Source organism: Bufo bufo, chromosome 4 (genome assembly GCF_905171765.1).
Source record: "Bufo bufo chromosome 4, aBufBuf1.1, whole genome shotgun sequence".
In the NCBI taxonomy this organism is placed as follows: Eukaryota; Metazoa; Chordata; class Amphibia; order Anura; family Bufonidae; genus Bufo; species Bufo bufo.
This window is the reverse complement of record NC_053392.1, coordinates 244,618,430-244,756,460: the sequence shown is the minus strand read 5'-3', so window position 1 is coordinate 244,756,460 and position 138,031 is coordinate 244,618,430. Positions and strand designations below refer to the sequence as shown.

The 138,031-nt window shown below is 44.1% G+C and overlaps 1 protein-coding gene across 7 annotated transcripts; it reads left to right on the top strand.

The window, feature by feature from the left end:
• The first annotated feature begins 57,818 nt into the window (after positions 1–57,818).
• On the top strand, positions 57,819–124,940 carry PRSS56 (serine protease 56). Of its 7 annotated transcripts, XM_040428428.1 has the most exons (18): positions 73,861–75,137; positions 75,759–75,920; positions 87,761–87,961; positions 90,821–90,874; positions 94,974–95,160; positions 95,403–95,511; positions 96,854–97,013; positions 100,604–100,746; positions 100,908–101,067; positions 104,995–105,183; positions 108,215–108,376; positions 114,948–115,047; positions 115,210–115,378; positions 118,248–118,368; positions 118,513–118,590; positions 120,548–120,654; positions 124,300–124,333; positions 124,545–124,940. In XM_040428428.1, the coding sequence occupies exons 1-18, from the start codon at positions 75,026–75,028 to the stop codon at positions 124,550–124,552; spliced, it is 2,256 nt and encodes a 751-aa protein (XP_040284362.1). In that variant the 5' UTR covers positions 73,861–75,025; the 3' UTR covers positions 124,553–124,940. The 7 variants fall into 7 exon arrangements, with proteins under 7 accessions (XP_040284364.1, XP_040284360.1, XP_040284361.1 ...); XM_040428430.1 differs by lacking the exon at positions 73,861–75,137 and adding an exon at positions 57,819–57,877 and having other exon boundaries at positions 124,300–124,940; XM_040428426.1 differs by lacking the exon at positions 73,861–75,137 and adding an exon at positions 65,259–65,372 and having other exon boundaries at positions 124,300–124,940.
• The last annotated feature ends 13,091 nt before the right edge of the window (positions 124,941–138,031 follow it).

The window sequence follows — 138,031 nt, the reverse complement described above, 5'->3', positions numbered from 1 at the left end:
TTAGTCCACTTGATCACGCTGCCGGCATCTCCTTCTGTCTCCTTCTTTGCTGATTGTAGGAACAGGACCTGTGGTGACGTCACTACAGTCGTCACATGGTCCATCACATGATCCATCACCATGGTAAAAGATCATCTGATGGATCATGTGATGACCGGAGTGATGTCACCACAGGTCCTGTTCCTACAATCAGCAAAGAAGGAGACAGAAGGAGATGCCGGCAGCGCGATCAAGTGGACTAAGGTGAGTTCAAATATTTTTAATTTTTTTTAACCCCTCCAGCGCTATTTTACTATGCATTCTGTATTCAGAATGCTATTATTTTCCCTTATAACCATGTTATAAGGGGAAATAATAATGATCGGGTCTCCATCCCGATGGTCTCCTAGCAACCGTGCGTGAAAATCGCTCCGCATCCGCACTTGCTTGCGGATGCTTGCGATTTTCACGCAACCCCATTCACTTCTATGGGGCCTGCGTTGCGTGAAAAACGCAGAATATAGAGCATGCTGCGATTTTCATGCAACGCACAAGTGATGCGTGAAAATCACCGCTTCATGTGAACAGCCCCATAGAAATGAATGGGTCGGTATTCAGTGCGGGTGCAAAACTCACGCATCGCATCTGCGCGGAATACTCGCCCGTGTGAAAGGGGCCTAAGACTACAACTGCTTTTACCCTTCAGGAATGGTAATGCATTGGCACTATGCAATTATGTCACAAGGGTGCCTATGGGCAGGCAGAGAAAACGCCCTTACGTGTTGTGGTCAGCGCCAGGATCAGTCATCTCCAATCCCAGCACTTTGTGCAGGAAGTCAGCTGTACAGTCCTATGTCCACACCATCACTGGGAAGTAATAGCACAATCCAATAACTAATACAAGACGTTAGCCCAGCAGTTAGATGCGCCTAGTTTATGACGAGGTGGTCTTTGTAAATGCCCCCACTGACTATGTGAGTCAGGCCTAACTCAAGCTGTAAGACAATTTGTCCTTCAAAGGAAATCATTTTTTTAGTCTCAGTGAAACTGAATGTATAGAGCTAAAGAGGAACTAGAAGAAGCTACAAACCCTTCGCTTCTGCTCTGACTTCTCTTTCTGTAGGAGAAATGAGCACCACATGTATGACCTACAGATGTGATGTGAGGAGTCAGGTTCTCCATGGTTAGCGCCCTGATAACCGCACAGACCTCTACTGGCAGATGCCGGCAGAAAGCAGGGACATATTCACACGCTGCAGATTTGTTGCAGAGATTTGTATATCTTCCACACATTTAAATGGGGGGGGGGGGGCTGTTCCAGCAGCATGTGTTGCATGGATTTCTGTAGAGCCGTATCGGCTAGTCTTTCCTACACCTTGGGGCAAAGGTTAACTGCCTGCACCCTGTATCTAAGGCCTCATGCACACAACTGTATGTATTTTGCGGTCTGCAAAAAACGGAAATGCAAATAATACGAATGATCTCCATGTGCATTCCGTGTTTTGCGGAACGCAACAGCTGGCCCCTAATAGAACAGTCCTATCCTTTTCCGTAATGCGAACAGTAATAGAACATGTTCTATTTTTTTGCGGAACGGACATATGGAAACGGAATGCACACGAAGTACCTTCGTTTTTTTTTTGCGGACTCATTTAAATGAATGGTTCCGTATACGGTCCACACAAAAAAAAAACGGAACGGACACGGAAAGAAAATACGTTCGTGTGCATGAGCCCTAAGGTCTCTTTCACACGACCATTTATTAATTTTTTCGTTTAGGGGCTGTTTTTTGTGTTCTGTATACGGTACGTATACGGAACCATTCATTTCAATGGTTCCGCAAAAAAAAACTGAATATACTCCGTATGCATTCCGTATTTCCATTTTTCCGTTCCGTTGAAGGATAGAACATGTCCTATTATTGCCTGCAAATCACGTTCCGTGGCTCCATTCAAGTCAATGAGTCAGCAAAAAAAACGGAACACATACGGAAATGTCTTCTGTATCCGTTCCGTTTTTGCGGAACCATCTATTGAAAATTTTATGCCCAGCCCAATTTTTTCTATGTAATTACTGTATACTGGATATGCCATACGGAAAAACGGAACAGAAAAACGGAACAGAAATGGAAACACAACGGAAACAAAAACTGGAACAACAGATCCGTGAAAAACGGACCGCAAAACACTGAAAAAGCCATACGGTCGTGTGAAAGAGGCCTAAGGGTACTGCCATACTGTGCGGTCCACGATGCCGTCGAATACCACATGGCTGTACAGGCCGCAGCTTGCTCTTGTTAATTTATGAAGAGCGCACTGTTTATTCGGTCTGCATTATTAATGGCATTGTGTTATTGAAGGTGCTGAGCAGCAATTAACAATGTAGACCAGTGCAGTCTTGTTAGTTTTACCACTTCCAGACCGGGCCAGTTTTTGCCCTACCTGACCAGGCCTAATTTTGCAAATCTGACGTGTCACTTTATGTGGTAATAACTTTGGAACGCTTTTACTTATCCAAGCCATTCTGAGATTGTTTTCTCGTGACATATTGTACTTCATGTTAATGGTAAATTTGAGTCAATATGTTTTACCTTTATTTATAAAAAAAATCCAAAAGTTAACAAAAAATTAAAAAAATTCACTGTTTTCTAAATTTGAATCTCTCTTCTTTTAAGACAGATAGTAATGCCTCATAAAATATTCATTAATTAACATTCCCCATATGTCTACTTTATGTTGGCATCATTTTGGTAATGTAATTTTATTATTTTAGGACGTTAGAAGGCTTAGAATTTTAGAAGCATTTTTTGAAATTTTTAACAAAATTTCCAAAGTCAAGGGCCTGTTCAATTCTGAAGTCACTTTGCGGGGCTTACATAATAGAACTAAGGCCTAGTTCACACAAACGTGTGTGATCCGTGGCCGTATTGCGGCCTGCAAATTGCGGGCCGCAATACACGGCCACAGTTCCGTGTGCATTCCGCATCACGAATGCGGACCCATTCACTTCAATGGGTCCGCAAATCCGGAATTGCGGAACGGCCGCACGGAACGGGACCCCTCGGAGGCACTACGGAGTGCTTCCGTGGGGTTGCATCCCGTACTTCCGTTCCGCAAAAAGATAGAACATGTCCTATCTTTTTGCGGAACGGGCGGATCGCGGACCCATTAAAGTGAATGAGTCCGCGATCCGATGCGGCTGACCTACGGCCGGTGATCGTGCATTGCGGGCCGCAGCACGGGTCACACACGTCCGTGTGAACTCGGCCTTACCCAAAAATTACCCAATTTTAGAAACGACACCCTTCAAACTATTCCAAACTGGTTTTAGAAATGTTGTTAACCCTTTAGGTATTCCACAGGAATTAAAGCAAAATAGAAGTGAAATTTCAAAATTTCACTTTTTTTGCAGATTTTCCATTTTAATCAAGCGTTAACAACAAAACAAACCTCAATATTTATTACCCTGATTCTGCAGTTTGCAGAAACACCCAGAATGTGGTCGTATACCTCTGTTTGGGCACACGACAGGGCACAGAAGGCAAGGAGTGCCATATGGTTTTTGGAGGGCAGATTTTTCTAGAATGGTCTTTGGGCACCATGTTGCATTTGAAGAGACCCTGAGATATCCCCACAGTGAAAACCCCCAAAAAGTGACCACATTTTGTAAACTACACCACCCAAGGAATTTTTAAGGGGTGTAGCGAGCACTTCACTCAACCGGTGTTTTATAGAATTTTTAATACAAGGGTGTGAAAATGAAAAATTAAATTATATTTTTTTTTTACAAGAAAATGGTGCTTTAGGCCCAAACTTTCTTTTTCACAAAAGATAACAGGAGAATATCCCCCCACAATTTGCTACCCACTTAATCCTGAATACAGTAACACCCCAATTGTAGTCGTAAACCTTTATTTCAGGATATGCCAGGGCTCAGAAGGGAAGGAGCGGCATCTGGATTTTCTAACATGGAATTTTCAAGAGCGATAACTTTTTAAATTTTTTGCTGAATGAGCTGCGTGAGGGCTTATTTTGTGTGGGAAAAGCTGTAGTTTTTATTGGCACGATTTTAGGGTATATTTGGCTTTCTGGTTGCATTCTATCTCACTTTTTGGGAGGTGAAGTTTGGTGTAATTTTTCTAATTTTTTTATACCATTTACTTGATGAAGTAGATCATGTGATATTTTTATAGATCCGGTCATTACGGACGCAACAATACTATATACCGGTATGTCTATTTTATTTTTATTTTTTTTTACGTTTTACACCATTAAAATATTTTTAGAAAAAAAATCATGTTTTTGTGTTGCCATTTTCTTAGAGCCATATTTTTTATATAGTCTTGTGTGGGGGCTTGTTTTTTATGGGTCGAGGTGACGTTTTTATTGCTACCATTTTGGGGTACATACGACTTTTTAATTGATTGATATTATGTTTTTTGTGAGGTAAGGTGACCAAAAGAAAAATGTTTTGACATAATTTAGTTTTTTTTACACAGTTCACTTGATGGGGTAGATCATGTGATACCAAATATGTCTATTTTTTATTTATGTTTCTACGTTTTACACAATAAGAGCATTTTTAGAAAACAATCATGTTTTTGTGTTGCAATTTTCTTAGAGCCATATTTTTTTTATTTTTCTGGCTATGGTCTTGTGTGGGGACTCATTTTTTGCGGGATGAGGTGAAGTGTTTATTGCTACCATTTTGGGGTACATGCGACTTTTTGATGATTAACATTATGTTTTTTGTGAGGTGAGCTAACTAAAGAATCAGTTTTGGCGCAATGTTTATTATTTTATTTTTTTACGGTGTTCACCTGATGGGGTAAATCATATGATATTATTATAGAGCCGGTCGCTGCGGACGCGGTGATACCAAATATGTCTATTTTATTTTCTTAGAATAAAAAACATAAATAAAATAACAGATTTGGGGGATTTTTTTATTTTTTATGTGAAACTTTTTTTTTAGTTCAGTATGCGGTACATATACTGAACCATTCATTTCAATGGTTCAGCAAAAAAAACTGAAGTGTTCCCGTATGCATTCCGTTTCAGTATTTCCGTACCGTGAAAAGATTGAACATGTCCTATTGTTGTCCGCAAATCACGGTGCTTGGCTCCATTCAAGTCAATGGGCCCGCAAAAAAAAAACGGAACAAATACGGAAATGCATCCGTATGTCTTCCGTATCCGTTCCGTTTTTGCGGAACCATCTATTTAAAATGTTATGCCCAGCCCAATTTTTTCTATGTAATTACTGTATACTGTATATGGCATACAGAAAAACGGAACGGAAAAACGGAAAGGAAACGGAAACACAACGGAAACAAAAAACGGAACAACGGATCCATAAAAAACGGACCGCAAAACACTGAAAAAGCCATACGGTCGTGTGCATGAGCCCTAAGGTCATACAAGACCTCTTTTTTTTAAAAACTATTGATTTCTCCTGTAAGGGCTCATGCACACGACCGTATGGCTTTTTCAGTGTTTTGCGGTCCGTTTTTTTACGGATCCGTTGTTTCCGTTTCCTTTCCGTTCCATTTTTCCATATGCCATATACAGTATACAGTAATTACATAGAAAAAATTGGGCTAAGCATAACATTTTCAATAGATGGTTCAGCAAAAACGGAACGGATACGGAAGACATACGGATGCATTTCCGTATGTGTTCAGTTTTTTTTGCGGACCCATTGACTTGAATGGAGCCAAGCACCGTGATTTGCGGACAAGAATAGGACATGTTCTATCTTTTCACGGTACGGAAATACTGAAACGGAATGCACACGGAGACACTTCAGTTTTTTTTGCTGAACCATTGAAATGAATGGTTCAGTATATGTACCGCATACTGAACTAAAAAAACAGCCAGTATACTGAACCCAAAATACTGTCGTGTGCATGAGCCTAACTGGGGCTGACATAGTAGCCCCAGTTACAGTGGAAATACACCCTTCAAGGAGGCTGTACAGCATAATAGAACGCTGTGGAAGACCCGACAGCTCCTGCACTCCCCCGACCCCGGACAGGAAGTGGCATAGCGCTTCCTGATCTGTATACACAGCGCTCATTGAGTGCTGTGTATACAGCGATCTAGAAGGCAGGGACACCCAGGAACGGTCCATGCCTTCTCCCTGGAGTGCCCTGCTGTCACTGACATCGGGCCCCCCCCCCTCGGCAGGTGCACGATTAGCGTGCAGCTGCCATCTCTGGTCAGGTCAGAAACTTCCGATGGTGTCTGTACGCCAACTCGACCACACCCTTTGGTCGTACCCTAATTGCCCAGGCCCAGGCAAGTTGGCTTCTTGGTACCCCCTAGCAACCAGCAGCGAAGGCATATTCCTCAGTCCGCCCTCCTCAGCTGCTTCCCTGGATTTCTACGAATCTACAAATAGTACTGTCAGTTTCCTCAACAAATCTGCCACATGTAAATATACCGCTAATACAAGGTAGTTGAACATGCTGAAAATGTAGCCGCTGAATCCACATGTTTTTTTGCAGTTTTCACTTGAAGCAGATTATGTAAGTCTAAGGCTGGGTTCAGACCTGAGCGTTTTACAGCGCGTTCCTACGCGCTGTAAAACGCTCAACAGGCAAGAACCAATGTTTCCCTATGGGAAGGGTTCTCACCTGAGCGTTTTACAGCGCGTACGATCGCGCTGTAAAACGCCCGGCGCCCCAAGAAGTACAGGAGCTTCTTTGGGGCGTCTTGTCGCGCGTTCCCGTACATAGACTTCAGCGGGAACGCGCGACAATGGGCGTTCGCTTGTTCCGGAGCCGCGTCTGTAAACGCGCATACAATCGCGCATACAGAGCGCTCCATCCCGAACGCTCAGGTCTGAACCCAGCCTAAGTCCCAGCACACCCAGATGTCTAGGGCATGAGCACAAGTAGCATATAGTCACATTCACTTCAATGGAGCCGAGCTGCACCCAGGCCACGTGACCTGTAGTCTGCGGGAAACTGCAAGAAGGCCACAGCGCTACATGAGAGCCACTGCCTTCTCAAATAGCTGATCGGCGGGGGTGTCGTGTCTTGGACCGATCAGATGCTGATGACCTATCCAAAGGATAGATCATCAGTAAGAAAAAGGTGGACAACCCTTTTAAATTATTGAGACCGCACTATTCAGTGCACTATTAATACTGTTACATTAAGGCCTCTTTCACACAGGCGTCATGGATTTTGTCTGGATGCGGTGCGAGTTCATTGCGGCAAACCCACGCAAGTAGGCGTGCAATTTCAGTCAGTTTTCTCTGCGATTGCATTCCGTTCTTCAGTTTTTTTCCGTGCGAGATAAAAAACTGAATGTGGTACCCAGACTCGAACTAGGACTTCTTCACTGAAGTTCGGGTTTGGTGTTCTTTAGATTTTATTATTTTCCATTATAACATGGTTATAAAGGAAAATAATAGCATTCTTTAGTACAGAATGCTAAGGGTACTTTCACATTAGCATTTTTATTTTCCGGCATAGAGGTCAGTCCTAGGGGCTCAATACCGGAAAAGAACTGATCAGTTTTATCCCCATGCATTCTGAATGGAGAGCAATCCGTTCAGGATGCATCAGGAAATCTTCAGTTCAGTCTTTTTAAATGATCAGGACAGAGATAATACCGCAGCATGCTACGGTTTTATCTCTGGCCAAAAATCCGGAACACTTGCCAGAATGTCGGATCCAGCATTTTTTCCCATAGGAATGTATTAATGCCGTATCCGGCATTTAAAATACCGCAAAGCCGGATCCGTCCTTCGCAGACCAAAAAATAAAATAAATAAATGCCAGTTTTCTGGATGACACCGCAAAGACGGATCCGGCATTTCAATGCATTTGTAAGACGGATCAGGATCCTGATGAGTCTTACAAATGCCATCACTTGGCAGATCCGGCAGGCAGTTCCGGTGACAAAACTGCCTGCCGGATTCCTCTGCCGCCCGCAAGTGTGAAAGTACCCTAAGTAAAATGTCCCTTGAGGGTTAAAAAAAAGATTTTAAAAAATTCTCACCTCATCCACTTGATCGCGCAGCCGTTATCGTCTTCTTTCTTCTTCTTGCAGGACCTGCGCTGACTTCATCGCGCTCACCACATGGTGAGCAAGGTGACGTCAGCACAGGTCCTGCTGAATGAACATAGAAGATTCAGCATGGAAAAAACGAAACAACGCCCATGCAATCGCAGACAAAACTGACTGAAATTGCGTGCGCACTCACACGGGTTTCACGCAAGGCACCCACAATGCATCCGGACCTATTCCGCGACGCCAGTGTGAAAGGGGCCTAACAATACAGACCCACTGAACAGTGCAGATAGATCATGTCCAACTGTTGTCCGTTTGGCAGACAAGAATAGGCATTTCTAGAAAGGGCCGCCTGTTCCGATCCGCAAATTGCATAAGGCACACGGGCGGCATCCGTGTTTTGCGGATCCGCAATTTGCGGACTGCAAAACACGGAACGTTCGTGTGAACAAGCAGTCACATGAAAGTCTGCAGGCTATGACGATTCCTCATGAAAATTTCCAAGAAAGAATCAGGCGTGAATGGGGAAGAAGGTGACATAGCTGTAAATCAGTGGAAGTAAGGGAAGTACCGTAGGTCAAGTTACTCAACTTTATTCTATAGAGATTTGCAGTTTAAAAGAGCATTTTTATTTTAACCCTTGTGACCGTGGTAGTAAGCCTGGATTCACATCACGTTTTTTCCCATTCATTTAACATATACAAAAAACGATACGTTAAACGGATGCCTCAGACTGATGTGGCATCCATTCACAATAGAGATACATTGTACAAAAAAACATATACCTTTTTTTACCGGATTCTACAGGATACAAGAAAATGGTTTGCTGCGTTATTGTATCCTTTTTTTTAACACATATTTCAAATGGACGCATAAAACGTGACGTAAAACCAGCCTAAGAACTGTAAAGATCCTGCTGGCACATGAACCTCTCAGAGCTACAGTGTTTGCCAGTGCAGTACTTTCTATAGGCCCTCAGCTCTCTCTGGACACGTCTGTTTTACTAAATAAATTATACATCCCATTTTGTGACGTTCTCCTGGTAATGTATGAATACATTGACAACTAGGTGTTCCACTGCTCCTGTCAGCAGACTGCTCGTGTACACAACACTGATTGAACAGTGTACAAACTGTAGGGATGTGCCTCATTGACAGGTGGAATGGTCATTCCCAGTTATCAATTTATTCATACAATCCTAGGAGGAATAACAGAGGAATTGCAAATGAAGAAAGTATGCTCCAGAATTGTGTGTTCAATGAGAATACAAGTATTAACTAAAGCAGACAGATCTTTAATTTACATAATAGCAGTGAATTCAAAAAAGAGAAGATGTATCTGTCCTTTATACTTTCTCTCCTTTTATTAACCACTCCTGGTTTTGGCTTCCAAAACTGCATCAGAAAACCCGTCTGTGTGGCCGTACCCACAGGGTAGATTGACTTATGGGCTGTTTCTCTGCCGTGCATCTGTCAACAGCGAATCAACATTTAAATCCAAAAAGCTTAAGGGGGCATTGTACCTACTGAGGGCACTTAAGGGTGCAATATACCTACTGTTGGCCCATAAGGGGGGCATTATACCTACTTGGGACATATAAGGGGGGGGCATTGCACAAACTAAGTGCACGTAAGGGGCATTATACCTACCGGGGGTACTTAATGGGACATTAAACTTGATGGGCACTTCAGAAGGGAACAGTACACCTACATAAGGTGCTTCAGAGGGAATTATATCTACTGGGGACACTTCAGAGGGCATTAAACCTACTGAGGACACTACAGGGGGCATTATACTCACTGAGGTCCAACAGGGGGCATTATACCTACCTGGGGCATTACAGGAGACACTATACCTACTGAAGGCACTACAGGAGGCATTATACCTACTGGGGGCACTAAAGTGGGCCATTATAAGCACTGGTTCCACTTCAAGGGGCCATTATAAGTATTGGACACGACAGGGACATTATACCTACTTGGGGCATTACAGGGGGCATTATACCTACTTGGGGCATTACAGTGGGCATTATACCTACAGGGGGCCATTATAAGCACTGGGGGAATTAAAAGGGGCCATTATAACTATTGGACACTACAGGGGTCCTTATAACTATTCGGGGCACCACATGGGGAATCTGAATTTTCAGCCGTGAAAATATTGAAGCCTAAATATAGAACCCATTTGACAGATGCCCACCTGGGTGACTGCATGCATATGGCTATCACTAACTATAAACCAGACATTGAAAGTTTAGCAGAGAACATGTGGTGCCAACTCACACTAATTCAGATATTATTATTTTTTAACCAGCTGTTTCCTGTTGGTTATATGACTTCCATAATCTCTTTGTGTCAAGTGTGCTCGCGACCATCTCTCAGAGCTGAATGTGTCTCTCAAGGTAAAAAAGGTTGTAGACCACGGCCTTTGACCATGAGACGACATATAGGGGGTACATTTTGAATATTTTTACGTCTGCTTTTGGCATAAAAATAGTCACAAGTCCTCTTTTTGACGGGCTTTGCACAGCTGCCTTGGATTAGCCAAGTTTCTGACGAGGCACATACCTCAATATAAATTAGGCCTCATCCACATTTCCGTGTCAGTGACACGTCTGTGAAAAAAGTGTACGTGTTTCATCCGTGAAGATGTTCGTGGAGGATCTGTGGTTGAATATTCATTTTCAAAGAATCTCCAATTAGTCACCAGTGAAAAACGGACACACCATGCAAGCCATCCGTGTTGTGTCCGTGATTTTCACGGACTCACAGACTTTAATGGGTGTGCTTGGTCCGCATCACGGATCAAAGTAGAGCATGTCTCCGTGATTTTTTTACTGACCCACGGTCAGTAAAAAAAAATACTGAAATGTGAACAGACACAATCAAATCAATGGGTACGTGTGCTGTCCGTGGAAAATGCAGATAGCACATGTCAATGAAAAACGGAAATGTGGACGAGGCCTTAGGGCTCATTCACACGAACGTGTGCTGCCCGTTGCCGTATTGCGGACTGCAATTGCGGATCCGCAATACACGGGCACCGTTCCGTGTGTATTCCGCAATACATTCACTTCAATGGGTCCGCAAATCCAGAGATGCGGAACGGAACACTGCGGAAGCACTACGGAGTGCTTTCTGGGGTTCCGTTTCGTGCCTCCACACCGCAAAAAGATAGAACATGCTCTATCTTTTTGTGGAACGGACGGATCGCGGACCCATTCAAGTGAATGAGTCTGTGATCCCCATGCGGCTGCCCCACGGACGGTGCCCGTGCATTGCAGACCGCAATTTGCGGTCCACAGCACGGGCTTCACACAGTCGTGTGAACAAGCCCTTTGTCTAATCCTCTGGCTGCGCACGGTCTTTGTAAATGTGCCCTATAGTTTGCACAAGATCAATTTAAGTACCGTATGTATGAAAATGATATGTACTGTTTATAGTTACATGTTTAGCATGTTATACCGCGCAGTACTTGTCATTTTCACACAGTCGGGAATCTCCTTTGGTTGTACCTTTGCTCTCATAATTACCCATTACCTAAGAAGTCTGCACTTTCACTGCATAACAGTGAGCGGCCTACTATATACCTGCAAGGAATGTAGGGACTGTAAATGATTATCCAGGCATATTGTGGAGATGGACAATGCACTTCGCAAAATATGGTTCTCGTATTTTTATTTTTAAAAGCATTTTTTAACCTGTTACATATTGTGTTCTCATACTCTAGCATATACAGTATTACGTTAACCCCTTAGTATTCATTATGTAGTTTTACTTCCGTCCTTTAACATATTATATTATATTGCTAGCTGCATGCTATATGGAGAATACTGCCACCAAGGAAGAACTAGGTTGAGAAGAAGACCCATATAATGTTGTGTAGGTATTGCAAGCTCCAATAAGTGGTGGCAGCTGACTCCTGCCAAACTGCAAGGTGCAAGTGGCTCCTGAAGCTGCAACTTAACGGCTCATGCACACAACCGTTGTTTTGGTCCGCATCCGAGCCGCAGTTTTGGCGGCTCGGATGCGGACCCATTCACTTCAATGGGGCCGCAAAAGATGCGGACAACACTCCGTGTGCTGTCCACATCCGTTGCTCCGTTCCGTGGTCCGCCAAAAAAATATAACCTGTCCTATTCTTGTCCGAGCTTTGCGAACAACAATAGGCAGTTATATTAAAGTCCAGAACGCACACGGACGCATCTGTGTTTTGCGTATCCGCTGTTCGCGGACCGCAAAACACATAACGGTCGTGTGCATGAGGCCAAAGTGTCATGCCCTGCTGAGAATTGAAGGCGCCACAGTATCCTGTCCCTCTTTGATGACTGACATCTATGTAGGGTCTCTCTTTGTTCTTCCCAAAAGTACGCACCACATACTCATCCAGGTGTTTAGCTTGAGGAAAGGGAGGAGAAGAACACGGGCATGTGCTTTGGGCAACTCCAGCATCGCATATTAGGTTGGCCCTAATGAATTGTGGGTATAGCTCGGCCCGAAGCAGGAGCTCATTCAGCTCTTCTGACCATGGTGTCCACTAGTTTAACCATTTATGGACATGTCCCTGTGTAAAATGTACCCTACTGTTTTTTTTACAGTACACTGTTTTTTGTTTATATATATATTTATGACTTATTCTCAGGATGGGTCATCAGTATTATACCTGTGAGGGTCTGACACCAGGGCCCCCCACGATAAGCTGTTAGAAGAGGCTTTGAGCGCTCCAGCCTCTTCCTAGGCCAGTGACATCACTGTACATCGTTCACATGGTCTAGTTGCAGCTCAGCCCCATTCAAGTCAATTGGGCTGAGCTGCAATACCAAGCACTGCCACTATATTATGTACAGTGCTGTGCTTGGAAAGATGCTGAGAGCCTGCATCACTCCCCAGAGCTCGTGTGAGAGCTGCTCCCTGAAACAGCGGATCAGCCGGGGTGCTGACACTTGGACCTCCACTGATGTGATAATGGTGACCTTGTCTGAGGATGTCATCATTATCTTTTTCCAGGATAGCACCTTTAACAGCTGCAAATAGCAAATACCCAAATTCGGTTGTAGAAGCAATGTTTTTCAATAGGAAAATTCAGAAGATGACCAAAGGGAATATTGAACATGGCAGCTAATCTGCTCTTTCTAGACCTAGGAGTCCAGTGGTCCGCCCCTTGCAGGTATTGACAGACTTTTCTGCACCAATGTGCACACAGAGATAGATGGCTTTCACCGAGGAAGAGTGCGCCATGGACTTCTAAGCAGAGAATGAGTAGTTATATGGAATCTTTCCCATAAGATTATATATCAGTCTGCTCAGCTCAGTTCATATAATAATTATTGATGTGACTCTGATGATTCCATTTAATAATAGGGCTTGGGTCTAATTATGTGACACCATTGCAATTAGTGCTTGTTTAATTACCATCCTGGTGGGCTCTATACATTGATCATATTGCTCAAAGTTACAACAACTCTACGTATAGGTTTCCATCTAGTTTGGGTTCAACCTTTTAAGATTATCATATCCCAGTGGTTGCTTGGTTACCCTACTGGTGGTACGTATACTGAGCGTACTGCTCATAGTGATATATATCTGTTACATAGGTCCCCACTTGCCACTATATTACTTATATAAGCCAGTTTAGGGCATCCCACTCCTCTCTACCCCACTGTTAGGCTAGGGTTAGCTATGGATAGATTTGAAGGCAGTGGGGTCGCTCTTTTCAGGGTGGCTATTCTGCTTTAGGTAGGGTGACTCAGGGTCAGTTTTTCCCTTTACAGCTAAGTATCATGATATCTTTGGGATACGCTCCCTGTCGGCACCCATAGCTTATGATTTGAGGCACCTGTTTTATCATTCAGCAATTTGAATATTTCTCTTTGTTGTTCATTGGTTTAACATATTATTAATAAAGGTTATATTTTAGGGTGGGTCTCTTTTTTCATTCTGTGAATCTGTAAGGGTCAGCCCCTAGAAACACCAAGTTACATTGCTAGTGATTAGGTTTGACACAGGCTGTGATGCCTTCCTCCAGCCACAAGAGGCCGCTGTGTCGATGAGTAAGAGTGAAATGAAGTTGTTGGTTCCAGAGGATGTAGGAGGAGTGCAAGTTCCCGGTCTTTGGAGATCTGGAGAGCGGCGTCCTTGCTGATGTGAGCAGAGAGCTTGGCTGCTGTGGGACAGATCAACAGAGACTGTAAAGTGATTCTTCCTGGCTGCTGTGGAACAGATCATCAGAGACTGTAAAGTGATTCTTCCTGGCTGCTGTGGGACAGATCAACAGAGACTGTAAAGTGATTTTTCCTGGCTGCTGTGGAACAGATCAACAGAGACTGTAAAGTGATTCTTCCTGGCTGCTGTGGGACAGATCAACAGAGACTGTAAAGTGTGTCCGAGAGGAGTGATATCGTTAAATTCAGAGATCAGTTACAGGGCGGGTTACTCTGAACTATGTCGATGCCTGTACCTGCAATCTAGACAGAGAAAGGAAAAGACCATGCTGGGACAAGCAAGCGTCCGGATCAGGAGCCAGACTACCCCTGCCTCCACGTACCAGACCAAGACAAGCAACTACCTACAGAACTGTGAATGTGCACCAGTGCTAATCTATGATAGCTCATAGAGCAGGATACTTTAGTCAGTGCGTTGTAGAAACGTGCCCTGGGTAGCAGGGACAGACAGGAAAATAGTAGAGGAGAGTAGCCTGTATTTTTATGTGCTTGTTGGTTGGGGCACAATTTTTTAATGCAAAGTTCAGTTATCCTTTATGTAACTTTATGTAAACTTGTTATCACTGTTCCTGTCATTTGTCGATTGCTCGCCTGGTGCATCGGCACAATACTGTTAATCCGATTTTCCGGCTGTTATATCTTGTTCTTTCATAAAGCCGGTATTTGCTTCAGCCTCCTTGTCTGCTGTACTGTATTTGAACCCTGCCCTGCAGTCTCTTCCTCCTCTGACCGCTAAAAATCCATGTAATAATACTCAACTGTAAATGCACAAAGTAATCAAAAAGTAAAACTGCAGTTATTTTCCCAATGAAGGAAAGATTTCCCATCCATAGATATTAGGAATACGATTCCTTAAGGGTGGAATAAAATAAGACAAGTAACTCCTAACGAGACGTGGAGGGAAACTCATTTTAGGATGATACACAAAGCTATTTATGGGTTCCAATTTACTACACACACTTCATCACAGGGTAGATTAAACGAATGTCCTAAATGTCACCTAAAGGGGTCTGATTTATTTCACAGAATTTGGTCTTGTCCAGAAGCAGAGAAATATTGGAGGATGATCAGGCACCAAATTAAACACCATCTTAAGGTGTCAGTAGCATCGAATCCTGAATTACTTTTGTTTCATGTGGCTCCAGAAGGGTCCAGAATATCTCCTCTTATACATCTACTGATTCTGGCAGCCAAGAGGTGCCTCTTCAGAGAATGGCTACATTCTAGTGTACCTTCACCAAACGATGTATTCACTCATGTTAAATTATGTTTTGAGATGGAAAAAACAGAAGCGGAGAGATTAAAAGGAAAACACATCAATACATTCTTTCACAGATGGGAATATTTTATTAGAATTGTTATTGCAGGCAATGAAATGAGGGAAGTGATGATGCCATTTATACACTCAGAATGGTACCTGAAGAAAAAGATCGCAAACCAGCTAGGAAGGCTACAGGTTGACTAATGGAAGTTAGAGAACGAGCAGACAGGATAGGCACCTAAGGGAGGGAGGGAAGTTTTTCTGTTTAATGGGGATAACCTGTTTGTTTGTTAATTTCTGTATAGTACCGTACTTAACAAATGTACTAAATAACGTGTACTGAATTGTACGTGAAATCATTGTACTATATCGCTATTATATACAAATTTAAATGTATAAACTCCAATAAAGAGTATATAAAAAAATAAATAAAAAAAAAGTAAAAATGTTCATCATTGATAAAAATTGCCTGATCATAGTGCAAAGTGATCACTATCATTTATTAACTATATATGGTTGATATCTATTGAACTGCATTACGACTATGATTATCAATCGTAGCACATACAATACATGTAAAAGTTTTAAAGATTCTCTAGGGACTGGTACAGTGCCAAGTAACTGACGCAAGGCAAATGTGGTGCCCATATTCAAAAAGGATCTAGGTCCTCTACAGGTAAATATGGACCAGTATGTGACTGTAAATAATAAGTGATAACCAGCATGGGTTTACCAAGGACAGAAGTTGTCAGACTAACCTGATTTATTTTTATGAGGAGGTGAGTAGCCTGAACAGAGGGGTGGCTGTGGATGTAGTGTTTCTGGATTTTACAAAGGCTTTTGATACTGTCCCTCATAGACGTTTAATGGGTAAAGTAAGGTCTATAGGGTTGGAAAGTATAGTTTGTTATTGGATTGAAAACTGGCTGAAGGACCGTGTCCAGAGAGTTGTGGTCAATGATTCCTATTCAGAATGGTCCTGGGTTATAAGTGTTGTACCCCAAGGTTCAGTGCTGGGCGCTCTATTATTTAATTTATTTAGTAATGATATCGAGGACGGGATTAATAGCACCACATCTATTTTTGCAGATGACACTAAGCTGTGTAGTACTGTACAGTCTATGGAAGATGTCCATAAACTACAAGCTGACTTGAACACTCTGAGTGATTGGGCATCAACTTGGCAAATGAGGTTCAATGTGGACAAATGTAAAGTTATGCATCTTGGTAGTAATAATCTCCGGGCTTCATATGTCCTAGGTGATGTAACACTGGGAGAATCACTTATAGAGAAGGATTTGGGTGTCCTTGTGGATGGTAGATTAAATTAAAGCATACAATGTCAGTCAGCTGCTTCTAAGGCCACCAGGATATTGTCATACATTTAACAAGGCATGGACTCGCGGGGCAGGGATGTAATATTACCACTTTACAAAGCGTTGGTGCGGCCTCATCTGGAATATGCAGTTCAGTTCTGGGCACCAGTCCATAGAAAGGACGCACTGCAGCTGGAAAAAGTACAGAGGAGAGCGACTAAACTGATAAGGGGCATGGAGGGTCTTATTACATTTATTTAGTCTTGAGAAGAGACGTCTAAGGGGGGACATGATTAACCTATACAAGTATATAAATGGGCCATACAAACAATATGGTGAGAAACTGTTCCATGTAAAATGCCCTCAAAAGACAAGGGGTCACTGCCTCCGACTGGAGAAGAAAAAGTTTAGTCTCCAGAAGCGTCAAAGCTTTTTTTACTGTAAGAACTGTGGAATAGACTTCCTCAGAACGTGGTCACAGCAGGAACAGTGGACAGTTTTAAAAAGAGTTTCGATGAATTCTTAAAAGGAAATCATATTAATGCTTATGAAACTGTGTAGAAATCTGAGATTCACTTTCATTCTGGGATTCACGTCCCCACTTATCCCTTGTTGAACTTGATGGACTTATGTCTTTTTTCAACCGTATCAACTATGTAAACATGTGAGAGATCTTTAAAATTGTTCTGGATAAACAAATCTTTACATTTTAGAAAAATACTAATAATTTTAAAAAATATGTACAACCATTTCTGATAACTTTGTGCATCTGCACAAGGCAAAAATAATTTGTCACTATAGTGCTACCCTAGCTTCTGGTGTCTTTTCTAGGCCACTTTCACTGTATTTGTTCAGTGTTTTTCACTAGTAGTGGGTCCAGAACATGGAAAAGACACAAATCTTTGCATTAGGGCTCTTGCACATGGCATTTTGCGGAACGGAAAGTCCGGCCCATAATAGAACATTCCTATCCTTTTCTGTAATATGGACATGTTCTATATTGTTGCAGGTGCCACAGAACGGACAAACGGATGCGGGCGGCCCCACTGAAGTGAATGGCTTCTCATCCGACACGCAAAAAATGCGGATCAGATGCGGAGTAAAACAACAGTCATGTTCATGAGCCCTTATACTTTTTCTCTGTAGGATCCACTCTTGGCTGTGACTTACAAATACTGATGCAAAATTCTGACCAAATACTGACCATGTGAAAGTGGCCAAAAGAATTAAAGCACCTTGTCAGGCATGTGCCTCCTATCTGCTACTTTCTACACATTCGTGTCAATAGAAAGCCTATTCCAGAATGTCAGTCATTTAGTCAGCCGGGTACATTACAGCAGCGTGATAACTGGTTTGTAAGGTTGCATTACAGAATTTCCCATTTTATGGTTTACACAGTACACAATGAGAGAGCTCCAGCATCAGAAAGGCATTAATGACTCTCAGACATGTCATGCACACTTGTGACATATTTTTAAGCCTTTACTTCTCATCTTTCCCAAATTTACAAAGACAAACTATTGTATTTAACGTAGGTGGCATGAGGCTGTACAGACGAGCCATTGTGTCTGTGTAAACCGTGGCTTCTTTGCTCTTCCGAGAATGTCTTTAACCCCTTAGTGACCAAGCCTGTTTGGGCCTTTATGACCAAGCGTTTTTCTTCCTTTTTTCATGGTCTCGTTCCAAGAGCTATAACTTTTAAATTTTTTCGTCTATATAGCCTTATGAGGGCTGGTTTTTTACGGGACAAGTTGTCGTTTTTAATGGCGCCATTTTGGGGTACACATAACTTTCTGATTAACTTTTATTAACTCTTTCTGGGAGGGAGATGGGGAAAAATAGCAATACTGCCACTGCGTTTTTACATTATAAATTTTATGGCGTTCATTTCTCGGTACAAATAACATAATATCTTTATTCTCTGGATCAGTACGATTACAGTGATACTAAATACTTATAATTTTGTTTACGTTTTACTACTTTTTTTGCAATAAAACCCCTTTTATTAACCAAAAAAATGATTTTGCATTGCCACTTCATAAAAGACCCATAACTTTTTTTTATTTTTTTATATGGAATTGTGTGAGGGCTTGATTTTTGAAAGACGACTTGTATTTTTCTTCGGTATGATTTTGGAGTAAATGCCGCTTTTTGATCACTTGTTATTATGTTTTTTTTCGGTGGAAACTAAGAATAAATTTGAAATTCTGTCCTTTTTTTTTTTTTTACGGTGTTCACCATAGGGGATAATTTATGTAATATTTATGTAGTCCTGGTCGTTACGGACGCGGCAATACCAAACATATGGGGGATATTTTCTTTTTGCAATTTTTTTCATTGAAAAGCGTATTTTCTATGAAAAAAAAAAGCATATTTTTTTATTTTATTTAATTTTTTTATTTAATAAATGTGTATTTTTTTTTTTATTTTTTTTTACTACTTAATAGTCCCACAAGGGGACTATAATATACAGTATTTTGATTGCTTTTAAAATGTAATGCATTATCTCTATAATGCATTGCATTTCAATAGCAATGCTATTCAAACATTGACCAGCAGGCTGCGCCAGAGAGGCACAGCATGCTGGAGATAACTAAAGACAGGCTCGGGGCCCTGATCGGAAGCAAGGTAAGCTTCCCAACACATCAGCACCCCGCGATCGCATTTTCGGGGTGCTGATGGGAGACAGAGGGAGTCCGCTCCCTCTGTCACCACTTTACATGCAGCGGGCGCCATTGCGCCCGGCATGTAAAGGGTTAAACAGCCCGTATCGGCACTCCTGCCAGTCCGGGCTGTTAGAGCAGGGCACCAGCTCTCATGTGAGAGCCGGGTCCGCTCTCCCCGCTGCACGGGGGAGCCGTGCAGCGCTTAGACTGGGCCGCCGTAAAAACACAGCGGCCCAGCCTAAGGCCCCTTAGTGACCGCCGTAAAAACACGTATGGGTGGTCACTAAGGGGTTAAAAATGTTTTCCAAGATTTTTACACTGACGACCTATTCTCAAGGAGGTCATCAGTATCTGATCGTGGGGGTCTGACACCCAGGACTTCCTCCAATCAGCTGTTTCAGAAGGCACTGGCGCTCCTGTGAGCTCCGCTGCCTTCTCACAGCTTACCAAGATCAGCACCGTACATTTGATAGCAGCTGTGCTTGGTATCGCAGCTCAACCCTATTCACTTCAATGGGGCTGAGCTGCGACTAGGCCACATGAATGTGTCGTCACTGGCCTAGCTAAGACATGGCCTTCTCAAACGGCTGATTGGTGGGGGTCCCAGGTGTTGGACCCCCACTGATCAGATAACTGAGGACTGATCAGATAACCAGAGGATAGGTCATCAATATTTTAATCTCGGAAAACCCCCTTTAAAACTGTACTTGAGATTGGGAAATTGATTTGCTTGAACTCTTAAAGGTTTTTTTTCCAGGATTTTTATATTGATGCCCTATCCTCAGGATAGGCCCTGAATATCAGATTATTGGAGGTCCAATATCCCGATCAGCTTGTTACTTTGTAGCTCTGTCATTGGAAGTTGGAGCCAGGACTACACATCTCTGTCCATTGTGTAGTCAGTAGATTAGGTTACTGCACTGCTGCTTGCATTCACTTCATCTGGAGCAGTGCCAAAGTAACCAGCACCCCTACACAACAGCTTATCGTCAGGGCTGCCGGATGCCTGCCAATCAGATATTGATGGCTATCCTGAGGATAGGCAATCAATATAAAAATACTGAAATACACTTTTAAGTCCCATGTTTCTCAACCCATTGGGGAGTGTAACTCTGGCTCCCAGAATGCTTACCTGTTCTGCTGCCCAGTTGCTCCATGCCCACTGTCATATTTCTTCCCAGTAGGCATGGCCACCGGTGTACTATTAGCTATGCCGGCACCATGTTAGGCCTCTGCAGTCTCTTCTCTTCTGCCCGTAAGGCATGCACTCTCTCAACCTATACCTGGCCTTCCCCAGGTAATTAAGCTGGCCTTTCCATGCGCCATGTATCAGCCATTTTGACTCCTGGGTTAGTTGTTCTCCTGCAGTGAAGACCAGATCCCTGTATTGGCGTGAAAGTGTGAAAGCCAGGGGAGCGTCTTACATAATGCCCATAGGAGTTGCCCTAAGCCAAATCATTGACAGTGACACAGTTGATCTACACCCACTTCATTACAGCTTGCAAGAAAATTTTGACTAGAACCTTCAGAATCACAGGTGCATATCCATGAAGCAAACATAATTACAAAAAACACGTATGTGCACTAAGAGTTTCCATTATTCATTTATAGTCAGTATCTACCACTTTTATCTAGAATGACCCCCATTACTTAGCTCTATTGTTTGTATATATAACGGTGTGCAGACATTTTGTTTTTTCATTACAGTTTGCTCAAGCTATGACCCCCCAAGTTGGGGTTACAGGACATATTCAAGCATATTTGGCAGGAGTAATTTCATCAATACCTGAATACGATTGTTACAGTGGCGGCTACTAGTCACCGCTGCTCCACTCATCAGGCAGCCCAGACCTGTTGTTGGCTGACATCATCTCTGCGGGTCTGGCCGCCAGGCTTGTTCTTTCACTCCACACAAACTCCCCTTCCTGGAAAAACCTCCCCACCTCTTACCATAGGGTGTGTGTGCTCCCACCAGCTCTTATAGGGCCAGTGCATGCCCTATCATTCACCATTGGCAACCCTGGGGTAATTGAGGCACCTTCCCCTGTGGGAGAGTGCCTTACAAATTAATTCCTCTGTAGCATCTTCCTTGCTACTTCTCTAGCAGGGCATCTTAACTGTCAAGCAGTATGCCATCCAATTCTATACCCTGTCCTTGGAGTTGTGCTGAAACAGCCAAACCCTGGTGGTCACTTTTTGGGAGGGTCTGGCAGGCCAAATCAAAGACGAGTTGGCAGGACGGTATTTACCAGCTACTGTGGATGACTTAATCATATTAGCCACTTACATAGAACTCAATGTTTTCATCTTCCTTCCAGAGGCCAATGCTCCCCTCCTCATCAGCGTCTCAAGTGAAGTATATGTCACTATATATTGTCAAGATGTCCGAAGAGGAGCACCAGTACAGACACAGCAAAACAACTTGTGCCTAAGGACTATTATGTGAAGAGCTCTCAAGTTGGGAAACTCCAATTCCGCCCGAGGGTCAATAGGAGAGATGACCCCAGGTGAAAATGACCTCTCTCTAAAATGGTTTTGTTCTATGGTAACATCCAGTTCTCTGAACAGGCCTTTCTGGACTCCGATTCTGCTGCTGACTTGTATCAAGTCTTAGAGACACCATTCCACACATAGCCTATCCTGTACACCCATGGATTTCCAGAAATCCTGCAATTTCCTCTGTTAGGGTGCACTCTGTTTGTGGCTTTTAAAGGGCCAGTGCACATGTCCTAATTTTGGTTTAGGGTTGTCTGATCTTCCATGCCTGACCTCTGTATGCTGACTGTGTTGAACTTGTTCAGCCTTTCCTGACCTCTGTCTGTTTAGCTAGTGACCCTGTGCTGCCTGCACCTACATGTGGCCTTTGACTGTTACTGACAGTCGGATCCATGCTGCATCCACCAGCATCGGTGATAACGCAGATGCCGGTGGATTAACCCCTCCTATGCCCGGCAAGAGGAGACCAGCGTTGCCTGGCCCTGTCAATCAAGTGTAGAAGGACATGGCCAGAGGTGGGAGAATGGATCCTCTAGGAGCAGGAACTCCTAGAGGCTCATTTGCATATTATAAAAGTTATTTTTTCTCAATAACGGCGGCACGCAGTGAGATGGCACTAATATACACTGAACAAAAATATAAACGCAACACTTTCGGTTTTGCTCCCATTTTGCATGAGCTGAACTCAAAGATCTGAAACATTTTCTACATACACAAAAGACCCATTACTCTCAAATATTGTTCACAAATCTGTCTAAATTTGTGTTAGTGAGCACTTCTCCTTTGCCGAGATAATCCATTCCACCACACAGGTGTGGCATATCAAGGTGCTGATTAGACAGCATGAATATTGCACAGATGTGCCTTAGACTTCCCACAATAAAAGACCACTCTGAAATGTGCAGTTTGATCACACAGCACAATGGCACAGATGTCGCAACGTTTGAGGGAGCGAGCAATTGACAATGCAGGAATGTCTATCAGAGCTGTTGCCCGTGCAATGAATACTGACTGGTTTTCTGCCCCCCTTCCCCAGTAAGGCAAAACTGTGCACATTTCAGAGTGGTGTTTTATTGTGGGCAGTCTAAGGCACACCTATGCAATATTCATGCTGTCTAATCAGCACCTTGATATGCCACACCTGTGAGGTGGATAAAAGGAGAAGTGCTCCCTAACACAGACTTAGACAGATTTGTGAACAATATTTGAGACTAATGGGTCTTTTGTGTATGTAGAAAATGTTTCAGATCTTTTAGTTCAGCTCATGCAAAATGGGAGCAAAACCGAAAGTGTTGCGTTTATATTTTTGTTCAGTGTATATATATATACATATATGTAATATCCTCACCTCTCTCGCACTCCTGTGTGACCAAAAAGGGTCCTCCTGGAGCTGCGGGACAGGTTACGCGTGTCTCCATTGATACACCAGCTCTGACCCCTTTGCGAACTGACGCGGGGATGCGTTCGCATGTGCGCCAGAGGGGAAGTCCGCATGGCTTTCGGGGACAGCTTGGCCGGGCTAGTGGCAGTGCGCTGCGACTGAGCTTGTCTCTGGTGCCTATTGCAGATTCCCTTCCGGTGTCCATGTCTTGCGCACTCTCGCAGAGCCTGTCGTGCATCCGCGTGTACATTCGAAAACAAGTTCGCATGGGGATACGCAGTCACACGTACGCGCTTATGCGCTTCGCCAACCAGCAAAGGGAATAGTACCTGGCCGCAAGTTCAAAATAGATTAGGAGCCGGCATTGGTCTAATTGACTAATGACCGACCAAAGCCTTGTACACAGGTGTAGGGCAGGTTCATGACCTCTGGGGTGTGGACACTTGGCACCCTGGGATTTGTTAGCAGGCACATAAAAGGTGGCCTTCCAGGTCGGTCAGTGCCCACTGTTATCCTTCCTTATCCAGGTGCAGGTCAGTACTGCTAGCTACTGACTGAAGAGTGCTGGGACTCCGTCCGTTCCAGTGGGACCCAGGACTCGGGACTTTCCGTGACGCATCCGTTTACCTGGCAAGTTGCACAGAGACTTATGCACGGATCGGAACTACTCCTGGCTTTCCTTCATTTTTTGTTTGCCTGATATTTGCCCAGTGAAGTTTACCTGGACTTTGTTTATTTTGTTGATAAACCCCTTTGATTTCATCCTCACTGGTCTGTTTCGTTGGTGCCTTGCATTATTATATGTGTATATATATATATATATATATATATATATATATATATATATATAACCTTCTAACTATTACTTCTTAAAAAAAAAGGCACAGATGAAAAAAAATATATCTGCACAAAAAAATGCTGAACAGTTGATTACGGACTGATCAGCATTTGGCGTTCACAGCTCACACACAGAAAAAGTGGTGCAGAGCAGAAAAAAAAGGCAGATAATAGTGACAAAAAAAGTCACAATTTGTACGCCGTAGGCAAAATCGGACGGGGGGATAGGGATTAGGGCTTTGGAAGGGGGGATGAATTAGGGATCTGGAACTGCTGCAAAAAAATTTATAAAAAAATCACTGCAGCAGATGTTCCAGATTTTATTCTTTCTTCTTCTTTACAGGTACCAGTAAAATTAGTGGTGGTGAACCACAAGTCCCAGCAGATACAGCACAGAGGGGCACAGGTCCAGTCTGCATGCAGTCTCCAGCTAGAATGGCTGCATGCAGAGGGATTCTTCCTGTTCCCTCTGCTGCTGTAGCGCTGCAATTGGCTGGAGCGTTGTTCCAGCCTACCGCAGCCCTGGTAGGGGATGCCAAACACTGGAGTAGACATTGATCTTGGAGGAGACTTGTGCTAACTAGTTCAGCACCGGTCACCTCCACATGACACCCCCTCGGCCCCACTTGCAGCTCCATGCTGCTTCCGGCGCTGCGGTATGCCGGTCTTCATTGACCGGCCAATCACAGCACTTGGAGTTGCAGGGGGGCGGAAATACGCGATGCTGCTCTTACCCGGCATGGATGCCTGCCAGTAAGAGCAGCCATTGCGCTCCGGTTCCCCCTGCGATCCTGCCCCAGGACCCGGCGGACCTTGCGCTGGTCCTTAAGTCCCGTCCAACTGCGCCGTATATGCACGGTGCGGGTCCTCTACGGGTTAATGAATTTATTGCTAACCTTGTAAATCAACCATTCTTAAATAACAGGAGCAGAATATTAAATGAAGAAGTCATTACACACTGGGATTTTCTTTGGTGTGTACATACTATATACAAGTCAGGCAACTTCCTCTTTCTTTTCCCCTTTTCATACAGTATGTGGCAATTTTTATACTGTATTTCTCCAGATTGAAGCATTTTCAGTTATTGTAGTGGTGATTTTCTCCTGTGAACCGTTGCCAGGACTTCTTACACATTCGATCTGCATGTAAAAACCATATGTTTGCCACATATATTTATTAATTATGCCTAATATCCAGGGGTTTTCTGATCTTGCCGATATCTGTAAATGAACATCAGCATTCCAAAAGTATGATGTGAAATAATGTAATTTTCTTTTCTGTTTACTGACCAACATATCACACTTTATTTTGCGTTGTCACAAGAAAAAAAGAAAATCAATTTACTCAAGTGCATCATATGTTTGGAGTGCTTAAAAGGGTTATGCCATGGGGGGCGGAGTCAGCGCTCAAGCCGGATGGCCGCGTCTTGCTGAGCTCCGTGTCGTTACCTGCAGTGGAGGCAGCTAATTTCAGCTCACTTTGGCAGAGATGGTCAAAATGGGAGGACCGAAACAAGGGGACTTGGGGGAGACCACCAAACCCACTTCTCAGACCTTGGGTATGGCAAAATACCTGAAAAAAACACTGGGAGCTGCAGCTCAGAAGAAGACCAAGATGGCGACTGCTGCGTGCCGGTCCCAGGAGGCAGCTACAGAGGGTATGTCGGAGAGTGAACATGAGGGAGAGGAAAACGATGTACCCTGCAGCCTCCCAGTCTCACGCCGTTTCATCAAGCAGGCGTTAGAAGAGGCTTTGGGGCCAATTAATCACAAACTATCAGTGGTGGCTCAGGAAATACAGCACATTGGCCACCGGGTGGAATCCCTGGAAAATGTACAGGCCTCGTGTATTCAGCACAGCAGTCTCCCAATCTCTCACCCTGTGTCAAACCCACATTAACTCCTTATATGCATCTCTTGAAGACCGAGAAAATCGCAGTAGGAGAAACAATCTCAGATTTAGAGGTCTCCCTGAAACAGTGGTGACAAGTGAAATCCAGACAACGATCATGCAGATTGCTGGGATACTGCTGCGTGAAGAAAAGGCAGCCTCCATCACTATTGAAAGGGCTCACAGAGCGCTGCGTCAACGCCCCAAAGACTCTGATCCACCTAGGGACATTATATGGCAATTCCTGAACTGTCAAGACAAGGAGATGATTCTGGCAGCTGCTAGATCAATAGATAATATTACGCTGGGCAAGGCGCATATATTGGTATACCAAGACCTTTCCCCTCATACCTTACAGGAGAGAAGAGCTCTTAGACTGCTCACAAGCCACCATAGAGAGAAAAAGATTCTGTACCGATGGACCTTTCCCTTTGGAATAGCATTTACTATCTCAGGCAAACGCGTGTTTATCGCTTCATATGCGGATCTCCCTGTTGCCTATGCAGCCTTGGACATTCGACCTCTAGAGATAGAAAATTGGGATAGAGTCTCAGATATGTCAGCTTTACCTGACCTCCCTAATCTTCAACATTGGGAACAAGCAGCTGCTCCTAAACAATAATGGACCAAGTGGAAGAAGGAAGCCTTGGCTCCAAAAAAGTCTTCATGGCCCCTGAATGACACTTGAATCTCCGGACCCTAAACTATGGGCTAAATTTTATGTTTTCTTTCCTTTTTCATGTCTACTATCCTTTTGCCGAGTCATGCCCTCATGACAACTCCCTCTCTACACCCTCCTTATGCTCCGCTATCTGGTCCTTCCTCCTTCATATCTCCCTGTCGCCTACCTAGGCTTCACAACTCATCTCTGTCAAGTTATGAGGCTCTAATCGCCTCCCTAGACCTGCAGGTCTATAAGGTTGATAACCTTCTTTCCACCCTCCTTAAGAAGGTCCTTGAAGACCTACACGCTATATCTCTTACTGTAATATGACTATTGTCCGGTTTATGTACCGTTTTGTTACACTTTCTCTTCATGTTAAGGTTCAATATGTTTCTAAGCATGTGATGCATAGGATGCTATCTTTGTGGCACTTAGCCTGGTGGTCCTGTGGGGTGCTCCACTTTCGAGGCAGAACCGGTCGCTCCTCTTCAATCTGATATCAACCCTATGGCGGATCTAAGAATTGTTTCTTATAATGTTAAAGGACCGAGGTCCCCCTCCAAGAGATGCCAAATTTTCTCCCTACTGAGAAAGGAAAATAGCTCTATTATTTTCCTTCAGGAAACTCATTTTAAACATGGCCACTACCCCAGTTTCTCTTTTTCTAGATTTCCGGATTGGTACCATTGTGGGGCTGGGGGGGATGCCTCGAGGGGGGTTAGCATTGGCTTTCGTAGAGAACTGTCATTTGTATATAAGCACCAAATCCAAGACCCGGAGGGTCGATATATTATTCTTAAGGGTCATGTGGGACAAACTATACACTTTTGTGAATGCCTATGCTCCCAACACGAATCAAACTTCCTGGTTACTGTCCCTTCTCTCACTAGTAGAGAGTCATAGGGAGGGTACTCTCATCTTAGCTGGAGACCTTAATGTGGCCCTCAACCCCATATTGGATACTTCCTCCAAAAAATCATCTCTCTCTTCTAAGGCTATTAAAGCAATCCAAGTCAAGTTGTTTAGTCTAGGACTGCTTGATGTGTGGCAATGTCTTAACCCAGATTCAATTCACTTTTCTTTCTATTCAGCAGGAAACAACTCATACAGCAGTATAGACTACATCTTTGTGTCAAAGGAACATCTGCAGTTTTGCTCCTCCTCCTGGATTGGTGACATGACACTCTTCGATCACTCACCTATCCTTTGCGCCATTCGTCCGATCACTGGGTCTGGTAGGAGTATATGTTGGAGATTCAATGAGTCAGTGTTGGGTAATGTAATCCATAAACAACAAATTGCTTCCTATTTGGAAGAATACTTTTCTATCAATAATACCTCTGACATTTACCCCCAAGTTCTATGGGACGCCTACATAGTTTCTATAAGAGGGAAGTTGATTAGCCTCTGCTCCTTCCTTAAGAAGGAGTCGGAGAAAAGATTATCTGCTTTGTTGTCACAAATACACATTTTGGAAAAGGCTCATAAACAATCCCTATTGGTGCGGCACCTAGCGAAACTTTCTTCTCTTAGAACTAAACTAAAAAATGTTCTCAATGAACGATCAGCTAAGTTTTATTTATCTTCTCAGCAAAAATTCTTTGCTCATGGTAACAAGGCGTCAAAGTTTATGATGCAGAGAATAAAACAAAGAAGAAATTCCAGCTATGTTCATTGCATTAAATCACCACAGGGTTCACAATTATTTAGAGCAGAGGAAATTGCGGAGTCTCTATATAATCTTCCCCTCTCAGAACTACCAGATCCCCTCTTGGGGAGAGAGGCCAACATTAGCTCATTCTTAGACACCTTAGCTCTCCCATATTTATCATCTGAGCAACATAATACTTTAACGAAACCCTTTACAATGGAGGAACTATCTCTTGCAGTCAAAACATCACCAATGGAAAAATGCCCCGGCCCAGACGGCTTAACCTCTATCTTATTACTCCGCCTTCAAAAGCATACTCCTACCATTTCTTCTCCCAGTCTGCAACCTTACTATGCAGAACCAACCGGTCTCTGCGGACATGACTAGAGCCACCATAACTATCATCCCCAAGGAGGGTAAAGATCTCGCCCTCTGTTCCAATTATCGCCTTATCTCCCTTTTAAACACTCATCTTATTAGCTAAAATGTTATCGTCTAGACTCCAATCCCTTTTGCCTGAGTTAATTCATCCAGATCAGGTGGGCTTTGTTAAGGGACACAAAGGAAAGGATAATACCACCAAAGACCTAAACGCCTTATATTATACCTCTAGCAGATCTATTCCTTTGGTCCTGCTTGGTATGAACGCCGAAAAGGCCTTTGATCGCGTAGACTGGACCTACATTAGACTTACACTGTCTACGTTTATGATACCAGAGCCTTTTATTAACGCTGTGTTTGCTATGTACTACAACTCTTCGGCGTCCGTATCGGTCAATGGAGTTATGTCAAATAGGTTCTGCATTAAAAATGGAACAAGGCAGGGATGCCTACTCTCACCTCTTCTATTTGTCTTAGTTATGGAGACCCTGCTTCAGGCTCTCAGGCAAAAGAAAGAGATTAGGGGACTCCCAGTAGAGGGCCAGGTCACCAAATTAGCTGCATTTGCAGATGATCTTTTGATCCTCACAACAAATCCCAATACGTCCCTTCCCATTATCCTGTCGACTCTTGACCTTTTTGGTTCCCTGTCCAATTTTAAGATTAATCCCTCTAAATCTCAGGTGCTTCATGTTGGCCTCTCCCCCTCGACACTTTCCGCCCTACAGACAAACTCCCCTTTTGATTGGAACACTCAACAATTTACATATTTAGGCTTAAAACTATCCCCTCACCTCTCTGATTTATATAGGCTAAATTACTTACCACTGTTGAAATCCATAGTTGCCCAGCTTGACTCATTGAACTTTCCTTATTTTTCCTGGTTTGGCAGGAAAAATATTCTTATGTCCTTAGTGCTACTCTGACTTACTTACTCGTTGCAAACCCTGCCTATCAAGATTCCCAGGTCTTTTTTCTGCTCCTTGAATAAGCACATACGGTGATTTATTTGGCAGGGAAAGTGACCGCGGATTTCCTTTGACACACTAACCAAACCTAAATGTAGGGGCGGTATACAGTCAGGTCCATAAATATTGGGACATTGACACAAATCTAACATTATTGGCTCTATACACCACCACAATGGATTTGAAATGAAATGTGCTTTACCTGCAGACTGTCAGCTTTAATTTGAGGGTATTTACATCCAAATCAGGTGAACGGTCTAGGAATTACAACAGTTTGCATATGTGCCTCCCACTTGTTAAGGAACCAAAAGAAATGGGACAATTGGCTTCTCAGCTGTTCCATTGCCAGGTGTGTGTTATTCTATCATTATCCCAATTACAATGAGCAGATAAAAGGTCCAGAGTTAATTTCGAGTGTGCTATTTGCATTTGGATTCTGCTGCTGTCAACTCTCAAGATGAGATCCAAAGAGCTGTCACTATCAGTGAAGCAAGCCATCATTAGGCTGAAAAAACACAACAAACCCATCAGAGAGATAGCAAAAACATTAGGCATGGCCAAAATAACTGTTTGGATCATTCTTAAAAAGAAGGAACGCATCTGTGAGCTCAGCAACACCAAAAGACCTGGAAGACCACGAAAAACAACTGTGGTGGATGACCGAAGAATTCTTTCCCTGGTGAAGAAAACACCCTTCACAACATTTGGCCAGATCAAGAACACTCTCCAGGAGGTAGGTGTATGTGTGTCAAAGTCAACAATCAAGAGAAGACTTCGCCAGAGTGAATACAGAGGGTTCACCACAAGATGTAAACCATTGGTGAGCCTCAAAAACAAGAAGGCCAGATTAGAGTTTGCCAAACGACATCTAAAAAAGCCTTCACAGTTCTGGAACAACATCCTATGGACAGATGAGACCAAGATCAACTTGTACCAGAGTGATGGGAAGAGAAGAGTATGGAGAAGGAAAGGAACTGCTCATGATCCTAAGCATACCACCTCATCAGTGAAGCATGGTGGTGGTAGTGTCATGGCGTGGGCATGTATGGCTGCCAATGGAACTGGTTCTCTTGTATTTATTGATGTGACTGCTGACAAAAGCAGCAGGATGAATTCTGAAGTGTTTCGGGCAATATTATCTGCTCATATTCAGCCAAATGCTTCAGAATTCATTGGACGGCGCTTCACAGTGCAGATGAACAATGACCCAAAGCATACTGCAAAAGCAACCAAAGAGTTTTTTAAGGGAAAGAAGTGGAATGTTTTTCAATGGCCAAGTCAATCACCTGACCTGAATCTGATTGAGAAGACAAAACTGAAGGGAAAATGCCCGAAGAACAAGCAGGAACTGAAGACAGTTGCAGTAGAGGCCTGGCGGAACATCACCAGGGATGAAACCCAGCGTCTGGTGATGTCCATGCGTTCCAAACTTCAGGTTGTAATTGACTGCAAAGGATTTGCAACCAAGTATTAAAAAGTGAAAGTTTGATTTATGATTATTATTCTGTCCCATTACTTTTGGTCCCGTAACAAGTGGGAGGCACATATGCAAACTGTTGTAATTCCTACACCGTTCACCTGATTTGGATGTAAATACCCTCAAATTAAAAATGACAGTCTGCAGTTAAAGCACATCTAGTTTGTTTCATTTCAAATCCATTGTGGTGGTGTATAGAGCCAAAAATGTTAGAATTGTGTCAATGTCCTAATATTTATGGACCTGACTGTAGTTCTACCTGACCCTGAAATTTATATGAAGGCCATACATCTTGCTAGAGTAGTAGATTGGATTAGAAACCCCTCTTATAAACTATGGCTCAAGCTTGAAAATACCTACTTTCCAACTTCTATCAGGGCTCTCCTACTGACAGGCGGGACCCTCCCACTATCTAACACTATACAAAATCCTATGATTCAAAACACTCTACAAGTTTGGAAATGGTTTTTGGATGGTCATGAAAGATGTTTTAGCCTTAGCTCCTAGAGAACTGAGAGAGAGCTGCCCGGTCTCTCTTAGATCCTCTTCTATACCTTTGGCAGAGATGCTTGACCAAGACGTCTATTTCATCTGATTTTGCTGTCCAATCACAATTCAAAATACCCATCACCAAAATACCCATCACTCCGTGTGCTGTCCGCATCCATTGCTCCGTTCCGTGGTCCGCAAAAAAAATATAGCCTGTCCTATTCTTGTCCGCGCTTTGTGGAGAAGAATTGAAGATTTTCCTAGTTTTAATGAAGGAAAATATAGATTTTATGAAAGACAGGAGACTAACATTATGCTTTAAGATCTTTTTTTTTTTACTCCCAGCAGCGAACAGTTAACAATGTAAAACAGAAAAATTTACATAAGATATGTAAATCAGTGTTCGCAAACAGCCAATCAACAGGCAGTATATGTCATATAAGGTCTAATCAATCATGTGAGCGTCCTTCTTTCTTGATGAGATGGTGAAGGATAACTGGATGCATGAAGAAAATGTAAACATCCATGGTAATAACACTGGTTGGAGATTGTAGTAGGATTTGATGACCCGTTGAAGAACAGTCATGAGGATGAAAGATGTTTTAGACTAATAGAGAGGAGACAAAAACAATAAAAACAAGGGTCGGGTCAGTAGGGTGGTATAATGTTCGTCTCCTGTCTTTCATAAAATCTATATTTTCCTTCATTAAGACTAGGAAAATCTGAAATTTTATATCAAGGCATGAGACTCCATTATGCAAGTTCAAAGCTTATGCTCTATAATATAATTCTAGCAATAACTATAAATACCAACTAATGGAAACGTGTGGATCAGCTCGGAAATAAAAGGTATTAAACGTAGATTCTGAAGCCCAGTTGGCCGCCTTTAGAATGTCTGATAAGGATCCTCTAGATCAGGCATGCTCAACCTGCGGCCCTCCAGCTGTTGTAAAACTACAACTCCCACGATGCCCTTCTGTAGGATGATAGCTATAGGCTGTCAGGGAATGATGGGAGTTGTAGTTTCGCAACAGCTGGAGGGCCGCAGGTTGAGCATGCCTGCTCTAGATTGTCCAATTTTTGTGGACATAGCTCCTCTAGTGGAGTTTGCCCCAAAAGGAGAAGTGTCCACCCCTGCTAAGGACATAGTTCGAGAAACCCATCTAGCTAGGGTTGCCGATGACACTCGTAGATGGGGTCTGCAATATGAAATGAGGAGTTGGGATACAGATGGACTCCTTAGAGATAAAGTTCTATGATCGTAGGCACCTGACCACACAAAGCTTTTCTTGTAGAGGGAAAGCGGGGTAGAAAACAGAAGAGATATTAGTTTTGGTACGACGGACAATAGAAAACCGAACTCCTTGTGCTAGAAATTGCCTACAAGATATGTCTAAAGTTCAGACGTCCGAAACACGTTTAAAAGATATTAGACATAATAACATGGTTAACTTAAAGGACAATAACTTCAGAGAGAGAAGATCATTATCTTCCCAAGTTAAAAATAGGTCCAGCACCAAGTAGAGTGATATTTGGGAGTGGGAGGCCTTTGAAATTTAATGCCCTTCAAAAGTTTGCAAACTAAAGGATGTTTGCCTATTGGTAAAGCCTGGATAGGTGCATGATAGAAAGAGATTGCCGATCGGTAGACATTAATAGTCCAATATGCCTTCCCTGCGTCGAAAGAATCAGAAAGAAAGTTTATAATATGGTTTAGAGGTGCACATACGGGATCCAATGTCCGTTGACCGCACCAGTCAGACCACATCTTCCAGGCTGATCTATAAGATGATCGGGTGCCTGAGCCCAGGCGTCAGAGAGGATGTTGCTAGCTGACTGTGAAATTCCGTAATCAAGTCCTGCTGGCCTGAAATGAACTAGGCTACTAGAGACAAAAGATCCAATAGAATCAGAGGATGTTGATGTCCGGTCGGGTCTAATAGGATCGATGGATGAATCGGAAGGATTCGTGGATAATCTATAGTCATTGCCAGAATCTGGGGGAACCAGGTCTGAGTTGGCCAGATTGGGGTTATTAACACCAGAGTTGCTTGTTGAGACATGGTTAGAAGGAGAATCCTCGAGATGAGAGTGAACGGAGGGAAAGCAAAAGGACCTCCGTAGGCCACAGTTGTGACAGGGCATCGGTACCTAGAGACCCTGGATCGGGTCGCCAGCTGAAGAACTGAGGTAGCTGACAGTTGAGGCAGGATGCGAAAAGGTCCATATATAGTGGACCCGAGAGGGAATTGATCTGATGGTGGGATCTAATCTCCAGTCGCTGGTGTCCGATAGAAATCGGGAATTCCAGTCCGCAATAGTATTGGACAAACCTGGAAGGTACTCCTACTTCAAAATTATATGTTTGTCTAGACAAAAATGCCCAAAATCTTTGGCAATATTGGCTAGAATCTCCGATTTAGTTCCTCCTAGGCGGTTGATATACTGTACCGCCGCTATATTGTCCATCCAAAGAACACAACAATGGGATTTGTCCTTTGTGAAGCTTTTGAGGGCAAAAAATCCCGCCAAGAGCTCTAGGCAATTGATGTGAAGGGAAGTTTCTTCTGCAGAACATTTTTCTCCTTGGAACGGAAGCTGCACCGAGCACCCCAACCAAGTCTACTGGCGTCCTACTCGATAATTAGGTCTGGGGTAGAATTGAATATGGTCTTGCTGTTCCAGTCTTGGATGTGTTTCAGCCACCACAGGAGCTCATCCCTGGTATCCGGAGTTAGAGTTACCTCATCTGAGTAACCCAACCCTTCCCTCAGATGTCGAGCTTTCAAACGTTGGAGAGCTCTGTAGTGGAAGGGAGCAGGAAAAATCGCTTGAATTGAGGCAGAGTGTAGGCCTACAATCCGAGCAATGGTTCGGAGAGACACTAAATTCTTGATGAGGACGGACCGAATTTCTTTCCTGACGGTCTTCAATTTCCTGGATGGAAGTCTCAGAGTAGCAGACTGAGTATCCACTATAAACCCTAAAAACTCCATCTGTCTCGATGGGGTTAGAATCGATTTCTCATGGTTGATCAAAAACTCCAAGTCTCAACCCCGAGACTTAGCCATGATGAGGATGTTGTCTAGGTAAATGATGAGACATACACCCCGAGCCCGGAGAGTTTCTATCACTGGTTTCAAGAGTTTCGTGAAACACCATGGTGCAGAGAACAGTCCGAAAGGTAGGCTGGTAAATTGGTATTTGTGACCTTCCCATGGAAATTGGGGGTAGGGTTGAGACATGGGGTGCATAGGCACCGTGAAATAGGCGTCTTTCAGGTCTATTTTTGTATTTTTGCTGGCCAATCTTTTTGTAAAAGTAAATCCCTCAGTAAATGGATACCTTCCATTTTGAAATGTCGGTAGAAGACATAATTGTTGAGGGTCTTCAAGTTGATGACAGGTCTGTGGCCGCCATCCCTCTTTTTCACCAAGGAGAGGTTGCTGAGGAAACCCGGTGATTTTACGGGTATTTTGCTTAATGCGCCCTTGGAACAAAGTTCCTTGATTTCTAGTTGTATCAGACCTTCATCTGTCTGTGAGAATATTATAGGATGAGGGAGCTGTGTTTGTATTAGTTGACAGAGAAAATCGATTTGCTAACCCCTCACGGTGTTTAGGATCCATGCATCTGCTGAGATCATAGCCCAGACGTGGATAAAATGTCTTATTTGACCTCCCAAGGGAATATGGGAAGAATCCGGAAGAAGATCTCTTACCTGCAGATCATCTTGATCTTGGGAATCCTCTATTGCCTCTGGAACGCCATGGTCTTCCTCTTGTGGGGAAGAAAGGAGTGGCGGCATAGGATGTGGTTGGGAAGGTAGGATGTTCTGGCCGAGGAGGGGGAGGGCCTCTGTAATATTGTCCCTCCTAGGACACCTGGCTGGGAAATCGGCCCCTCCGTTTCCCAGCCCTTGTAAAAACACGGCCTTGGAAGACACGTTTTAGTGATGTCTGGGCCTTTTCTAGGGATTAAAAGAGCCCTACGTATTTACTTATGTCCTTCACAAAGGAATCTCCGAAGAGTAAACCTTCTGAGGATGGGGTACTGTCTGAAGCGGTCAGGTGTACTAGCTGCGGGTCTAGCTGCATAAGGATAGACCTCTTCCTTTCCATGCAAATGGATGCATTGGTTTTGTCCACTAAACATACTGCCCTCTGGGCCCAACCCCTCAGGACCGATAGGTCCACGGGATTTCCAGAGGTAGAGGCTTGTTCAGTCAAGTCTAAAATTTTTGTTAGTGGACCGACTACGTCCAACAGTCTGTCCTGGATCGTTCTAAAAGAACGATCGACTCCTTTTTTAGAATTTTTGCCAGATTTGGACAAAATTTTTATAAGAGTTGGATCTATTTCAGGAGTATCTGCAATTTTGTGCGGGAGCGTGGGTCTAGGGCATTCAGAATGCAGTTTACTTCTAGCTGTCTTGTCTAATGGTTTCTTAAGCCATAATGAAACAAATTTGGATACTTGAGGTTGAGGTACCCACTCACCTGACCGAGGATGTTTGATCATCCCAGGGTCAAAGAAAGGGGTACCTGACCCATCCAAGATAAGGGATGAAAAACTTTCTTCTCCCAAAATTTTGGCCCCCTCATCAGAAACGTCCTCATACAGGGACATATTATGAATGTCTGAATTATCAGCCTCATCTAAGGAGGACTCAGAAGGGGAAGAGTTATATGAGTCTGGCTTAACTCTCAAAGCCTTAGAAGCCCGCTTCATGTTGACAACCTCAGGGGCGGAGGCAGGGCCGTCTTTAACCACCTCCGGACCGCCTAACGCAGGATCGCGTTCCGGAGGTGGCAGTGCTGCGCAGAGTCACGCATATACGCGTCATCTCGCGAGACGCGAGATTTCGCTCAAAGCCGGCCCGCGCATGCGCATCGCGGGCCGGCAAAATTAAAAGAAGTATTTCGTCACCAGCCTGCCAGCAACGATCATTGGCTGGCAGGCTGGCGATTTTCAAAAAATCCAATCAAAAGTCATATAACAGATCATATTAGTAAATATGATCTGTTATATGGCCGGTCTGCTCCTCTGCTGGTCCTTTTCGTCGGTTGGATCCAGCAGAGGAGCAGACTGAACTGTGAGTACACCAAACACTACACCTTAGCCCCAGATCACCCACCTGCACCCCAATTAACCCTTTGATCACCCCTGTCAATCACTAGTGAAAGGAAAAAAAGTGATCAGTGTAAACTGTCACTTTTTTTTTTTCACTGGTATTGGCTGTTAGGTTTTAGGGATAGTTTAGGCCCCTTGGTTAGGTAGTTAGCGTCAGTTAGCGCCCACCCCACCGCACCGCAGTCACTTTTATTCGCTGTTTAGCGTATCGCTAATCAGCATTTGTACTTTTATAGTATCTGTAAGTGATCAAAACTGATCACGGTCAGATCTATAATAGTATTAGTGTCACCTTAGCTCGCCCTCCACCCAAAACGCAGTGTTTGCCCGATCAGGCCTGATCGGTCGCCCACACGTGCGTTCACCCACGCCCGCCCCACCGCAGTGACAAAAAATATATATTTTTTGATCACTGCACATTCATTTTACACGCACTGCGGCGATAAAAAAATCAGTTTTGATATTTTTTATCAACCGCAGCAGCCTCCGGTACTTCGCTAGCCTCCCCTTTGTAAGACAGGTTTGCTTTTTTTCTTGGGTAGTCTCAGGGAATACCCCTAAATTTAGTAGTCCAAAATGTCAAACAGGGGGTATTCTTCTGAAGAGGCCTACAGGATTCTGACCCAGTCGGATGAGGAGTGGGAACCCTCATCTGACGAATCTAGCGGGTCAGAATATGAACCTGTAGAAAGCAGTGGCTCTCTGACCCAAAGTTCGGACGAGGAGGTGGAGGTCCCTGATAGCACCAGGCGTACCAGGCCCCGTGTCGCTAGACCACAGGTTACGCAGGATCCGCTTCAAGAGCAGCAGAGTGGGGCTGTCGCTGCCGGATCACGTGGTGAGGCATACACCAGCAGCGCAGCCCTTCCTGGACCTAGTACCAGCACTGCCGTACAACCTGGTGAAGTAGCGAGCACCAGAAGGGCAGTTGAAGCTGGTACGGTGGCACGTGCAATAGTTACACCGTCACAGCCACCGCACAGACAGGCCCGTAGAGCCCCTAGAGTCCCTGAGGTGCTGGCAAATCCTGATTGGCAGTCACCAACTTCAGCCGCACCAGTAGTTCCCCCTTTCACCGCCCAGTCTGGAGTTCGGGTTGAGACGGCTCAAATCGGTTCGGCCCTGGGATTTTTTGAGCTGTTCTTGACTGCGGAGCTCTTGGACTTAGTCGTGGCAGAGACCAACCAGTATGCCACACAATTTATAACCGCAAACCCGGGAAGCTATTATGCCCAGCCTTTCCGGTGGAAACCAGTCCAAGTTTCCGAACTTAAAATTTTTCTGGGCCTTCTCCTCAACATGGGCCTGACAAAAAAGCATGAATTGCGGTCATATTGGTCAACGCACCCAATTCATCACATGCCCATGTTCTCTGCTGCTATGTCCAGGACACGATTTGAGACCATCCTCCGTTTTCTGCATTTTAGCGACAACACCACCTCCCGTCCCAGAGGCCACCCTGCTTTTGACCGGCTCCACAAAATTCGGCCCCTCATAGACCATTTCAACCTGAAATTTGCAGATTTGTATACCCCTGAGCAAAACATCTGCGTAGACGAGTCCCTAATACATTTTACCGGGCGCCTTGGCTTCAAACAATACATCCCAAGCAAGCGTGCCCGGTATGGGGTCAAATTGTATAAGCTCTGTGAAAGGGCCACAGGCTATACCCACAAATTTCGGATCTATGAGGGAAAAGATCAGACCCTGGAGCTGGTCGGTTGCCCTGACTACCTGAGGAGCAGTGGGAAGACAGTCTGGGACTTGGTGTCACCCTTATTCGGCAAGGGGTACCATCTTTATGTGGACAATTTCTACACAAGTGTGGCCCTCTTTAGGCATTTGTTTCTAGAACGGATTTGCACCTGTGGCAGCGCGCGAACTAATCGCGTGGGCTTCCCCCAACGGCTTGTAACCACCCGTCTTGCAAGGGGGCAGAGGGCTGCCTTGTGTAACGAAGAACTGCTCGCGGTGAAATGGAGAGACAAGCGTGACGTTTACATGCTCTCCTCCATTCACGCAGACACGACAATCCAAATTGAGCGAGCAACCCGTGTCATTGAAAAGCCCCTCTGTGTCCACGACTATAATGCGCTCATGGGAGGGGTGGACTTCAATGACCAGATGTTGTCTCCGTATTTAGTTTCCCGCAGAACCAGACGCTGGTATAAGAAGGTGTCTGTATATTTGATTCAATTGGCGCTGTACAATAGTTTTGTTCTCTACAGTAAGGCTGGGAGAACAGGATCCTTCCTCAAATTCCAGGAAGAGATCATCGAGAACCTCCTTTACCCAGGAGGTTCCGTGGCCCCATCCACCAGTGTAGTTAGCCGTCTACACGAGCGACATTTCCCCAGTGTCGTTCCTGGTACCTCAACCCAACCGTCACCCCGAAAAAGATGTTGTGTCTGTAGCAGGAGTGGAATAAGGCGTGACACCCGCTATTTCTGTCCTGACTGTGCTGACCACCCTGCCCTATGCTATGGAGAGTGTTTCCGGAAGTACCACACACAGGTACACCTAGCATAGGGATCACATCTCACCAGGACAGGCACACAGGGCTATTAGGGCCCATTCACTCACAGCTGCTGCAAACCTCTCCTTTCACCTGGGATAAAGTGCATAACGTACTTCGCCACATCTTTGGGCGATTTGCGCTTTGCACATTGTCCCATGGGGAAGGAGAGGTTTGTTCTATAAAGGTAAAAAAAACTAAACAAAAAAAAAAATACCGGTAAGTAAAAAAGTTAAACGTTCAGTTAAAAAAGTTTTAAAAAAGTTTCTATGTTCTGTTCAACAGTTAATAAATTTATTGCGTTGCGGCCTGGTTTTTTCTTTTTTGTTTTGTTTTTTTTACCTTTCAGGTGGACCAACCGATCGACTAGCTGCAGCACTGATGTGCATTCGGACAGAAGCATTGCGCTGCTGTCAGATTACACGCAAGTCGGTGTATGCGGCGCAGCAAGATGAGATTTCTCCTCTGCAGTAAAAGATACGTTTGCCGAGGCATATGAGCTGAGGAGGTGGCGGTGTTCATATACTTTGGCAAACACTTTGTATATATAAAAAAAAAAATCCCGGCAATGATTTATTCATCCACATCGATTGATGTGAATGGAGAAATCTGGTTTGCCAGGGCATAGGAGCTAAGTGGGCATGGATGTTGGGCGGAGCTCCTATGTCCTGGCAGACGCCTTTCCCCTCCTTTTTCTTTTTTTGGCAGAGATTTTTTCATCCACATTGATCGATGCGAATGAAGAAATCTGTGCCGTTCATTTTTTTCTTTCAGCCCAGCGGCTGAACGGAAAAAAAAAAATCTCATTACCTGTATGCTCAATATAAGGAGAATAGCAGAAACTCCTAATGCTGGGCATACATGTAATGATTGCGGAGACCCTCAAGTTTCTGCCAGGGCAGTACAAACACCCCACAAATAACACCATTTTGGAAAGAAGACACCCCAAGGTATTCGCTGAGGGGCATATTGAGTCCATGAAAGATTGAAATTTTTGTCCCAAGTTAGCGGAAAGGGAGACTTTGTGAGAAAAAAATTTAAAAAATCTATTTCCGCTAACTTGTGCCAAAAAAAATTTTTTTCTATGAACTCGCCATGCCCCTCATTGAATACCTTGGGGTGTCTTCTTTCCAAAATGGGGTCACATGTGGGGTATTTATACTGCCCTGGCATTTTAGGGGCCCCAAAGCGTGAGAAGAAGTCTGGTATCCAAATGTCTAAAAATGCCCTCCTAAAAGGAATTTGGGCCCCTTTGCCCACCTAGGCTGCAAAAAAGTGTCACACATGTGGTATCTCCGTATTCAGTAGAAGTTGGTGAATGTGTTTTGGGGTGTCATTTTACATATACCCATGCTGGGTGAGATAAATATCTTGGTCAAATGCCAACTTTGTATAAAAAAATGGGAAAAGTTGTCTTTTGCCAAGATATTTCTCTCACCCAGCATGGGTATATGTAAAATGACACCACAAAACACATTCCCCAACTTCTCCCGAGTACGGCGATACCAGATGTGTGACACTTTTTTGCAGCCTAGGTGGGCAAAGGGGCCCACATTCCAAAGAGCACCTTTCGGATTTCACAGGTCATTTACCTACTTACCACACATTAGGGCCCCTGGAAAATGCCAGGGCAGTATAACTACCCCACAAGTGACCCTATTTTGGAAAGAAGACACCCCAAGGTATTCCGTGAGGGGCATGGCGAGTTCCTAGAATTTTTTATTTTTTGTCACAAGTTAGTGGAAAATGATGATTTTTTTTTTTGATTATTTTTTCATACAAAGTCTCATATTCCACTAACTTGTGACAAAAAATAAAAACTTCCATGAACTCACTATGCCCATCAGCAAATACCTTGGGGTCTCTTCTTTCCAAAATGGGGTCACTTGTGGGGTAGTTATACTGCCCTGGCATTCTAGGGGCCCAAATGTGTGGTAAGGAGTTTGAAATCAAATTCTGTAAAAAATGACGAGTGAAATCCGAAAGGTGCTCTTTGGAATATGGGCCCCTTTGCCCACCTAGGCTGCAAAAAAGTGTCACACATCTGGTATCTCCGTATTCAGTAGAAGTTGGGGAATGTGTTTTGGGGTGTCTTTTTACATATACCCATGCTGGGTGAGATAAATATCTTGGTCAAATGCCAACTTTGTATATAAAAATGGGAAAAGTTGTCTTTTGCCAAGATATTTCTCTCACCCAGCATGGGTATATGTAAAATGACACCCCAAAACACATTCCCCAACTTCTACTGAATACGGAGATACCAGATGTGTGACACTTTTTTGCAGCCTAGGTGGGCAAAGGGGCCCATATTCCAAAGAGCACCTTTCGGATTTCACTCGTCATTTTTTACAGAATTTGATTTCAAACTCCTTACCACACATTTGGGCCCCTAGAATGCCAGGGCAGTATAACTACCCCACAAGTGACCCCATTTTGGAAAGAAGAGACCCCAAGGTATTCGCTGATGGGCATGGCGAGTTCATGGAAGTTTTTATTTTTTGTCACAAGTTAGTGGAATATGAGACTTTGTATGAAAAAAAAAATTTAAAAAAAAAAAAAAATCATCATTTTCCACTAACTTGTGACAAAAAATAAAAAATTCTAGGAACTCGCCATGCCCCTCACGGAATACCTTGGGGTGTCTTCTTTCCAAAATGGGGTCACTTGTGGGGTAGTTATACTGCCCTGGCATTCTAGGGGCCCAAATGTGTGGTAAGGAGTTTGAAATCAAATTCTGTAAAAAATGACGAGTGAAATCCGAAAGGTGCTCTTTGGAATATGGGCCCCTTTGCCCACCTAGGCTGCAAAAAAGTGTCACACATCTGGTATCTCCGTATTCAGTAGAAGTTGGGGAATGTGTTTTGGGGTGTCATTTTACATATACCCATGCTGGGTGAGAGAAATATCTTGGCAAAAGACAACTTTTCCCATTTTTTTATACAAAGTTGGCATTTGACCAAGATATTTATCTCACCCAGCATGGGTATATGCAAAATGACACCCCAAAACACATTCACCAACTTCTACTGAATACGGAGATACCAGATGTGTGACACTTTTTTGCAGCCTAGGTGGGCAAAGGGGCCCATATTCCAAAGAGCACCTTTCGGATTTCACTCGTCATTTTTTACAGAATTTGATTTCAAACTCCTTACCACACATTTGGGCCCCTAGAATGCCAGGGCAGTATAACTACCCCACAAGTGACCCCATTTTGGAAAGAAGAGACCCCAAGGTATTCGCTGATGGGCATGGCGAGTTCATGGAAGTTTTTATTTTTTGTCACAAGTTAGTGGAATATGAGACTTTGTATGAAAAAAAAATAAAAAAAAAATCATCATTTTACACTAACTTGTGACAAAAAATAAAAAATTCTAGGAACTCGCCATGCCCCTCACGGAATACCTTGGGGTGTCTTCTTTCCAAAATGGGGTCACTTGTGGGGTAGTTATACTGCCCTGGCATTCTAGGGGCCCAAATGTGTGGTAAGGAGTTTGAAATCAAATTCTGTAAAAAATGACGAGTGAAATCCGAAAGGTGCTCTTTGGAATATGGGCCCCTTTGCCCACCTAGGCTGCAAAAAAGTGTCACACATCTGGTATCTCCGTATTCAGTAGAAGTTGGGGAATGTGTTTTGGGGTGTCATTTTACATATACCCATGCTGGGTGAGAGAAATATCTTGGCAAAAGACAACTTTTCCCATTTTTTTATACAAAGTTGGCATTTGACCAAGATATTTATCTCACCCAGCATGGGTATATGTAAAAAGACACCCCAAAACACATTCCCCAACTTCTACTGAATACGGAGATACCAGATGTGTGACACTTTTTTGCAGCCTAGGTGGGCAAAGGGGCCCATATTCCAAAGAGCACCTTTCGGATTTCACTCGTCATTTTTTACAGAATTTGATTTCAAACTCCTTACCACACATTTGGGCCCCTAGAATGCCAGGGCAGTATAACTACCCCACAAGTGACCCCATTTTGGAAAGAAGAGACCCCAAGGTATTCGCTGATGGGCATAGTGAGTTCATAGAACTTTTTATTTTTTGTCACAAGTTAGTGGAATATGAGACTTTGTAAGAAAAAAAAAGAAAAAAGAAAAAATCATCATTTTCCGCTAACTTGTGACAAAAAATAAAAAGTTCTATGAACTCACTATGCCCACCAGCGAATACCTTAGGGTGTGTACTTTCCGAAATGGGGTCATTTGTGGGGTATTTGTACTGTCTGGGCATTGTAGAACCTCAGGAAACATGACATGTGCTCAGAAAGTCAGAGCTGCTTCAAAAAGCGGAAATTCACATTTTTGTACCATAGTTTGTAAACGCTATAACTTTTACCCAAACCATTTTTTTTTTACCCAAACATTTTTTATTTATCAAAGACATGTAGAACAATAAATTTAGAGCAAAATTTATATATGGATGTCGTTTTTTTTGCAAAATTTTACAACTGAAAGTGAAAAATGTCATTTTTTTGCAAAAAAATCGTTAAATTTCGATTAATAACAAAAAAAGTAAAAATGTCAGCAGCAATGAAATACCACCAAATGAAAGCTCTATTAGTGAGAAGAAAAGGAGGTAAAATTCATTTGGGTGGTAAGTTGCATGACCGAGCAATAAATGGTGAAAGTAGTGTAGGTCAGAAGTGTAAAAAGTGGCCTGGTCTTTCAGGGTGTTTAAGCACTGGGGGCTGAAGTGGTTAATATTGATTGGACCCTGGGCAAGAATTTACTTGGGCCCCCTGGATCCCGCCCCCCCCCCCACACACTTTGCTGTACTTGCTATACAGCAGCACTTACCTGTCACGTCCAGGGCCTCCAGGTGACGTCTCCTCTCTGTCATCGTCTTCTCTGTAGATCTTCTCTCTCATCATCTTCTCCACTCGGTCTGGACAACTTCTCTCAGTCGCCTCGTCTCTGCAGAGTGTGACACACAGACATCTTATCTTCCTCACATTCTATCATTATCCCCGAACTGGAGTCCCCACAGTGTTATCCTGCTGCTTGGTGTGCCCCCCCCCCCCCCCCCCAGGGGTGTAGCTATAGGGGGTGCAGAGGTAGCAGTCACTACCGGGCCCAGGAGCATGAAGGGGCCCAAAGACACTTGTGTCGCATAAGAATACACACAAAGCACTGAGGGAAGGGGGCCCCAAGCTGAACTCTTGCACCGGAGCCCATGAGCCTTTAGTTACACCCCTGCCCCCCCCCAATACCCCCAAATACTATCCTGAAGAAACATTACTGCCCCCCGTAGTAATAGTGCTCCTCATAGTCCCACCAATAGAATTTCCCTTCTAGAATGCCCTCATTAGTAACACTGCCCCAACCGTGATAATGCTCCTTAACAATGCCCCCATTATTAGAAGAGCACTCCCATATTAATAATACCCTCACAGAGTCCCCAGTAGAAATAAGGCCCCCTATTGTTCCCCCAGTGGTAATAAAGCTCCCTACAGACCCCTCAGTAGTAATAAGGCCCCCATAGTGCGTTTAGTAGAAAAAAGGCGGATCTATAAGACCCTCCTATAGAGCCCCTAGTAGTAATAAGACCGCCTATAATGTCCCCTGGATCTGCAGTGCCCCCTACAGTTATAATCCTCCCTCCACCATACAGTCCCATGTAAATAACATCACCTCCTCCCCAGCCGCCTCCAACGCACAATCCCATGTAAACATCACCCCCTAAGGCTACTTTCACACTTGCGTTCGTGCGGATCTGTCCTGTACTTGTACAGGACGGATCCGCACCGATAATACAAACGAATGCATCCGTTCAGGACCGATTCGTTTGTATTAGATTTGAATTTCTAAGTCCCAATACGGATCCGTCCTGACTTACATTGAAAGTCAATGGGGCACGGATCCGTTTACAATTGCACTATTTTGTGTCAATGCAAAGGGATCCGTCCCCATTTACTTACATTGTAAGTCAGGACGGATCCGTTTGGCTCCGCAAGGCCATGCGGACACAAAAACGCTGCTTGCAGCATTTTGGGGTCCACCTCCAAAACGGAACGGGGGGCTGTACGGAGCCGAACGAATGCATTCTGAATGGATCTGCATCCATTCAGAATGCATTGGGGTTAAACTGATGCATTTGGGGCTGCTTGTGAGAGCCTTGAAACGGATCTCACAAGCGGATCCCCAAACCCAAGTGTGAACGTAGCCTAAACATTAAGTCCCATGTACATAAACATCATTCCCCCCCACCATCCACTTTCAACATACATTCCCATGTAAATAACATCACTCCCTCCCCCAGCCACCTCAAGCACACAGTTCCATGTCAATAACATCCCTCCCTTCAGCCCTAACATACATCCTAGTTAAATAACTACAACCCCCAGCATTGCTCTGCCTCTCCCTTCACTTACCTCTCCTCATATACAGACATCAGCATTAGGCTCCTTCTCCTCTTCGCTCCGGTCCAATCCTGCACTAGTCACATGATGGTGACATCATCCAGGTCATCCTATCACAGCCTGTTTTGCTGATCACATGACCTGTGATGTCACCACAGGTCCTTCACCTCTTCCCAGTCAGATTCAATTGTATTTCCGTTCTGTGTACGGCAATACAGTTGTATCTAGCAGGCAGGCAGGACATTCGGGGCCTGGGACAAAACATCAGGGGCCCAGGCCCCGAATGTTTTAACCTAGCGACGCAGTCACTAGTGAATGGGAGTCGGGAAACAGAGCTCCCTTGGGCCCCCAGGAGCAACTGGGCCCGGGGCAGCTGCCCCTTTTGCCCTGTGGCAAAGACGGCCCTGGGCGGAGGGTTCAATATTGACTGCTTTAGCAGCGGTAATTGTGCTTTTTGAAAAAGCTTTAAAATATCCTGATCCCTTTTTGTATGTAATTTTTGCAATTTCGTAGGGGTGGGATCGGTAAGAAAGCGACTTTTCTGAGCAGCTTTACCCCTATTCATACCTTCCGCTAAACGGGAAGTGGATTCCTCCGTAGACCAAAATTGGTCGGAAGGGGTAGCAGGGTCTTAAGGAGACTGCATGGTTTGGGCATTGCTGATAGCCATGGCTACAGATTGTGCAATTGCCTCTTGTAATGAAGATATGGCGGAATTGACCGCACATTGAACAGATTTTGTCAGTGAATTATTAATCATGGACTGTAGGATTTCTTCTTCCACTATGACTGATTTTATTGGTATCCTCATGGTAATGGTAAGTATATGGATAATTAATCAGGAATATAATAACATTTTTTATAATGAATTAAAGAATAATAATATATATATAGTTAAGGCTGTTTTCAGCCTGTTATTGTGGGAGGGGCGTAGGCTTTATAAGCTCCCCTCCCACAGGCACTCAGTTCTGGCGTCATTCAGTGCATCCAGTTTACGTCAGTCTCGCTTCGCTCAGACTTCAGCCAGGTAAGTATGGCCGCCGGCTTCCTACCTTCACGCCGCGTTCACGCCACCTCGTTCCCATCCAGCAAGGCCTCCGGTCCTTATCCCCGCACCTCCAGGTTCCCCATCCCACCACTTGCTGCGGCGCTCACAGGATTTGCCGGCCGGGCAGAAGCCGTTCCCCGGCTTTCCCGGCCACCGGCTCTCGCGCTCCTTGCGATCCAGGGTGGGGGGCGGTTCAGGCTCCTCCCCGTCCATGCCCCTCCAACGTCACAGCCCACAGCGGGGCCGCAGGCACAGAGCGGCGCAAGCTCCCTACATTGTCCAGCCACAATCGGCTCGATCTGCAGCGTGGCCACAATTAAAATCATAGTTTCCTAATAGTAGATTTACTTTCATGCTTGGCAAAAAAATAACAAAAAAAAACTTTTAATGCCAAACTTCACAAACAAAGGGCCACATCCCCCGATCAAGGGTAATCTCCAAGGCTGCCATATTTCCCATATTTTACTTTATTCTTAGAAATACATTTCTGGTTTGTTACGGCTGGACTGTAGCGCTTTCAAGGACAAACATAGCAGAACTTTCTTGGCATTACAGTCACCATGTTTCCAAAGATTACTCTATTTGTCTCCTTTGTCACGCCACGCTTTGTTTTCCATACGCTGCATCTTACTGTCTCACCAGGTCTCATGGCTGTTTACGTTATTCAGGCCACGTCTTGTCATATCCATGTCTCACGCCTGTTTACGTTATTCAGGCCACCTCGTTCAATGTACACAGCCTGTTTTCGTTATTCAGGCGACCTCTTTCTTATCCTTTTCTCACTCCTGCTTACGTTATTCAGGCCACTTTCCATCATGCACACAACCTGTTTTCTTTTCAGGCCACATCTTTGTCATATCCATGTTTCACGCCCGTTTACGTTAGTCAGGCCACCTCATTCAATGTACACAGCCTGTTTTCGTTATTCATGCCACGTCCTTGTCATCCCTTGTCTCACGCCTGTTTCAGTTTTTTCAGGCCACCTCGGTCAGGTACACAGCCTGTTTTCTTTTCAGGCCACGTCTTTGTCATATCCATGTTTCACGCCTGCATACGTTATTCAGGCCACCTCATTCAATGTACACAGCCTGTTGTCGTTATTCAGGCTACGTCCTTGTCATCCATTGTCTCACGCCTGTTTACATTTATTCAGGTCATGTTTTTTCTCTCATTCCTGTCACTCATGCCATACGTTGCCTTTTCCTGGTCCACTGTCTGGCGGCGCCTTCAGGCAGCGTTTCTCTAAACCTCCACAGCCTTGTTGCAGGCTCCGTGCCTCGTTTCGTCCACGTCTTCCCCCTGCTATGTCACCCAGGCCAGTTTCAACCATCTTCGTTCATCATGTCTGTTCCGTCAAGCAGGCTACCTCCTTCACTGACCACAAGTCTGGTTTCGCTATGCACACCATGTTCGTCTGTCCTTGTTCACCGCCTGGTTACGTTACTCAGGCATCGCGTTCATTCGTCCGCACATCTTGCTCATTGGTCATAGCAGTGCTATTTTAGTTAGGCTTCTCCACCAAATGTTTTCTTTTGTCTCAGTTAAAGATCCGATTCCGGTAGCGCCGCCACGAGTCAACAGGACCAGAGTGCCTTCATTAGGTCTGGCTCACCAGGTGGGAATATCAGGTATTTGTCCTCTCTTTACCAAGGTTCAACCACTCGCGGAACCAATGTCACGTGTTTTTTTTTCACGTCCCGGGCTCAGTTTCGCTCCAAGCGTTTCACCATGGGCAGCAAACACCAAGCGCCTAAACGGGTTTAAGGTCCTAAACGTTTCAAAAAGTGACGTCTTGTTTACTCCAAACACTAAAAGTTCTCTTTTTCAGCTTCCAACATGTCACGTCACTCAGAAATCGACGAAACCTCTTCCATTCCGGAATCCCTGGCATCCAGCCATACTAGTGTGGGGTCACTCCGGAGCTGGACGGTCCATAAAATCATAGCGGCGCTGAACAAAAGAGGGATCCGTTACCCAGCTTCGGCCCGGAAGGCAGAGTTATACCGACTCCTGGTGACCGATTCCTCTTCCTCCGGAGAGCAGGTGTCAATGTCGACAATCCAGTTGTCATTGACACAGCTCCACGCCACCATTAACACCTTATCGACATCAATTTCGGACATCCAGAACAGGCTGTCGGCAGTGGAGTCAAGAGATCCGCCACCCAGCCTTCCCACTCCTCCTCTCCCAGTCGCTTCCACGTCCCAGTCTGCAACCCCAGGTAGGGTTCCCGCCTTGTCCGAAGTAGCCCCGTCCCATTTCGTGACTGACAACATCAAACGGGACATTTTGGAGGGGAAAGACGTAAATCCGGCCGCCATTCTCATTGCCACCCACGACACGGTAGAGAATAGGACCATCGCGTGCGAAAACGTGTTGATAGTTCTCAGGTCCAGGGATGCCCGATTAAACAGAAAACTGTCAATCCCAGAGTTCGTCCTGGCATTTAGCCTGTTTAGGGATATAATCTGTTCCGCCTACCCCGAGAGGCGCGAGGAGCTAGATTTACACCTGTACAGGGTCACGGACCTGGGACACAAGTATGGAGGGTACGCGTTCTACGATTACCACCGCTCCTTCTCGGCCAAAGCCGCAGCGGCCCTCACCCAGTTCCAACGGGTCACCAATTGGGCATCCCTGGACATGGAGCTCTTCTGCCAGCATTTCGCCGGGCTCTAAGCCCCTGCTTGCATGTCATGCCAGTCAATCATGCATTCCTCCGATTGGTGCCCAAATCCCAGCCTTCCAATGTCCCAACCTAGGCCTGTGGTAGGCACTTCAGGGTCCCAGCCAAGACACAACACGGGTACTGACAAACTGGGTCGTCCCATAGTCTTCCTAGGCAACAGTCAGGTTTGCAATAATTACAACTTTGCAACCTACAACCAGTGTAGAGCGCTCCACGTCTGCTCCACATGCTTCAGAGCCCACCCCCTGTCTGTTTGCCCAAATAGAAGCGCCAGAAACAAGTGACTAGGCGTGGTCAACGTGGACCTGTTAGCTGCACTCCTCCGCAACCATCACAACCCCCACCAGGTACAATTCCTAATCAAGGGTTTCACAGAGGGTTTTCACACAGGTCTCGTGGCCCTTCCTCAGTCTTCCTGGGAAGGCCCTAACCTCAGGTCCGCAGTTACCGATGCCGCTTCGGTGGGTCCTCTGATTCGGGCAGAGCTGGAGAAGGGTTTCCTCATCGGGCCTTTCTTTAGTATTCCCTTTGACTATTGGAGGATCAACCCCATTGGCATTGTTACCAAAAAAAAAAAAAAAAAAAACTATTAATCTATGACCTCTCAGCACCTCATGGCTCAGGCATCCATAGCCTCAACTCTCTAGTCCCTTCAGAGGAGTTCTCGATTAAATACTACTCTCCCAGCGATGCCATCTCACTTATTCTTCTGGGAGGCTCAGGGGCATGGCTGTCCAAAGCAGACCTTGCGGACGCCTTCAAGTTGCTACCCATCAACCCACAACTTTGAAAATGTTACGGCTTAAAGTGGGACGGCCTGTACTACTTCGCCAACCGCCTCACCTTCGGCTCAAAAAGCAGTCCATGGCTATTCGATCAGTTCGCCCAGGCCCTGCACTGGGCCCTGGTCAACCACTGCAATTGCCCTATGGTCATCCATTAGCTGGACGACTTTCTGTTGATAGAGCAACCCGACACCACACCCTGCAAACTTGATAGTCTCCTCCAGGTCTTTGCTAGACTCAACATCCCCGTCGCCCCAACCAAAATAGAAGGGCCCTCAACCACCATTACCTTCCTCAGCATCGTCTTAGACACCCAAAAGATGGAAGCAATTAACTGGCCACCCGAAATCTCGTCTCTCAGCCGAGTACCTCAGATCCTCCCCTCTGCTAGAAATCTACCCGATTGTAGCGGCCGCGCAAGTTTGGGGCAGGCAGTGGGCAAATTCCCCGGTGACATTCATCATGGACAATCAGGCAGTAGTGGACATCATCACCAAGGGCAGGTCAAAATCACGTCACATCATGCCCTTTGTCCGCAAATTAGTTTGGCTTTCCCTACAGCACAATTTCCAGATATCATGTAGACACATCCAGGGCGTCCAGAATTCAGCGGCTGACGCACTGTCACGCTTCCATTTCCAACATTTCCTCCAGGTCATGCCGGAGGCGGAGCCAGCAGAACTTTCCCCTCCAGAGTTCAACACCCTACGCATGGACTAGAACAATTCATTTCATCCGCCAAATCCCTCGTACAAAGATCACTGTCTGCCAACACAGGTAGAAATTACAAAACCGGTTGGAACAGGTTCAAAAAAATTTCACTTCTCCACCCAAGGAGCGGCACAGATAAGACCACCTATTTAATGGCGTTTTTGGCTTACTGTCACCATCACCTCAAACTGGGCTATAATTCCATCAGATTATACATGGCAGGGGTGCAATACTACTCTACCTTAAAACATCCCGATAGTAGGGCGATATTCGGGTCCCCCACAATCAAGGCAATCCTTAGGGGGATTCAAAAAAGTAGCCAACCCTGCACTCCAATGAGACAACTAGTTTCAGGGGAACTGTTTAGGAAGCTCTCCAATTCCCTAGACAGCAACCCTTTCGGGCTCCAACCCAGCACGGTTATCAAGGCAGCCATGTATTTAGGTTTCTATGGTTTTCTGCAACCAGGAGAATTCACAGGTTTCTCTCCAAAATCCAAGGGCCTGACCAAGAGCCAGCTAGCCTGGAATCATGACCATTTCCTCTTGCTACTGCCTTCCCCCAAAAGTCACAATCAGGGCCTCCAGTCCAAATCAAATATTTCAAATCCTTCAATAAGTGGAGCCCAGTCCAGGTTTTAAACAAATTAATGAGCTCCTTGGGTCATTCCTCCCCAGATAGCCCACTATTGCCCTTCAAATCCAAGCCCCTCACGACAGCACAGTACGTTTCTCACATCTATCTACTAGTTTCAGGCCTAGGTTTTGATCCCAAAACCATATCAGGACACTCCTTCCGGATCGGGGCGGCCTCCGCGGCATCCAAGCACAATGTACCCAGTCATATCATCCGTAAAATGGGTCGTTGGGAATCATCTTGCTTCACAAGGTACATTCCCAATCCGCACCAGGAAATTTCAGAAGTTTTTCGCAAACTAGCGTTGTAAACCATGTGCCTATTCAATAAAATCCTAAAATCTACCTTGCTTGACTTTTTGGCCCATTATAGGCTACCCACGTTCGCGGCCATGGGCACAATCCAGGCCTATTTAGTTAGCAGCACGGATAGGTCATTCCTTGGCACTGTCACGCCAGCCCCAGTATCCGTAGCCACGACCATAATATGTGATAAGCAAATGTATATTTGCTGTGTTTGTATGAGGGGAGGCGGGGTTTAGCGTTTATAAGGCTCTGCCTTCCCCCCTCTATCCTCACCAGCGTCAGCTCGTTTGCGGCTGGTGGTGCACGTCTGCGTCACTTCCTGGTATCGGTACATCGTTTCACAAGCAGCAGCAAGTTCGGCGTTCATTGGCATTTTTCTACCCTACTACTTCTGCAAGATAGCGGTAAGATCGGGGCTGTATGGCCAGCGCACAGGGGAGAGAGAACGGGGGTGTTCAGCATGCGATCATACTAACCTTCTGCTGTTTTCATTGTCGGCATCTCTCTGCTCTATCGTGCTCTGCTGGCTAAACTGTACTTGCACCCCATCTACTGGTCAAAGTCAGTAGTGCTACTATACAAATCCTTATAGCATTAGTATTCATGGTTTACTTAAATTCAATGTGTATTTGTATTGTTAGTTAGGATAATTATTATTAGGCAGTCACATGGGGTCAGGCGTATATGTGTAGGTGTGTCTATATATATATATATATATATATGTATGTATATATTAAAAAAAAAAAAAAAAAAAAAAGGGGATATATTTTAGTACTTATAGCACTACTGTGATTTTCCTAGATATACGGTTTGTTATCTGGCGTATAAGGATTTCTGCGATTAGAAGCGGCTGAGTTTATCTGACGCGCAGGCATCCGGGGCATGTAAGCTACGATTTATCTTGGACTAGGGTAGGTTGAGGTTATAGCCAGTAGTAGCTAACACTCTGTTTATGTATTCAGTCTTATAGCTGTTTTGGCATCCACAAGCAGACAACTTCAGGTATAGTACTATTGTGGTAGTCTGCCACAACTCATGCGTTAAAAAAAAAAAAAAAAAAGACACGTGTATATGTAATGTTTTCAGCATATAGCTTTACATAGGACTTGAATATGTCTGATAGGTCCACAATTATGTTATAGCCTGTCACAACTACAGGCAACGATTCGATACGTCTGTCACGACTACAGACTCATTAAGTCCTGTCACGACTACAGGCAACGATTCGATACGTCTGTCACGACTACAGACTCATTAAGTCCTGTCACGACTACAGGCAACGATTCGATACGTCTGTCACGACTACAGACTCATTAAGTCCTGTCACGACTACAGGCAACGATGCGATACGTCTGTCACGACTACAGACTCATTAAGTCCTGTCACGACTACAGGCAACGATTCGATACGCCTGTCACGACTACAGACAGGTTCAGGTCCTGTCCTCACTACAGTTACGAATTGCATGCCTCACGTTACTATCTGGGTCAGCCGATACTCGCTGGGTGCTTCACAATAAGTTCTATGGTATCCACATTCAGGTTCGGCCATTGGGTGGTTGTAGGGTGAATTGTGTGCTGGGTACGAGTCACGTGTGTGTGGATACGAGGGTTCTTAGCATGTCTTGGCTCAGGTGAATTCAGGTGGTGGATTTCTGTTCTACATTAACCATGTCATGTTTTAGTTAAAGATGTCTCAAGAATCTGTGGTGGGCGACACGTCATCTTCCCATGCAAGCGTGGCATCAGGTTCAGCAAGAGACTCCAGGCAGTCGTTAAGATCATGGACAGTGCCCAAGTTGATGGCAGAGCTGACCAAAAGAGGCATCCCATTCCCAGCCTCCGCAAGGAAGGTGGAACTTTTTCGATTGCTGTCTTCGGATCCGGCGGGCCAGAGTCAGGAGACGGTTTCCATGGCTACGATCCAGACCTCGCTCACCCAGTTGCACGCGGTCATCAACTCTATGGCATCATCTATGTCGGACTTTCAAAATAGATTAGAGTCGGTCGAAGCTGGCAATACAGCTACTCGGTTGATGGCACAGAGTGCGGCGGGATCTTCTAATTCCCGCAATAGTATAACTGGTGGGTCAGGTCTAACACCCTCTATAGCACCTTCTCATTTTATTCCTGCTAACATTAGGCAGGATATAATTGATGGCAAGGATGTTAATTTAGCATCCTTGCTAATAGCAGCACATGAGGCACCGGACAACAAAACCATAGTCTGTGGTGAGGTTTCGGTTGTGCTCAGGTCCAAAGATGTGCGGTTGAGCAGGAAACTCAGCATCCCAGAGTTTGTTTTAGCTTTCAGCTTATATAGGGATGTTGTTTGTTCAACTAATCCTCAGCGCAGGGAGGAGTTAGACCTGTATATGTACAAGGTGGTGGATTTTGCTTATAAGTATGGTGGGTCAGCCTTTTACGACTATCACCGTTCCTTCTCAGCAAAAGCTGCAGCGGCGTTGGCTCAATTCCAACATACGGTAGATTGGTCTAATATTGATACGGAATTATTCTGTAGACACTTTGCCGGTCTCAAAGCCTCAGCCTGCTCCAAATGCAATTCATACTCGCATATGACAGACTGGTGCTCAGTCGGTGATAACCCAGCTCTGTCACAGGCGAGTAGTACTCCTGGCCCGTCAGTCAGTAAGGCTACTTCGGGGGTAGACAAGTTGGGGCGACCCATCAAGTATTTGGGCAGATCCCAAATCTGTAATAATTTCAATTTCGCGGTCTGTCATTTCAACCAATGTAGGCTATTGCATTTATGTGCCATATGTTTTAGAGCCCATCCCCGGGCATCTTGCCCACAAAGATACCAGGAATCGGCATGACTAGGCATGGTGAATGTCAGCCTCCTTCAGTCCTTGTTAGGTTCGCATCCAGATACCAACTGTGTGCGTTTCATCATTAAGGGTTTGTCAGCAGGTTTCCATACAGGTTTACTGGCTCTTCCTCAGGCCAACTATGAATGTAGGAACCTACTGTCAGCCTCGAAGGATCCCGAAGCAGTTTCTCAGCTCATTCAGGCCGAGCTCAATAAGGGGTATCTCATTGGGCCATTTGATCAACCTCCCTTTGATTGTTGGAGGATTAACCCAGTTGGTGTAGTGACTGGCAAATTTAGCAATAAAAATAAGCTAATCTATGACCTGTCAGCTCCACATTCTTTACCGGTACCTAGCCTTAACTCATTAATTCCTTCAGAGGAATTTTCTATGAAATATGCATCCATTGATGAAGCTATCCAGGTTATTCTCAGTCTGGGTAGGGGAGCTTGGCTATCTAAGGCCGACATTACTGATGCCTTTAAGTTGCTCCCTGTCCAACCAGAGTTGTGGCAATGGTATGGGATTAAGTGGTCAAATAAGTACTACTTTGCTAACAAATTGACCTTTGGTTCTAAATCTAGCCCCTGGATTTTTAACCAGTTTGCCATAGCCCTGCATTGGATACTTCAAGATTTGTTCCGGGTCAATCACGTAATTCACTATCTGGATGACTTTCTGTTAATAGAATCCCCGAACCATGCTCCTCAGGACCTGCAGGTGCTGCAAGCGATGTTTGCAGATCTCAGGGTCCCCGTTGCCCCACACAAGGTGGAAGGTCCTGATACTACCATCACCTTTCTCGGCATTTGCCTAAACACCGTTAATATGGAAGCTAGTCTCCCGCAGGACAAATTGATTAGAGTTAAGGAAGCAGTTCATAGGTTAGCACGCGTCAGGACTGTCACCAAAGCAGATCTCCAGTCACTGCTTGGTATGCTTAACTTCGCTACACGCATTATTCCACAAGGCAGGTCGTTTATCGCTAGACTGTTGAAGCTCTTGAAACATGCTCACGATCAAGATAGCCTGGTAGTCATAGATCAGAATGCGATGGCAGATTTAGTTATGTGGGATGAGTTCCTGTCACAGTGGAACGGCATATCGTTATTTGTTCCGTCAGTTTCAAGTAAATCTCCAGTAGTCCATACGGATGCCTCATCCCTAGTAGGCTTTGCAGCTATTTTCGGTCATAGGTGGATGGCAGATCAATGGCCAGCGGAGGTGGTCAGGTTGGAGGGCTTCACCAGGTGTTCCTCATTATTCGAGATATACCCGCTGGTGGCGGCAGCTCGGGTGTGGGGTCCACTATGGAGGAATCAGTCAGTGCTCTTCCTGACAGATAATGAGGCCTTAGTAGATATACTCACTAAGGGTAGATCAGCCTCTGCTCAGATTATGTCATTTGTGAGGAGACTCGTTTGGTTATCACTTCAATATAATTTCCATATTATATTTGATCACATTAAGGGGCAAGCTAACGTAGCGGCGGATGCTTTATCTAGGGGTAACCTGTCGCTCTTCTTTCAGGTCTCTCCACAGGCAGACCACACACCGGCAACCATTCCCGAGTTCAACCAATTGGTGATGGACTAGCGGCTCACCTTGCCACTGCTAGGTCTCTTATGACTAGATCACTGTCCGATAACACCCTGAGGATGTATAAGAAAGCTTGGGTGTCATTCTGTAACTTTAAGAGAACGCACCCGTCAGGTGGAGCAGGATATATATCTTATCTACTGGCATTTGGTGCATTTTGCCACTCACACCTGAAGCTGTCTTACAGTACTATTAAGTCATATCTGGCCGGTATACAACATCATTTGTATTTGAAGCATCCTCATCTACCATCATTGTTTTCTGCGCATCCTATCATAATGTTACTGAGGGGTATACAGAAAGGCTCTGCTGTCACCCGTCCTTCCCGGCAGCCATTTACGGGGAAGATGTTCAGGTCCTTATCTGATATGTTGCAAGGATATCCTTTTGGTGAATATACTAGCTTACTGATAAAGACAACCATGTATCTGGCTTTCTATGGTTTCCTCAGACCAGGCGAATTCACCTGCGCCGCGAGCTGTAAAAATTATCTGAGGAAGAGTCAGCTCTCTTGGGACGGGTCTTGTTACATTCTTACGCTAACCTCTACAAAGACGACACGCCCAGGACAGCTGACTAAAGTTAAATACTTTACTACTGGTAATAAATGGTGTCCTGTGAAAACCATTCGAGAGTGGTTACAGTTTATTAAAGAAACCCCCGGTGAGGCACCTCTCCTTAGGTTAGGTTCTGCTCCTTTGAGTTGCACAAATTTCCTCAAGTTTATCCGTATTTTGTTGAGGAACATTGGTGTCGACCCCAGCTCGATTACGGGGCATTCTATGCGCATCGGGGCGGCCTCCGCTGCATCTAAGCACAATGTCCCGGTACATGTAATTAAGAAGCTAGGCAGGTGGAAATCGGCTTGTTATGCCCGGTATATACCAAACCCGCAGGTTGAAATGTCTAGTGCCTTCAGTAATCTAGTTTTGTAATTATAAATAAACATATAACATTTAACCTATGTTTGTGATTTTTGGCCCCTTTAGCCTACCCTCCGTACAGCAGTCTCGGCACACCTCTACTGCTTTAGAAGTAGGTAGGTAGGTCTCACACGCATAGACGACCCGAATACAAGTGATAAGCAAATGTATATTTGCTGTGTTTGTATGAGGGGAGGCGGGGTTTAGCGTTTATAAGGCTCTGCCTTCCCCCCTCTATCCTCACCAGCGTCAGCTCGTTTGTCCCACCCTCCCAATCCCATTATTACAACAACTCTTTGGGGGTGGGCCCCTTTAGCCTACCCTCCGTACAGCAGTCTCGGCACACCTCTACTGCTTTAGAAGTAGGTAGGTAGGTCTCACACGCATAGACGACCCGAATACAAATATATATAATGAAAAATCAGAAACACACAGATATTAAGGCATTGAAAAGGATATTGCACTCAGAGTAGTTGAGGAGCGGTGTAGCTGACAGGACTGCAGAGCTCATCTGACTGAAACAGTGGGAGAAAAAGGGGCGTGCAGGCTGAGGACCAACCGGCGCACGTGCACTGGAAAGAACAGAGCGGTGAGGTAAAGTGAAAGCAAACTCTGATGTCGCTATGGAGGTAAGGTTAGTAAAGGAAACTGTATGGAAGTGAAAAAGAAAGATCTTAAAGCATAATGGAGTCTCCTGCCTTAATATAAAATAGGCAGTTATATTAAAGGCTGTCCGTGCCGTTCCGCAAATTGCAAAAATCCGTGTTTTGCGGATCCGCGATTTGTGGACGGCAAAACACACAACGGTCGTGTGCATGTAGCCTTATTCTGCTGTACTTAAAATCCTTCCTATACAGTTCATTAAAGGGTTTTTTCTGAGATTCAGATATTGATGACCTGTGCTCAGGATAATAGGTCATCGATATTAGATTGGTAGGGGTCCAACACTCCCGTCAATCAGCTGTTTGAAGAGACTGCAGCACTTTGGTGAACACTGCAGCCTCTTTCTAGGTCACTTTCAACGGTCATGTGGCCTAAGTGATAAGCTGCGAGGAGTCCTGAGCATAGGTCATCATTATCTAAATCTCAGAAAACCCCTTTAAAGGGGATGTCCCACAAAAAATATTTTACAGTTTTCAAACCAGCACCTGAATCTGAATACTTTTGTAATTGCATGTAATTAAACATTTAACATAACCACTAAGTTATTCAATAAAATGTATCTGTATAGCTCCATTTGCTCTGTTCTTTTTCTCATTTCTTTGTCCGGTTCACTGAGATGGGTGCACATGCTCAGTTTCATCCTTCAACTGTCTCCTGAGTTGTGATAAGGAGAGAGCTCCAGCCGAATGGACACGCCCCTTAGCTGCAGCAGAAAAGACACTAGCGGGCTCTCGCAAGTAATATCAGGAAGTATTACTTTACTGAGAGAGTAGTGGATGCATGGAATAGCCTTCCTGCAGAAGTGGTAGCTGCAAATACAGTGAAGGAGTTTAAGCATGCATGGGATAGGCATAAGGCCATCCTTCATATAAGATAGGGCCAGGGGCTATCCATAGTACTCAGTATATTGGGCAGACTAGATGGGCCACATGGTTCTCATCTGCCGACACATTCTATGTTTCTATGATTCCCTGAGCTGCCAGTTTAATATAAATCTAGCAGAGCAATGAATGTGGAGATCTCTGCATCCATGTGAGATACAGGGCTGGTTCTAGCTTTGTTAGAACGAGATTGTCATGTTCTGTATGATGTCTGATTTTCATTTTTTACATTAGTCATGGGATAACCCCTTTAAATGGGAGGCTCACATGAATCAAAGTGCCTTAAAGGGGTTGCCCGATTTATTAATTTTTTCTTTGTATGTTTCTAACTAGGCAAATGAAAGGACTTTATAATTCACTCACTTTATCTCCAGTTGCTGGTTTCTCAGATTTCACTGAGGGTCACATGACCTGTGATGTCAGCCTCTCTCCCTGCTCTGATGATGATTCCTGCACAAGCCTGAAAGAGCAGATGTGTGTCTGTACAGGAGAGGTCACTGTGCTGGCCACGCCCCCCCCCCCCCCTTCACTGCCATCTGCTCTCTCCCTGGATTCTTAACCCCTTCAGCTGCACAGACTCAGGGCTTTACTGAGTAGCTGCAGGCAGTGAGGAGACAAGTGGTAGGCAATTAAGAGTGCCGCATTTGTGTGAGGGGAGGCGGGGCGTTCACTATTTAAACCTGGCCCTCCTCCCCCCACTTGTCGGTTCGAACGATTTCGAATCGGCTTGTGGGTTGTTGCCAGAGAAGGGCATGCGTCACTGGAGGATCGGGGGATCGGCTGCGTCGAGCTCGTCGCTACGGTGATTAGGTAGGCAGGGTGGCTTGCACACCCGTCTCGCTATGTATAACATGTGGGGCTGCCGAGCGTGCCGCCGGTCCCCAGCTGCACTGGAGACTGCCCGCACTCCCGATCGCTTCCGGCACCCCGAGACAGTCACCCCGATCCGCTCCAGGCCCTGCGCTAAGCACCCCCGCTCCCACATGCAGCGTCCCCCAGGCAGGCACCCCTCACCTGTGGCTCAGCAGCGACGGGTCACGACGTCCGCTCGCATACCCTGAGCATCGGTCACGCCGGCCGTCGGCTCCACGACGCAGCGTTATATATCACTCACTCCCGTATCAGAACGTTCCGCCGTAGAGGAAAACGCCGTCCGCTCACACAGGGATCTATTCATTAGCTGCAATCAGTAAGCGGAGGTCCAGCTGCAGGATCAGGGGAGGGAAGCCGAAACCTATAGGCGATTAATACGCCGCGGCTTTCCCTGTACAAATAGTCGATAGCGGTGGGCACGGGATGCAATGTTCCACATGGCGGAGCGCAAATCCCTCACAGCCGATCCTGATGCACGTTCTCCTGGTAATTACAATTAGCGAGGCAGTGAAGGTGGACATGCTTATGTGACTTTCAGTCATGTCTAGGAATCCGCTGCAGAATAAACTCGTCTTCTTTACTGCGCCAAACTCAGGCAAGACAAGATAAGCAGATACTCAGACATGTGCACTGTATAACAAGTTATGATTTCAATGGTTAATTCTAACCTAGAAGGGAATCACTGGCTTGCTGCGCTCCAGCAGGTCCTGGCTTGAGAGAGGGCGGGGGATGGTCGACACCTACAGGCCCATACTGGTACTGCAGTCCAGGTGCAGGGCTCCTCTGCTCAGGCACAGTGGCTAGGTACTAAGGCAGGAGTATAAAAAATATATTTGGAATATGTTCAAGGATCAAATATAAAGAGGGCTTCAAGGAGGGGGGCTGGCCACGTCACTTTGCGCACGCAGCCGGGCCGCCCGTAAGCCCATACGGTCAGTCAGGGGGTTGGTTCGGGCGCAGTCACAATAATCCGGTGGTTAGCTAGGGAGCGGTGGCATGAGTGAAGTGTCGCCCAGCTGGCGTGTGCTCACTCACACGTCTGTTCTTGGTTGTTCAGGTCCACAGGTGGTGGGCTAACTTACGATACTGTGGGGTTCGTGGCTGTCATGGCCGCCAGGTGAGTCAGGGGTGGTGCATGCGGGGGCCAACCCCCTCTTTTCTCCTGCATAGGCTTGGGGGACGGGGGATGGTGGACTATTATGTCCAGGCCTCTGGCGCATCTCTTACAGGGTGGCGCCTACAGTCGTGGCCTTTGGTGGGGGGGAAAAGAAAAAAAAAAAAAAGAAAAAATAATAATAATGGTATAGATAGGAATGTTGCTTTGCCAGGTCTGTCACGACTACAGACTCCTTATAAAGCCCTGCCACGACTGCAGGCATCAGTCTGTCACGACTACAGACCCGCTCTAAAGCCCTGCCTCGACTGCAGGCAACAGTCTGTCACGACTACAGACCCGTTATAAAGCCCTGCCACGACTGCAGGCATCAGTCTGTCACGACTACAGACTCGTTATAAAGTCCTGCCACGACTGCAGGCATCAGTCTGTCACGACTACAGACCCGTTATAAAGCCCTGCCACGACTGCAGGCATCAGTCTGTCACGACTACAGACTCGTTATAAAGTCCTGCCACGACTGCAGGCATCAGTCTGTCACGACTACAGACCCGCTCTAAAGCCCTGCCACGACTGCAAGCACAAATCAGTTACAACTACAGACTCATTATTAAGACCGGCCACGACTGCAGGCATTAGTCTCATGTCAACAGACTCATGAGGTAATACTACCACGTCTACAGGCGATGGTCCGTTACCGCTACTCTCGATGTAGGGTCCCCTCACGACTACAGGGGCTAGTCGGTCACATCCACAGACTCGGTCGCACTCCCGTTAACTACAGGCACTGGGTGGGCATCTACGGGTAGTTGCGTCACGACTACGCACGTGGGTCAGCCATGGCCTGGGAGGTCAGCCTTCACGGTCACAGGTAGGTCCAGTTAGGCTTCAGTCTCCCAGTGGGTTCCAGTCACAATAACCAGCCCCTAGGTGAGGGGGGGCACTCCCGCACCGGCGCACAATGCCAGGGAGCTGTGCGGCTCCTCACACGGCACACGGTTCAAACCAGCGGGGGCCGGGGCCCACGGTAAAGGAAGGGCTCCCTCTGATCCGGTGCACATTGCCAGGGAGTGGCGCTGCTCCCCACGTGGTACGAGTGTCCAGCCGGCGGTGGGTCGGCCCTAGCTGAGGAGGGGGGCTCCCCCGCACTGGTGCATTCTGCCAGGGAGCAGCGTGAGCTCCCCACGCGGCTGGGGGGTAAGGCTCCTCATCTTCAATAAAGTCTGGCACGGGCCGCCGTGCCGTTAGGTAGGCAGGGATCAGGGGAAGGAGTACTAGGCTCGGTCAGGGGGAGCAGATCATAGGCGGTGGCTGGCTTCCTGCTGCCGGCCGTACATTAGGTTCCAAAGGGGTTATTTAGGCACAGGATGTTAGTTAGTCCGTGCAGGTGATCTGCGTTATACCATGCTCTTCATGCTCGTACTCAGAGCTGTGCCCATACGAGAGCTGCTTAAGTGGTTGATAGTGAAATAAAAAAAATAAAAAAATATATATATATATATATATATATATATAAATAAAAAATAATACATTTTTGAGTCTCTCACGCATGGCTTCTCCGTTTTAGGTTTACACATATGACTCCGCCATCTGAGTCTCTCAAGCATGGCTTCTCCGTGTTAGTTTTACACATACGGATCTGCCATTAGAGTCTCTCACGCATGGCTTCTCCGTTTTAGGTTTACACTTATGACTCCGCCATTAGAGTCTCTCACGCATGGCTTCTCCGTTTTAGGTTACACATATGACTCCGCCATTAGAGTCTCTCACGCATGGCTTCCCCGTTTTAGGTTACACATATGACTCCGCCATTAGAGTCTCTCACGCATGGCTTCTCCGTGTGAGTTTTACACATACGACTCCGCCATTAGTCTCTCACGCCTGGCTTCTCCGTTTTAGGTTGGCACATATGACTCCGCCATTAGAATCTCTCACGCATGGCTGCTCCGTTTTAGGTTTACACATATGACTTCGCCATTAGAGTCTCTCACGCATGGCTTCTCCGTTTTAGGTTACACATATGACTCCGCCATTAGTCTCTCACGCATGGCTTCTCCGTTTAGGTTCACACATATGTCTCCGCCATTAGAGTCTCACGCATGGCTTCCCCGTTTTAGGTTACACATATGACTCCGCCATCTGAGTCTCTCACGCATGGCTTCTCCGTTTTAGGTTTACACATATGACTCCGCCATTAGAGTCTCTCACGCATGGCTTCCCCGTTTTAGGTTACACATATGACTCCGCCATTAGAGTCTCTCACGCATGGCTTCTCCGTTTTAGGTTACACATATGACTCCGCCATTAGAGTCTCTCACGCATGGCTTCTCAATGTGAGTTTTACACATACGAGTCCGCCATTAGTCTCTCACGCCTGGCTTCTCCGTTTTAGGTTGGCACATATGACTCCGTCATTAGAATCTCTCACGCATGGCTGCTCCGTTTTAGGTTTACACATATGACTCCGCCATTAGAGTCTCTCACGCATGGCTTCTCCGTTTTAGGTTACACAAATGACTCCGCCATCTGAGTCTCTCACGCATGGCTTCTCCGTTTTAGTTTTACACATATGACTCCGCCATTAGAGTCCCTCACGCAGAGCTTCTCCGTTTTAGTTTTACACATATGACTCCGCGATTAGAGTCCCTCACGCAGAGCTTCTCCGTTTTAGTTTTACACATATGACTCCGCCATTAGTCTCTCACGCATGGCTTCTCCGCTTTAGGTTTACACACAGGACTCCGCCATTAGAGTCTCTCACGCATGGAGATAAAAAAAAAAAAAAAAAAGGGGGCCTATCACTCACCTATTGGGCTTTGTCAGGGTTTTTGCCACTCTCAATTAAACCTGTCCTATACCATTGTTAACTATACATGGCAGGTATTCAGCACCATTGGTACAGGCTACATCCGGACCTACCGTCACTCTTCTCCGCCCACCCGATCAAAGCGGCGTTGAAGGGTTTGCGCAAGATGTCTGTTGTGAAACGACATGGGCGTCAGCCATTTACCGGTAGCTTGTTCAGGCCGTGACAGGCAAACTGCAGGGGCAAACCGTTCGGGCCACAGGTTAGCGCTCTGGTAGAAACAGCCTTGTACCTGGCCTTCCATGGATTCCTCAGGTCAGGCGAGCTCATGGGCACCAATACGCTGGCTGGGTGCCTGCGGAAAGGTCAGCTCATCCGGCGCGGGTCCATCTATGTCCTCACCTTGGCCTCGTCCAAGACGTCACGGCCGGGGCTACTAGTGGCGGTCAGATACTTTCCCACGGACAGCAGATGGTGTCCGGTGCAGGCCTTGGAGGCTTGGCTGCGTAGTATTTAGTCCAAGCGGCATGTTCTCCCGTACTCGAACTAGGCAATGCCCGGCTAACCACCGCGGCCTTTCTTACATACTTTCAGGTTAGTTGACAGGTTCAGGGGTCGGTCCTCGCTGGATCACAGGACATTCCTTCCGCATGGGCGCGGCAGCGGCGGCGTCCATGCATAAGGTGCCAGTACATGTCATCAAACGGTTGGGTCGTCGCAGTTCCGCGTGTTCCATGCGCAATATCCCGGATCCTTATACGAAATATCATTGGCTTTCGAGTTTTGGTCTGTAGTTTCTGTTATCAAGTTTTCTAACTCCTATGCATGGTTCTTTTGGCCCCTTTAGGCTACCCTTCGATAAGCAGTTCCGGCATAACTCTGCTGCTTCTAGGTTGGGGGGGTGGAGTATAGGCTTAGGTAGGGTACCCTCTCAGCATGAGCCGATCCGAGCACAAGTGGTAGGCAATTAAGAGTGCCGCATTTGTGTGAGGGGAGGCGGGGCGTTCACTATTTAAACCTGGCCCTCCTCCCCCCACTTGTCGGTTCGAACGATTTCAACCCACCCAGGAGCCCTCCCTTCTTTCAGGTCTCATCATTGGGGTAGCCCCCTTTAGGCTACCCTTCGATAAGCAGTTCCGGCATAACTCTGCTGCTTCTAGGTTGGGGGGGTGGAGTATAGGCTTAGCCGATCCGAGCACAAATGCTGGGCACAGGAGCTCACAGACTAGAGGAGTTCTGCACAAGTGCAGGTAGGGGGAAGATCCTGTGTGTATCAGCAGTATCATTGTACAGCTGGGACTTGTAGTCCTACAAATACAACATGCTGCTGAGTCTCCCAGCAGGCAGACATGTCTCTCAGCAATGGGAGGGGCAGAGATTGTTGTTATGGCAGGTAAACAAAGGGCCAGAAGAGAACCAGGGAAATAAGGAAATATAATTTTTTTTTTACCTTAAACTTGCTTAGCTCAGTTATATATTGCTGCCTATCAGATTTACAGTGCTATATATATTTTTTTCATAACTCGGACAACCCCTTTAAGTAGAATAGTGGGGTGTTCTCCGTTCTTCCAGGAGGTGGGGACGTTGAGTCATTCTTCAGAGGTCATTGTATGAGTGCAAGAAGTGTGTTGGGAGGAGGTTACGGCATTGTCATTCATTGTAGGACTATGTACATGCAGGACGCTATCCCTGATGTCTCTCCCCCATACACCCCTCCCGTTGTCTCCCACAGCCTTCTGTCAGACATCCAGACTTCTGTTTTGGCAGCTTTATGCCCTCATGGATAAGTGAGTGACACAGCCTGGTCCTCTATACTTCATAAGACTATTTTTATTATTTATATTTGGGTACCTACAGTATGCGGTTATGACTTAGGTCTATCATTGGATTATTCAGTCATTACTTGGCTTTTCATTGGAAATGTGCAGATATACTGTACACATTTAGCCCCGTGTTCAGAATGAAAACTGCCATGAAGGTGTTTTATTACATGTGTTTATCAGCCCCAATAAAAAACTGATCATACGTGCAGCACTGTAGATGGAAAAATAGGCGTAATGCGGTCTTATAGCATGGACAGTAGGAATATTCAGATTTAAAGCTTGTTCACACAAACGTTCACACAAATTGCGGTCCACAATGCACAGGCACCGACCGTGGGCCAGCCGCATGTGGGTCGCGGACCCATTCACTTAAATGGGTTCGCGATATGTCCATTCTGCAAAAATATAGAGCAAGTGAATGGGGCCGCATCCGTGATGCGGAATGCACACGGCCGGTGCCCCGTGTATTGCGGACCCACCTGTATGCGGACACCGGAGGCAACGGAGGTGCAACGGCCGTGTAAATGAGCCCTTAATTATTTTATACATACAAACCTGATTGTTCATGTCTGCTAGTAACAATAAGAGATGACTGAATGCATACAAGGGAATGCCCAAGAGTGCTGTATTTTTTGTGATTCTAGGGGCACGGTCGCAGCAACTTGTGAGTCACGGTGCAGATCTGCTGGGTACAATGGCTGCAGTGCCACCCAGTAATCATTGGTTGTGTGACAAGATGATCATGATGCACCAGCCTAAATTAATGTAAACTGCCATCACACCCCTCAGGGCTTTCTCATTTCAAGGTTCTCTTTGAAGCATATCTCCTCTTGCTATACAATGAGGGAGATTTACTAAGCTAAATGCACCAGAGAAATGAATGGACGGCGGTCGCACATGCACGGTCCACTCTCCTTCATTTTGTGGACTCCATTCTAGAGATAGGATCAAGTACAACCTCTATTAAACACTGGTGGCATATTCTAGTGATATGACGGCAATATATGCGTCATATCCTGCGTTCTTTTCTTCCGGCATAGAGTTCCGTCGTCGGGGCTCTATGCCGGAAGAATCCTGATCAGGATTATCCCCATGCATTCTGAATGGAGTGAAATCCGTTCAGGATGCATCAGGATGTCTTCAGTTCCGGAACGGAACGTTTTTTGGCCGGAGAAAATACCGCAGCATGCTGCGCTTTTTGCTCCGGCCAAAAATCCGGAACACTTGCCGCAAGGCCGGATCCGGAATTAATGCCCATTGAAAGGCATTGATTCGGATCCGGCCTTAAGCTAAACGTCGTTTCGGCACATTGCCGGAGCCGACATTTAGCTTTTTCTGAATGGTAACCATGGCTGCCAAGACGCTAAAGTCCTGGCAGCCATGGTAAAGTGTAGTGGGGAGCGGGGGAGCAGTATACTTACCGTCCGTGCGGCTCCCCGGGCGCTCCAGAGTGACGTCAGGGCGCCCCAAGCGCATGGATCATGTGATCGCATTGGAAACGTCATCCATGCGCATGGGGCGCTCTGACGTCATTCTGGAGCGCCCCGGGAGCCGCGCGGACTGTAAGTATACCTCTCCCCCGCTCCCCGCTCCTACTATGGCAACCAGGACTTTAATAGCGTCCTGGCTGCCATAGTAACACTGAAAGCATTTTGAAGACGGTTCCGTCTTCAAATGCTTTCAGTACACTTGCGTTTTTCCGGATCCGGAGTGTAATTCCCGCAAGTGGAGTACACGCCGGATCCGGACAATGCAAGTGTGAAAGAGCCCTAAGTCCCCTTTACATAGCTCAATGGAGCAGACGATTGCTTGCTCGTCAGTAAAGGAGACTACTGCATTTACATGCAGCAAAAATACGGATGACATCCGTGTGCATTTCGTTTTTTGCAGAACGGAACATCTGGCCCTTAATAGAACAGTACTATCCGTGTCCGTTATGCGGACAATAATAGGACATGTTCTATCTTTGAACGGAATGGAACTACGGAAGCGGAATGCATACGGAGTACATTCAGGTTTTTTTTTGCGGACCCATTCCGTATACGGAACGCAAAAAACTGAACGTTAACGGAAAAAAAATGTTCATGTGCATGAGGCCTTACACCAGCGGATTATCGCTAACGAGTGTTCAAACATTGGGCAGTGTACAGGGGCCTTTAATAAAACAGTTGTGATTTAAAATGCACTAGTGTGCACCAAAATCTTGCCACTAATTTCACACTGGCGTTTTGGCTTTACGTTTTTGAGATCCGTTCAGGGCTCTCACAAGCGGTCCTAATGCATTCTGAATGGAAAAGGATCTGCTCAGAATGCATCAGTTTGCCTCCGATCTGTCTCCATTCCGCTTTGGAGGTGGACACCAAAACACTGCCTGCAGCGTTTTGGTGTCCATCTGACGAAACTGAGCCAAACATAATGTAAGTCAATGGGGACGAATCCGTTTTCTATGGCACAATGACTTTCAATGGTGTTCAAGACGGATCCGTCATGGTTATTTTAATGATAATACAAACGGATCCGTTCTGAACGGATGCAGACGGTTGTATTATCTGAACAGATCCGTCTGTGCAGATACATGATGGACCCACACCAAACGCGAGTGTGAAAGTAGCCTAAGTGGTGGTTTACACTGTCTAAAGCACCATTCACACGTCCGCATTTTGCAGAACAGAATTGCGGACCCATGCATTCCTATGGGGCCGCACTTCCGGGTCCGAATTTCCATTCCCCCCAAAAAATAGAACATGTCCTATTCTTGACCGCAATTGCGGACAAGAATAGGCATATTCTATTAGTGCCGGCGATGTGCGGTCCGCAAAATGCGGAACGCACATTGCCGTGTCCGTGTTTTGCGGATCCGTGGATCCACAAAACATGTTACGGACGTGTGAATGGACCGTTAGGCTTCAAGCATACAACCGTATCCGTTCCTCTGTCCACAAACCACACTTCTGCAAACTGCAGATACCTTTCATGTGTAGTCCACATTTTTCTCACTCCCATTAATAGAAATAGCTATCTTTCTCTGTAATACGGACCAGACTAGGACATATTCTATAATTTACACAATGGCTACTTGGATCCGCAAAAATCACTGATGTGTGCATGGCCCTCTAGAAATGAATGGGTCACACAGATGAAAAATACAATCATATGCATGCAGACTTAGGCTAAGTTCACACGAACGTGTGTGATCTGTGGCCGTATTGCGGCCCGCAAATCGTGGGCCGCAATACACGGCCACAGTTCCGTGTGAATTCCGCATCACGGATACGGACCCATTCACTTCAATGGGTCCGCAAATCCGGAATCGCGGAACGGCCGCACGGGACGGGACCCCTCGGAAGCACTACGGAGTGCCTCCGTGGGGTTACGTCCCGTACTTCCGTTCCGCTAAAAGATAGAACAAGTCCTATCTTTTAGCGGAACGGCCGGATCGCGGACCCATTAAAGTGAATGGGTCCGCGATCCGATGCGGCTGACCTACGGCCGGCGATCGTGCATTGCGGCCCGCTATTTGCGGGCCGCAGCACAGGCACGGGTCACACACGTTCGTGTGAACTCGGCCTTTGGGTAAAGCCGGGTTCACATCACCGTTTATTTTTCAGTTTTTCGAATCCTTTATTTTGAGCATCTGTTGCGCTCATTTTACATCTGTTTCTGTCAGTTCCGGCTGAGATCCATTATTTTAGACGGGAGGAAGAGTCCTGTGAGAAGGAATTTTTCTCTCGTCAAAAAATAACAAATCTGACGGAACTGAAAAAAACAGATGCAAAATGAGCACAACAGATTTTCCAAAAAAATGATTGTTTAAATTTTTTTATTACATTTTTCTGTTCTTCTAACAGATCAGAAGAATGGAAAACGAAACAGTAATGTGAACCCTGGCTGCCTGCTGGGCCCTATTGACTATAATGGGGTCCAGGAGAGATCCGGCCGCTATCCGGCAAATATTCTGTGAATCGGCCGGAGGAAAAAACGCTGCACGCAATGGTTTTTGTGCAGCCGATTGCTGACATTCTATGCTGGTACAGCCTGCGGGAGAGGACAGCTGCAGGTGTGAAACTACTTACTTCCCTTTCCTTTAGTATACAAAAGGGTTTGTGTTAGCAGAGAGTCAGGATTGCTTGTTGGTTTTTGCCCGTTACTTAGTAGGCCCAGGTATCCATGTTCTACCAATATGCTAGTTATTCTTGGGACTTTGAGCCTTTATACATACACTTCCATGAATGACATCATCAAGGATTGTATGAATACTCCTGCTAAATTGAAGCATGCTTCATCACATCTGTGCCTCTCTGTGTGGTACAGCCAGAACCTCCCAGTACCCCGGAGTGCCCTGATTATTTGTCTGTTTATGTGGAGCACACAGAAAAGAACGATATTAGATGTTCAAAGGACCAGGAAATAATGCAATTCATTCATATATAAGGTACATCCAATGAGCAGCCATTTCACACCCCCATACTTACTAGATGGGGTGTGACACACAGATATAGGCCAAGTTCACATTTGGTTGCAGTGTTTTGTACTGTGTATTGTCATATAGTTTCCCACAGCTTTTTTCCCCATTGACGTCAGCACACTAAGGCCTCTTTCACATGAGCCATATGGAATGTGTCCCTTCAGTGAAAAAAATTATGTTTTTTCATGCAATTTCAATCAGTTTTGTATGCGATTAAGTTCAGTGTTTCCATTTTTTTCCATCCAGATTGCATTAGTCGAGTTTTTTCCGCCCGGATATATCTGGACTGAATCCTGACTCATTCGTGCAATCCGGATGGGAAAAAATGGAAACACAAACTTGATTAAACTTTCAGAAAATGTTTACATGTTTAAGATGTGTAGATTTGAAAATGAGCATGCCCTCCAATCTACAGCAGAACACGTGAATGGTTTTTGAAGACTCAGATCTTTTGTATTGCATTTTATGCAGATTTAAAGGGCTTCTGTCACCCCACTAAAGTGATTTTTTTTTTTTGGGCTAGTTAAATTAGTTATATTGCGATATATGAAAATATAATGGTGTTACTTACTTTGATTCAGCAGTTTCTTCCAAAAACGAAGTTTTATAATATGTAAATTAGGTCTCTACCAGCAAGTAGGGCGGCTACTTGCTGGTAGCTGCTGCAGAAAACCGCCCCCTCGTCGTGTTGATTGACAGGGCCAGCCGGGATCTCCTCCTCCGGCCAGCCCTGTCGGCATTTCAAAAATCGCGCGCCTGTGTTCATTCGGCGCAGGCGCTCTGAGATGAGGAGGCTCGCCACCTCAGAACTCCCTCAGTGCGCCTGCGCCGATGACATCACCGAAATAGAAGACGTCATCGGCGCAGGCGCACTGAGGAAGTGCTGAGGAGACGAGCCTCCTCATCTCAGAGCGCCTGCGCCGAATGAACACAGGTGCGCGATTTTTGAAATGCCGACAGGGCTGGCCGGAGGAGGAGATCCCGGCTGGCCCTGTCAATCAACACGACGAGGGGGCGGTTTTCTGCAGCAGCTACCAGCAAGTAGCCGCCCTACTTGCTGGTAGAGACCTAATTTACATATTATAAAACTTCGTTTTTGGAAGAAACTGCTGGATCAAAGTAAGTAACACCATTATATTTTCATATATCGCAATATAACTAATTTAACTAGCCCAAAAAAAAAAAATCACTTTAGTGGGGTGACAGAAGCCCTTTAAAGCATACCTGAGTTTTCAAAAAAAGTTTGCAAAATGACTTTGCTTCTTTGTACAATCGTAGCTGTGAAAGAACAGGTATTTTGCGCTTCCCTAATGTCTCTTTCAGTCTAATTATTTCCTGTTTCAGCTGCACATCTAGATGCAATTCTCTCACAAGCAGGATGTGTCTCTCTTCTGCCAGTATTGTACTGCTGTGACCTTACTTCCCTTACCTCCCACTAGTTTTGTTTCCAGCTCAAAAGCTCCCAGAACAGATAAGGAGGGGGAAATCACACTTATAGACACACAGGACACTCCTATAATCTTCAAAAGCTGTGTAGAAGCAGTGCTTTTATCAGTCTCAGTAGCTCAGCTAGCTCTGACACGCCCCACTTCTCTCTGCCGTCTTTCATGTCTCTGTTACTAGGGACGAATCTTGCCTGACAACAGGCAGTGGACCCCCAGTGGTCATGACTTTACAGCTTTATTTCAGCGTACAAACCTGTGCAGCCATTCAGTAGATGAGATGTACTATGTAAACTCATGGGCCTGTTATAGCACCTCTATACAAGATCATGACCTCTTAGCTCATTTGTGTGCCTCTTACTTACCCAACCTATGATCTGTATTAGGGCTCATGCACAGAAACGTATTTTCTTTCCGCTTCCATTCCTTTTTTTTGCGGATCCTAATGCGGAGCCATTCACTTCAATGGGGCTGTAGAAAATACAGAAGTTACTCCATGTGCATTCCGTTTCCGTTTGTCCGCATGGCCATTCTGCAAAAAAGTAGTGCATGTCCTATTATTGTCCGCAAATCACGGTCCGAGGCCCCTCTCAAGCCAATGGGTCTGCAAAAAACACGGAACGCACACAGAACACATCCGTATGTCATGCGTATTTTGTGGATCCATACTGTAGAAATGCTATGCCCAGCCCATATTGCTCATGTGTTTGGTGATTAATAAGTTACTGTTTCTGTATACGATCCGCAAAAAACTGATCAAATACGGAAACCATACGGATATGTTTTGTGCAATAACAGAATGGAAGATGACTTAAATCAGAGAAAAAAAAGCCTCAGATACGGAACAACGGATCAGTGAAAAACGGGCCGCAAAATAACAACGGACGTGTGCGTGAGCCCTTAGAGTGACCTGGCTCCTTACGACTCATGTCTTATAATTAGTTTGCAATGCTGAATCTTACCATACTGACCAAATTTGAGGTTACATTCAATCCCTTTACCCTGTTGGATTTAACACTGCCCACCTGCTTGCCTGCCTTTTGATATTGACCTCTTGATCTTGCTTACTTGACGCCTATCTGCCTTATATTCACTGCTGCCTACCATGATTACTTTTCACTTTTGAACCGTGAAGTACTTGCTTTGCTTGCACTTATTCTCTGGTTACTGACTTGGAAAAATTTGATGACTTTTTTATTCCTAGGAAGTGGCATACCTGCTATGGAGGCACGCGACTGCTATGGGGCCCGGAGCGAGGATGGACCCTGTGCTAAACTTCCTAACATGAAAACGATGCATTTTCATGCAGCTGCCACTAGGAGGAGCTCAGTGCAAAGAGATTATTACAGTAACTGTAGAAATTCCTATATATTGAGCTCCCTCTAGTGGTGGCCGCAGGCAGCCACTTTGTAATATATTTTCTGAAGTGAAGCAGTGATTTAGAGCTGTATGGGGGGAGATTTATCAATGTATTTATAACAGTTGTCTGGTGTAAATACATTGAGAAATATGCTGTACAGAACGAGCACCATATTTTGAAGTGCCTGTAACACATAGAAGTTGGATAAAATGGTTGAGGCCAAGGGCAACTTCTATTTATTACAATTTTTTTATTAACATTTCTTCTAATGAAAAAACAAAAACAAAATGAAAATTCGGCAGAAATCAGGGCCCCACGCTTTGCATTCCATGATGCCTAAGAGTGTTTGACGCATGTGTACTAGCAGACTGGGTGGTGCAGGGGGCCCTTACAAAATTTTGCTTTGGGGCCCTATGAAATTTGTGTACACTGTTTCTGGAGCCAGGTAAGTACCTGATAATACACAGTTCTACAGGAAAGAGGGTCGCTGTAGATGAATCACGTAAGTCATCTTAATATCCATGAACACCCATCCCTCCTGGAGAACTCTACATGGGTGCATGGGATTTTAAACCTCTTATTAACAGATATGTTGTGACTGACGTGAGCAGCTGTCAGATATAATTGTGTTATATTTATCTCAGGAGTTACATTGTGCGGACATCGCCTTTCATACATTGCCAGAGAGTATTTTCCCCTTTTACACAGCCTATGCTCCTGTCCTCATTTGTTATCCTCCCTACATCTTCATCTATCTGTTTTTAGTTTGGTTTCAGAAGCTCCGGCCTGTGGACCAAAGTGATCTGAACCGACATCATTTCACTGGAAAAGATGAAAGCGTGAAAATGATCAAGAGGAGCGGCTCTCTTCTGATCAGCAGGGCACAGCTTTGATAGAGCCGCTCGCTCTTCTCCCGACTACAATGCTCCCATTCAGGCAACGCTGGCACCCATGACCCCCTTCCCGAATTTCCTTCTGTCTCTTCCTCTTTCCTTTCACAAGCTCAGCTAGTTGTAGCCAGGTCCTCTCTAGGAGCATCCTGTTTGTCTTTTCTGATGTCACATAATTAACCTCTATTTTTCCATTAATTAATAAAGGGCTTCCATGGGCAGAAAAATTTATCTGAAATATATGAATTTTAAGGCCTTTATTTCTAATATATAAATCAGATCTTTCAATACCTCCTTTTTTATTTCATAATGGAAAATGATGTTTTTATTGCGTTTAAAATCAATACTATTTTCATTTTGTACTTTCTTTTTGACCTTAGCAATAATTCTGTTTAATGCACCCTGCTCTAATATTTCATATGTGCCTTAATATACTAGGAAACAAAACTCACGGGAGCCAATATGTTGCATTCATTGACCCATTCGTGGTACAAGTAGTAAATAAAGGTAATATTAGTATAACGGAACACATTTCCAAATATCCTGAATTCCGCAATATCCCAGTGTTACAATTTGGTGTGAAAATGTATCTTCTATAAGGCTACTTTGAGAAATCTTCAAGGATGAATGTCACAGCCTTATGATGAGCAAATGTTAGTATGTATGTATTAAGCAGGGGATGAACTATTTGTGGCTCTATTGTTTGAGCAATTTTCAGAAATTCCCAGAGAAACTGAGCTGTATTCATATGTAGTGTTACACACTATACATACTGTATGTTCAATTTTACTGATGAATTGGAGCATAGCGTACAGGGCCTTACATTGTGCCTTCCTGTGTTCTCCGAAGGTACACAGCTGTGTGGTATATAACGTTTACGTTAGGTAAACCGTTACATGGCTGAGGGCATTTACAGTACAGTCTAACCAAATGTTCATAATAGAGGATGATGTAGCGAGGCTTAAGAGCAACCCTGGTGCTAATGAACACAACCCCCTCTTTTCTCACCACATCCACCCTGCACGCTCCCTCGCACCGCCTCCTCCTGTCCTGGCATCTGTGTCAAAGCATTAATGAATTGAGCAGTTTATCAAAACGCTTGGGAACTGTCCTTTCTGCCCCACCACCCCCTCCTGTGGTCCTGGACCTATACAGCTCCACCAACCATGCTGTGTATTGTCTAACTGTCATCTTCAGAAGAGGCTGCAGTGAGACAAAAGCAGCGGGGTGAGTGACAACACACAAACAGAACATCGCCTGCCGAGAGGTAAAAGAGAGAGTGAGTCAATGGTGTGAGCAGTCTATGAGGGAGCAGACCAACCACAGGACATATACAGTAGAGCAATGCTGAGGAACACACTGCCACATATAGTGGACACAAAACAAGGAGAAACATCTGAAAACCAAGGCGGAGAGAAATAATTCATTCTTTTTCCTGTAAGATAATTGTCCAGTATAAAATGCAGCTCCTATACTGGACAGTGCTTTCTGCTTCCTACCTTGCATCCCAGCTGATTTGCTGTGCACCAGTGAGTAAGGAGCAATACAGACTACCAACCAGTGTCCTGCAAGGTGAGTACTGGGCAACAGGTGAAACATCTGAAAAAGTGTGGACTTTTCTGATTTCATGCTTCTAGACTGTTGTCATCATTTCCTAGAAAGAGAATCTACCAATCAGTAAGTGTAGATCTAGGCCAATAAGCATGTACCACTCAGAATACCATGTGCCTGGTCAGAAAATGCTTACATTGCTTTCTTTCAATAAGTCTGGGGCTATATGGCAATCCTGGGCACAAAAGCTAGGAATGCAGTGCAGCAGTGCAGACATAGTATTGAATGGGGTTGCAGTGCAAACGTGACCTCAGAATCCAAAAATTCCAGCAGTGTTGTATTTTTAGTGATTCTGGGGTCGTTGGTGCAGCAGACTTGCAAGTTGAGCTGCGACCCCATTCATTTCAATGGCTGCACTGCTACACTGCAATCCTTGGCCCTGCAACAGCTGCCATGCCCAAGATCGCCCAATGTAGCCCTAGCCTTATTCTTGGTGGTGCGTCAGCTTATCGGAGAGCTGTCATGCTTTCATGTAACTTTGGAAACGATGCATCCTACTTCATACTGACTACAATTTTGAACTTCATGGCATGATGACTTGCTTTGAACCATTATGTTCCTTAGTTGATGTATTCTTCACAGCTCTCTCTAACAGGGGGACCTTAATCCTAGAAGCTGCACTTAAGACAGCACTACAGGCTTTAGAAGGAGCTGTTAAAGAACAGAGTCTTCGTCAACAAGAATGTGGAAGATGCACCGTCTGCCTCTTCCCAGAATGTAGAAGCCTAACCACACAATGCAGAGGTCAGTAGTATTTACTGTACGTTATGTAGTTCAAGCACAAATTAGTGGGTAAAGACATTCATCCATTACAGTAGACGTGCAGACATAAGGAAGCCATTGACTCCACTCTTTCTAAGAATGCTGTTCTTGTGGAAATAATCAGTAGTGACTGACAATAATTTTCAAGAACAAATTTCCATTCGTCTGAAACAATAGCATTGTTCTAATAGATGGGAACAATGACCTGCTGTTTCAGTAATTGTGGTCAGATTGGCAGGATTATCTTTGTATTACGCCATGCTTGTGGTGGGGCACCCATATAAAAAGTGTCATTTTGTTTATAGCTTTCCTCAAGAAAAAAATGGCATAACATTTACTAGATATGTGCCAAATTCATCAGATAGGCATGTTGTTCCATGTGAATTTGGTATTCGTTCTACATTTTGAAGAATGCTCAGTGAAAAAACACAATACGGTAGCTGTAGGCCGACCATTGAGTTCATGACTCAATGGCAAACTAGTAATTCATCAACCCAAAATAAGAAAAAATAAAAATGAAAAGAAAATATAACGGACTCTATTATAGTCTATGGGGTCCTTAGGTTCCGTTCGGCTCAGTTATGTGCCTTCTCCGTCCTTTCCGTTCTCCTGTTCCTAAACGGAGCAGGAGAACGGAAAGGCTGAACGGTGATGTGAATGAAGCCTTAGTAATAAGCTTTCCTGGTTGGTCCCTGAGCCTATTTATCTTTGGTCTATGCCTTTAAAGGGGTTCTGCACTTTGTTTAAACTGATGATCTATCCTCTGGATCCAACACCCGGGACCCCAGCCGATCAGCTGTTTGAGAAGGCAGCGGCGCTCCAGCAGCGCCGCGGCCTTCTCACTATTTACCGCTGGCCGAGTGACTTGTATCAACTGGCCTGGGCGGGGCTAAGCTCCATTCAAGGGAACGGAGCTTAGCCGAGCACAGGCCAGTGATACTAGTCGTGACGTCACTAGGCCTGATGTAAACAGCAAGAAGGCCGCGGCGCTGCTGGAGCGCCGCTGCCTTCTCAAACAGCTGATCGCCGGGGGTCCCGGGTGTCGGACCCCCGCCGATCAGAAGCTGATGATCTATCCAGAGGATAGATCATCAGTTTAAACTAAGTGCAGAACCCGTTTAAGTGTGACTATTTTTAATTTGTTGTTTGTTGATATACATTTGGGTTTTAATGGCTATAACAAAGATTACATTTTATGTGTTAGACTTTCTCAGTGATTACTCTATTACTGTATGCAAACCGTTTATACATTTCAATTATTGATATACAGCATGTGGCTTTGCAGAAAATGAACTATATAGGAATATACCTTTACAGGGTGCGGTTATTTACTATTGATGACCTGTTCTCAGGATAGGTCATCGATATCAGATTAGCAGGGGTCTGACTCCCGGCACCCCCGCCAATCAGCTGTTTGAGGAGGCTGCCATGCTTCAGTAAGCACCGTTGCCTTCTGCCAGCTTATGAAGCACAGCGCCATCCACTGGATAGTAGCTGTGCCTTGTATTGCAGTTCAGGCCCTTTCACTTGAATAGAACTGAGCTGGATCTAGGCCATGTGACCAAAGAATGTGACGTCATAGGCCGAGGAAGAGGCTCTTCAAACACAATATTCATTCATCAATATTAAACAACGGTAAAGCTACATGTTGATGTGATTTGTGGTGGCGCTGCAGCCACACGTTAGCTAAGTAGTGGACGCTAGGTGTGTCTTTACCATTAATCTGGCATGTGGACCTCATTCTTGACCAGGTATATAAAGATTCAATTACATCATATGGTAACTGTACACTGCGTGCAGAATTATTAGGCAAATGAGTATTTTGACCACATCATCCTCTTTATGCATGTTGTCTTACTCCAAGCTGTATAGGCTCGAAAGCCTACTACCAATTAAGCATATTAGGTGATGTGCATCTCTGTAATGAGAAGGGGTGTGGTCTAATGACATCAACACCCTATATTAGGTGTGCATAATTATTAGGCAACTTCCTTTCCTTTGGCAAAATGGGTCAAAAGAAGGACTTGACAGGCTCAGAAAAGTCAAAAATAGTGAGATATCTTGCAGAGGGATGCAGCACTCTTAAAATTGCAAAGCTTCTGAAGCGTGATCATCGAACAATCAAGCGTTTCATTCAAAATAGTCAACAGGGTCGCAAGAAGCGTGTGGAAAAACCAAGGCGCAAAATAACTGCCCATGAACTGAGAAAAGTCAAGCGTGCAGCTGCCAAGATGCCACTTGCCACCAGTTTGGCCATATTTCAGAGCTGCAACATCACTGGAGTGCCCAAAAGCACAAGGTGTGCAATACTCAGAGACATGGCCAAGGTAAGAAAGGCTGAAAGACGACCACCACTGAACAAGACACACAAGCTGAAACGTCAAGACTGGGCCAAGAAATATCTCAAGACTGATTTTTCTAAGGTTTTATGGACTGATGAAATGAGAGTGAGTCTTGATGGGCCAGATGGATGGGCCCGTGGCTGGATTGGTAAAGGGCAGAGAGCTCCAGTCCGACTCAGACGCCAGCAAGGTGGAGGTGGAGTACTGGTTTGGGCTGGTATCATCAAAGATGAGCTTGTGGGGCCTTTTCGGGTTGAGGATGGAGTCAAACTCAACTCCCAGTCCTACTGCCAGTTTCTGGAAGACACCTTCTTCAAGCAGTAATACAGGAAGAAGTCTGCATCCTTCAAGAAAAACATGATTTTCATGCAGGACAATGCTCCATCACACGCGTCCAAGTACTCCACAGCGTGGCTGGCAAGAAAGGGTATAAAAGAAGAAAATCTAATGACATGGCCTCCTTGTTCACCTGATCTGAACCCCATTGAGAACCTGTGGTCCATCATCAAATGTGAGATTTACAAGGAGGGAAAACAGTACACCTCTCTGAACAGTGTCTGAGAGGCTGTGGTTGCTGCTGCACGCAATGTTGATGGTGAACAGATCAAAACACTGACAGAATCCATGGATGGCAGGCTTTTGAGTGTCCTTGCAAAGAAAGGTGGCTATATTGGTCACTGATTTGTTTTTGTTTTGTTTCTTAATGTCAGAAATGTATATTTGTGAATGTTGAGATGTTATATTGGTTTCACTGGTAAAAATAAATAATTGAAATGGGTATATATTTGTTTTTTGTTAAGTTGCCTAATAATTATGCACAGTAATAGTCACCTGCACACACAGATATCCCCCTAAAATAGCTAAAACTAAAAACAAACTAAAAACTACTTCCAAAAATATTCAGCTTTGATATTAATGAGTTTTTTGGGTTCATTGAGAACATGGTTGTTGTTCAATAATATAATTAATCCTCAAAAATACAACTTGCCTAATAATTCTGCACTCCCTGTATAGTTAAAAAGGTACAAAGAAGTGTTTTCTACCAAGCAAAGAATAGTGGGGGAGATTTATCAAACTGGTGTAAAGTAGAACTGGCTTAGTTGCCCATAGCAACCAGATTTCACCTTTCATTTTCCAAAGGAGCTGTGAAAAATGAAAGGTAGAATCTGATCGGTTGCTATGGGCAACTGAGTCAGTTCTACTTTACACCAGTTTGATAAATCTCCCCCAGAATATCTATCTTCAACTCAAAAATGTTCAGCTAGTGAATGCTATATACATTTCAGTTTGTCAGATGAGTATATAGCATTCAATCTTTATCTAATCTCTGAAAATATTGCTGTATGTAAGGCGATCTTTATAGGGTTGTGTAATGTGCCCATTTCAAGATAAAAGGGCTATTCTGAGGCTAATGCTAAAATGCATCGTTGTCTGTATTTGTTTGCTAAAAATCTATTTGTTACATACCACACAGTAATATAGATTGTTTAATGAGCACAGTTTTCCAGGAGAGTCGATTTTTTAAGGACAACTGGCATTCAACACAATTCAGGTTGCATTTTATAGTGTTCTTTTTTATTTATACAACCATATATACAGTACATTCCTCAACATTGAAATTTCAACACCAAGAAAGAAAAGTCATGGAATTGTAGAAATCACAGGATTGATAGACATGTTAATGATATCCAAATGATAAAATAATGGAAACAAAATGTTCAAAACATCTCGATTTATTCAGTGTTAAGTATGAGTACCACATGCAGAAATACATGTGCTAATGGTTGTCTGAGGTGTAACGGTCACGTCCACACACACACACAGGGGGGAGGATAGTGACCACTGCGCTCCACCCTCACCCCTGGCCCTGCCTACTTGCCACACGAGTCCTGATGACAGGGGACAACTGGACGGCAGTCCCTAACTTAGGATACGTGTGGGAAGGACAAACAAAACAAATAACGAATAGTGAACGGACGGGGACAAAACCAAGAGGGCAACGCAGTACAGAGGGATAAGCAAAGAATGGTCAGGAAAAGCCGGGTCAAATACCAGGAGAGTAGAGAAGTACAACAGGAGTCCGCAAAGAATAGTCAGGTGGAAGCCGAGGTCAAAATACCAGGAGGGATGCACAGTACAGGAGGAGCAGGCAAAGGATCATCAGGGAACAGAATCAGGTAAGTATACAGGTATCCAACAAATCGCCAGGAACCTAAATTAACAGTCAACCTGTGGCCAGCAGGCTGCCTGTTAAAGGGTTTCTATCACTTAGTATCACATATTTAGGTGTCAGACACTAGCGATCCGCTAGTGTCTGCTCTAACAAACCATCCTAATATGATAGGTTTTGGGGCAGCCGTTTCGCTAAAATAACAACTTAAATCTATATGCTAATGAGCCTCTAGGTGCTATGGGGGCGTCATTAGCACCTAGAGGCTCCGTCTACTTTCATAAACTGTCGCCGCCCAGCGCGTCCCTCCCTCCCGCCCATCTCCTGCTGAATGCGATCCTCTCCGTGCGCGTCTCTGTTCTGCGCATGCGCAGTGAATGTCTGACCGCTTCCCTGCTCAGACATCTCCACTGCGCCTGCGCCGATGACATCATAGTGCTCCGAGGAACAGGCGCAGTGGAGATGTCTGAGCAGGGAAGCGGTCAGACATTCACTGCGCATGCGCAGAACAGAGACGCGCACGGAGAGGATCGCATTCAGCAGGAGATGGGCGGGCTGGAGGGACGCGCTGGGCGGCGACAGTTTATGAAGGTAGACGGAGCCTCTAGGTGCTAATGACGCCCCCATAGCACCTAGAGGCTCATTAGCATATAGATATAAGTTGTTATTTTAGCAAAACGGCTGCCCCAAAACCTATCATATTAGGATGGTTTGTTAGAGCAGACACTAGCGGATTGCTAGTGTCTGACACCTAAATATGTGATACCAAGTGATAGAAACCCTTTAAATACTAGTTAGCTGGGGTCATGTGACGTGGCCAGCGCCACATGACCCGCACCAGGAAGTACAGCTGAGCACCGAGTGATAACCATCTAATTTAATTGCATTGGAATTTCATAATGTGCAGCTATTACTTATGTGATTTCTGCTGGTCCACAGACAGAATACAGGCAACTGTAAGTGGAAGCCTATAATCTGCCAATACTGAATAATAGTAGTGCACTTGAATTTCTTCAAAACCCTGGTACTTTATGTTAAAGACACAACATGTTGCTGGGGGAACTGGGGACGCCGGCCGCACTGAGGAGACATGCGCGGCCTGTCCGTCCCACCCCCTATCACCAAGGAGACGAGGACGCTGTGCGCGTCCTTGCTCCTGTACAGAAATATACGCCCCGGCGTCTCGTGACATGAGGAATGTTATGCTATGCTATATGCACTTGGGCACAGAAATCATCAAGATCCGCTGCTGGCAGTTCCCCTTGCATTTGCCAACCAGTGATGTCCCTGATGTGCTCAATGGGAGATAAGTCCGGAGACCCTGCAGGCCATGGCAGCACATTTAAGCCACTCCAGCTGTTCACAGTAGCAGGAGCAACATGCGGCTTGGCGTTGTCCTGTTGAATAACAGCTCCTGGGATACTTTGGAGAAGTGGCCATACCACTGGTTCCACAATTAAGTCAATGTAATTCTGAGCTGTTAGTGAACATGAAATCAAGACTAGAATGACTGGTCACCTCACACCATTCCATTGTGAAGGCCTTTTCATAGCATTGCCGAGGTGGTCTCAAGGACCAATCTGCGGCTATCATTGTGTCCAAGACAAAAGCAGGCCTATTGCTGAAAAGGATAGACCTTCATTCAAGCTTCCATTGCCATCCTGCTGTGCACCATGATAAACTTGAGGGGTGAAATGGAGGTCAATAGAGCACCTGGAGCTAGACATCTGGCTTGTAGCCTAATGTGCAAACATCTTGATAGTTTTTGTAGACACTGATTGCTTAGAATATGATGCCCAATTTCACTTGGGGTACAGAATGGATCAATTTGCACCATTTTCTAATTAGATCATCTGTCTGTGCAGAGGTTCACCTCTGTCCAACTCTTGCTATCATTCCAGTTTGTCGTTGTTCTCCCAACCACTGGGACACACAATGTTAAACTGTGCTGACATCTCAGCCTAGTCATGTAGTGATCAGCCAGAGTGATAAACCAAGGTCTCTCAATTCAAAGATTCTGTCCCTCTCAGTTTCCGACAAGTGGCGATAACTGGCACATTGATGAACAGGAGGCATCACACAGTCATCCCATAAAAGGTGATCTGTTCTATAGAGACTTTTATTTAAAGAGCCTCTGTCCGCATAATCAACCCTATTAAACCAATATGCCTGGTAGGGTTGATAATGCTGAGTAAAATTATACCTTTCTTTTTCTGTAGGCTGAACTGTTGTAGGTATAGCTTAAAGGGCTTCTGTCACCCCACTAAACTCATTTTTTTTCTTTGTGTACTTATAATCCCTATCCTGCGATATATCTATACATTATGTTACTAATCATTTTCGTTCAGTAGATAATGCAAAAAACGTACCTTTATAATATGCTAATTACCTGTCTACCAGCAAGTAGGGCGGCTACTTGCTGGTAGCAGCCGCAAAAAACCGCCCCCTCCTCCTGTTGATTAACAGCGCCAGCAGCGATCTCCTCCTCCGGCTGGCTATGTCTGCATTTCAAAAATCACGCGCCTGTCTTGATTCGACGCAGGCGCTCTGAGAGAAGGAGGCTCGCCTCCTCAGCACTCCCTCAGTGCGCCTGCGCCGATGACGTCTTCTCTTTCGGTGACGTCATCAGCGCAGGCGCACTGAGGGAGTGCTGAGGAGGCGAGCCTCCTTATCTCAGAGCGCATGCGCCGAATCAACACAGGCGCGCGATTTTTGAAATGCTGACACGGCCAGTCGGAGGAGGAGATCGCTGCTGGCCCTGTCAATCAACAGGAGGAGGGGGCGGTTTTTTGAGGCTGCTACCAGCAAGTAGACGCTCTACTTGCTGGTAGACAAGTAATTAGCATATTATAAAAGTATGTTTTTTGACATATCTACTGAACGAAAATGATTAATAATATAATGTATAGATATATCGCAGGATAGGGATTATAAGTACACAAAAAAAAATAATTGTTTAGTGGGGTGACAGAAGCCCTTTAATTTTTATATTTATGCAGATTAGCAATTTTAAGCACCAAGGGACTGGCCGAAGACCTTGAAGCAGCGCAACTGCAGTCTGTGCACTACCTCCTCCCCTTTGATTGACAGGGCTAGAGGAGATGTCTGTGTTCTCACACCTGCATCGTCAGCTCACTGACCCAGCACTTGCGCAGTGGATCTGAACCTGTTTAACTACCAGAGCATGGCAATAGCAAGTTTCGAAGGGCTGGTGGAGCATATGTCCCAGATGGTAGGAGCCTGGCTGTGCCAGTGGTCAGGGTACTTATTCAGGGCTGAAGTAACTAAGCAGATTTTACTTAGCTGAAGTTCTAGTTTTAAAATCCAAATATCCTATAGAATGTTAAAAATTTTCTCTACATGGGACAATAGAGCAGTAAATTGTCAGGAAGGAAGTGTTTCTTCCCGACAATCTGCTGCTCGCTGGTGGAGGAGATTGGTGCATTTTCATGCAGCGATGTCCTCCAGAGTATGAGGAGGAGCGATTGCTAATGCCATCGCTCATCCCCATACTGACTCGTTGTTTGCCGTCAGCAGATCATGTTTACACAGCACAATCTGCTGGCGGCAACTATTTTTGTGTGTGCACATTTTGCTCGTTCATCAAGTAATCAAAAGCACATTTACACCACCAGATAATCGCGAGAGTTCCTATGAATGCTCGTTAGCGATTATCTTTAGTATTCTAGGTCCATGTAATGGGCCCTTTAGTTAACAAAAAAGGATCCCTTAATTGAAAACCCCATCAATTACCCAGAGCGTACAGCAGCTTCAAAGAGTGTCTCTCTCTGGAGGATCCAGCGTCCGTGAATTAGGGCTCATGCACACAACTGTATTTTCTTTCCGTGTCTGTTCCGTTTTTTTTGTGGACAGTATACAGAACCATTAATTTCAATGGGTCAGCAAAAAAAAATGAAGTTACTCCGCGTGCATTCCATTTCCGTATGTCCGTTCCGCAAAACAAAATAGAACATGTCCTATTATTGTCCGCTTTATGGACAAGGATAATACTGTTCTATCAGGGACCAGCTGTTCCGTTCTGCAAAATACGGAATGCAAACGGACATCATCTGTGTTTTTTGCGGACCGCAAAACATATACGGTCGTGTGCGTTACAATGGGAACTGGTCCTGTGATTGCACTACAAGCAAGCTTGAACACATGCTGCTGACTTTCCCCATGAATTATCGCTTCATGTTCTTTACCAGGTTTCTAGTCTGGGCTATCAATGGGATGTCACTTTTGCTGTGGATAAGGCCAGAACTATTTCTCTCCCTGGTGCATGCCAGGATTCAGGAGTTTGCACAAGTGCCAGGGAGAAGAATAGTTCTGGCCCTGTCCACAGCAGAAGTGACATTGCATCCATAGCCCAGGCCGGAAACCTGGTAAAGGACATGATGTTAGTAGAAGGTGGATTTTCACAAGAGGAGCGTCATGTGACTGGGTTCCCAAGTTGCCTATCCACACAACTTCCGAAAGGTGAGTATATTACAAACTTTCTCCTACAGGGGTGTTATGTGTAATTAAGGTGGGTTTGCGGAACCTGCTGGATCCTGGATAACTCCTTTAACCCCTTAATGGCATGTGCCGTACCTGTAAGGTGCATGTTGTGTCTTTAACATAAAGTACCAGGGTTTTGAAGAAATTCAAGTGCACTACTATTATTCAGTATTGGCAGATTATAGGCTTCCACTTACAGTTGCCTGTATTCTGTCTGTGGACCAGCAGAAATCACATAAGTAATAGCTGCACATTATGAAATTCCAATGCAATTAAATTAGAGTGTTGTAGGTTCCCCATGTATAGTATTAATTCACACACAATGGAAAGTTCATATAATACAAGTCACCTTGCTGGCAGTTCTGCCTCCAGTAGTCCACAGCAGGCTTTAGGGGGCCTGTTTCCCCAACATGCGGTTCTCAGCCCTCCAGCACGGCACCAAGCCTCAGATCCCAAAACAGAGACATCTCTGCTGAGCCCAGCTGCCTATTTAAGGACAGCCAGCTGCTGCCAAAACCCGGACCGGCACTTAAACTCCGGTCCGGTATTTGACCCCACCTGGCTGGAAACCAGCCCAGCCGCATGTGCTGGGAGGAAAATACCTGCCTTGCCAGACATAACCCCTCACTGTGTCACAGATGGCATATGCAATACATTTAAAAAAAATTCCCTTTAAGTGGAGATCATCATTTCAGAAGTATTACGACTAAGTGACATTGATTGGAAACATTTACTTCAGTGTGAAAAGCTGATTTTCACTCATCTGTGTCAAGGTAAATGACTAAATCACTTGTGTATTCATTCACATGCTGAACAAGATTTTGTAGACCCTGAGAGTCAGATATATAATTTTCTGGCCTATTGAAGGGGCACAGCTTTATAGATAAATCACTGAGCAGAAAGTTAATATGTGTATGTGGATCTTTGGACATATGTGGCTGGTCTCAACCTCATCTTGTTACTAATGTTTTTTTAGTTACAAGTCATTGCGTTCTCTTCGACTTTTTTCCCCGTTCCTCCTCCTCCATCATTTCCAGAGTCGCATTTGCATTCCAAATAGCAGAAATAAATTAAGGGCTGAAGAGTTGTTTGCACAGATGGTCACCTTGACAAGTGTTTTATAATAGATGTGTCCACGTTATTAAGAACACAATAAATCCTGTTTACCACCATGCACAACACTAATAAATAAGCTCCTTAATGCGAATTATATATATTCCAAATAGAAATTACAGTATGTGGTTACAGGCCGAGCACTTTTGTGCCCATCTCATCAGGACAAATTTTTCTCCTCTGGAAGTAAGCAATGAATGTTACTACTGAATGACTGCAAAGATCCTGGAAACCATGAGGAACTGATGCAGAAAGTATATTGGAAAAATGGATAACTTTTCATAATACATCTAAAGCTTTAATTTGCTGAAACCAGAGCACTCTGATATATTCCTTTCCTGTACATAAGTGCAAAGTTGGACAGGGCATCTCATGTAAATAGTGAGGATAAGGTAGAAGTGATTTGTTTCCTTCTGTCCACGCGTAGTTAAAGGCTATGTACACCTTTGGAGGCAATTTTTTGTTTATGGCTGCATTGTACTCATTTTTGGCTAAAAATCATTTCCTTTATCAAAAATATTGAGCCATTCTGTCACAAAGGGTTAACTGTTTTTCTAACTGTGTGACTGGCACTTTCACTTTGTGTGGGTCATCTAATAAACCTTATCTGTAAACTACTAAGGGGTCATAAACATCAGTTAGATAAGAACTGAGCTGTCAGAGAGCAGAGATAAGGAGTCTGTCTGCTCCTGGTCTGATGGAAGAGAGAAAATCCACAAGCTGCTACTACAGCATCTCAGCCATGTACAGAAAAAGGATGCCATATTTTTTATAAAGACCAATTGAAAAAATGATTTTAGCTCAAAATAAGTACAATGCAATAATAAAAAAAAGTCCCCAAACGTTTACATAGCTTTTAAAAACGAAATGCAATACTTAAATAATGAAATAAGTGAAATAATTTATTTGAAAAGACATTTGGATTTTTCATAACCTAGTACAGAATGATACATGTAATTGAGAAATGTATATTTAGGCTGTATTCACATGGGACGTAAATTGAATGGAGAAAATCCCTTGCAGATTTACCACAAATCCACTGCAAAATCCATATGTTTTACATGTGGACCACATCCAGTAGTAAAATTGATTCCCCTCTAGTTCTGCATAAAATTTAAATTTTTTTTTATTTTATTTGGCTCAACATCCTTTCAAATAATAATTTATGTCGGTAGCTGCAATTTTGTAATGTATTTAATTTACCTTTATTGCTCCTTTCTTCTGTTCTGGGCTGTGGTCACATGGCCATGTCCATGCAGCTCTTTATTTCCTGTGATATAATGTCCATGAGCGTGTCAAAGCAGCAACGGGGAAGAGATAGGAGAGTGTCTATGTAATTAGCTGAGTGGGAGGAGCTATAAATTAGCTGGGCATTGTTGGGGCGGTGCTGGAGCTGCGGCAGAGAAAGGAGAAATGCATCATGGGTTTGGTTGGGTACAGCAACAGGAAGTGCTACATAAAAAAACAACAATGTGCATTAACTATTTCCCATCAGTCGAGATTGCAACGCTTTTTGGCCTGATACCTTTATTGATATGGGGGTGGACTATATTCCTGCAGACACGATGGATGTTTCCAGAGGCTACAGAAGATGCTAGTCTCTTTGAATTATTTATACTTATAATTTTTTTGATTTTATTGAAATATATATACTCTTCAAGATTTTAAACACTGAAGCTTTTTTCTTTGACTTACAGGGAAAGGGGAAAATGCAGAATCTGAGCCAACTTGTGAGGCCATCCTAATAGCAGAAAAGGAAACAGATCCTGTGGAAAGAAGCTGGGCCTTGAGTGCAATGTGTAACTTCTACCAGCATTTGTGTACAGAATGGAATCACACATCAGAAAATTGCATAAACATCATGGCTGGGCAATGTCATCTCAAGCTGCAAGAGTGCAGTAAGACTATGACCATATACTGTAGCACATATTTATAGTGCAACTTAAAGGACCACTCAGCCACATTAGTAACATAGTAACATGGTTTGTAAGGCTGAAAAAAAAAAAACATCTGTCCATCCAGTTCAGCCTGTTATTCCGCAAAGCTGATCCAAAGAAAGGCAAAAAACCCTTAGGCCTCATGCACACGACCGTTTTTTTTTGCGGTCCGCAAAATGGATTTCCGTTGTTCCGTGATCCGTGACCGTTTTTTCTTCCGTGGGTCTTCCTTGATTTTTGGAGGATCCACGGACATGAAAAGTGAATAAAAAAAACTAAGTCAAGTTTGCATTGAAAATGATAGTAAAAACGGAAACGGATCACGGACACGGATCACGGACGCGGATGACTATCTTGTGTGCATCCGTGATTTTTCACGGACCCATTGACTTGAATGGGTCCGTGAACCGTTGTCCGTGAAAAAAATAGGACAGGTCATATTTTTTTCACGGACTGGAAAAACGGATCACGGACGCGGAAGCCAAACGGTGCATTTTCCGATTTTTCCACGGACCCATTGAAAGTCAATGGGTCCGCGAAAAAAAACGGAAAACGGAACAACGGCCGCGGATGCACACAACGGTCGTGTGCATGAGGCCTAAGGAGGTAGAAGCCAATTATCTTCATTTTAGGGGGAAAAATAATTCCTGACTCTAATCAGGCAATCAGAATAACTACATAGTAACATAGTAACATAGTACATAAGGCCGAAAAAAGACATTTGTCCATCCAGTTCGGCCTGTTATCCTGCAATTTGATCCAGACGAAGGCAAAAAAAAAAAACCCTGTGAGGTAGAAGCCAATTTTCCCCACTTTAGGGGAATAAAAAAATTCCTTCCCGACTCCAGTCAGGCAATCAGAATAACTCCCTGGATCAACGACCCCTCTCTAGTAGCTATAGCCTGTAATATTATTACGCTCCAGAAATACATCCAGGCCCCTCATGAATTCCTTTATTGTACTCACCATCACCACCTCCTCAGGCAGAGAGTTCCATAGTCTCACTGCTCTTACCGTAAAGAATCCTCTTCTATGTTTGTGTACAAACCTTCTTTCCTCCAGACGCAGAGGATGTCCCCTCGTCACAGTCACAGTGCTGGGGATAAATAGATGATGGGATAGATCTCTGTACTGACCCCTGATATATTTAACTCCCTGGATCAACGACCCCTCTCTAGTAGCTATAGCCTGTAATATTATTACACTCCAGAAATACATCCAGGCCCCTCTTGAACTCTTTTAGTGAACTCACCATCACCACCTCCTCAGGCAGAGAGTTCCATAGTCTCACTGCTCTTACCGTAAAGAATCCTCTTCTATGTTTGTGTACAAACCTTCTTTCCTCCAGACGCAGAGGATGTCCCCTCGTTACAGTCACAGTCCTGGGGATAAATAGATGATGGGAGAGATCTCTGTACTGACCCCTGATAGATTTATGCATAGTAATTACATCTCCCCTCAGTCGTCTTTTTTCTAAAGTGAATAACCCTAATTTTGATAATCTTTCAGGGTACTTTAGTCCACCCATTCCAGTTATTACTTTAGTTGCCCTTCTCTGAACCCTCTCCAGCTCTGCTATGTCTGCCTTGTTCACAGGAGCCCAGAACTGTACACAGTACTCCATGTGTGGTCTGACTAGTGATTTGTAAAGTGGTAGGACTATGTTCTCATCACAAGCATCTATGCCCTTTTTGGGAATGGTATAGATCTGAAATACTGGACACAGTTTGTGGGCATGAGCAAGACTGGTTTTGTTTAGGGTACAAAGCATATTTATTCTCTAATTTTGCACATGCATTTTAATGGAGCTATTTCAATGAATAAAAATTATTTAAAAAAACAGCAGACAATGGGGTATAAAATCTTTTCAAAATACTCATCTCATAAATCCCCCACTCCTGTTCAAATGCTGACTGGAACCCTATGACTGTTTGTGCTTCCTGGTATATCTTGACACACAGGAAATGCCCAATCAGAAGATGACCGAGGCAAGTCATAGCTGTAGCCAGTCATTGGCTGATCAGGCATCCTTTTGCATGTCCAGACAGACTAGGAAGCAGAGACCATCAGGGGGACCCAGACGTTTTTATTGTTAATCTGTTGTGTGGCTTTGTAGACCATCACAAGGAAAACTGAGAATGTTGCCTAAATGCTAGATTTATTAGTTCCAGAGAGCTGCATGGAGCAGCAGTGTGTATGCCCAACCTGCTGCTCTGTTCATTTCACGGGGCATTGTGAAGTACAGAGCCCATGTTCTTGTGATCTGTGGGGGCCCAGCAGTTGGACCCCCACCGATCTAAAGGCTCTATACACATTAGTGTATTGTCATCCGATCAAGAATGGTGGGTTTAGTCAACAGTCTAATGAGTGTGGGGGGGCTCCTGAGAGAAAGATCAAGGGGAATGAATATTGTTACCCAATTTGTTTGTTCTCCCTGGAGATAAGCCGATGCCAAAAGATTACTCCTGTTTCCCCATTGAATACACATACATGTTCGGCCAAGCTGAATGTGTATGTGGATGGAGGAGCCAGGAGGGAGAGATAGCTGTTTGCCAAATAATCTTGGCCAAATGATCATTTCGCCGACAGCTATTGAATCTGTATGACTGCCCTTATAGTTATCCTCTGTCCCGTGGATAGCGGATAACTTGAAATAATTGGATTATCCCTTTAAAAGGGTAGAGGTGTTTGCGTGCACAAATTACTTTTAACTTAGTAGTCTTTACTGAAAATCATAGTATTGAACAGTTCTCATAAATTATGCTTATTCATATGCTACTTTTATACAATCATTTATTTTCTGATTTCTTTTTTTTTTAGAATTAGAAAGTGACATGGATTATCTGAACATGTCACCGGATTGGGACACTTCATGTGAGTAGACTGACCAAGTAATCATAGTGCATTCAATATTCTTTATTCACATTTTGTTGAAAATTGCCATGGTAGGGGAGAATTTCCATGGTTTAAATGGCAGTTTTACACAACATCCTTCAGACAGCGCCTTACTAGTACCACATGCAACTTCTCAGTAGATTGATGGAAATATTACTAAACTATAAAAGAACAACACGCTCCCTTGTGTTATTAGGATTATTTTTGTAGTATAAGTGTGATCCCATGATCTCATGTCCCATACACTCTACACATACAGTGGTGCTTCAAAGTTTGTGAACCCTTCAGAATTGTATATATTCCTGCATGAATTTGACGTAAAACGACATCAGATTTTCAGACAAGTCCTAAAAGTAGATAAACATAACCAAATCAACCGAATGAGTAGAAATATTAGACTTAGATCTAATATCATGTCTGTGAGTGGCAAAAGTATGTGATCCTTTAGGATTAGAGGATAATTTGTGGTGAAATTAGAGTTAGGTGTTTTCACTCAATTGAATGACAATCAGGTGTGGAAGACCTGTTTTATTTAAAGAACGAGAGATCTAGCAAAGTCTGATCTTCACAACACGTTTGTGGAAGTGTATCATGGCACGAACAAAGGAGATTTTGGAGGACCTGATGAGTTATTAATGCTTATCAGGCTGGAAAAGGTTATAAAACCATCTCTAAAGAGTCTAAATGTCACCAATCCACATTCAGTCAGATTGTGTACAAATTCAAGACCATTATTGCTCTCCCCAACAAAGATCACACCATGAGCACAAGGTCACAAAGGAACCCAAGGTAACCTCTAAGTAACTAAAGGCCTTTCTTACATTACCTAATGTTAATGTTCATGAGTCCACCCTTTAGGACAGGCATCCTCAAACTGCAGCCCTCCAGCTGTTGTAAAACTACAACTCCCACAATGCCTTGCTGTAGGCTGATACCTGTAGGCTGTTCGGGCATGCTGGGAGTTGTAGTTTTGCAACAGCTGGAGGGCCGCAGTTTGAGGATGCCTGCTTTAGGAGGACACTGAACAACAATGGTGTGCATGCTAGGATTGTAAGGAGAAAGCCACTAACCTCCAGAATGAATATTGCTGCCCGTCTGCAGTTTGCTAAAGATCACCTATATAATCCAGAATGTTATTGGAACAAAATATAACATTTTGGTTTAGATCACAAACTTTGTAGAAAGGAAAACAATGCATTCCAGCTTACAAAAACTTATCCCATCTGTAAAGCACTGTGGTGGTAGTATCATGCATCTGGGCCAGGACAGTTTGCCATCATTGGAACAATGAAATCTGAACTATACCAGCAAATTACAAAGGAAAATGTTAGGACATCTTTCCATCAGCTTAAGGGCTTATTCACACGACCGTGTGAAGGCTGTGCCCGTATTGTGGACTGCATTTGCGGATCCGCAATACACGGGTCCCATTCTGTGGCCATTCCGCATCACGAATGCGGACCCATTTATTTCAATGGGTCCGCAAATCCTGAGATGCGGAACGGAACGGAACACTATGGAAGCACTACGGAGTGCTTTCTGAGGTTCTGTTCCGTGCTTCCGCACCACAAAAAGATAGAGCTTGCTCTATCTTTTTGCGGAAAGGAGAGATCGCGGACCCATTCAAGTGCGGTCCACAGCACGGCCACAGGCTTCACACGGTCGTGTGAATAAGCCCTAATTGTAAGGGAACATAGGTCATGCATCAAGACAACAAACCTAAACACACAAGTCGTTCTATCAGAGAATGGATAAAGAAGAATACATTTAAAGCTTTGGGATGGCCAATTCAGTCTTTATCTTAATCCAATAGAAATATTGTGGAAGGACCTGTAGTGAGCAGATCATAGGAGGACCCCCACCAACATAGCAGGGTTGAAGCTGTTTTGTACAGCGTCAACCCTGGACTAAAATTCTTCCAAGCCAATACTCCGGACTAATCAACAATTACTGGAAACTTTTATTTGCAGTTATTGCTGCATAAGGGGGTCACACCAGAAGCTGAGAACAAAGGTTAACATACTTTTGCCACTCAGAGACATGTGATATAGGACCAAGTCTAATATCTTTTACTGATTTGTTTGAATGTATCTACTTTTAGGACTTGTGTGAAAATCTGATGTTGTTTTAGGTCAAATTTATGTAAAAATATAGTAGGCTTGTGAAACGAGCTTCGGATCATAAATCTAAAGTCGATTCATTCAAAAACTTTGTTTTTAATGCTGTTTCTGTACAGCATTAAAAGGTATTGGCTCCGTCTCACCCAAAGCCGCTCAAGACTTCAGTGAATTACTACTGTATTTCTATCTGCGTAATTAGAAACATTTTAAAATAGGAATCCGAAGTGGGCTTTGGTACTGGCTGGTACCTTGGTACCAAAGCCCACTTCGGATTCCTATTTCAAAATGTTTTTAAATACGTTGATAGGAATACAGTAGTAATTCACCAAAGTTTTGCACAAAAACAACATTAAAAGTGACGTTTTTGAATTAATAGACTTTGGATCTATGATCCGAAGCTCAATTTAATGCCAATTTAATGCCAGGTCAGAATGCTCAGGCTTTTCAAAAGTGAATAAAATATTACTGTACGGAGTGGAGCCTTTATTGATAGACTGGAAATATGCAAGAGTGAAGTTTTCTTGGTGCATCTAAGTGATTTTGATAAGATCTGCTGATAATCTAATGTCTATGGGAATTCCCTGACAATGATCTAAAGCTGACCGTATACATTAGATAGTTGTCCGCTAAAACTGTTGATTTCGCTGGGACCACCAGAACTATTGTGTATGAGGGCAGATATTAGGGAAGATAAGGGTCTAGCATTTCAACTGCCTGATCCTTTGGTTTTTTGGGAAGATAAGCTTCTGGCAGCAGAGTCTAGCAGCCTCCCTTCCCTCTTCCTACTCTGAGCCGAGTCGTGCAGGCATGTGTTTGGAGGGATTGGGAGTGATAGCTTTTGGCTGAATCAGCCAAATGAATATTTGGCATCTTACATGTATGGCTGGCCAGTCTTGATTTCAACCCACCTGATCCTAGTAATTGCATTGATGTGTGATTAGAAAAGTACTTGTTTAAATGATATTACTCTCCTGTTTACATTAAATGGAATCTGTCAGCCCCGAAACACCCCCAAACTTGGTAACCATCGTATAGTATAAGTGACACAGAGTAGGCTTATGTCATTTTTATCTTCACACTCACTTGCATTCTGACACTGTGCTTCGGCAAACCAGCAGTAAAATGCATCGAGAGGACACCCCTGCTCATGCACCTAATCGAGAGGACTCAAAGAGGAGTCCTCTCAATGCATTTACTGCTGGTTTGAGGTAGCACAGTGTCGGAATGGAGTATGAAAATAAAACCGGTTTGTACTCTACTTTGGGGGGTGTTTTGGAGCTGACAGATTCCCTTTAAGCAATTTTTATATCTTTTAAAATTTCTCTTCTATATGAACCCCTCCCTGCTCAGCATTGTAATAATACAGTGCTCCAGGTAAGCAGTTAAAGATCAGTGGCTTACTATTATAGCACTGCAATAGTGCAGGTTCACGAGCTGTGCCTGAACCATCACATATAGGGTACAGCTGGGACCCTGCTCTTACTACCAGGATCAGAGATAACTCCAGTTCCAGCAGTCTAACCACTTAGATGCCATGGTCAATGCTGACTGTGGAGTCTGAGTTGTACCCATCAGCCAACCGCCGTACCCTGTGATACAGTGGCTGGGTGCTGAGGAGTTGCTATGTCAGTCTGGGTCTAATAATCGACCCCAGGCCTGCCACGTACCAATACTTTTTATGGTATAGGCCAGGGATTCGCAACATTTGGCACTCCGACTGCTATGAAACTACAACTCCCAGCATGCACGCTTACTCAGCTGTTCTTGTAACTCCCATGAAGGGAGGCTTCTGGGAGTTGTAGTTTCAGAACAGCTGGAGTGCCAGAGGTTGGAGGAAGCCTTTGCATCATTGTACTCAGCCAGAAGCAAATAACATTGATATCATGACATTTGAGGATTGTTTGTATACAGAATACCTAAAAAATATACAGGAATAACTGTTATTTCCCCTTCATCAGTGGCCTGTGGACAAGCCATATCATCCCCCAACAACACTATACCCAAAGGTCGCATAGTTGGAGGAAGCGTTACTTCACCTGGATCTTGGCCATGGCTGGTTAACATTCGACTTAATGGAGAGCTTATGTGTGGAGGAGTCCTGCTTGGAGATGTTTGGGTCTTAACTGCTGCACATTGCTTTAATGGGTATATGAGACAAATAATCTTTAAATTAGCATTTCTTGTGCCAGTAAGATTATACCATGTTGATTATATTATTGCAGATTGTTTGTCTGTATAGTGTATTGTGTTGAAAATATCTATTGAAAATCTTTTACTTATGCTGTCAATCTAGTAAGATCTGGCCAGCTCATGAACGTATCGGAGAGCTATATGTGTGGATGAAAAACAATAGAAGATTAGATTATAAAATGTGTAATTTCTTGCAGAAATATTAATGAGCTGCATTGGACGGTTGTCGTTGGGGAATATAACCTGAACGAAGAAGAAACTGGAAAAAAGGTCTATCAAGTGAATAGGATTATAACCCATCCCAAGGTACTGAACCCAAATAACAAGCCACAAAGATTTCTTACAAAAGGGAGAGATAGAGCCTTACCTTTTTTATTTCAAACAGTCACCCAGAACCTTGGTTTCTAAGGCAGATTGTTGTCTAAAGATTCTTTAAGTATCTTGTTGTCTATATGCATACACATTGGTGGCAAGTGATTTGGCTAAAGCAAGTTAGCAATGAAAAATGGCCTAAAATGTCTAAAACTGCCCCTAAAACATGGTGATGAAAAGAAATGTCATGTTTTCTATTTAATAAAGTTAAATGTATCTTTTAAGAAGACACTTGCAAAACCGAATCTTCATGTACTATGTAAACCTGTACGTCAGTACTTTCCAAGCATTCTTAATTGGGATGATGTTTTTTGCATATACATATGGCAGCATGGTGGCTCAGTGGTTAGCACTGGTGCCTTGCAGCGCTGGGGTCCTAGGTTCAAATCCGACCATGGACAACATCTGCATGGAGTTTGTATGTTCTCCCCGTGTTTGCGTGGGTCTCCTCCGGGTAATCCGGTTTCCTCCCACACTCCAAAGACGTACTGATAGGAACCTTAGATTGTGAGCCCCATTGGGGACAGTGTGATGCTAATGTCTGTAAAGTGCTGCGGAATATGTCAGCGCTATATAAGTGCATAAAATAAATAAATATACAGTGATCTGCACATCTGTCACTGACGACGAAATGCACTCATTTGTCTCTTTGGCGCAGTACAAGCTACATTCCCACCTTAGAAACTGTTAGCAATGTCCTGCCTCTGTCCATAAGTGAGGTACGGATGTAGTAGAGGTAACACACATGCTATATGAGACGTGTTATCTAAACTAAATGCGTTAAGCAAACACCTTCAATGGCTTTTGTTTCAAGATAACACGATGAGTTAAGAAATATGAGTTAAGAGTTTGTGTGTTAACCCTGCTACATCTGTAGCTACACCCATTATCAGGCATTTGGCCATTACTTGAAATGAAACTAGCACTGCTTTTTCTAAAATGCAGCCAATAGTGTAAGATGCTGACATCGGCCTCCTGTTGGGTATACCCATGCTGTTGCACACTATAGCAGGGATAAGCAACCTCCGGCACTCCAGCTGTTCTCAAACTACAACTCCCAGAATCCTCCTTTCACTTCTATGAGAGTTACAAGAACAGCCAAGTAAGTGTGCATGTTGGAAGTTGTAGTTTCACAACAGCTGGAGTGCCAAAGGTTGCTGATCCCTGCACTATAAAATGTTTTGATACAGTCAAGGAACCCAGCTATTTTTAACCCTTAATGATTCATTGTCAATGGCCAATAATTCTGATCTCATCTCATATATTTCCCCCATAGTTTAATCAGAAAACATTCAACAACGACCTTGCACTGGTGGAGCTAACAAGCACAGTAACATCATCTTCAAGAGCAATTCCGGTGTGTCTCCCCTCAGTACCTGTGGACCCATCTCCTGGAACAAGCTGCTACATTGCTGGGTGGGGTTCTCTTTATGAAGGTTAGTCTACCAGTAGCTCCTCCTACCACTGGATTTACACATGCAGTGTCTCTGGCAGTTTTTGATGCAGTTTTCTAAGTCTCTATATGAGTGGATCCAAAAGCGGAGATGTGTCATTATTTTCGTTCGACTTTTCATTCCTTTTGGATCCACTGGATTTGAGAAACTGATTAAAAGCTGACACAAACACTGCATGAGTCATAGCCCCCATGCACATTACTGTATTGTCAGCCAAACCCAATGAGAACAGCGGGTTTGGCCCACAATACACCTATGTGCTTTGGGGCCTTTCTCCTCTCTTCCCTCTGGATACACATAGAGGTTCGGCCAAACTGAATGTGCATGCATATGGTGGAGTCCACTGACAGCTGACCAACAGCTAATGAATGTGTTTGGCCAGCTTAATTCTAGGTGAGGTCTAGTCAAAATCAACTTTTGGGAATCAGTGGTGGTCCAAGGTCACAAATAGAGAAGAGCGAAGCGACTTCGGATGCTGCATCCAAAGTCGCTTCACTAAAAAATTAGTTATAATACTGTACAGAGATTTGTCTCCGTACAATATTAGAATGTATTGGATCCGTTGAGCCAAAGTGAGTTATTCAAGAAGTCACTCAAAACTTTGTTGAATAACTTCGGTAATTGATTATTACAGTGAAAAACCTTGGAACCAAACTCGGCTTTGGTTCCAAGGTACCACTTGAAACCAAGTCGAGTTTGGTTCCAAGTTTTGAAGTGGTTTTTCACTGTAATAATAACAAAGTTTTGAGTGACTTCTTGAATAACTCACTTTGGCTCATCGGATCCCATACATTCTAATATTGTACGGAGACGAATCTCTGTAAAGTGTTATAAAGAATTTTTTTTGTGAAGCGGCTTCGGATGTAGCATCCGAAGCTTGCTTCACTCATCTCTAGTCACAGACTTCACCAATCTGACCTTCTTACATGCACTGTATCTATGAGATGATCAATGTGAATGGATTCTCCCTTTAGCTCCCTGTAACTTGTGATTATAAAGTCAGAAAGAAGTTACCATAACATGGTTTAAAGGGGTATTCTTATCTCAGATAGTGATGAGCGGCAGGGGTCATATTCTAATTCACGATATTTCGCGAATATTTTGTAGAATATTCGTCGAAAATTCGCAATTTTTTTTTTTTACTCGAAAAATCGGAAAGGTAATGATTGTGTAATATGCGAATTTTCGGATTCGAATTTTTTATTGCGAATTTTTCAATTTACAACTATTAGACAAAGAAGATTATAGCTAAATTGCTCTATTCGATTTTTTTCGAATATTCTCTATATTGCTATAACTTCATTTTTTCGAATATTCGTAATATTCTAAAACAAGAATATATAGCAATATAGCGAATATTCCAAAAAAACGAATATAGAGAAAAATTCGCAAACACTACTACTCCTAAAGTCAAGTATATTGCAGCCTTCTTATTGGCCCACAAGCTAGAAGCAGTGAGGGATCATGTGTACTGATAAAAAAAAAAAAAAAAATGGAATATTCGAAATTACGAATATATATAACTATATTCGAAATTTTCGCGAATTTTCGAAGTACCTATATTCGCGATAAAAATTAGAAATTCGAATATTCGTGATCAACACTAATCTCAGACATTTATGGCACATTAACAGCTTTCAGCAGATTTGCACAACCCTTGCTTACAAGTATATTGTCTTTATTATTGATATCAGAATAGTGGCAAAGCTTAAAGTTTTATTCTCATCTCAGATATTTATGGCAGATCCTCAGAATATGCCATAAATGTCTTATAGATAATGGTCCCACCTCCAGAAGTCTCACCAATCTCTAGAATGGGGGTCCCCCAACCTCAGCCTACCTCACCCTGTCCTGATGGCCAGGCTGCAAGAGGTTGGCAGATTTACGGAAATAGCCAAGCTCACTGTCATATGCTGTTTTCCTAACTCCCATCCATTTTTATGGGCAAAGCACAGTGATTGTGTCTGTTTCAGTAAACTTGGCCACCTCCTGCAACCTTTATGAGCCAACAGGATGGGGTCAGGGGATCCTTTTTCTAGAGATGGCACCAGCATTTATCAGACATTTAAGATATTTTCTGTGGATCTGCCATAAATGTCTGAGATGTGAATAACCCTTTAAGCTATCAATAATAGACATGGGCTACCAAGTGTTCAAGCAAGGCTTATGCAAATCTGCTGAAAGCCGTTGGGGGACATTTATTAAAGCTTTTACCCCACTATTGTTGCATAGAAAAGTCACAAATTATGGCACATGCTTCCTGCTGCCCACCTAATTTACTATAACTTGTGATAAAACCTGGAGTAAATTATAGCTGCTGGCTGGCGTACACTTCAGTTTCTAGCACATGGACTGCCAGAGATGCGGCTTATTTATTAAGAGGCAACTGCCTCTTATTAAATTAAGCACATCTTACTCCAGTGCATGGGGATTAAAGGGACACTGACAGGCCCAATTAGCATATTTAGTCATATATATGTCAGTACAGGTCTTATAAAGTCTATTAAAATCATCTAAGTATCCCCCCTGTCCACCTTATAAATACCGAAATATTAAGTTTTATAACCTGCTTGTCCGGTCACAAATCTGCCCAAGGGGCGGCGTTTCATCTGAAAATGCGCCCAGCCAGCCGCTCCCAACTGCCGTCTGAAGCCCCGCCCAGCTCATCAATATTCACTTCGCTGGGCGGCGGCTACAACTCTCCCGACTCAAGATTCTGCGCACAGCCCATTCGATCCTCTGGGTACGTCCTCCGTCCAATCTTCAGCGCATGCGCCCGGCCGGGGTCACATCGCGCCTGCGTACAGAGCGCTGCAGCCCCTGCTTTATGCGCATGCGCCGGGCACTTGAGTCGGGAGAGTTGTAGCCGCCGCCCAGCAAAGTGAATATTGATGAGCTGGGCGGGGCTTCAGACGGCAGTTGGGAGCGGCGGGCAGGGGCATATTTTCAGATGAAACACCGCCCCTTGGGCAGATTTGTGACCGGACAAGCAGGTTATAAAACTTAATATTTCGGTATTTATAAGGTGGACAGGGGGGATACTTAGATGATTTTAATAGACTTTATAAGACCTGTACTGACATATATATGACTAAATATGCTAATTGGGCCTGTCAGTGTCCCTTTAAGACTGACATATGGGAATGCCAGTCTTGATAACTATCCCCCTCTGTGTAAGCCATGGGACAGCTGAAATTATAGTTGTCACACTACAAAACATCTGTGTGTAACCCCAAATTTGATGAATATTTTAGCATCTTTCTACCATCACTTTCTGTGCACATACTTACATAATCAGTTAGGGGCAGGCAGCTTGGAAATATTGGTCTGCTCAGTGTTACCTCATTACCAATGTATGTACTCTTTCCAAATATGCAAGTCAATAAATAGATAAAGCCAATTATTAGACTTCCATTTCGGTACTGCCCCTAGGTTGTCCTATACTTGGCACTCGTCAAATTTGTCTCTATAATAAAAACAGCCTTCTTCCTCAAAATATATTCATATCATATTTCATAGTATATAAGACATGTAAATATACTGCACTTTGCTTCTGTTGTATTCTGAAACAGATGGCCCTCCATCCGATGTTATAATGGAAGCTCGTGTGCCAGTTCTGAGTCAAGAATCATGCAGGAGCACCTTAGGAAAGGATATGTTGACCAACACCATGTTCTGCGCTGGCTATCTGAGTGGGGGCATAGACTCTTGCCAGGTAATTTCCCCCAAAAAATCTAAAATCTACAGGAAAAATGTTTAGTTTTTATGTTCAGGATATGTAAATGTCATATAGAATTACACAGTAAAATAAAAACAGCGCACTATTTACAGAGAATGGCCTGATAAATGTGTCCTCCTTTACCTCTCCAATAACAGGGTGACTCTGGTGGACCTTTGACCTGCCAAGATCCTTCCTCTAAGCAATATGTAATATATGGCATTACCTCATGGGGGGATGGTTGTGGAGAGAGAGGGAAGCCTGGGGTTTACACCAGAGTAACAGCCTTCATTGACTGGATTAGGACCCAAATGAAGAGTAAGGATATTTGAAATATATTAATGATTATCAGTATCAAGAAGTGTTGTGTTTCCAATGAATAACGATCTCCTTCAAATCCCTGCAGTTATTGACTCTGCACAAATAAAACGATATTACTGTCTTTTACATATTTGTGTACACGTCCACTTTATGAAGAGTAGCAAGACTGGCACATTTGTACAGCATCTCAGTTTAGGGGCACTTGATTCTGGGACAGAACTAACAAATAATCTTCAGTCTCAAGAATCCAGAAGCAGAAGGTTGCGTAGGGACAATCATGTGAGTCTCTTGTGAGTCTCTAAAGTAATAAATAAAGCAGTTCTAAGCCCCACAGTGAGGAACAGAAGTATTTGAACACCCCGTGATTTTGCAAGTTCTCCCACTTAGAAATCATAGAGGGGTCTGACATTCACATTGTAGGTGCATTCTCACTCTGAGAGACAGAACTTTGAAAAAAAAATCTGGAAATCACATTGTATGATTTTTAAAGAATTTATTTGTCTTGCACTGAACATAAGTATTTGAACACTTGAGAAAATCAGTGTTAATATTTGGTACAGAAGCCTTTGTTTGCAATTACAGAGGTCAAACGTTTCCTGTAGTTCTTGACCAGGTTTGCACACACTGCAACAGGGATTTTGGCCCACTCCTCCACACAGATCTCCTCTAGATCTGTCAGGTTGGGGCTGTCGCTGAGCAACACAGAGTTTCAGCTCCCTCCAAAGATGTTCTATTGGATTTAGGTCTGGAGAATGGCTAGGCCACTCCAGAACCTTGATATGCTTCTTACGGAGCCACTCCTTGGTTATCCTGGCTGTGTGCTTCGGGTCGTTGTCATGTTGGAAGACCCAGCCACGACCCATCTACAATGCTCTGACTGAGGGAAGGAGGTTGTTGCTCAAAATCTCACAATAAATGGCCCCATTCATACTCTCCTTAATACAGTGCAGTCGTCCTGTCCCCTTTGCAGAAAAGCACCCCCAAAGCATGATGTTACCACCCCCATGCTTCACAGTAGGGATGCTGTTCTTGGGATGCAACTCATCCTTCTTTTTCCTCCAAACACGAAGTTGAGACCAAAAAGTTCTACTTTGGTCTCATCTGACCACATGACTTTCTCCCATGCCTCCTCTGAATCATCCAGATGGTCATTGGCAAGCTTCAGACAGGCCAGGACATGTGATGACTTGAGCAGGGGAACCTTCCGTGCAATGCATGATTTGAAACCATGACGGCGTACTGTTCTACCGACATTGACCTTTGAAACTGTGGTCCCAGCTCTCTTCATGTCATTGACCAGCTCCTCTCTTGTAGTTCTGGGCTGATTCCTCACCTTTTTTATCATCAGTACCCCATGAGGTGATATCTGGCATGGAGCCCCAGTCCGAGGGAGACTGACAGTCGTCTTTAGCCTCTTCCATTTTCTAACAATTGCTCCAACAGTTGATCTATTTTCACCAAGCTGCTTGGCAATTGCCCGTAGCCCTTTCCAGCCTTATGGAAGTGCACAATTTTGTCTCTGGTGTCTTTTGACAGCTCTTTTGTCTTGACCATGGTAGTAGTTGGTGTCTGACTGACTGTGGGGTGGACAGGTGTCTTTAAAGAGCTCAGACAGGTGCTACTAAATTAGATTAATGAGTAGAGTAGAGGTGGACTTTTTAAAGGCACAGTAACAGGTCTTTGAGAGCCCGAATTTTTGCTGTTTCTCAGGTGTTCAAATACTTATGTTCAGCAGTGCAAGACAAATAAATTCTTTAAAAATCATACAATGTGATTTCCTGATTTTTATTTTTTTAATTCTGTCTCTCAGAGTGGGAATGCACCTACAATGTGAATTTAAGACCCCTCCATGATTTCTAAGTGGGAGAACTTGCAAAATCGCAGGGTGTTCAAATACTTCTGTTCCTCACTGTATAACCACTATAAAAACCAAGGGAGTCATTTAATAAAACCTAGAAAATACCTTTGGTGTATACAGTGGTGCCTGTCCTTGCACCATTTTTATGAAATATTTCTAGACATGTTGCATGTCTGATTTGCAAAAGTTTTTTTCTCTCACTTTTATAGAATTGACCAGTAGCTATTAGTCTGTCAAATATCTGCCTTGTTAAATTGCCAAAGATTGTTGTAGAATCAGCTGACTAGCAACTGATCATGTTATAAAATGGGTGATTTTATATCTTTCTGGCTATTTGTGCATTGTTGTAAATGTTTCCATGTGTCCACATTTCTTTTCACCTAATATGTTAGCCGTGGGTCTATTTTTTGATGTCCATTATTCACTGGCCATCAAAAAATCTGTCATGTGAATAACCCCATAGACTACTATTGTTCTTAAGACGAATGTGTGATCGCCGTTAAAAAAACATCTGATCCTAGTCCGTTTTTCCCTGTCGTGTTAATGTAGCCTAAGGAAATAAGTTGAGGTCAATGTGAGCTGTTTGTAGTGTCTGCATTTTAAAGGACAAGACAGTGTTAAGGGCTATGGACACCTTTGGGACATTTTTTTATGATTGCATTTTACTTACTTTGGGTTATCATTTTTTTAATTGGTCTATATTAAAAATGTTCAGGGCTCATGTAAATCTCTTACCTCTGATCTTCTGACCTCATAAATACTTACTATAGCTCAATTCTTATCGGAATAATAAAATATGGCTTAAATAAGTGTTTATATGGTTAAGAGGTCAAAGATTGGAGTTCTACATGAGCTATCAGCTGATAGGATTCAAAGAAATCAAAGGGACAGCTTGCAAACAGACTCATTTATTAACCCCTGTTTCTCAGAAACAGCTGAACATTTTTAATAAAGACCAATTAAGAAAATTATTTTTAGCCCAAAATGAGTAAAATGCAATAAAAATGCCCCAAAGGTATACATAGTCTTTAAATTAATAGTTCTTGTTAAATCGTGTCCCAAGTCATTTCTGATTCCATAATTTGGAAAAGAAATTGGCAATCTAGTCAGTTTTCAACTTTGTCCCTAGATATTTTTAGCTTGCACATGTCCGTGTTTTCACAGAATTGACCACTATCACAAACAGTTTTCTTCCTTTTTTCTTCAGGTTAGAATTAGTTCTTACCTTTTAATTTATGTTTTGCATGGTGGATAAGGGTTTAACTATAAGGGGTGCAGCCAATGTAATATTCTCAGTCCCATCAACAAGGTCATCATAAATAATGGCCTAGTAAATTATATTATTTCACTATAGCAATCCCTTTCCCATAGGACTAGTTGTACTCACATATACTCATCTGGACCTAGGGCCGATAAGGTAGCAATCTTTTCTGGTCACTAACAAGTATCATGCGTTAAACCTGTGAATGAGTTGCTCTTTCCCTGTAGTGCTGGACTTATCTCTGCTTCAAGCTGGCCATACACATGGGATTAAGGCCTCATGCACATCGCTGTATCTGTTTTGCAGTCCGCAAACAGCAGATCTGCAAAATATGCAATTTTCTCATTGCCATCAGTAGAAAGGTCTATTCTTGTCCATAAAACAGACAAGAATAGCTCATGTTCTATAATTTGTGGAACGGCCACACAGATGTGGACAGCACATCGATGACATCCATGTTCTGTCCGCCTTTTTTTGCGGTCCCATAGAAATGAATGGGTCCACATACGATCTGCAATAAATGCAGATTGAACGCACACCAAAACTACAGTTGTGTGCGTGACTGATGCCATACTTCTGTCTGCTAAAATGTAATTGGCGAGGTTACAAATACACTTGTATTGCAAAATCGGTCAAATTAGGCCAATCATTTGACTTTTTTTTTACACTGACACACTGGTCAGCCAGGTTAGTCTAGCATGTTGCTGGTGGGATTATTTGTATGAATCCCACAGAAGACTATTGCAATCTCAATAATGCCATAAATGACTCTTGAATTCAGTAAGAAATCTTTTTTCTTTTGCAGAATCCACTCCAAGTCGGGAGCCTTCATGCTTTGAGCTGGGAGCAATGACAGATAGTCAGCTAAATAATCCAAAGTCAGAAATCAGCCCCCTGTGTTCCTTTTACAAACAGTCCTGTCCAGCTCCCTTCAGCCCCAGGGCCTGTACACGTTTAGCAGAGGAGAAATGCAGGCAGAAACAGAGAAGATGCGGTGAGTCCTTACGTGAATCGCATCCAATTATCTTATGTTCAGCCGTTCAGTCATTTCTTGCTGATTAATGCTCCATTGCAGTAAATGATCATTAACAGCTCATTACTTCAATGGGGAATGTGGCTATTTAGTAAAGCTAGCTAGTCTCACCAGTGAAGGTGATCTCTTGTCTGAATACCCTTGTACTGTACCCTGCCTGTCTACTGATTCTGATCCTTGCCACCTGCCCTTATTTTGGAACTGTGACATGGACTACGCACATACTCTGCCTGCCCTGACCTAGGAATTGCTATTTGGAATGCCCAAGTACTCAGCCTTCCGTGACTTTGGACTGTGTTAAGACTATGCTTTTTGCCTGAATTCTTGGTGCTTCTGACCCCTTTGGGTTAGCCATCAACTACACCAGGACTAATCTAGGAGGTAGCAGCCTGGTTGGTTCCCTGCATTGAAGTCCAGATCCCTGTACAGGGTTTAAAGGTTGAATACCAGGGAACCGCAAGGACAACGCCTTTAGGTTTAGCCCAAAGTCAAACTGGTTAGTTGGCACAGTGGGTCCACACCCACTGCCTGATACACAGCCATATTACTTGGATAGCACAGGAGAGGTGTGGTGCTCTAATTAAGTCACCACTTCCCACTGCTTCCTGGTCTGACACTCTCTAGCATGCTAAAAGTCCAGACAGAGAGTAAATAAAAACTGGGCAGGAACTAGTATACAGTACAGACCAAAAGTTTGGACACACCTTCTCATTCAAAGAGTTTTCTTTATTTTCATGACTATGAAAATTGTAGATTCACACGGAAGGCATCAACACTATGAATTAACACATGTGGAATAATATACATAACAAACAAGTGTGAAACAACTGAAAATATGTCATATTCTAGGTTATTCAAAGTAGCCACCTTTTGCTTTGATTACTGCTTTGCACACTCTTGGCATTCTCTTGATGAGCTTCAAGAGGTATGGCCACTCGTTTTTCTTTACTTAGCTGCTTTTTTCTTGCCATAATACAAATTCTAACAGTCTATTCAGTAGGACTATCAGCTGTGTATCCACCTGACTTCTCCTCAATGCAACTGATGGTCCCAACCCCATTTATAAGGCAATAAATCCCACTTATTTTCACTTCACAGGTGTGCCCTGTCAGGTTTAATAAGTGGGATTTCTTGCCTTATAAATGGGGTTGGGACCATCAGTTGCGTTGAGGAGAAGTCAGGTGGATACACAGCTGATAGTCCTACTGAATAGACTGTTAGAATTTGTATTATGGCAAGAAAAAAGCAGCTAAGTAAAGAAAAACGAGTGGCCATCATTACTTTAAGAAATGAAGGTCAGTCAGTCAGCCGAAAAATTGGGAAAACTTTGAAAGTAAGGGCTATTTGACCATGAAGGAGAGTGATGGGGTGCTGCGCCAGATGACCTGGCCTCCACAGTCACCGGACCTGAACCCAATCGAGATGGTTTGGGGTGAGCTGGACCGCAGAGTGAAGGCAAAAGGGCCAACAAGTGCTTAGCATCTCTGGGAACTCCTTCAAGAGTGTTGGAAGACCATTTCAGGGGACTACCTCTTGAAGCTTATCAAGAGAATGCCAAGAGTGTGCAAAGCAGTAATCAAAGCAAAAGGTGGCTACTTTGAAGAACCTAGAATATGACATATTTTTAGTTGTTTCACACTTGTTTGTTATGTATATAATTCCACATGTGTTAATTCATAGTTTTGATGCCTTCATAGTCATGAAAATAAAGAAAACTCTTTGAATGAGAAGGTGTGTCCAAACTTTTGGTCTGTACTGTATATGGAGTGGCTTCAAAAATTATTTCTAGAAAATAAACAACCAATTTTTTTTTTTATAAAAAATAATTACACGGAGAAGTCAAACATAGGTTGTTAATATGTCATCTGGATTTTGTGTATAGAGCTGAGGACATGGGTTGCTAGATGGCCGCTAGCACATCCGCAATACCCAGTCCCCATAGCTCTGTGTGCTTTTATTGTGTAAAAAAAACCGATTTGATACAAATGCAAATTAACCTGAGATGAGTCAGAGCTTGAAAATATGACTCTTCTCTGGTCACACAAGTAAGATATGACTCTTTTATGTTAATTTGCATATGTATCAAATCGGGTTTTTTACACAATAAAAGCACACAGAGCTATGGGAACTGGATATTGCGGATGTGCTAGCGGCCATCTAGCAACCCATGTCCTCAGCTCTATACCCAAAATCCTGGTGACAGGTTCCCTTTAAAGTAGCATTTGTCGGCATGGGGTTAATCTTTATATCTTTGACTACACCATGTACCTTGGTTGAAAGATGCATACATACATAATTTCAGTTACTCATTAAATAGCAAAGATTTCCCTAAACTGTTTCAACCAATCCGGAAAATTCTTGTTGTTTGGAAACCCTCAAAATATATACAATACTGTATAAGGTGGGTTAGCGGCATTACAAAGAAAAAGCAATCACATTTTCTACAAGACCCAGGAGAAAAACAAAGAAGAAGCTATAAAACCGATAATCATATATTCATTATTTCTGCAGGAAATATATATAGTCATAGATTTTCTGCAATGCTTCCTTGTTCACAGAGTCCTATGGGATGCACATACTGCTTTCATTCTGGTATGTTTGGCCTGTATTATGCCTTGAGGTTAATTGTTACTACTAGAACATTTACACCTGTAATATATGGGCGTTAGATCCTGTAGTCAGCAGAGTTACCGTGCATGAGAATAGCAGCCATTATGAATAATTTAAGACAGCCCAGTTACAAGACACCAACTAAAAATATAGTGCTAATATAGGCTGTAAATATTAATTTCATGACCGTATTAAAAGGGCTCAGTTCCTACTTAGGACAGCTGTTGGAGCTGACAGTTTCCCTGGGCTGAAATAAAACCAATAATTCAGTGAGTTACTGTCTGAGAAAAGTGCATACTTTTATGGGCTTTTTGTTTGATATTGAGCAATTGGCTTATATCACATGAATGTTAATTGTAATTATTATATGGAATTATTGCAGAGCTCCGTTCCTATCTCCAAGTTCTCCTAAATTTGCTGCGCAAGGCAGAGGAATTTTTGCGGAACAACATGGATTTATCCTTCTTCACTCAGACTATCCCAAAGTTCATGGAAGATATGTACAGTGATATATTTCCACACAGAACCCAAAGAGATCTCACAGGTATCCCACTTAGACAATCTGTAATGTAATTATCAAAAAGACAATAGTTCAAGATTTTACTGTACCCATAGACTTATTTAGAATGAATGTTCCTATAACGATGCAGGCAATGATGGTGTGCCTCCAAAAACGTTGATTTGCTTAAAGTCAGACTATTGCCACATTTAACATCTGTATTACGTCTGCCACAACTGTACCCCGACTGTTCTACAGAATTGAAATTAACCATTGAATCCTATGTTAAGTGTAACCCCTCTGGGTCCAGATGTTGCAGATCTGGTGCAGTTTTTCAGTCTTAGGCCTCATGCACACGGCCGTTGTTTGGGTCCGCATCCGAGCCACCGTTTTGGCAGCTTCGATGCGGACCCATTCACTTCAATGGGGCCGCAAAAGATGCGGACAGCACTCCGCGTGCTGTCCGCAACCGTTGCTCTGTTCCATGGCCCCGCAAAAAAATAGAACATGTCCTATTCTTGTCCGTTTTGCGGACAAGAATAGGCATTTCTACAATGGGCCGCCCGTTCCGTTCCGCAAATTGCGGAAGGCACACAGGCGGCTTCCGTTTTTTTGCGGATCCGCGGTTTGCGGACCGCAAAAAACGGAACGGTCGTGTGCATGAGGCCTTAGATCTTCAGACCATTTGTTTGCCCCTTTTTGCAAGTCACATATAGTAATTGCATTCACTACAGAGCGTGTGAAGTTGTGATTATACTATTGTCTGAGTTAGGCCTTGTTCACATGTCCACGTTCCGTCTGTGAAAAAACAGCAGTGCTCCAGACTAAAAAAATTACCTAGAAGCCATTGGCTCCTAAACTGAAAGATTTAGGAGCCAAATAAAATTTTTAGTCGCCAAATTTAAATACATATATAATTATGATATAAAAAATTGCCTCATTCACACGTTAGTGTTTTGATCAGTGATTTCTATCAGTGATTGTGAGCCAAAACCAGTAATGTGGGCTACACAGAGATAAGGTATAAGGCCCCTTTCACACGAGCGTGATGCATTAGGTCCGGATGCGTTCAGTGAAACTCGCACCATTTTGCAAGCAAGTTCAGTCAGTTTTGTCTGCAATTGCGTTCAGTTGTTCAGTTTTTTCCGTGCGGGTGCAGTGCGTTTTGATGCCTTTTTCACGCGCGTGATAAAAAACTGAAGGTTTACAAACAACATCTCTTAGCAACCATCAGTGAAAAACGCATTGCATCCGCACCTGCTTGCGGATACAATGCGTTTTTCACTGAAGCCCTATTCACTTCTATGGGGCCAGGGCTGCGTGAAAAACGCAGAATATAGAACATGCTGCGTTTTTCACGCAACGCAGAACTGATGCGTGAAAAAAAACGCTCATGTACACAGACCCATTGAAATGAATGGGTCAGGATTCAGTGCGGGTGCTATGCGTTCACCTCACGCATTGCGCCCGCACGGAAAACTCACTCGTGCGAAAGGGGCCTAAGGCTGGTTTCACACGGGCGTTGTGGATTGGGTCCGGATGTGTTCAGAGTGCGTTCAGTGAAACTCGCACTATTTTGCAAGCAAGTTCAGTCAGTTTTGTCTGCGGTTGCGTTTAGTTGTTCAGTTTTTTCCCCGCGGGTGCAGTGCGTTTTGATGCGTTTTTCACGCGCGTGATAAAAAACGGAATGTTTACAAACAACATCTCTTAGCAACCATCAGTGAAAAACGCATCGCACCCGCACTTGCTTGCGGATGCAATGCGTTTTTTACGCAGCCCCATTCACTTCTATGGGGTCAGGGCTGCGTGAAAAACGCAGAATATAGAACATGCTGCGATTTTCACGCAACGCAGAACTGATGCGTGAAAAACAACGCTCATGTACAAAGCACCATAGAAATGAATTGGTCAGGATTCAGTGCGGATGCTATGCGTTCACGTCACGCATTGCACTAGCACGGAAAACTCGCTCGTGTGAAAGGGACCTAAGGGAAAGATCTGCATCTGTTCTGTGTTTAGAGCCGAAAACCTGAATTTGGCTCAAAAATCACTGATGGAAATCACTGACCAAACACTGATGTGTGAATGAGGCATTACTGTGTGCAGTGTCCTGCATCTCTCTCCTCCTCATTCCAGTTGGTCCTCTTACAGCTGAACTTAAAAACTTGAACTTTCATCACATAGTTCAAAATTTAGGGTTTATTGGTCCCAATAAACAGTCAAAATGTCAGCATCACTTGGCCATCCTGTGTAATGAGGCATCCTCTTTCTTTTATATCCAAACCAGCATGTAACACAGGGCTCAGGATTAAATGGCTCAAGTGAAGGGCCTTCTGAGCTCATTTCGATTAGATCCTCCAGTGTAGAAATATGAATTGATTGCATACTTTTGATTTAATTCTGTTTTGGGCAAAAACCTTCATTCACATGGGATTCTACTTTTCAATAGTACTATCCTGGGGTATATATAATTTATTGATCAACCTTTATTAAATCAGTTCTCTGGGCTTTTAATATTGATGACCTATCATGCTTGCTGCTGCTATGTCTATGGCAAACCAGCAGCGGTCATAAAGAGATACGGGAGGTGGGACTTGCACACTGCGCACGCCGTCTCCTCATACAGCTGATCGGCGGGGGTGCCAGGTATCAGACCCCCGCCGATCTGATATTGATGACCTGTCCTGTCTAGTGTTATGTAATACATTCCAGACCTCTAAGGGTTACTTAGCATCATAAATCATTACAATGCTATGTGACCCCGTCAGTGCTGGGAGGACAGGACGGGTGTTCTTCCTAACACACGATGCGAGTTCAATGTTTGGACCTCGCTCGTGTGAAAGGGACCTAAAAGGGAATATATAATGAAGGGAAGGTAACCCATTGTTTACTTATCGACAGTGCACTGTGTCCAACCATTTGTCTTGACACTGGATAGACAGCGCTGATACTGCACTCACTACACTGGATATATAGCACTGATACTGTACTCACCACACTACAGTGGATATACAGCGCTGATACTGTACTCACTACACTGGATATATAGCACTGGTACTGTACTCACCACACTACAGTGGATATACAGTGCTGATACTGTACTCTCTACACTGGATATATAGCACTGGTCCTGTACTCACCACACTACACTGGATATACAGCGCTGATACTGTACTCTCTACACTGGATATATAGCACTGGTACTGTACTCACTACACTGGATAGACAGCGCTGATACTGTACTCACTACACTGGATATATAGCACTGGTACTGTACTCACCACACTACACTGGATATACAGCGCTGGTACTGTACTCACTACACTGGATAGACAGCACTGGTACCGTACTCAGGGCACTACACTGGATATACAGCGCTGGTACCGTACTCTTTTGCACTACTCTACCCTGGGCATACTACTACCTGCACTAGTCAGAACTGTACTCACTGTACATGGTCACACTACCCTCTGCCACACTGAGAAGATCACACTTCACTGTATAGACCCCACTGCACTGCACAGACACCACTGCACTGTACAGACCACACTGAGAAGACCTCACTGCATGCAGTGCACAGTGCCGGGCACACACTCGTATGCTGCGATCAGCTCGGGTCTGCGGGCCGGTCACAGTGGGAACAGCTGCTGCTCCACCATACATGGCTCCAGCGCTTGGAGCACTGTACAGTAACCAATTATAGTGGGTCACTAAAGTGTGGCGGGTCACCGCTAACACCCGCTGTGCACTGCATCTGACCCGAGCTAGTATCACAAAGCCCACCTTATAAGTGATGATCTAACCGGCGCACGTCCAGGAACGCGCCCGCCCTCTTTTTCCGGGCAGCTGCACGGGACTCTCAGATGAAAGCGACAGCGCGGAGCAGCTGGTAGTCACCCGAGGAAGCCATTTCTTCCCAGCGTTACCCAGGGGGGCATGACTAACACATCTGGAGTCCGATTGGCTGCGGCACATGCTTCGCGACTAAAGTGATTATGGGAAAGTGAGTTCCTGTCTGTCCTCCATCAAGCTTGCCGAGTTGTCGTCCTCGCAGGCTGGCGGGCTGGATGTCAGGGGATTGGCTCTTCCAACAGACGTGCCTAGCATGGTGCGTCTGCTGAAGGAAGTTTTTTTTTCTTAAAGCTGCAGCACGGCGGTGGGACAAGTCGCAAATGGCGATAAGACTTTAAAGTCTTATCGCCATTTGCAAATTCCTGGTTGCATTGGCGACTATTTTGGTTACCATCTGGACCACTGAACAGTCTGTGTTTCATACATGATGATGTCCATGTTTCGTCAATTTTTGGCCTGTGTTTTCTTCTGTGGTATCTGTCGCATCTATTGGATGGTTTCTGAAATTAACGGAAATGATGTTGCAGATATTAACAAAGCCTTCACCATATAAATGAACACATTTCACATCAAACAAATACATCGGATCCTTATGAATTCATTTACAGTGAAATTCTATTAATCCATAAAAAATAATCCAAACAATTTTATAAACTGCTTGTTTCCAGCACATAAAATTTAATACAATTGTAATCCATTATTAGTATTAGCAGTAGTACAGTGAATGCTGTAAACAAAATAAAAACAGTGCCAGAAGAGTCATTTTTTTGGTCACCTCATCTGTCAAAAATCATAATATCAAGCGAGCAATATATACCCCAAAATGATATCAATATAATGTTGCCCCATCCTGCAAAATAATGAGCCCTCACTGATGAAAAGTGGAAAATGTGCAATTTTTTTTTGCATTAATTTCTGCAAAAAAACGGTAGCGTCAAAATGCTCACTCAATACCTTGATGGGCGGAGTTTCTCAAATGGGGTCACTTCTTAGGGCTTCCAGTTATTATTTCTCCCCAGAGCCTCTACAGGAAGAACAGCATAATAATGAGTGGGCTTGCTTAAAAGACACTGGCATATGCTGGACACAACATATTGGACACCGAAATGGCATATCTGTGAAAAAGAATTCACTTTGCACCATCTGCTGTGCATTAATGTGGGGTTGAAATGCTCAATACACCCATTGGTAAATTCTGTGATGGGTGTGGTTTCAAATGGGGGTCACTTCTTGAGGGGGTTACTTTTTTTTAATTTAACCTCAGAGCCTCTACAGTTAAGTCACCAATCTAGGTTTCAAATGCACATAGTGCTCTTTCTCTTCTGTACTGCAGTGTGCCCAAACAGCAGTTTACGACCACATATGGGGTGTTAATGTATTCAGGAGAAAATGGGTAACAAATGTTGGCATCCTTTTCCTCCTGTTATGCCTTGTGAAAATGAAAAATCTGGAAATAATTTCATTTTTCATTTTCACAGCCAAGTGTGAAATGTCTGTGGGGTCAAAGAACTACCTACACTGCTCAATATATTCCTTGAAGGATGTAGTTTCCAAAATGGGGTCATTTTTTGGGGGTTTCCACTGTGGGGATACGTCAGGGTGAAAACCATTCCGGCACAATATGCCGTCCAACAGCCATACCATTTTCACAGTCAAGTGTTTCTAAATTCTATGAAATGCCTTTGGGGTCAAAGCGTTCATTACATCCCTCAATAAATTCCTTCAAGAGTGTCGTTTTCAAAATGGCCACACATATGGAGGGGGGTTCCCCACATGGGGTGTTCCTATAAATAATATTGTTTGTTTTGTTTTTAACCCTTGCTGTTACAGAACATTGATTTAAATGGAAAATCTGCAAAAAAGTGCATTATTTTTTTTTGCCTACATCTTGCATTAATTCTTGTGGGACACCTAAAAGGTTAACAAAGTTTGTAAAATCAGTTTTGAATAATTTGAGGGGTATAGTTTCTAAAATGAGCTCCTTCTATTATTTAAGCCCCTGAACGTCATTTCAAGATGGAATTGGTCCTTAAAAAGTCGGTTTTGGAAATTTTCTTGAAATATTCTAAGCTTTCTAGGGTTCTAAGAAAATAAAATGACTTGACGTGAATGCGGCTGAGCTGCTATACCATGCACAGCCGCTATACAATGTACGGCACTGTGCTTGGTTTTCTGAGAGAAGGCCTCGACGATTACAGGAGTGCTGATGCCTTTTCAAACAGCTGATCATGGGGATCCCAGATGTCAGATGCCCACTGATCAGATACTGATGATTAGTGTAAAACCCCTGAAAACCCCCTTTAAAAGCAGAGAAATTCTAATTTAGAAAATAGCAAAATTTCAAAATTTTCAGTAAATTTGGGATTTTATAAAAATAAAAAAAACATATCAACTCATATTTCCCAGTAACATGCAGGACAATGTGTCACAAAAATATAGCCTTATATTTGATCGGATAAATAAAAGCATTCTAATGTTATTACCACTTAAAATGACACATGTCAGATTTGCAAAATTAGGCCATGTCAGGAAGGTGAAAAATGGCAGGTCCCTGAAGGGTTAAGTTCGCAAAACCAGACATGAAATATGGAAAGAAAAGTAATTAGGAAATTGCCGTTGACACGAAATTTGCTACTGTCAATTTTTGTACCATTTTGTTTATTTTCTTCTTTCTTTGTTATTATTGTTCTGTGATACATTTTCATCTCTTTTTTTACTTACAAAAATGAGTGACTGGCTATTTAATGTGTTCTTTTTTTTAAAGAGCAGAATCCATTAATGAATGTCATAGACAAAGAACACAAGGAAATCATCTCAGATGAAATTAATAGAACAGATACAACAATTGGAAACGATATTCACAGGTAACCTGAATGTACTCTACTTGATGATAGGGAAAGTTTATTGAAAATGGAATTAATGTATGTAATGATGTATATTTACATTTCTTTCTCAAATTACAACTTTCCTGCTGAAGAACCATTGTTCATTTAACATATTGCACTAATATATCACCTTCCACCTAGAGAACTGCAAATCACATCATTCGAAGTGCTCTTTACAGATCTTGGGCCCAGATTAGATGATTGGACTTCATTTCTTTATCATATGGTCGTTCAAGGCTCTACAAACATAATGCAGAAAAAACAAACAGGAAAAGAATTTGAGGACATAGAGGAGCAGCTTTTTCTGGAGGTAACATAATTATAGTAATAATATGCTATAGTAATAAACTGTTCTATCTCTGCACTCCTCCCAGCTAGAAATAACTAGTGATGAGCGGCAGGGGCAATATTCGAATTCGCCATATATTCGAGAATTCGCAAATTCATGATCTCCAGGCATTTATTTTCTTGATTGCGAAAATTCGCATAAAATTCGAATAAAATATGCGCATTAAAACTGTTATTTAAAAAATACAAATAAAAAATATTTGCAATTACGAATATATTTAGTGATATTCTAAATATTCGCGAATTCTCGAAGTGCCGATATTCACGATTAAAATTCGCAATTCGAATATTCGTGATCAACACTAGAAATAACATAAAAATACCATAACATAAAAATACTTACCAAGGAGTTCCTGTATGAGATTCTTAAGCCTTTATCACATATTACTTTTATATTGTGTATTACCTGAACCACTATTAACAAATAAGGTGAAGTGGCAGCTCCCTATGATCAAATAATACCACCAGAGAGCTACTAAATATCACTTTCATATAGTAAATGAGCAATACTACTATACAATGAATAAATCTTATCGCCCTACTGTGACTGTATAATACTGCTGTTAAGTTTGTCACTGAAGAAGGGGATCCTTGAAGGCACAGTTGATTTGCCACTGGAAAGCCAGGAGTCTAAGAAATCTCCCCATTCTTCACTCTTAGGCCTCATGCACACGGCCGTTGTGTGTTTTGTGGTCCGCAAATCGCGGATCCGCAAAAGACGGATGGCGTCCGTGTGCGTTCCGCAATTTGCCGAACGGTACGGACAGCCTTTAATATAACTGCCAATTCTTGTCCGCAAAGCGCGGACAACAATAGGACAGGTTATATTTTTTTTGCAGACCACGGAACGGAGCAACGGATGCGGACAGCACGTGGAGTGCTGTCCGTATCTTTTTTGCGGCCCGAATAAAGTGAATGGGTCCGCATTCGAGCCGCCAAAACTGCGGCTCGGATGCGGACCATAACAGAGGCCATGTGCATGAGGCCTTAACCTGTCCAAGGAGGTATGGACTTTAAACGTCAGACTGCCAGGCCACGATCCAATCCCGAGAATAGTCGCAGATTGGCGGCAGGTACACAGTAGAGAACAATTTGCTTCGAAGGCAGGTCAGGTCATAGTGGTCAGGTATAGTAAGCCAGACGATTAATTACAATCCTAGGCAGATGGAAAGTCAGGAGTCAGTACCAAGGGTGGAACTACAGGAGCCAGGATCAATAAAGTAACAGGAACAACAGCCATGCACAAATGTGTCTTGATATTCAGAAAAGGTGCAGAAGGTTGGATAGGCAACTAGGGCCTGACATCATTTTCAAGTGTTGGTTGTATTGACATGTTAATGCCACTGACCAAGCAGCAGTCAAAGACAGAGGACGTTGCTGGAGCAGAGAGATGTGTGGCAGGTGGAGTTGCAGTCATCCATGGGGAGTTGCTGGAAAAACTAGGTTTGATGAGTAACAACTATCATGCTGCAGCTGAATAATACATCCAAACAGAGACTGCAAAAACACCATACAGTAATTCTATAATTCTTAACATTTTAAACTTTAATGACCCTTAATAAAAAATGTGCCTACAAGAGAGTACCTTAAGGCTACATTCACAAGTCCGTGGTGTGTTGCGGACCCGCAAATTGCCAGCCCATCACCCCCATAGAAATGCCTATCTAGGACATGCTCTATCTTTTTGCGGAGCTGCGGACCCAAAATCGGCACTGTGTGCTGTCCGCATACATTCCGTCCCCATAGAGAATGAATGGGTCCGCACCCATTCCGCAAAATTGCGGAAAGGATGCGGACCCATTTTGCGGACGTGTGAATGGAGCCTAATAGAGAAAGCTTACCAGGGAGAACACCCATACACAGCCAGTGTGAGCCAGAGATTGCACCTATAAAAAGTAACTTTCCCCTCACATACACGTCTTCTCGTCTGCATCTTCTCTAAGGAACTGACAAATGAGCAGCCAGTGAGCAACCACGCACATATTCCTCCCTCCTTATTCAGACGTGGATGCATCATCTACTATCAAATTATAACAAAATAAAGGCCCTTTTACATGGGCTAATGAGCTGGGCAAATATCAAGGAGGAGCGTTCCTAGGAACACTTGTTCCAAAAGTTGCTCTGGGTAAAGGTGCCACCAATACCCAATGAATGGGCAATGAGTTTGTTCATTGGGTAGAAGCGTGGTTGATGTGGACATCATAGTCATTGTGTCTGGGCAGCAGATAGTCCTGTGTAGACAGTGATCTGCTGCATAGAAACAGTGAATCAGTATGGGGAGGAGAGATCGCTATAGAGATTGCTCGTCCCCTCTACAGAGTACTGGATTGCTGCACACAAATGCAGCTTTTACCACCTCTGATGGTTCATTCCCCCCAATAATCACCTGCAAAGTCAGTCCGTGTAAAGGGACCTTAAATTCGATATTATCTCTTTTTGCTTTTTCAGGTACATAATTAGAATGTTGTCTCTTTAAGACATACTCTTCTCTAGTACTAGACTGTTCATGTAACTTAAACTAAGTATATTCAATAGCAAATAGTGCACTTCTGTACTTCCATGTAGATATATTTATCAATAGTGACATATATGAGAGAATATAAGAGTATCTTTAATGAATACAGATAGCTCATCAACTTCTACTGACCATTAAAAGTAGCTGCAAAAGTTAGTTCTAGGGTCAGTGCTTGTCTTGCTAAATGTACAGTTCTCCTCAGCACTTTCAAACAGCTTATTCCTCCCCAGTGTACAACGCGGGGCACAAATCACTTAGACATTCATAAAATAGCGCATAAAGTCTAATCTATACTGATGCTTTCTTGTCATTCCAGAAGAATGATGATGCAGTGGAGGAACTAAAAGAAAAAGGACGACAGGTCATTCACAACCTAAAGTCACAGCTCAGAAGTGACGGAATAATTCTCACTGATGACCCTTTGCTTTTAGATCAAGGTATGACTGTGTATCATAGTGCTCCAAAACCATCACTCTGCGGTATTCAGACTATAGTCCAGTCTGAGGGCAGAGCTGGGCTGTACACTTTACAAGTTTACTCCACTACAGTACAATTACATGCATCTTATATCCATTTAACAGGAGTGATACCTGTTCATTATCAACCTCAGAAGAGAGATGTCACAAGTGTCACTGGAGCCACCAAAGAAAATGTCCAAGGTACTGTATGCATGTATAGATTTCATGTGGTCAATATAAATGTTATGTCACCATGTCCAGTTTCACAGGTATTATCCTATCACACTACAGTAAAAAAAAAAGGTTGAAAGGAACCTGTCAGTAGAACTATGGTGCCCTTATCTGAGGGCTCCTTTTAAACAGTGCAGTAATGCTGACTGTAATACTTTGAACTAGAGACACATACACTGCCTGTCCAAAGAAAGTCACCACCAAAAAAAAAAAAAAAAGGTCACACACTCATTTCGTTGGACAGCCCTTAGCTTTGATTACGGCACGCATTCGCTGTGTCATTGTTTCGATAAGCTTCTGCAATGTCACAAGATTTATTTCCATCCAGTGTTGCATAACATTTTCACCAAGATCTTGCACTGATGATGGTAGAGTCTGACTGCTGTGCAAAGCCTTCTCCAGCACATCCCAAAGATTCTCAATGGGGTTAAGGTCTGGACTCTGTGGTGGCCAATCCATGTGTGAAAATGATGTCTCATGCTCCCTGAACCACTCTTTCACAATGTGAGGCCGATGAATCCTGGCATTGTCATCTTGGAATATGCCCATGCCATCAGGGAAGAAAAAATCCATTGATGGAATAACCTGGTCATTCAGTATGTTCAGGTGGTCAGCTGACCTCATTCTTGGAGCACATACTGGTGCTGAACCTAGACCTGACCAACTGCAGCAACCCCAGATCATAGCACTGCCCCCACAGGCTGGTACAGTAGGCACTAGGCATGATGGGTGCATCACTTCATCTGCCTCTCTTCTTACCCTGATGCGCCCATCACTCTGGAACAGGGTAAATCTTGACTCATCAGACCACATGACCTTCTTCCATTGCTCCAGAGTCCAATCTTTATACTCACTAGCAAATTGAAGCCTTTTTTTCTGGTTTGCCTCACTGATTAGTGGTTTTCTTACGGCTACACAGCTGTTCAGTCCCAATTCCTTGAGTTCCCTTCACATTGGGCGTGTGAAAATGCTCTTACTTTCACTATTAAACATAGCCCTGAGTTCTACTGTTGTTTTTCTTCGATTTGATTTCACCAAACATTTAAGTGATCGCCGATCACGATCATTCAGGATTTGTTTCCCGCCACATTTCTTCCTCGAATAAGATGGGTCCCCACTATCCTTTCAGTTTTTAATAATGCATTGGACAGTTCTTAACCCAATTTTAGTAGTTTCTACAATCTCCTTAAATGTTTTCTCTGCTTGATGCATGCCAATGATTTCACCCTTCTCAAAGAGACTAACATCTTTTCCACGACCACGAGATGTGTCTTTCGACATGGTTGTTTAAGAAATGAGAAGCAACTCATTGCACCAGTTGGGGTTAAATAACTTGTTGCCAGCTGAAAGATAATCGCTCATGCAGTAATTATCCAATAGGAGGCTCGTAACTATTTGCTTAGTTAAATCCAGGTGACGACTTTTTTGGGGGGACAGGCAGTGTATTTGATGTGTTAAGCAAAACAATCTAAAAAAGAAATACTGGGAATACTGACACCTAAATACCCTACAGAAATATAAGGCTGTGTTCACATTTACTTAAGAGGCTCCTTGTCTACTCCAGTTCCATCACAAATTCCTTCAGATTTTACATGAAGAATATCGCTTAATGCATCATTATTCTTCCCACCAAAATGATAAATACCACAAAGGAACCAAACAGTCTCCCAATAAAAAGTCATTGGAGTCTGTTGGGTGTGGGGGTATCTTTGATATGATGGACCCAGTACTGCATCATGGATTCCATTGTACACGGAAACCGCAATGCAGATGAGAACAGACAGTTTAACGGTTGTTGATATACAGTAGATTAGAAATCCAGCATTGAACAGGAGAGTGTGTATTTTTGAGATATTCACAAGATAAACTTTGGTCAATTTTGTGTGATGTAAAGGAAGTTCTCTTAACCTGATCTGTAAATGTACAGGTTGTCCACATTTGTCAGAAGCCATTAATGAAGTTCAGTCCATTAAAGAGAAGTACAAATGGATTCTACAGATTCCAGAGAGAGACCTGTCAATGAAGTTCCAAGAGGTAAGAATTGTAGGCAATCTAACTAGCTGCTAGTGACTGCATTCCTCCAAGGAATTATAGTCATTACATTATTACTATAGACTGTTAGAGTAAAAAGAAATTTACACACATACAATGTGTAATACTGTATTATATTATGATGATGATTATTATTAGTTATTGTTCAGTGAAACTCGCACCATTTTGCCAGCAAGTTCAGTCAGTTTTGTCTGCAATTGCGTTCAGTTGTTAAGTTTTTTCCGCACAGGTACAATGCGTTTTGATCCGTTTTTAAACGGCCTTAGCAACCATCAGTGAAAAACGCATTAGGCCCCTTGCAGACGAGCGTGTCCGGATAAGGTCCGGCAAACCCGTGCGAGTAGGTACGCAATTTCAGTCAGTTTTGACTGTGATTGTGTTCCGTTGTTCAGTTTTTATCGCGCGGGTGCAATGTGTTTTGCACGCGCGTGATAAAAAACTGAATGTGGTACCCAGACCCGAACTTCTTCACAGAAGTTCAGGTTTGGGTTCAAGGTTGTGTAGATTGCATTATTTTCCCTTATAACATGGTTATAAGGGAAAATAATAGCATTCTGAATACAGAATGCATAGTACAATAGGGCTGGAGGGGAAAAAAAAAAAATTATATGTAACTCACCTTAATACACTTGTTCGCGCAGCCGGCATCTGCAACAACCAGCTCTATAAAAATATCACATGACCTAACCCGTTAGGGGAACACCGTAAAAATAAAAAAATAAAAACTGTGTCAAAAAAGCCATATCTGTCACCTTACATCACAAAAAGTGCAACACCATGTGATCAAAAAGGGGTATGTCCCCAAAAATGGTACCAATTAAACCGTCATCTCATCCCGCAAAAAATGAGACTCTACCTAAGACAATCGGTAAAAAAATAAAAAAAAGCTATGGCTCTCAGACTATGGAGACACTAAAAATAATTTTTTGGTTTGAAAAATGCTATTATTGTGTAAAACTTAAATAAATAAGAAAAAGTATACATATTAGGTATTGCCATGTCCATAACGATCTCCTCTATAAAAATATCACATGACCTCAGGTGAACACAGTAACAATAAATAAATAAAAACTGCCAAAATGAATTTTTTTTTGTCACCTTGCCCCATAAAGTGTAATAATGAATGATCAAAAAATCATATGTACCCAAAATGGTACCAATAAAACTGGCACCTTAGCCCCTAGTTTCCAAAATGGGGTCACTTTTTGGGAGTTTCTACTGTAAGGGTGCATCAGGGGGGCTTCAAATGGGACATGGCATCTAAAAAAAAAAACAGTCCAGCAAAATCTGCCTTCCAAAAACCATATGGCGTTCCTTTTCTTCTGCGCCCTGCCGTGCGCCCTTACATCAGTTTACGACCACATGTGGGGTGTTTCTGTAAACTGCAGAATCAGGGTAATAATATTGAGTTTTGTTTGGCTGTTAACCCTTCATGTGTTAAAGAAAAAAATTGATTAAAATGGAAAATCTGCTAAAAAAGTGAAATTTAGAAATTTAATCTCCATTTTCCTTTAATTCTTGTGGAACACCTAAAGGGTTAACAAAGTTTGTAAAATCAGTTTTGAGTAACTTAAGGGGTGTAGTTTCTACAATGGGGTCATTTATGGGGGGGTTTCTACTATGTAAGCCTCACAAAGTGACTTCAGACATGAAATGGTCCTTAAAATGTGGGTTTTTCATAAATAAAGGTGAAATATATTGACTCAAATTTATAACTGTCATGAAGTACAATGTGTCACGAGAAAACAATCTCAGAATGGCTTGGATAAATAAAAGTGTTCTAAAGCTATTACCACATAAAATTACCTGGGCAGAAGGGCGAAAACTGGCCCATGGTGGAAGGTGTTCATTTGCGTGTAAAAAAAAAAGTTGCAAATGATTGTGACTTTCTTGGCACTTGCCAGTTTTGAAAAGTGCTGAGGAAAGTGTGTGTGTGTGTGACTTAGACTTATTTTTTTCCACTAAATCTAAAAAAGGGTACGCAACCGCACATTTGGCAAAAATCTACATTTGATCATAGCAGGCAAAGATTTAATTTTCTGACTTAAATTCAAAAGCCAACAAATTTAGCTGTGTGCCTTTTAATACGTTTGGAGCTGTTCTCTACAACAATCTTTTCATGTTGGTATAAATTGTGGGCTTAGAGTGTTTTGCTTTGGAGAATAGAGGTTTCAATTGGAACTATCATAGCACTAGCATCAGCTGACACTAGAGGGCAGAACTTTTACCTTTTCTGCACTAAGAAAGTACAGTATATAATGCCCTAATGGTGTGTGGGAAACATCTAAACCATTTTAATGACTGCATTAGGTCCAGGAGGTATTGTTACTTGGTACAAGGTTAAATATTTTACATTTTGGATTTTTACTTTGATTAATAATATATTCTTTAACTTTTTCACTGACAAGTCAACTTTGACACACATCAAAACTAAGGGGCACATTTATTAAGACAGGCATTTTAGACGCTGGTCTTAATACAGCCCCAAAGCTGGTGGAGGATCTGCCGAAGTTATGAAGAGGTGCAGGCTTCTCCATAACTTCGGAGCGTCCAGCGCCAGTTCTAAATGTAAGACAGCTTCCTAAAACAGGTGTTGAAAATGGTAAATCAGACAGACCTGCCAGCCCGTCCCCTTCCCCACCCTTGCTACGCCCACTATTTTACAACTGGCATGAGCGGGGCGAAGTCGCAGATAGCAGCGCAACTAACTGTTGCGCCGCCATCTGCTCCTGAAATACGCCTAATTTGGGTGTATTTCAGCTTAGTAAATGACCCCCTAAATGATATAATTAAAGATCTATATTATTCTCATATATTTTCTGAAAGTAGACACCTGACACATTGTGAAAATGGCACCCAGCACTTTAATCTCATGGCAGCATTCATGCAACCTTTTGCATTAAAGTATACTTATATTTGTGAAAAAAGTCTAATGCAACTAAGGCACAACGCCCCCTAAAATAATATACATGTCACATACACCTACATATATTCTCTATTGGGGTCATTTATCAAACTGGTATAAAGTAAAACTGGCTTAGTTGCCCATAGCAACCAATTAGATTCCACCTTTCATTTTACAAAGAAGCTGTACAATATGAAAGGTGGAATCTGATTGGTTGCTTTGGGCAACTAAGCCAGTTTTACTTTACACTAGTTTGATAAATAACCCCATATATCTTCAGGTAATCATAAATGAGAGACCAAAAATATCCAAAGTCATGGAATTAACCAAAATGAGTAACTGATTTGCCCTTTAGTAGGAAACCTCCACTCCTTTAATTCTGAGAATCAGAGGGCATATAACCTCTGTAACTAGAAAGAGGGGTGCTAACATTAACAAAAGTCAATCAATGACGCCCTTCGGGTCACTCACAGCCGTAATGGGGGGAGATGACAGTAGCAGGTTGTGATCTTTCTTCCTGATGTCCCTTGCCACCTCCCTCCACCCTTACAGGGACCCAGAACCAGGAAGTAAATCATTCCCACATTCAAACAAGTGCACTCACAATGACATTGGTTGGCAGTGTATTCCCCCTATATGCAGAGGAAAACTGTAGACATTGATATAAAGTTACATTTCCTGATGGCTAGAAGCCAAACATTAATGTCTCCCGTCTCACATAGATCCTGGTGGACCTGGGCTCGAAGAATGAAAAAGGTTTGTACAGAGCTCGTGTTCGAGTGTGTGTCGCTGGAAAGTTTTCATCATTTATCGGTCTGGTAGGTCTGGACAGCAGTTCCCTCTATCGTAGTATGCCAGGACTCATTGCACTTTCAATGGACAGATTGAAAACTTAACAAGTTAACAGCATCATAAAAGATCACTGTGATGGAAATCGGCGAAAAAACTCTTGTCTTGTTCATTCAAGGAACTTAAAGGGAAGACTCAAAAGTGCCAATCACAAGTGCCACAATCCAGTGCTAACATATCGGCATAAGGGGCTAAACTGCTCCACAAGACGACGAGGATCCTAATGACTTTGCACTTAAAGGAAGCTGGGGGTTTCTTATTAAATTAACCAAATGTTATCAGGTTATTGCAGAATGACAACAATATGTTCATTTGAACTGTAAAAAGACACCAACAGGATCTATATTATTCATTGCTATGTGATGAAAGACTGTACACCAAATTTACACTGTGTGATATATGAAATGCACTTCAATGGCCAGTTTTGCTTTTTATCATCTAGCAGTGCTGTGTGGATGTAAATTTAGTATTTCCCTGTTTGTGGAGTGTAAACAGATAGTACGCCCCATTACTGCCATTGAGGCATTTAGGGTACCATCATTTCTTTGCACATGTTCAAAAAGAAGGTGCATTTGTGTACCTGCCATAATGACACAGTCCTCCAACTCTTGGCACATAATCGGCGCTGCTTAAAGCATTGGAGATATCAATTTGTTGTCTTTTTCGCTTTGATCTGATGAACCTAAAGTAAAAGAACAAACTCTATAAAAAATACTGAAGCTTTCAATGTTCACAGTGCTCACATATATCAATTATGTCAATGATATCAGAAATTACACCTGCAGCAAACTTTCATTTGACCTTTCCAATGGCTTTTGTTGTGGTAAGCATCAATTTAAAGATAGCTACTGTACATGTGTATGTATATTGGGCAGATGGAAAGCACGTGGCGCGTCATGGTCATATGCAGGGTGGCTAAACAATTTGTAAGGGGTTTATGCCGCTACATTCAGGAAAGGTTAATTAATATTGATGAATTGATTAATAAAATCCTATTTTGTCCTTTTTGGGTAAAGACATGTTCTTACTTTATTTTGCCCTACACAAATCATGTGGTTGCATAATTTTACAGATATGTGAAATACAAGCTTAATGTTCACGCTAAAGCTTGCCATAACATGAGACTAAAGTCGGATGAGATGTCTGGTTTTGGCTGACAATCATTTGAAAACTAACATGAACCACCGTTTGTGATGGCTAGTGGCAGACTGTTGTCCGCCAAAAATGTGATCTGCCACATTGGAAATTTTCGCTAATTGTCAGCTGAAATTGCATGTCATGACATAACCAGCCAAATGCTTCTGATCATTTACAGTTGCGCTCAGGGACCAGATAGTGTTTTTGATTTACTGTATTTTCCTGCGTATAAGACTACTTTTTAACACATGAAAATCTTCTCAAAAGTCGGGGGTCGTCTTATACGCCGGGTGTCGTCTTATATGCGGGTATACGGCGTGCTGAAACTTACTTCCTAGCCGGACTGGAGAAGCTGTCCTTCTCCAGCTTCAGGGACAGGCGCCCTCTAGCTGAGCCACCGTGCGCTGCATCCCGGCCAGCCACTCCTGAAGCAGCCCCCTCTCCCTGCTCTCAGTAGTTTTCTCATGCCGGCAGTATCACATTGTCTTGAAGACAGGGAGGGCTGGGCAGGCAGGGAGAGTTGACCCACCCAATCCAAGCAGGTGTGCACAGAAAATACCGGTACATTGCTTGCCGTGATTGGTTTATTGTTGTATACTGGGTTGGATTGGCGATTCTGAGGGAAGGCAGGGGGAAGCAGGAGCATCTGCACTTCAGCCAATTCTAATGTTGGAATGGCGGATCTCTAATGAAGTTTGGTGTGCATCTTATCTGTGGTGAAAAAACAGAGTCTATCTGGGGAGCAGATACATGTGGTGGTGAATACAGTACAGCACCAGTATCTGTACCTACAGTACAGCACCAGTATCTGTACCGGTTCATACAGTACAGCACCAGTACATACAGTACAGTATACAAATGGCTAACAGTCAAGACCCCATCATGGCTCTACCAGCAAGAAGAAAGAAATATGAAGCCAGTTTAAAACTCAAAGTTGTAAACTTTGCCATGGAACATAATAACTGCGCTGCTGCAAGACAATATGGAGTAACAGAAAAGATGGTTCGGGACTGGAAAGCAAATGAAAAAGCATTAGAGTATGCCAAGGGGTAAGTGTGCATTAAGAAGAGGCACCCCACATTGGCCAAAACTCAAAAAACATGTAGCAGACATGGTGAATGACCATCGCCAAAACGGTTATGTAGTGACACTAAATAAAATACGTTTGTTTGCACTTCAGTGGGCCAAATCTAACCCAGATCACAGCAACAGATTTAAGGCCACTGTGTCCCGGTATACTAGATTCTTGAAAAGGCATAATATGGTACTGAGGCAAAGGACGGAAATTGCACAACAATTACCTGTAGATCTTGATGCCAAAGTAAATAGCGTTGGAGGGGTAGTCTTATACGGCGAGTATACCCCAAACCCTATATTTTAACTGGAAAAGTTGGGGGTCGTCTTATACGCCCAGTCGTCTTATACGCCCAGTCGTCTTATACGCCGGAAAATACGGTACTCCCTGGTCTGCCAGTTTAGCCTGGCATGTTGATAGTGGGATCGTTCGTATGAATGATCCCATGGATGACTGATTGGCTGCAATGAAACAGATTGTTGTTCAATATGTTTGACTAGCTTAAATGATAAACCAATAGATGACTTGAGGGAAAGGAATGATCTATTAGAGCTTCAAAGTCAACTTTTCTGCCTCATGCATATGTTTTAGTGGGAATTTGGTACCTTAGGGCACAGCAAAACATGAAATGGGGTTGGCTCTTTCAAAAACACGAGAGGCCTATGATTATTTTAGTTTCAGCTGTGACCCTCTCCTTCATCTCCCAGGGATGTGGCTGGAGGTGCATTAGGAGGTCACTGGCTAAAAATTTAACTGTAGGCTAGTACAGGCCCGAAAAATTAGGCATTCACCTGACAGAAAAGAACTTGTGATGATGTGGCTGGAGGTACATTAGGCGGTCACTGTATACAAATTTTACTGTCGGCCAGTACAGGCCCGAAAATGAGGCATTCACCTGACAGAAAAGAACTTGTGATGATGTGGCTGGAGGTACATTAGGCGGTCATGCAGTGCAGGAACGGGTACGCTTACGGCACTTATGCAGTGGGTCAGGATACGGGTGGATAATAGTCTGTATTTGTTTGTGACGCCAATTGCAGCGTGCGCAGGGTACTACCCCAGGGCCCTTCCAAGGTGTTGTAACACACGTCTCAGATTAAGAATGCCAGAGTGGTGTAATGGCCTATAATGTCTCTATAGGGTGGTGATAATTGTGTCAACGGTGTCTCCTTCTTGGGTACGTCTGGACTCCTGGCTCCTGACTCACTTGCAATAAATTTGACTGTAGTGATAGTAGGAGTAATAGAGGGATTTTGCTGCAGAAATGATGTCCAGACCTTTAGATGAAGTTCAAACTTTTCTTTACTGAAGATAACTTGTATCCAAGCAGTATACAGCTTTGGTCTCTGGTCCCAGCAGGTTTTAGCAATCATTGGCAGGAATAAATGCTTCTGCACTTTAAATGTGACCTTGCAGGATAAGACGTCTGCTTTGTAGCTCTAACTGTGGCAGGAATTAATCTTCTGCGCTTTTCTGTACCTTCTGCTTTGTGGGGACAGACTAGCTGAGGAGGAATGGCTTCTCCTAGGTCTCTGGACTTAACTCAAAGGTAGTTTCTCAGGGGATGCTTTCTTCCTGGAACTCTGGAGATTGTCTGCTTTCTTCTCATCCAGCTGAGGCTGCAGTTGCTCAGGCTGGGTATTTAATCAGGTCTCAGGGGATGGGCTACAATGACTCTAACTTCATTCTCCACCCATCCTGCAGGATGTGGGAACAGTCCACACCTCCACAGAGGGGGAACTAAGCTGGAATAATCCATTCCAGCCTAGATACACTAGACTGAGACTAATACCTGGCCAATGCATAGCTGCCACCTGCTGGTAAACTTGGAAAATTACAGTAACAATTGTTTTTAATATGGTTTTACATGCACATTTGTGAAAATATGAGCAAAATCATATCAGATGACAATATGCAGGCTCTTAGAAGATAGTAGCAGGGTAGAGGCGTGTAGTAACACATCTCTGGGGTGTTACAGTCACTGGCTAAAAATTTTACTGTAGGCCAGTACAGGCCCCAAAAATTAGGCATTCACCTGACAGAAAAGAACTTGTGATAATGTGGCTGGAGATACATTAGGGGGTCACTGTATAAAAATTTTACTGTAGGCCAGTACAGGCCCCAAAAATTAGGCATTCACCTGACAGAAAGGAACTTGTGATGATGTGGCTGGAGGTACATTAGGCGGTCACTGGCTAAAAATTTTACTGTAGGCCACTGAAGTACAGGCCCCAGAAATTAGGCATTCACCTGACAGAAAAGAACTTGTGATGATGTGGCTGGAGGTACATTAGGCAGTCAGTGGCTAAATTTTTTTACTGTAGGCCAGTACAGGCCCCAAAAATTAGGCATTCACCTGACAGAAAAGAACTTGTGATGATGTGGCTGGAGGTACATTAGGCGGTCACTGGCTAAAAATTTTACTGTAGGCCAGTACAGGCACCAAAAATAGGCATTCACCTGACAGAAAAGGCTTTTTTTGCCTCTGTATATACATAAGACAAGGACCATTCTTTGTTCTGGGTGGTGGCGGATATGTGTTGGCTGGCATGAGGAAATTCAATTACATGTAGCCGTCACAAGTGTTGAATTCCTCAGAGATCAATGCCTCATTCATTTTTAGAAATGTGAGGTAGTCCACACTGTCGTGAGCTAGGCGAGTGCGCTTATCGGTCATGATCCCCCCTGCTGCGCAGAACGTCCTTTCAGACAGGACACTCGACGAGGGGCAAGCCAAGAGTTCCATGGCAAATTGTGCCAGCTCTGAGCACATAGGAAAAGTGATCAAATTTAAAACTTAACGTTTAATACACAAAATATAGAATATTTGGTCCCATGATAATGTGATACAATTATAGAAACAAAAGGAGCAGCGCGGTTGTACACCAACGGTAAGCAGGTGCAATCAGCCAGAACCCATGTACAAAAAAACTGTGCTCGGCGGCACTCAAATTAAACCCGGTGGTCCTACCGCTTGGATGAGATGCTCCTTGGAAACGCGACTGCACGTCCAGTGCTGATGGATATGCACACCATTTGATGACGGCAGACGTATGAAACAGGGTGTAGGGGTGCTAGGATTGCTGACCCTAATGATACCCTAGGGCCCTACAATGGCCTAGATGGCACGACCACGGAACCCCGCGATCAGCCAATGCAGGAACCTACCCCTGGAATTGTTGCGCCCTAATAAGCCCTCAGCTGCCTAGTCCCTACACGCATGTTTCGCAGACATAGATGAGTGAATAGCTCATCAGGGGAAACATGGAGCCTGGGCTGAGACTGTGCAGGGAACGCTGACAATATGTCAGAAACGGACACTGCACAGAGGCAAAAGTCGACCACAATCTAGATATAGAGGGAGTGTGGCCAAACAAATCACAAGGTGGAGAGGGCAAACTGATACTTGTCCTAACCACTGCTAAATATTGCTGGCGCATGGGCTGATGTAGCCTGAGGAAGTGTTTGAATCCACCACCTTTTGAACCAAGACCGGCCCTCAGAACGAGGCTTGGTTCGGACACTCCCACCCATCAAAGAAAGTGCGATGCGCACGCGCATGCGCGAACGGACGGATCACATCAGGGAGGGAGCGCACTCTGCAGACGCCTGTGAGCGTGATGACGTCACCGCGCCCGATCCCGTTTGTTCATACGAGACCAAACGGCAGTTGCCAGGAGACAGGGACGCTACTCCCCGACAACGCCGAATGGCGCAGCTTCAAGTTGAGAAGCTGCGCAAACATAAGTAAGGCATTCAGGCAATTATATTAGTTAAGGGAATCCTGGCTTGGGAGACAATCCACGGACACATGTAAACAAAGGGAGGGGTAATGAGGAAAAAACACACAGATAGGACAGGAGGGCAGAACGAACTCTCAACAACCATCTTCAGAAAGCCTACCTCTACCAACTCAGTCCTACACTGGAGCAGTAGCCACCCCATTCCCCTTAAAAGGGGTATTCCATGTGGCCAGTATTTGCGCCTTAGGCGCAACTGCTCCGAGGGACCAGATTTTAGGAAGAAGGCGAACGATTTAAGGGCACGCTTTCTGAATAGGGGTTATCCGGACAATGTGCTTCAGCAGGCTTATCACAGGGCGGTCGATACGGCTAGGTCGGACCTTCTGGTGCCTAAGGCTAAATCAGCCGGTGACCAGAAGATCCGTCTGCTAGCCACTTTTGATGGCTGTGCTGATAGAATGCGTGGGATCCTGGGCAAACACTGGCCCATTTTAATGATGGACCCGGACATCAGGGACATCATTCACGACTACCCCCAAGTAACATTTAGAAGGGGTAGCAATTTAAAGGATCTCCTGGTACACAGCCACTTCGCCCCGCCACCTAGACAAGGGACTTGGCTCGACCGCAGGCCTATGGGTTCCTTCAGGTGCAGCGGCTGTGTAGCGTGTAAAATCATCCAGACAGGGAAATCTTTCTTTAGTTCTAACCTCAATAAGTCTTTTCCGATCAAAGACTTCATTAATTGCAAGACGCAAGGTGTGATTTACAAGATTACCTGCGAGTGCAATTTGGAGTATGTGGGCAAAACGAGGCGTGAACTACGCAGACGCCTGGGTGAGCACCTTGGCGACATCGCCAATCAGAGGGACACTGTTATCTCCAGACATGTCCATGATTGCCATCAGGGCAACCCTGGCTGTCTGAGGGCAATGGGAATCGAGAAGGTGGCATATCCAATACGTGGTGGTGATTGGGACCGTGTTTTACTTCAGAGAGAATCCCGCTGGATCTATGTTTTAGGCACGGTCTCACCCACCGGTCTGAATGAACAGCTTAATTATAGCTGTTTTATCTAGGCTGCCTGTACCGATCCCCTATGCTTATATTTTTTGATTCATATGGCTTCTAATTACCCCTCACTTCACCTATTGTTATGCCATCTGCCCCCTCTCCCCTTCGTTCTGCCCTCCTCTCCTATCTGTGTGTTTTTTCCTCATTACCCCTCCCTTTGTTTACATGTGTCCGTGGATTGTCTCCCAAGCCAGGATTCCCTTAACTAATATAATTGCCTGAATGCCTTACTTATGTTTGCGCAGCTTCTCAACTTGAAGCTGCGCCATTCGGCGTTGTCGGGGAGTAGCGTCCCTGTCTCCTGGCAACTGCCGTTTGGTCTCGTATGAACAAACGGGATCGGGCGCGGTGACGTCATCACGCTCACAGGCGTCTGCAGAGTGCGCTCCCTCCCTGATGCGATCCGTCCGTTCGCGCATGCGCGTGCGCATCGCACTTTCTTTGATGGGTGGGAGTGTCCGAACCAAGCCTCGTTCTGAGGGCCGGTCTTGGTTCAAAAGGTGGTGGATTCAAACACTTCCTCAGGCTACATCAGCCCATGCGCCAGCAATATTTAGCAGTGGTTAGGACAAGTATCAGTTTGCCCTCTCCACCTTGTGATTTGTTTGGCCACACTCCCTCTATATCTAGATTGTGGTCGACTTTTGCCTCTGTGCAGTGTCCGTTTCTGACATATTGTCAGCGTTCCCTGCACAGTCTCAGCCCAGGCTCCATGTTTCCCCTGATGAGCTATTCACTCATCTATGTCTGCGAAACATGCGTGTAGGGACTAGGCAGCTGAGGGCTTATTAGGGCGCAACAATTCCAGGGGTAGGTTCCTGCATTGGCTGATCGCGGGGTTCCGTGGTCGTGCCATCTAGGCCATTGTAGGGCCCTAGGGTATCATTAGGGTCAGCAATCCTAGCACCCCTACACCCTGTTTCATACGTCTGCCGTCATCAAATGGTGTGCATATCCATCAGCACTGGACGTGCAGTCGCGTTTCCAAGGAGCATCTCATCCAAGCGGTAGGACCACCGGGTTTAATTTGAGTGCCGCCGAGCACAGTTTTTTTGTACATGGGTTCTGGCTGATTGCACCTGCTTACCGTTGGTGTACAACCGCGCTGCTCCTTTTGTTTCTATAATTGTATCACATTATCATGGGACCAAATATTCTATATTTTGTGTATTAAACGTTAAGTTTTAAATTTGATCACTTTTCCTATACCCTCCATTGATTCAGGTGGTCTCTAAGAATTATCCATATTGTTGTTAAACAGCTCTGAGCACAGGTCAAGCCTGTACACCCAGTAGTCCAGGGGTTCCTTGCTTCTCAGAGCGTCCACATCGTCCGTTAACCCGATGTAGTCGGACACTTGTCGGTCTAGGCGTTCCCTGAAGCTGGATCCGGAGGGCAGCTGTCGATGGGTTGGCTGCAAGAATGATCTCATATCTGAAGTGACCAACTCATCTTCAAACCGCCCTCTTCTTGCAGGCGCGGTAGGATTGGAACCCACACCTGTTTCGCTGTGGGTGGAAATTCCGTTGTACGTTGCCACCCAGTACTGGTCCTTGCCCTTTATGCTTTTTATACGGGGGTCCCTCTTCAAACACTGGAGCATGAAGGCCCCCATTTGCACTAAATTGGAAGTGGTGGAGCGCCCTGACTCTTATTCATCGCCCAGGAGAATGTCATCCTCGTTCTCCTCCCCCCAGCCACGGACAACACAGGGATCCCCGAAAAGTTTAAAGTCCCCCTCAAAGCCTGCTCTTCTTGCTCCTCCTCCTCCTCTTCCCAGCCACCATCCTCCTCTGACTCCTCTTCAGACTCCTGCTGACTTGTCTCAGATGGAGGAGCCCCCCCTGGGAATTCATTAAGCATTGAGACTTCCTCATCTTCCAGCTCCTGCTCCTCAACGGCTTGATTAATGACACGATGCAATGCACGCTCCAGAAAGAAGGCGTAAGGTACGATGTCACTGATGGCGCCCTGGCTGCGACTGACCAGTTTGGTGATCTCATCAAATGGCCGCAGAAGTCTGCATGTGTCGTGCATGAGCAGCCACTGACGCAGTGAAAATAAACCAAGCTCCCCAGAACCTGTCCAGCTGCAGAGTTCGTACAGGTAGTCGTTAACGGCACATTGCTGCTGGAGCAGCCTATCAAGCATATACAAGGTGGACTTCCAGTGCGTCGGGCTGTCACAAATCAGACGTTTGATGGGCAGGTGGTGTCGCCGCTGAACGTCAGCAAGGCGAGCCATAGCCGTGTAAGATCTTCTAAAATGGCCAGAGATTTTCCTGGCCTGCCACAAGACGTCCTGGACCCTGGGGTACTTGGCCATGAATCGCTGCACGACCGTTGTCGCACACCACTTTACCAACTGTCAAATTGAGCGGGGTTAGCCACTGATCGGCCTGTGGCCACAGAGCTAAAAGCAGTGCAGGACCGGTGTATCTCTTGGCTTCCAGGCACAACAGCCGCAGCACAGCATGGCAACGTCTCACCTGGCACGTTAAATAGGTTCTGGGGAGCTTGGAGGGTGCAGCGGAAGAGGCGGTAGCAGTGGAAAAGGAGGAGTCAGCCAAAAACGAGATGGAGGATGGAGTACGAAGACGAGAAGAAGAAGCAGGCCTGCATACAATCCGTGGTGGTAACACCAAATTCACACGGGAGCCACGGGTTACATGCTTGATGGCCATCTGAAGGTTCACCCAGTGGGCAGTAAAAGTTATGTAAATTCCCTGCCCGTGTTTGCTAGACCAGCGGTCCCCAACCGCCGGGCCGCGGCCCTGAACCGGGCCGTGGAAGATTGTTTGCCGGGCCGCGGCGATCAGGGCAGTCTTTAACTCTGTACTAATGGAGCGCTTCCATTATGGAAGCGCTTCATTAGTACAGAAGGACCAGGGAGCGGTGAAGGATCTGTACTCACCGCTTCCTGGTCCTCGGCTCGGCTATCGGCTGTGCATGTCTGCGCACAGCGTGAGGTCTCTCTGTGACCTCACGCTGTGCGCCGCTATACACAGCCAGCCGACAGCAGAATGAAGAATGAAGACGATCGCGATGGTGACCAGGAGCAGGAGAGGTAAGTGTTTTTTTTATTTTATTTTATTTGCACTGGGGGCTGATGGCTGACCTGGGGGACATGGGGCTGACATGAGGGGCTAATGGGGGGCTTATGGGCTGGTTGACATGAGGAGCTAATGGGGGGGGCTTATGGCTGACATGGGGGGCTTATGGCTGACATGAAGGGCTATAGGGGGGCTTATGGCTGACATGAAGGGCTAATGGGGGGCTTATGGCTGACATGAGGGACTAATGGAGGGCTTATGGCTGACATGAGGGGCTAATGGAGGGCTTATGGCTGACATGAGGGGCTAATGGAGGGCTTATGGCTGACATGAGGGGCTAATGGAGGGCTTATGGCTGACATGAGGGGCTAATGGGGGGGCTTATGGCTGACATGAAGGGCTAATGGGGGGCTTATGGCTGACATGAAGGGCTAATGGGGGGCTTATGGCTGACATGTGGGGCTAATGGGGGGCTTATGGCTGACATGAAGGGCTAATGGGGGCTTATGGCTGACATGAGGGGCTAATGGGGGGGCTTATGGCTGACATGAAGGGCTAATGGGGGGCTTATGGCTGACATGAAGGGCTAATGGGGGGCTTATGGCTGACATGAGGGGCTAATGGAGGGCTTATGGCTGACATGAGGGGCTAATGGAGGGCTTATGGCTGACATGAGGGGCTAATGGAGGGCTTATGGCTGACATGAGAGGCTAATGGAGGGCTTATGGCTGACATGAGGGGCTAATGGATGACATGAAGGGCTAATGGGAGGCTTATGGCTGACATGAAGGGCTAATGGGGGCTTATGGCTGACATGAGGGGCTAATAGGGGGCTTATGGCTGACATGAGGGGCTAATGGGGGGCTTATGGCTGACATGAGGGGCTAATGGGGGCTTATGGCTGGCATGAGGGGCTAATGGGGGCTTATGGCTGACATGAGGGGCTAATGGGGGCTTATGGCTGACATGAGGGGCTAATGGGGGGCTTATGGCTGACATGAAGGGCTTATGGCTGAAATGAGGGGCTAATGAGGGGCTTATGGCTGACATGAGGGGCTAATGGAGGGCTTATGGCTGACAAGAGGGGCTAATGGGGGGCTTATGGCTGACATGAGGGGCTAATGGGGGGCTTATGGCTGACATGAGGGGCTAATGGGGGGCTTATGGCTGACATTGGGGGGGGTTTATGGCTGACATTGGGGGGGGGGTGTATGGCTGACATTGGGGGCTGATAGATGGCTAAAGGTTTGGTGGTTGATCTGAGCCATTGGGGGTCTAATCTGAGGTCTGATTAACATTGGGGGTCTGATTGCTGGTCTGACCTGAGGTGTAATGAAAAATATTTTTTTCTTATTGTTCTCCTCTAAAACTAGGTGCATCTTATAGGGCGAAAAATACGGTACAGTGCAGCAGAGACCAGTGCAGCAGAGACCAGTGCAGCAGAGACCATAGTCAGTTTATATAGTCATTATATAGTGTCATTTTAATATGCACCTTTGTGTTTTGTTATGCGCGTGAATCAGCCGGCCCCGCCCACCCCCTAAGCCCCGCTAAGCCCCGCTCCCAGAGGTCAAGGTACTGTTGGTTAGGAGGACTGAAAGGTATTTGCATGCAATACCTGGGGGTATATGCACTTGTTAGTTATGTTATGTGTGTACACCAGCATGACAAGGTACTGTATGGTTGGCAGGGACAGGGTTAACCACCCTATTCCTCCACTCTTGGTAGAAGTGGGCTGGGTTCAAGCCTGTCTATAAGCTTACAGATTTTTTAAAGATCTCTTTACTCTCATGTTTTTGTTTTCACAGAAGATAAGGGCTGCCAAAGTATCTAGCAGCGGCATATTCCCCTCTCCCTATGCCACTGAATATGCATGCTCATCATATCTCATCATAAATGTTTATGGGTAAGCTGGGGAAGCTAACGGCCAACCAAACTAACATGCAGCCACTTTAGGCTGTATTCATACATGTGTATGGGGTCCATAAAACAATATTCACCAAGGGCGCCCTGTGGACCCCATTAATAATGGGTTCCTTTAGGTTTTGTACCGTGTCCATCGTTTAGCCTGAAATAAAACGTACATTTATTTTCTATCAAATGATGCAAGTTTCTGTAACCGAGGATCCTAATAGTGCCCCTGATGCCCATGTGAACTCAGTCCAATGGTCAGCTTTACAATCAGATTTTCAGACAAAACTGAGCTATGACTCAAAGCTAAATTGGCAGTGGCGGTACAAAAGTGTGAAAGCAGCTTAGCAGCAGTCAAACTGTGTCATTCACCATCTCAGGCTGTGGTAGTGCTCAGATTTTTCCTTTAAATACATTTTGTTGAGGAGCTTTTGTCTACTCTATGTATGTATGCAGGTGTTTATTAAGTAATGTTCTACCCATTTCATTGTATCTCTGTGTTTTTAGCACAGCTTCGTTGTTGCTAATCACCATAATCATCCCAGTGTTTGGCATAATTGTACATGTTATGAGATAGATTATAGAGAGGAAATCTGTAAAAAAAAAAAAAAAGGAAATGTGGAAATGTAATTGGCCACGAGTAAAAGCAACTTGTTCCTATAAAGGCTGTTTATCTACCACATTATGACGAATGCACGTCCAATAGGAATGCTTAATAGTCCTTTCTCTGGTATGTTAACCGTTTTGAATGTCTTCATCTACCCAATCCAAATCTGATGAATCTACTGTAAGAATTGTAAATGGAAGTGGTCAACGATTTAGCGGTGTATATGTGGACTATATATGATATCAGCTGAGCAAAAACGAGAGATGTGCAATATATAATGGTGTATAACAATGCCAAATTAAAATTACATTAATACATAGATGTGCATTATTAGGTAAACCAGTAGTAAAACTTATGTTTGTTTCAATTTAATAAGGGAACAGTGCAGTGACGCATGGCCAAAATGTGTCATTAAGTGACCACTTACAAGAGCTTCCCTTCACTTGTTTATTAAAAATTTCCCCAGTAATACAGTAGACATGGGACACACCGCCTTGCAATATTACCCCTCCTTGTCCTCCTATGTCCTTGTTTTTTTTATTAAGATCACTGTTTTCCATTGAAGTAACATTGCATTTTAAATAGCTTATAGATGGAAATTTCTAATAGATTATCTAAATATGCATAAATAGCCCATTTTCAGCATCAGTCAGCCCTATGTACCAGAGGCTCATTGTGTTGTTTAAAAGGGATCTGTGAATTATAGAAAAATGGACTCCATCAACCCATCATAGAATTTAACTACAATGGGTTGCCTCCACTTGTAGAACTGCTAAGGCTACTTTCACACCTGCGTTCAGGTGTCCGCTCATGAGCTCCATTTGAAGGCTCTCACAAGCGGCCCCGAACGCATCCGTACTGCCCTAATGCATTCTGAGTGGACGCGGATCCGCTGAGAATGCATCAGTCTGGCAGCGTTCAGCCTCCGCTCAGCGAGCGGACACCTGAACGCTGCTTGCAGCGTTCGGGTGTCCGCCTGGCCGTGCGGAGGCAAGCGGATCCGTCC

Excerpts from the sequence above, each read along its gene's own strand:
- PRSS56 (XM_040428425.1), top strand. The coding sequence starts at position 75,026 with ATGCAGCTCCTATACTGGACAGTGCTTTCTGCTTCCTACCTTGCATCC. Across the intron at positions 115,048-115,209 it reads ATTGGAAACGATATTCACAG|AGAACTGCAAATCACATCAT; the intron begins GTAACCTGAATG and ends CCTTCCACCTAG. Across the intron at positions 120,655-124,299 it reads TGTCAATGAAGTTCCAAGAG|ATCCTGGTGGACCTGGGCTC; the intron begins GTAAGAATTGTA and ends CGTCTCACATAG.